Source organism: Plecotus auritus (assembly GCF_963455305.1).
Source record: "Plecotus auritus genome assembly, chromosome: 6".
In the NCBI taxonomy this organism is placed as follows: domain Eukaryota; kingdom Metazoa; phylum Chordata; class Mammalia; order Chiroptera; family Vespertilionidae; genus Plecotus; species Plecotus auritus.
This window is the reverse complement of record NC_137773.1, coordinates 27,716,290-27,842,470: the sequence shown is the minus strand read 5'-3', so window position 1 is coordinate 27,842,470 and position 126,181 is coordinate 27,716,290. Positions and strand designations below refer to the sequence as shown.

General features: G+C 39.0%; 1 protein-coding gene across 4 annotated transcripts; it reads right to left on the bottom strand.

The window, feature by feature from the left end:
* Window positions 1-6,125: 6,125 nt before the first annotated feature.
* On the bottom strand, window positions 6,126-113,219 carry NR3C1 (nuclear receptor subfamily 3 group C member 1). 4 transcript variants are annotated; one of them, XM_080672264.1, is made up of 9 exons: window positions 113,000-113,219; window positions 107,586-108,788; window positions 34,650-34,813; window positions 27,187-27,303; window positions 23,202-23,480; window positions 21,503-21,647; window positions 19,421-19,551; window positions 7,495-7,652; window positions 6,126-6,930 (listed from the first exon to the last, which is right to left on the bottom strand). In XM_080672264.1, exons 2-9 carry the CDS (start codon window positions 108,773-108,775, stop codon window positions 6,778-6,780), a joined length of 2,337 nt encoding a protein of 778 aa, XP_080528390.1. In that variant the 5' UTR covers window positions 108,776-108,788; window positions 113,000-113,219; the 3' UTR covers window positions 6,126-6,777. The 4 variants fall into 4 exon arrangements, with proteins under 4 accessions (XP_080528390.1, XP_080528392.1, XP_080528391.1 ...); XM_080672266.1 differs by lacking the exon at window positions 113,000-113,219 and adding an exon at window positions 112,652-112,828; XM_080672265.1 differs by lacking the exon at window positions 113,000-113,219 and adding an exon at window positions 112,243-112,356.
* Window positions 113,220-126,181: the final 12,962 nt, after the last annotated feature.

Sequence of the window (126,181 nt, the reverse complement as noted above, 5' to 3'; positions counted from 1 at the left end):
ATGTCACCCCCAACCATAGGCAACCACTGACCTGCTTTCTTTCTCTATAGATTTGCCTTTTTTGGACATCTAATGTAAGTGGAATCAAATAATATATAGTCTTTTGTGTCTGACTTCTTTTACGTAGCATAATGTTTTTGAGGTTCACCCTTATTATAGTATATATCATTGTCTCTTTTTTTTATTATTTTCTATTGTATGAACATGCCACAGTTTGTTTCTATATTTATCAGTGGATGGACATTGGGTTATTTCCACTCCCTGGCTGTTGTGAACATTTGGGTGTTTGCTGTGTGTGTACATAGTTCATAGATACACTAGAGTGGAATTGATGAGCATCTTTGATTCTTGTGGGCAGGAACCTTTGACGTTTTAGTATTGCCTTAGTGTTCTTCAGATTGGCTCCTCTGGCATGCCTGCCACAGTGTGGGCAGAGAAACTGGTCAGGAAATATTTATGACATAGTCTCATGTTCCATTAACCCTTGTTTGGTTTTTATGTAGCATCTTCCCCCCTCCCCCCACACACTTGGAAAGAGTTTTATTCTTATCTCAGATCCATGAAATCATAGCAGAAGTCCTAATGGTTTTGGATGGCCTCTATTCTTTCCAGCAGAGCCCCAGGTATACTCGGACAGCACTTCATAAAGTGCCACACTGACACTCCTAGAATGTAAATGACTTACATTGTGTACACATACTCTGTTGACTAGTTCTGGTGGGTATAGATGAGTAGATTGTATATTTTCTCTTATTAAAGACAATAATGGAGAAAGTGAGGGAATGTTTTTGGGTGAACTCTTTTGTTTGGAGATTATCATGTCTGTACCCAAATAAAGTAAAAATGTTTCCCTACAAAGTATTGTTTCATTTTAGAAAACAGAAGCCTGATACAACAAGAGGGGCTAGGTATTTTCACCAAAGAAATTGCTATAAAGTTATTAATGCTGTTAAAAGCTACTTATTACCAAGTAGGAAAGATTAGTTGAAGGTCTAAAAAATATTCAGCTAGTGTTAATGCCTCTGTATTTTCAACCTCTTTTCTACACCCAAAGTCTGGCTCTTAATTATTCTGTCAAACTAAGAATAAATTCTGACTTGCATCAGTTTTTATTTATAAACATCTTTCTTCCTTCCTTTGAATGTAGCCTATATGCTCTGCTTCACTTGAAGAAATAAGTGTGTTGACTTTCCTGGGGGTAGTGGTGAGACAGGTTCCTTATTGTGTATTTGATAAAAACAAAGAGTATTGTTATTTCTAGGTCGCTACTATATTTCACCACCCATATCTCTAGAGGATAGGACACAGGATTTTAAGAGGAGGAAATACCATTGTTTAAATGACTAGATCAAAACTAATACGTAGCAAAAGGGATTAGATTAAATCAGATCAAAAGGCCTGACACACAATGCTCAATATGAGTTCACTGAACCTGGTTTGGAGCGTCATATTAATAATTTCTCAGTGGTGCTTAAGAGCATGGACTTGAGAGCCAGATGCCATGTTAAAAGAAAAAGTCCTACTTTGCCACTTCCAAGCTAGGCAAGTTACTCAGTTCTTTAGGCCACAGTTTCTTCAGAGAAATGCAATGATGCTAATAGTAATACAGTTGTATTTTAGAGAATGCTAAGCTTAAATGAGATAATATATTGAAACTTGATATCTGGCACAAAGTGCTCAGTAAATGTAAAACAATGAAATTTAAAAACAGAAAACACCAGTTCCCTGGGAAGCTTGTAGACCAGAGACATATGGTAAATGGACTCATTAGACTTTCTATTCAGACTTCAATTAGGTGGGAGTTAGCAGCTAGAAACCAGTTGTTTAAACATTGAACCTGTTTCCTTTTGAAAAATATTTTTATAAAATGGAGTTAGTGTCTTCAGCACTTGTTTTCATTTCATTCATCCACTGGGTGGGGAGTAACTGGTATAATGTATGCAGGTGTCCTACAGATGTAAGAGTAACCCTTGAAGTGAATGGTAAAGTAACAATGTGTATACATACTGGGCCCTATCTGGTATTTCTGCAATGTACCCAAGACACTGGGAAGGAGGTTTGTACACACACGTGTCCAACCACATTATGTAAATGATGGAGGATAGTGATGGGGTTTTTCTTATATTCTATCTTTAATATTTATCAGAGAGTAGGTATGTCAAATTTGTTTTTTCAGCCATAATGCTTTTTTCCTTTGTGGAGAAGCGAGTATTTATAGGAAAAGTTTGTTAGATTACCCAATTCATGGATATGACCTGAAGATAGTATGTTTTTTGGGGAAAATGAATAGATTGTATAGAATAGTTGTGCAACATTGCTATGACATTCACTAAATATTTATGCCTTTTTTTGCGATAATTCATTTTAAAATAAGGTAAGAATTTTGGCTAGATAATATTTGTTTACACAAATACCATTTTTGTGACAGACTGCCGAATTTGGAGAAGCCTTCCCTCAGCCCCCTTCTGGTAATTGGCACATGACCATCTGAGGCATGGATGGGACAGTCGGGCCTGTGGCACCAGGGTTCAGCTCTTTTTGAATGTATGCCAAACTAACATGCAAACACTGTTACGCCGACACTCCAAGGTCCACTTTAGCATATGAAGGTATCTGAAGCGATAACTACTTTCAGCAGAAAAAGGAGGACAAAAGGAGGAAAACTGGAACTGCATGAGTTCTACAGAAGCATGTTGGACTCACATAATGAAAAAGCAGATTTTTTATTGTGATGTTTCTCCATATTTGGTATTGCTGTAAATGGCTAACTAACATTTACTGCCAATTCAGTACAAATGTGTGGTTTGGTAATACCAGAACAGCAAATTTAAATGAAAAATAAAAGTTAAACATTTCCACACAAGATTTTACAGTCTGACATTTCACTGCGTAGATAAAAAGACTTTTTTTTTTTTTACTAGAGATTATTCAGCATGAATAAAAAACTACAACTTTTATTTTTAAACAGGAGTCACTGGTTTTAATTTTTACACATTTTAAAATTACTGTGATAAAAAATAATGAAAAAGCGTCTTAATTATGCCATACACAGTATAATATAGATCTGTCCCCATTATATAGCATTTGTTTAATATACAAAATAGAATATTGACACACTTGAATCTATATGTAGTTAAGCAAGTTATTTGAGGAGAGTCTTCTCACATAGCCTTCCATCAGAAAACACACTCCTGTCAGTCATTTCCTAGCGAGGGGCTGGCCCTTCCCAAAGACCCGGTCACTGATCCTGCTGGACCAGGCTGATGGGTAATAGTCAGGAAAATGATGAAACTTCCACTCCAAGCGGTTCAAGAGTCCTCCTCACACTCTGATTTATTTTCCCTTTCAACTCTCAACCCAGGCACATAAACAAACATTCATCTATAGCTACTGTCTGAATGACCGCCCGAGTTCGAAGGCCACTGAGGGCTGCCATGGTTCTAGACTTCTGACAGATCAAAGTGCAATAATACTGTTCGTTCCATGGAGATGCAGTTTAGGGTATTTAACAGAGAACTAAAATGATAAGACTCAATGATAACAGGATGTATAGATAAGTAAAACTGGAACTGCTCCCCCCACCCCCCAATTCTGAAGTGAGGTTGGCTTTTGGCTTTCCTTTATCTCCATGTCCAGAATCCATCCTGTGCTAATTACCAAGCTCTCCATAGACCCTGACCCTGTTAGTTTTCCTCTGGGGATGACATTTTCTTTTTTAGGAGAAGGTAGGTACTCTTTTAGGTTCCCCTCCCATAGTCTTAGACAATTGGGTATATATACCCCAAAATCACTTGCATCCCACAGCAAGGTCTAAAAACACCAAGAGGGTAATTTTTCTCCCCCAGTAATTAAAAGTACTTTTCAGGGGTTGTTGGGAGTCACCTAGGCCTGTCACCAACACTCACTGACATTACAAACTTAAATAGCTTCGGATGGCAAGATACCACATACACCGAAAATGAAGCTACTTTCAAATAGCACCTCCTTTTTTTTCCCACTTAAATCCAAACTTACACTCAGAGGAACAGCATAATTAAGATAACTTCCTTTCCACGTATTCAAAAAGGGCATAGCTTATTTTTCCATGTAATGTACATCCTCCTATAGTTTTATGAATGTCATTTGATTTCTTTTTAACAACAAAGTGAGCGTATCATTTTTTTTCACTGACCTCTATTTTTTAAGAGCTGAGGATGCTGGGACTAAAATATAATTAATGTCTGATGTGCTTTCTGATTTCAACCATATAACATTCTATAAGTGAATAAGTTACCTTTCAGAAGTTCTTTTTGATTCTTAACACTGTCACTGATAATAATAAAGCGGTATTTCTTAGGCACCCGAAATTTCACATCCAGCTGGGTTACAAACAACCTTAAAATACTTTGAACCAAATTAAACCATTACAAAAGGAACATTCCCTTTTAGAGAGCATTCAAAACGCAAATTATTACATTTTTTTATTAAATAATTTCTCCAAAATACTGAAAAAATAACAAAAACATTCAAAAAGCATTCAAAGAAAACAAACATCCTCATTTTGTTTGGAAATGAACTCTTGTAGGATAGAAAGGAATTAGTGTATTACTGGCAACCTATGAGATTCTGCATTATTTACATATTGCTGGTACCTCTGTGCATATTATTGCCAAACTTCTCAAGCCTCTGTGTTTATTACACTGTTGGTGAGGCTGTCTGTGAAAGTAACCCTGCTCTCGGTGCCTGTCCATGTGTGAGCACCACCTTGCTGGCTCCTGCTCATACGCTTTAGCGCAGGGGTCGGTTTGGTCAGCCAGACTCACCACTGGAATGAGAGGGTGGTCATGCTGGGAGGCAGAGGGTTACTCCCTCTGTGATCTGTGATCTGTGATCTGTGATCTGTGATCTGAGATCTGAGCGGGAGGGAGCCTCAGTGCCAGTCTCCATCTCCCTCTTCCCTGGGAGCAAACCCATTTGGTGTTTGAGACCACTGCTGCCTGTCCTGTGTGAATGTTTGCACACACTATAAATCATATAGGTTATCCACCGACATTTCTCTGACCCCTACAAAAAATATATAACGTCGTGATAAAACAATCTCATCTAAAAATCATTCTTATTTTACACTATACAAGCTATTTTACAATCATTTTAATAAATTGCATGTAAAGCTGCAGTAGCCCTTCCCTTCCCAGGTTAGTGAATACCAATATGATATATATCTGAAACTATAACTAAATATAAAAATATATTAGAAGTTTCATATTGTTAATGTTAGATTTTCAGTTTTCTATTACACAAATAATTTGGCCACCTTGAATAGAAATGGGATTTCTTGTGGCTTAATAAGTAGGGAGTTTTGAGTTAACAGAAAGGTGGTAAGGTGCACACAGAAAGGGCTACTACAGCTTCTATTCTGTTTAAAATGATTAATTCTCAACAGTGAGGGGAAAATTCACAAGACTTGTTAAGCTCCATGGCACACAGGGATGGGCGGTGTGGTTTACACACGGGAGCCTGACTCGCAGCCTAAGTCACAGGGAGCAGCGGCCGAGCTTCCCGGCGCCACCAGGAGAGGAGACCAATGGTGACAGGTGGGAATGTGAAAATGGGTGTCTAGCCACTTCTGCCACATTAGAGATTTCATTTTTGGGGGTAAAGTGAGAGGAATTGCTTGGTCTGATTAAAATCCCTCAGCTTTGTTTCAGCTGGTTATCTGGAATCTTAACTTTTAAGAAGTTATACAAACTACAACAAAAGGTCCTGAACGACGGGAAACTCATTCTTGCCATTTAACCATTGCAGGGATAGGGCATTAGGTGCAGACAGAGCCTCTTGGTAGTTTTTAAAAAATTAGTCTTTTGCAACCATCATCTACAGTTTACCCTGCAGGTTTGGACCAGGTAGGTGCTCGATACCAGTTAGGGTGGTTAATTTGCACAACCTCAATAATCCTCCACTGAAGCGCATATATATATATATATATATATATATATATATATATATATATATATATACACACATATACACACACACACAAAATGTGAGCTTTTTTTGACAAGAATACTGGAGATTTGAGTCGATTTTTGTGATCTTCTGATAGCTAAGTGCCATCAGGTTAGAAGCACCAACCCATTTTCACACAGAAGATTAATGTTTAGAGTTTATTTAGGAAAGCTATGAACTAGTTGCCCATCATCCTAAACAGCTGTACAATAACTCGAATAAAAAATTATGTAAGAAAAAATGAGCAAGCGTAGTTCACTGAATATAAAGGAAATTGTTAAAACCAGACAGCAATAGCTATAAAAGGCACAGCTTCCCTTTTCTGATATACACTTGTAAACTTTTTTTTCAGGTTTCCATGCATAAATCAAAAAATTTTATCCTAACTATACAGGGCAAATACACCAACAAAAAGCCTAGAAGATTTTGTCCAGCCTACTGCGATAAGTATGAGCAGGAAGTTCATTGAGCAGACTTTGGGCACTGGTGGTTAGAGTGCCATCCTTCTCTGACAAGGAGATGACCCCACCTCATTGTTTCTCATTTCCGGGATCCACCAACTATCACTTCCTACTGTTCCCATCACTGAAAAGCGAGGGCTCAACTGCTTCTGTCGCCAAGTCTTGGCCCTCTATAAACCACATGTAGTGCGTGTTTAAAACAAGACAAAAACACCAGACATAAACAAAAAATAAAAATAAAACAACATAACCGCTATAGGATAAATGATAGTTTGTACAATAAAAGCTATAAAGTCAACTTCCTTTAAGGCAACCTTTCTGATTAAGGCAGTCACTTTTGATGAAACAGAAGTTTTTTGATATTTCCACTTGAATATTTTGGTAACTGATTGGTGATGATTTCAGCTAACATCTCTGGGAATTCAATACTCATGGTCTTATCCAAAAATGTTTGGAAGCAATAGTGAAGGAGATTTTCAACTACCTACAAGAGAAGATATGGTAATGATTAGCCTTAAAATCCTATCAGTGGGAACATCTCATGCTTGTTGGCCTCTCTCTCTCTCTCTCTTTTTTTTAATATCTGTCTTAGATAGAATATACCCAATCTCTGCTGGAATTCCCCAAGTAAAAAAAGTTTAGTTAAATGAGCACTCAGATACCAAAGACTTCTTAAATCCCTTAAACTGGATGTAGAATTATATGGAATTAAGCGATTCATGATGAACTGCAGTACTATAACACAGGAAAGACATATTCTAATTTAATGGATTAATCATGCAAAGCCAGGAATTCTATATTTAAAAAAAATAGTGCTGTTGAATACTGTACTGGCATCAGGACGCTACAGGCACATGACCAGGTGAAATGAAATTCCATAATTGGCCTCAGGAAAACTGTGGGCCGAACTGAAGTCACAGCCTGAACTCAAACCATCATCAGTATCCACAAATGGAAAATAAATCGGTGTATAATTACATAGACTAATTAGAACACAACTTCATATCCCAGAAAGTTTTTGACACTTGGCTTTGTGATTGACACTTACGTCATGCATGGAGTCCAAGAGTTTTGTCAGTTGGTAGAACCGCTGCCAGTTCTGACTGGAGTTCCCTTCCCTCTTGACAATGGCTTTCCCCAGCTCTTTGATGTAGGTCATTCTAATCTCATCAAACAGCTCTTGGCTCTTCAAACCTTCCTTAGGAACTAAAAGATTAAGATGTAGTCAATTCAGTAACCTTCTTGTGATAACTTTTCGTATAAGCAAGTAGGGCATTTATTATTAATAGCATACCTCATGACTTAACATTGTCTATATGCTTTTAATGCACTCAATTAAAACATAAGCATTTCAAAGGATCGTGAAACGACAGCCAAGAGAATAGGGGCCAATGGGAAACTGAAGGCCTTAACTTTAGGTAAATCGTGCTGATACCTTCCTCTCTAGTTCACAAAGCTGGCTTGAAGACCAAATAAATAATACAGTGCCTGCCACTCTGCCCTTCAGTTTAGTTAGACATAATGAAAACGTCAACAACAGTGTTTATCCCACCAGTTACATCCTGGAATATATGTGACATCACCAGTCACTTAGACCCTTAAAATCATGCAATGCATTTTGTCAATTAATGCATTAACACTGAGTTCATATGATTCCAATCTAAAGAGAAATCTGATTTTTTATGTAATATACACACACACACACACACACTCACACACACTGAGTGGCCAGATTATTATGACCTCTGAACATATTATAATCTGGCCACTCAGTGTATTTGTATCTCAAATGGGTACCAAAAGTATTCTAGACTTTTGTTGGTGATCAACCACCTATCTGCCCTGAGCGTTCTATCAGCCAATGCAAAGGAGAAAACTGATCAGGTGCACGATTTATAATATCTTTGATATCAAATAAATGAGGTACTCAAGGGAAGTACACTGAGTGGCCAGATTATTATGTGTTCAGAGATCATAATCTGGCCACTCGGCGGAGGAGGGGGTTGGGGGTGGTGGTGGTGGTGGTGGTGGTGTGTGTGCGCGCGCGCGCGCACACACAAACACACACACACACACACACACACACACCTACCTACCTACCTACCTACCTACCTCCTGGGAAGGAAATACTTGCTTTCCCTTATGTACTCAGAAATATAGAAAATACCTCATGAATTGTGGATCATAAAATGGGTGTGAAATAAATTTTTTAATATTATTCTTCAAAAACTGATACTAGTGGACAGTTAACCATGGTTTCACTTAATCTTATAGCAATTGTGACTTTTGTAGAGTGCGAAGTTTCTCAGTGTATTCCTAAGAACTTTGATTCTGTGTTAATGGCTAAGGAAAAGAGGATCTGATGGTCCAAATTTAAGCAAAGCTAAATGTTTAATCCAAATTGAGGCAGATTTCTGAGTTTCAAACTTCTCAGAGATAATTACACAGTCTCCAGAGAGGAGAAACAGCTGTTTCCCAAACTTCACTTCACCTGCTGACACCTTAGGAAATGCTGGCAGAGAGGAAGAGCCATGGGTTTAGGAGCAAGAAGTCTTAATTCTTACTTGCCCTGTGGACTTGTTTCCTACTCTTTCTCACTAAATTAAAAAAATTTTTAAATTTAGATATTAATGATGTAAGACATGTAAGTCAGGTATACAACATGATTCATATTGTACATACTGTACAATGACCCCCATAGTCTAGTTAGCATCCAGCACCATGCATTGTTACAAAACTTTTCTTCTTGTGTTGATTATTTTTAAGATTAACTGTCTTAGCAACTTTCAAATATACAGTACACTATTATTAACTTATAGTCACCATGCTGTATGTACATTGTATCCCCATGCCTTATATTTTATAGCTGGAAATTTGTACTTTTTAACCCACTTCACCCATTTTTCCCAACCTAAGTCTCTGGCATCCACCAGTTTGCTCTCTATACAAGAGCTTGTTCTTATTCATTTTTAGATTCTACATATAAGTGAGATAATCTGATATGTCTTTCTTTGACTTATTTCTCTTAGTCCAATGCCTCCATGGTCCATTCATGTTGTCACAAATGGCAAGATTTCATTCGTTTTATGGCTGAATAATATTCCACTGAATATAAATATCTCACATTTTATCCATATATCCATTGATGGACACTTATCTTGCTTCCATATCTTGGCTACTGTAAAATGATTTGGCAGTGAACATAGAGGTACATATATCTTTTCAAGTTAGTTTTTTGTTTGTTTGTTTTCTTTGGATAAATACCCATAAGTGGAATTATTGAATCATATGGTAGGTTTATTTTTAATTTGTTGAGGAACTCCCATATTATTTTCCATAGTGGTTGCAACAATTTATATTCCCAACAACAGTACAGGAGGGTTCCCTTTATTCCACATCCTCTTCAACACTTGCTACTGTCTTTTTTATGACAGTCACTCTAACAGGTGTAAGGTGATATCTCATTGGTGTTTTGATTTGCATTTCCCTGATGATTAATTATATTGAGCACCTTTTCATGTACTTGGTCATCTGTATGTCTTCTTTGGAAAAATGTCTATTCAGATCCAATGCCTATTTTTTTAATTTGTTTTTTGGCCATTGAGTTGTATGAGTTCTTGATATAGTTTAGATATTAACCCCTTATCAGATATATGACTTGCAAATATCTCCCATTTGGCACATTGCCTTTATCTGGGTGGATGGTTTCCTTTGCTGTGCAGAAGCTGTTCAGTTTGATGTAGTTCTACTTGTTTATTTTTGCTTTTGGTGTCAGACCCAAAAAATCATCACTAATATTGATGTCAAGGAGCTTACCACCTATGTTGTCTTTTAGGAGTTTTATCATTTCAGGTCTTACATTCAAGTCTTTGATTGATTTTAAGTTAATAATTGTGTGTAGTGTAATATAGTGGTCCAGTTTCATTCTTTTGTATGTGGCTGTTCAGTTTTCCTAACACCATTTATTGAAGAGATGGTCCTTTCCCCATTGTATAGTCTTGGCTCCTTTGTCATAAATTAACATTTTGAGAATATTAACTCTTCCAATGCAGGAACACAAAATATCCTTCCACTTGCCTCCTCTTCAATTTGTTTCATCAATGCCTTACAGTCTTCAGGGTGTAGGTATCTTTCCTTGTTGGTTAAGATTATTCCTAGGTATCTTATTCTTTTTGATGAAATTGTAAACGGAATTATTTTCTGATTTTCACTTTTTTAAAATAAATCTTTATTCAGATTATTACAATTATTTCTCCTTTTTCTCCCCATATCTCCCCTCCACCCATTTCCCACCCCACCTTCTGCCCTTACCTCCCCCCCACTGTCCTCATCCATAGGTGTATGATTTTTGTCCAGTCTCTTCATGAACCCCCCATTCCCCTTTCCCCCTGAGAATTATCAGTCCACTCCCTTTCTATGCCCCTGATTCTATTATATTCACCAGATTATTCTGTCCCTCAGGTTTTTAATTCACTTGATTTTTAGGTTCACTTGTTGATAGATATGCATTTGTTGTTCATAATTTTTATCTTTACTTTTTTCTTCTTCCTCTTCTTTAAGAATACCTTTCAGCATTTCATATAATACTGGTTTGGTGGTGATGAACTCCTTTAGCTTTTTCTTGTCTGTGAAACTCTTTATCTGCCCTTCAATTCTGAATGATAGCTTTGCTGGGTAAAGTAGTCTTGGTTGTAGGTTCTTGCTATTCATCACATTGAAAATTTCTTGCCACTCCCATCTGGCCTGCATAGTTTCTGTTGAAAAGTCAGCTGACAGTCGTATGGGTGCTCCCTTGTAGGTAACTGTTTTTCTCTTGCTGCTTTTAATATTCTCTCTTTGTCTTTTGCTCTTGGCATTTTAATTATGATGTGTCTTGGTGTGGTCCTCTTTGGATTCCTTTTATTTGGAGTTCTGTGGGCTTCCTGGACTTGTAAGTCTATTTCTTTCACCAGGTGTGGGAAGTTTTCTGTCATTATTTCTTCAAATAGGTTTTCAGTATCTTGCTCTCTCTCTTCTTCTGGCACCCCCATAATTCTGATCTTGGTACGCTTGAAGTTGTCCCAGAGTCTTCTTACATTATCTTCAACTTTTTGGATTTTTTTTTTTGCTTTTTGCTTTTTCGGTTGAGTGTTTTTTGCTTCTTTGTAATTCAATTCTTTGACTTGATTTTTGTGTTCCTCTTGTCTGTTTTTGGGTCTCTGTATAATATTTTTTTTTATTGATTTTTTTTTACAGAGAGGAAGGGAGAGGGATAGAGAGTTAGAAACATTGATCAGCTGCCTCCTGTACACCCCCAACTGGGGATATGCCCGCAACCAAGGTACATGCCCTTGACTGGAATCGAACCTGGGACCCTTCAGTCCACAGGCCGATGCTCAATCCACTGAGCCAAACCCATTAGGGCTGTATAATATTTTTTATTTCAGTCAGTGTATGTTTAATTTCTAGTTGGTCCTTTTTCATATCTTCGAGGGTCTCGTTATATTTATCGGCCTTTTCTAGGATATTCTTAAAAAGCCTTATAACCGTGGTTTTGAATTCTATATCCAGTCGTTTGTTTTCCTCCATTTCTTTCGTTTGTGATCTGATTCTTTGACGCCGCATTTTCACTGCTTCCCTGAGTTGGTAAGGTAGATTTGTGTGCTAGGTTTCCAATATGGCCCAGTGGGTCGGCCTCCCCAGTTAACCTGAGGTGGACACTCTTGGTGCACCCCTTTGTGGACTGTGTGTACAGCCTTGTTGTAATTAAGTCTTGATTGTTGTTGGTATCACTGGGAAGAATTGACCTCCAGGCCAGTTGGCTGTAAGGATCAGCTGTGTCTATGCTGGGAAAAGTTCGGTGCTGGAGACAGCCTTATTGGATTAGACTTGCCAAATTGCAATAGCCTCTGTGCTCAGCTTGGATGGCGTGGAGCCTCAGTCTTGGCTTCCCGTCAGCCTTGCCCTTGCGCGCACGTGCGTGCCTTCAGACCTCTGCCTTCCCGACTCCCGAGTCTCTGCCCGAGAGTCCAGACTCCCCCCACAAGAGCGTGGGTCCCCAGGGGCTCACCTGGAACTGGGGTTCACTGCAGTCAGAACTGGGGCTCAGTGCAGTCAGGAGCCTCTGACTCCCTTCCACTAGGGAAAGCCTGTGGCAACCTCCGCAGCCTTTGTGCGCACTGGCGTGTGTGCACTTTCAGTCCTCCTCCTTCCCCGGCTCCTGAGTCTCCGCCTGAGAGTCCAGACTCCCCCCACAAGAGCGTGGGTCCCCAGGGGCTCACCTGGAACTGGGGTTCACTGCAGTCAGAACTGGGGCTCAGTGCATTCAGGAGCCTCTGACTCCCTTCCACTAGGGAAAGCCTGTGGCTACCTCCGCAGCCTTTGTGCGCACTGGCGCGCGTGCACTTTCAGTCCTCCGCCTTCCCCGGCTCCCGAGTCTCCACCCGAGAGTCCAGACTCCCCCTGTAAGAGCGTGGGTCCCCAGGGGCTTGCCCGGAACTGGGGTTCAGTGCAGTCAGAACTGGGGTTCAGTGCGTTCGGGGGCTTCCTTCCCCCTTCCGCCAGAGAAAATCAGCCAGGCTCTCAGCCGCCCTTCCTCTCTGCGCGCACAAAGCCCCTTTGCCGTACCTCCAATTCTCTGTGAGTTTTTCTCTTTCCTTCTAGTTGTAGAATTTTCACTCAGCCAGCTTTCCTGTGGTTCTGGATGGTGTCCGTTCTGTCTTTTAGTTGTAGTTTTGAAATTGTTGTGCGAGGCAGCAGTTTAGGTGCTTACCTATGCCGCCATCTTGGTTTCCCCTGATTTTCACTTTCTACTAGTTTGTTATTACTCTATAGAAATGCACCAGATTTTTGCATTTTTTATTTTGTATCCTGCTACTTACTGAATTTTTTTCAGTTCCAACAGTTTTTTGGTGGAGCCTTTAAGGTTTTCTATATATAATATTATGTCATCTGCAAATAGAGTTTTACTTCCTCTTTATCTATTTGGATGCCATTTCCTTTTCTTGTCTTAATGTTCTGGTAGAACTTCCAATACTATGTTGAGTAAAAGTGGCAAGGGTGGTCATCCTTGCCCTGTTCCTGATCTTAGAGGAAAAGCTCAGTGTTTTACCACTGAGTATGATGCTAGCTGAGGAGTTGTCATATATGGCCTTTAATTGTTGAAGTATGTTCCCTCTGTTCCCACTTTCTTGAGAGTTTTTAGTCACAAACAGATGTTGAGTTTTGTCAAATGCTTTTTCTGCATCTTTTGAGAATACCATAAGATTTTTGTCCTTTATTTGTTAATGTGGAGTTTCATTCTCACAGGATTTTGATTAGGATTAGACCAAAGAACAAATGTTTTGATTCCATAAAGCAATACTTGGCACTTTTAAGATGTCCATATTAATGCAAAAATAAAGGCCACTTAATCAGGAGTGGCAAGAGCCTACCCTTAGTGATATGTTAATGTAATACATTACTTTTATTACAGGTAATCTAATTATTGTTAATTTTTAAAATAGTGATTGCTTATTTATGTTTCTTTCCTGCTGGTTACCTGAATTATAAAAGTAACTATGGGAAAATCCCTATTTGATATTTACATTTAAAAGAATTTCATCCATCCCAAATTAACCTTGTAGTTTCAAGAATTTTTGCCTTATGTTGTTAGAGGCCATATACTTACAGATATTTTCCTGGTGAATGGAATGCTTTATGTAATGAGTATCTTTAAATATAGAACTTTTTTTTTCTTGCTGTAAAGTCTATTTTGATAGTAATGCAGCTTGCTTCACCTTTCTTTTGGTTAAAGCAGTGGTCAGCAAACTATGGCTCACGGCCCAATCTCCACCTGCAGCCTGTGTTTGTAAATAATGTTTTGTTGGCAGTCAGCCAGGCCTGTGTTCCTGCGACAGGGGGCAGAGTGTGTATATACCAGAGACTATATGCAAAGCTGAAAACATTTACCATCTGGTCCTTTACAAAAAAGTTTGCCATTACTGGGTTATACCATGCATAGTATATCCTCTTAAGCTGTTAAATATCTTTATTTAGATATACCTCTTGTGAAATTACTGATACATTTGAATTTATTTGTGCCATCTGTTGCTTCCTCTTATGCTTTTCCTTGCTCCTCTCATTTCTTTCATTCTTTTGGATTGTTTTTTTCTTACCATGTTATCCTTTCTCCCCTAATGCTTTGGTATGTTATATACACTTTGTATTTCTAATTGTCATACTTAAAATTTAAACACCCAGTCTTAATTTACCAAATTCTCATTTTTGCTTATATGTAATTAATGTGTACTTTAGTTCTATTTTTAACCCCCCCCAAGACATTATTACTGTTATTTTATTCAGTAAAGTTTAGTTTAAATCTATTTACATATTTACCACTTTTTCTTCTTTTACCACTTTTTTTTAACGTTCTTAAAAATGTCATTACTTCCCTTTTGCCTAAGTACATTTTGTAATATTATATACAAAGTTTAGTGGCAAACTTTGTTTGAGCCTCCGTTAACAAAAAAATAAAAAAATAAAGAATAGACTATTGGTTGAAAAGCAATTGTCTGATATAGCTGGGTCACTGTCTGCCATGTTTGTAGCTATTATCTGCTCTTGGCACTTGTTCTTCGTTTCCTTTTTAGTCTTCCCCTCTTTTTTTGCTGTTTCTAGTTTTCATTGAGCATTTCATATGCCATGTTTTCTCTCCTTTCAGTATATCAATTATTACTTCTTCTCAAAGTTTTTTTTTCTTAGAGGGGATAAGCCGTGTTTTCTCTCCTTTCAGTATATCAATTACTACTTCTTCTCAAAGTTTTTTTTTCTTTAGAGGGGATAAATGGTGATTAAAAATAAATAAAATTGTTGTTAGTGGTTGCCCTAGAGCAGTGGTCGGCAAACTGTAGCTCGTGAGCCACATGCGGCTCGCGAGCCGCGGTTTGCCGCTCTGTTGACTAATGAGTTTGCTGACCACTGGCCTAGAGTTTGCATTGACAACTACAGTTGATCCTTAAACAATGTGGGAATTAGGGGTACAGATCCCCTTGCAGTTGAAAATCCAGGTATAATTTCTGACTCTACAGGTGGCTCTTCCTATCTGTGGATTCAACCAACTGCAGTTGGGAATGTGAAAATACTGTTTTCGATCTGCATTTGGTGGAATCCAAGGATGCAAAGCCCATGGATACAACGGGCAGACTCTACTTATTGAAAAAAAAAAAGCTGTGAATAAATGGAGCAGAGCAGTTCAAACCCATGTTGTTGTAGTACAATTGCAGTCTACATTAAAACAGAGTATTCCTAGCCCTGACCGGTTTGGCTCAGTGGATAGAGCATCGGCCTGCGGACTGAAGGGTCCCAGGTTCGATTCCGGTCGGGGGCATGTGCCTTGGTTGTGGACACATCCCCTGTAGGAGGTGTGCAGGAGGCAGCTGATCGATGTTTCTCTCTCATCGATGTTTCTAACTCTCTATCCTTCTCCCTTCCTCTCTGTAAAAAATCAATAAAATATATTTAAAAAAAAAAAAAAAAAAAAAAAAAAAAAAAAAAAAAAACAGAGTATTCCTAATTTCTCCCTCCCATCCCTATTAACATTGCTGTCACTCATTCAACTTATCCATATGTTGTGCTCAAACAATATACATTGTTATTAATACTTTAAACAGTTGTGAGATTAATTATGAAGAAAAATACAATTTTATCTTCATCTATTCCTAATACTCTTCCTTTCTATGTGTAGATCCATGTTTCTGACCTACATCATTTTCCTTTCCTCTAAAGAACTTCCCTTCACATTTTATGAAAGGCAGATCTAGTAACTGATTCTCTCAAGTTTTGTTTGAGAAGATCTTTATTTTGCTCTCACTTTTAAAGGGAATTTTCACTGAATACAGAATTATAAATTGGTGATTTTTTCCCTTTCAACACTAAATATGTGATTCCACTCTTGCTACCTGGTTTCTACTGATGAAAATTCAGCAGAATGTATTTCTTGTCCTTGTTCCACCAAAGGTAAGCTTTTCTTTTCCCCAATCTGGCTACTTTCAAGATTTCCTCCATATTTTTTTGTTTTCTGCAGTTTGAATAGAATAGGCCTAGATGTAGATTTTTTGGTATTTATCTTTCTTGGCACTTTCTGAGCTTCCTAGATTGATGTTTTGGTTCCTGTCATGAATTTTGGAAAACTATTAGCCATTATTACTTAAAATATTTCTTCTGTTCCTTTCCTTCTTTTACTTGATATTCCCATTACTTGTATAGTACACCTTTTGTTGTAACTTTCCCCACTGTCCTTAAATATTCTGTTCTATGTTTTTTCATTCTTTTTTTTCTCTTTGCACTTGAATTTTGTAAATTTCTATTGAGTGTCTTCAAGCTCAGTGATTCTTTCCTTGGTGTATCTAATCTTCTGATGAGCCCATCCACAGAATTCTTCATTTCCATATTATAGTATTTTTAATTTCTAGCATTTCCTTTTGATTCTTTCTTAAATTTCCACCTCACTGCTTACAATATCCATGTGTTTTTACATGTTGTTTACTTTTTCCATTAGTCTTTAACATATTAATCATAGGTATTTCAAATTCCCTATCTGATAATTACAACATGTGTGCTATGTTTTATTCTGATGTTTCTTCTTACCTTGAAATTTTTTGCAAAAAGCTAGAAATTATGTGAGGTTTTATGTTAATCTGGCTAGGGACTAGGCTGTGTTAAATGTTTGGTGTGGGTGTTAAGAGGTTCCAGTTTCCTTGTTTTTATTCCCCCGTCTTTCGCCCCCTATTGTCTTTCTTTCTTAAATATCTGTATCCTGCAGCTCTCTCCATTGTAATTCAGTTCTTCCCACTGGAACCCTGATCATATGGTGGTATGTTTACTACTTTTATGATTAAATCTTCTTAGTAGCCTTGGTCCCTGGGCTGTGTCCTTCAGAAATGTTTCTGGACCTTTTCCCCCTTCTCTTAGATGACATAGAAAGGTAGAGGGGGCTGGAATTATCTACTTCCCCAGGTCAGATAAAGCTTTGTTACAGCAGTTTCCCTTAGCACGCAGAAACATGAGGGGATCTTTCTCAGGTCTTCACTATGGGAACCTGGGGTGGCTTTAGGAGGTAAAACCCAAGAAAGTATGGGGAGACAAGCCCCCTGCCAATACTGGGTCCCAAGAGTTCGTAACTCTCAGGCTATTCCTCACTGGGTCTACAGATTTTATCAAAATTACCGAAGTGTTGCTACCAGTTACTGGCTCCAGTAGCTTCTCTCCCAGTAAGCTCATTCTGGCTGTGCTTCTCTACATTTGCCTTCTCTACAGATTTTGAGGTGGTGGCTTGCCTTGTAATCTCAATTCTCTGATGGATCTAAGAAAAGTCACTGATTTTCAGTTTGATCAGCTTTTCCTTATTGTGAGGATAACTTCGAAGCTGTTTACTTGTCAGAGCTAAAACTGAAGTCCACCTTCATTTAGCATTTTAGAAACATCATTCCATTTTCTTCAATTGCTATTCGGTTAAATTCCTTGTCCTTTGAGGATATTTTTTCTCTCCTGTTCAGTGATTTTCTTATTAACTTTGCTGTTCAGACAGCTGGATTTTATTAATATACTATGTGGAATTCATTGCACTGCCTGGATATAGGGTTTGGTGTCTTTTTAAAATTCTCGAAACTTTTTAGCCATTATCTCTCTTTGTATAATTCCTTTTCTCTTTCACCTTTCATTTTGGATTTCTGATGATTATGTTAAACCAGAACTTTCTTCAGCTGGTGTACTGTGAATGGGGTTATCAATGTGTTAAGATAATGATTTGCTATGCTGGTTGCAAGTGACCTCATTCATTTATCTCAGTGTGCTATGCTGTACAGATGCTGTTTTTATGTTATGACATGAAAATTTCAAGCTACAAGGCATTGTTTTAGAGCTCTTCCCTTAATCACTGTTTGCTCAAATAACACCAAGCTCACATCTTTAACAAGTGTACTGCCATTGGTAACCTGAAAGGAGTCTCTAGCGATGATCTTTACCTTTAGGTTTTTTAAGGGGTTGTGGAAATTTTTCTAGCCTTGATTATTAATAACACTCTTTAAATCTAAGAACATAAAACAGTCTTTTGTAGAACAAAGAATTACAGCAGCTTAGTCATGTGCAACATCCATAGCTTCAAGTTATTTGACAACTTTGAAACCAGTTACTAAAGAATACAGACTTTTAAAGGATTACAAGTTTACTTATTTGTATATGAAAAAGTTATTCATCCATTAACTCAGTATTTTATAAACATTAACTTGATATATAATTTTTACTGTAATGGTCTAAAGTTTATAATAACAACTGGTTTACACACTTATTGAAAATGCCAAAAATGACACAGTTTTACTAATATAGACAAGATACTTTGTATTTTTCAAAAGCTATCTAGTTTTAACTCGCTAGGTGAAATTAGCCTCACTAAAGTTTATATATAGTAACTTTATCTAAACTTTCAAGGTGGTTTTTATAAACTCTTGTTGTCATTTTCTAGATAGAATACCTCTGCCCAACAGTCCCGCTCGGATGCTGCATTAACCAGTCCTTTAATAGTAATGACGCACACCTTGTGTAGGATGAATCTTTTTCCCATAATGTCTTATACATGGTAGTACTCATTATATAAGTAAAATTTTTGACAAAGTTACAATGTAGTAGTAAAACCAAAATCATTCCAGTTGGTTTTCTTTTCCCATGCCTCCTACAGAGGTGTTATCCGAAGGTCACAGGAAGGAGGAAGTCTACACATTACAGACCAACAGATACCCCTGTGCAACTCATACACCTCTATTTCTCCATGATATCTGTGTCTTATTAATTTTGGTATATGTTATTGGCTGTGCCTTTCTAAAAGTTTACATTTATGAAAACCTATCTGACTAGCAGGGAATAGTAGACATATTTGATATAAGTATTAGTGCTGTGTATACAAATAAACCTTTATTTCTATATTTCATGCTTCATATAGACGTGAACAATGTTTTACAAACCTGATGAGAGAAGCAGTAAGGTTTTCATACAGAGATATTCTTCATAAGATACCTGAAGTCTTTGTAACTCAGAGGAAACAAATAGCATATGTTTACATTGGTCATACATGCAGGGTAGAGACATCCTGTGCCTGTGAAAGACAAACGTCAGTGTTTGAATTAGAACTAAATAGTGCTTGTTCCATGAAGGAAAACCTAACTATTACAATTAATGCTAATTCCCTATATATCAGAAGTTTCCTTAAACTTGTTCCTGGGTCTAAAACATATAAAGAGACTACCGAACAATGTAATTTTACATTGAAGAAGTTATTTTTCCATCATGCACTCCATGTATTATTTTATTTACTTAAGTGTTTAGAACTTATTACTCCTACAGGATTTATTACCACTTTCTCATTTAAATCAAGGTTTTATGGTAGCATCTGAATATCGCCAACTAGACAACACAGCTTTAGATTCTACCCATTTAAAAATCAAAAGGCATTTTTTTCTCATAGCATTCCATTCTAAAGACAACTATGAGTGATACTGTATATAGTTATGCAGAGGGTCGGAATTTGAATCTAGACTTTCTTAGACCCTATATATGCCTCTGACAGACATTATGTGACTGAATGTTCTCCTAACGAAAGGTACCAAGTCTCCTTTTCTCCAAATATCTCCTGTTTATCAACTAATGTTAATTTCCAAACTCCTTGCCACTCTGGACATGTTTAAAGTTTCACTGTTATTTTTAATATGGCATCCAGTTATGAACACAAACTCCTGACGATGCTCAACTCACAAGCAATGGCACTATTATTCTAATAATGTGGTTTAAAAATTCTATTTTTTTGAACCCTTGTCAATACTAAGTACTCAGAACTCACAAAGAAATATGCAGCTTTTTTTCATATAACCCCCCTTCATGTACTCCACTCAGACCATAGGTGTGTGTTTGAATAAAGGAGATAAGCTGGTGTGTTTGTAAAATGTATCATCTTGAGTGGGAATGATGAGTATGTGAGGAGAAGGAGAGACCAGGTCTGGAAAGACACAAACCATACTGAGTGTACTGGGTGGCAGGTGAGGAGACACCGACAGCATCTGTGCATTGCGGATATCGCGATGTGAGCACACTGTGCTTAAGGAAGAGCAAATTAGTCAAAGTGATGGTGGACAGATGGGAGGCAGAAAACTAGGTAGGAAACACCTGCAATGAGTTAAGGGGAAACGGATGTCTGAAACACTTCACAGAGAGCAGCACAGGCATAGGAGGCCAGAGAACAGCTGATTTATAAAATCTTAAAGCTTGGATGGTTCTCTCCCAATTAAAAAAAAAACACTTTTGTTCCCATATTCTTTTAAAGTAATAAACTTGGTGAGCTTTGCCTTGCGAGGAGCTAACTATTCTCTCTGGATCTGTGCTTCCCACCCCTCAGCTGGGATGCCTCACCTGTCCCTGCGGAAGGCGGGAGCAACATGAACTGTATTGTGCTTTTTCTTACTGGAATAGGGTTATGTCATTAACACACTGTACGCCATAAATGTCTGTAGACGCAAGCGGCAGACCTTCCCCACACACCATGCGCATCTATAAAAAAAAAATGTTTTCCCTAAGTGGCAGCCCTGACCAACTTTAAAATTATTTTTCGTGAGAATTTTCAGCTGAAAATATTCAAGAACACCCAAATTGTGAGTAACATATCTATTTTTATAATATTAATTGCAAATTGATTTTTTTAGTTAAATTCAAAATATCGTGGCATGTGGGGATGGTTTCCTTTTTGGACGCGTGGCAGTTAGCTGGTTAAACAATGCACCACAGGATTCCTTTTTATTTGCTATAGACTTTACAACCCAGTGATGCTCACTGTTTAAATAATATCCTGGGACAGTAACACTGCCACCTGTACATTCGCTCTGTTATACCTGCCTTGCCTTAGCATTGATAAACAACTCTTCAGGTTTTCCCAGTTCCATGATACCTAGTAGCATTGATTCGTTCCTGAAGGATCACCACATAACAGTACATCAGGAAAACATCAGCTGGTGATAATATCCTATGAACGCAGGGAAAATGACTCACAAGTGACTTACTCGTTAATAATCAAATCAGGAGCAAAACACAGCATGTTTGCATTTGATTGTCTGTATGATCTCCAGCCCAGGGCAAATGCCATGAGGAACATCCATGAATATTGCAGTAGGGTCATTTGGTCATCCAGGTGTAAGTTCCTGAATCCTAAATTAAGAGAAATAAAGGTGTGAGGAAAAGCTGTAGTTGCCAAAGAGAAGATCATCTCTATGGAAACTGCCAAAGGCCAGATATGAACTAGCCTTGTTGGGGGACCTCCAACAGACAGGGCCATGTAGCACCCAGCTGCTCAGTCTCCCTTGGTGACACGTGAAGATCAAAGCCCTCAGTGCTCTGTAATAGCATTCAATGTTCAAAACCTTGAGAGCAGCCAGTTTTTGTCACTTTTTGCCTACTTAAGTAAATATAAACTTAACTAGAGGCTCGGTGCATGAAATTTGTGCACTCGGGGGTGGGGAGGGGGGTGTCCCTCAGCCCAGCTTGTGCCCTCTCGCAGTCCGACTGATGGCTTAGGCCCAATCCCAGAAGCCAGGCTCATGGCTGGCAAGCACAGCGGCGGTGGTGGGAGCCTCTTCCACCTCCGCGGCAGCACTAAGAATGTCCAACTGATGGTTTAAGCCTGCTCCTGCACTGAGTGTCTGCTCCCTGGTGGTCAGTGCACATCATAGTGACCAGTTGTTCTGCTGTTTGGTCTATTTGCATATTACCCTTTTATTATATAGGATAGTGAAAGAGAAAGCCAAGAGTCCTGGCTGGGGACATTATTCACTCAATGAATTTAAATTAAAAACTCTCTGGATTTCTCTACTTCTTTCCTCTGACAGTCTGGGGATGAGAAAAGGTCAATCTCTTCAGTCTTCTCTATCTCTGGTTGTGTGAACAGAGCTTGTCAATTCCCCTCTAGCTGTAAAGTCAGGGAGCTTAAAATCTACTTTAGTCCATTTTGACAGTGTCACCATGTCTGGTTTTTATCAATTTTACAAATAATCATATTTTTAAAAGTGATACAATGAAGGAAAACAAACTGAAATCTAAGAAATAGTTTACATTTTTTTCTCCTACTTAAGTGTAAAAGGAATTTTGAGTAAGTCCTGTTAATTCTGTGATGTTGCATCATCCTATCTGAAAAGCAGGGAGCAGTGTAAAACTTAACTATAGACTCTCCTATAACTAGAATGAGGAACAAGACAACACCATGGGATCACGATGATTAAGGATCCAGAATGTTTTTGTTTAAGAAACAGACTCGCAGAGAACAAATCGGTAGTTGCCATAGGAAAGGAGGGGAATGGATGAAAAAGGTGAATAAGAGGTACTAACTTTCAGTTACAAAATAAGTCATGGGGATGTAATGTATAGCACAGGGAAGAGTCAATAATATCTTAACAACTTTGTACGGTTACTAGACATATCATAGTAATTATATCATCAAGTATAAAAATGTAGAATCACTATATGTTGTACACCTGAAACTCATACAATCTTTAATAATAAAAGCATAATATGCTAATTAGACCGGACGTCCTTCAGGGCGAAGCTGGGGCTGCGAGGGAAGCCTGTGCTGGTAGCCGGGGAAAGGAAGGCCTACTCATGCACAATTTTCGTGCATCGGCCTCTAGTATTGTATAACAGCAACTATAATCTTTTTAAAAAGGAAAATACAAAACATGTGTCTTAGCTGTGTCACCGTTTGCACCTTACCTGGTATTGCCTTTGCCCATTTCACTGCTGCGATCACCTGTCGCCCACCTAACATGTTGAGTGTGGTCATGATCCGCCAAGTGGAGTCTGGGGAAGAGCAATCATATCCTGCATACAGCACCTCTGGCTCGATGACCTCCAGCAGTGACACCAGGGTAGGGGTGAGTTGTGGTAATGTTGCAGGAACTATTGTCTTGCTGGCAGAATTTTCAGAAGTTTCCTGTGAGACCCCTGTAGTGGTCTGCTGAATTCCTTTTATCTTTTTCTTTGTTTTTCGAGCTATGGGTATTAAAAAAAACACACAGAGAAATAAGCTGTGATGGGAGGTGGCAAAGTTTATTGAAGAGGTATTTTAATTTCTCAAACTATTTAGATATGGAAGAGTAGAAATGGTGTGGGTTTTTTTTTTTTTTTTAGCAATTATGATAGTGACATAGAAAAAGAAAAGACCAAGAGAAATCCATTTGTATATTAATATCTGCTACAAATAAGTTACTTCTTTATTATAGTTATATTTTATACAAAATTAAATGTCTTATAATACTATATTAAAGCAGTCTAAATAAATCACCTTCATATAGATTCTTTCATAAATTAATTTCTGCCTCACTTCCACTTTAAAGTCAAAATTTTCATTGGTTAAAGGCAAATTTCTTTTATTATCAATTGAAAGAAAGAATCTAAGCTTGTAATACCAAACTAGAAACTCTGGCTTAAGGTTACTCTAAATTATGATAATATATATAGTGAAGAGAGCTATACTGTTTACAGCCATGCACAAATTCCCCTTATCATGAGAAGATGACATGGCAGATCACACACTGAAGACAGTAGTAGTTCTAAGAGCAGAAAAATCCACTTTTTTATTTTTAAAAAACCCCTGTAATAATGGATACTATTTAGGACTAAAAAGATGAGGAAGATGAAGAGAAAAACTTTACATTTCTTCACATAAATTACCAGTAGGTAATTTTCATTTTATAAGAGATTTCTATTGATGATTATAAACCCAAAGCATCTATTTTCATATTGTATGTAAAGTAACTAAAGCTCTCTTTTAATTTTGACTTAGTTTGGAACAGTGTAATCAAATTACAGCATGGATTCTGTAGACTTCTGATTAAATGAAGTCTTACTCTTTGTTTTTTAGTGACAAATAAGAATTACATTATTATTTTTTAGCATGTGTGCTGCTGAAGTGAGCACAGAATTATAATATTCTTGAAGAGAAAGTATACAGAGCTCCAGGGAGGGGTAAGGACTGACATTTATATGAATAGGGAAATGTACCTGTCTCAGTTATCAGAGATGCAAACGCATTTTGCTAAGGGAAAAGTGCTAATCACCTTTAAAAATAAAAGAGTTTGTTGAAGATAGATTTTGTGGCAGGAACTATTATTCCAATGTCTGGTGTTAGGGAAAATAATCCTGTCACTTCCATTGAGTAGAATAGTCCCACTTCTTACTTGCTCTGTGCTGAGTGTGGCACTGAGAACTTTAAGAATTTTTAGTCAACATTTCAAAACAGGATCATGCCAACTTTAATTTATTTTGCCACACTATACTGGAGAACACAGTATGGTGTAGCGGTAAAGAGCACAAATCTGAAACCACCGTGGTTGAATTTCAGGTATTGGTGCAAATTATTTTCTGGGCCTTAGTTTCCTCTTCTATAAAATGAGGAACATATTCGCACATACCTTGTAGGGTGGTTGAGAATTAAGTCTGGTAACATGTGTAAAATGCTTAGAACAGTTCTTGGCACACATTGCATGTAGTATAAGAACTGTCAGTACCTCATCTGGCCTTAAAATATTTGAATTCAGACAGAGCAACTCTACAGAGGAGTGATAAAGTTTTAAAAAGGATATAAGGACATAAGTACCTCTAAACAATCAACAGTATCTCAGTGAAGCCCAGATCTCAAAACCCTTGCATGTACTTGGTTGACAAAGTGAGAGAACATGCACGGCCCAAATCAACCTACTGAAATCGGACTGTACCACCCTCGGTTTTAACTAACTTTAAATTGCCGAGGCTGTGTGCTCCTACACTCCACATTAGAACAAAGAGAAAAGGATATGACAAGCTGGGAATTTAAAATTTAAAAACCTTCTGTGACTCAGCACCTAATTAGTTTAATTTCTTACTATTCACCTACAGTCCTAAATCCAAGAGCACATCCAATGGTGGGGTACTGACCAGAGCAAGAAAGGGCACTAGGATGTTTCCACAGAACTTAGCAAGGAGTTTTTAATGTAATACATTAAGAAATTACTATTTTAAAGCAATTTAGTTAATAAGATTTTTACTGTATATGAAGTTTCTGACTCCTTGTAGCATATGGTAGATTAATGTTCAATATGTGATCTCTACAGAAACTCTTGAGTCCCAGATAGCTCCACTTCTTTGTTAATAAAAGTAGAGACATCTTAGTTTAAAAGTTAGCTTTAAAATATTAGGTATGAAATCTAATAATTTCATAAGCCTCCTTGCCTTTAAATTCTACTTGACACTAAAAATAAAGCTGTATTTTGGAATGATTACAATACATCTTAAAATGAAGTATAAAACATTTGGGGTCACCATTAAAAACCTTTTTCTGTTTTCAAATGCTAGGCACTTCAGACAAGGAAGAAGGCTGCCTTAAAATAATACCTTGAGAATTCTTTGGTAGGGGCAAAAGTACTAAGTTACTTTTATGCAGAGAATTGGGCTCTGAGTGAGCCAGTGGCTTCTGCAAAGCTACTCTAGGGTTATCGTGAAATTGCCTGGCTTAGGGGAAACATTCCAGCGAACAAAAGAATATAAAGATTATATTGTTCTTAAGTATTATGGTCTGCTAGACACTTCTGGCACTTACTCCAAATAAAGGTTTTATATACACTGGAATAATTGAACACAAAAATGAAGCTTTTTTACTAAAACCACACATGCAAAAACTCTATGAACTTAGATATTTGAAAGCCTTTCGGTTTTTCTACAAATTATCAACTGCACGGTATGTGCTAATATTTATATTATTAAATGACAAACTGTAACTATGTAGTCACATCTCTAAATCTTTGTATTTAAAACACGTACATAGTATGTGCCAGAAAGCTCTAAGTCTCCTATCAAAAGAACCACATGGCTTCCATCCTCCCTCTAATATCACCATGTCTTATTTAATTGATCACTCTTTACAATATTTGTTTTTCTCAAATACAAATTTGATCATGTCCTCTGCCATTATTTTAACCTAATTCCTACTCAGCTTTTTTAGACCTAAAATTCAATGTTGCTTCTTCCAGGACAGAATTAGGTGACACTATTCTGTTTGCAGTGTGCCACCCTGTTTTGTGATTTGACTCTGGAACCTAACTAGACAGGTAATTCCTAGAATACAGGCACTGATTCATTGTCTTGTGCCTGCCTTCTTGGTGAGCACTGCTGAATGAAATGCTGCTATCACTACAATAGTAAGCACATGGGCTATTAGATCACCATCACAGAACTTGCAATTTCAGTCAAAGCAGAATTCCTAACTTTCCAGAGGAACATTTTTAAACGATGACATCAATGTTAATTATATAACTTGTTACATAAACAGGAATCTGAAATCAAACTTATACCTAGTTTCAGGTTTCTTCTTTACTTGCAAAACAACAAACAAAACCCATCCAAGGCCACTTTGAGGAGTTTTTCCCCCTGCAGATCTACAAAAGTAATGTTTCAAGTTTTGTAATTACCATTATTATATAATTTCCTTTTTTAGTACATAGTCTGGCTATACTGACTTCAGTTATAAGAGCTGGTGAATAAACTTAAGCAATAATTAAATATTCATTTAAAAATTTCTGCTTTTATTAATAATATAAAATTGTGCCAGTCAAGCACATATATACCACAATAACTAAATTATTACAACCCTTTACTTACATTTTAAAAAGTAAAATAAATTTTCATAAGATACAGAGACAGTTCCATTCAGGTCTGACCTTACCTTCCAGGTTCATTCCAGCTTGAAGACATTTCCGATAGCGGCATGCAGGGCAGTTTTTTCTTCGAATTTTATCTATGATACAATCATTTCTTCCAGCACAAAGATAATTGTGCTGTCCTATATAGAAAATAAAAGCACTGTTAAAATTTCACAGGTCTCAAAGGAGATGTTTTCTGGAGTGAGTGACTGTTTCCGTTTTGGGCAGAGCGGAGCCAAGGAGCAGAGGTACTGACTGAGGAAGGGACAGTGGACCTGCCTCCATTGCTGCTGCAAAGGTCAACTAAAATGTCTCTTTCTTATTCTATTCAACAAACTCAGAATAGTGTATTAAACACTTTATGGCAGCATACAGATAGAAAAGTGAACATTTCATAAACGGAACATCTCCATGTGATCAGATTAAGAAGCAGAGCAATGCCCCACAAAAGCCCACCAAGGGCAACCTCTTTCTTGATAAATTGTGCTTTAAACAGTTTCTTGTTTTAACAGTTACAGGAGATGTCTGTAGTCACTATTTTATTATGACTTCTGACCTAATGCTAAGGAGGATTAAAGAAAAAGGAAACTGGTTTTAAAATACTGAGAGTCCCAAAGGGACATGACTTTCATGTAACATTATTCTACCACATGCAAATAAAATGTGCTCCCCCTACCAATTTTAAAGGAAGCTATAGGTAAACAGTTAATCTTAAAGGTTAAGGTTGCCATCAACTACTTAGGTGAACAGACTTGACAAATGAAATTACTACAGAGACTTGTTAATTATTTCACATGCTTTTAGAATATAAGAATGTTTGAATTCTCCATTAACACCCCTCCCAAATATTAACGACCACTACTGTCTAAAATCTTGTGGTGCCCAGTTATTAAATAATGTGTTAGAGACAGAAGGAAATTTCAAAGGAAAAGACAGAAAGTCTCGCTCCCTCCTCCCCATATACATAATCTTGTAATTTTCTTTGAACCTGGTTGGTGAAGAAAACTATCTGAGGATCTGCTGGCCTGGCAAGAACCAAGGATCCTCCTCCACAAGACAAGCATCTACACTAATAAAAGAGAAATATGCAAATTGACTGTACTACCATGACACCCACCAGCCAATCAGGAGTGAGTATGCAAATTAACCCAACCAAGATGGCAAGTTAATTTGCATACTCTGGCGCGAAGCGAAGACTGAAGAGGCTTGGCTTCTCCGCTGCGGCCGGAGAGAAGGCCTGGGTCCTGGGTGCAGGAGGAAAACCAGTGCCGGCAGCCAGGGGAAGGAAGGCCTATTGCACGAATCTTCGTGCAACGGGCCTCTAGTCTATTCTATATATATATAAAAGCCTAATCAACTGTTACAACCGAACGACTGGTCAACCATTCGCTATGACGTGCACTGACCACCAGGAAGCAGACGTTCAATGCAGGAGTTGCCCCCTGGTGGTCAGTGAACCCTCACAGCCAACCTCCCATGGTCCCCAGCCCCGATAGGGACTGGGCAAGACAGCCCCAATCGCCGGCCAGGCCAATTTGTGCACTGGGCCTCTAGTATATAAATAAATACACCAGACAACTAAGAGTCCATGTACCTTACACTAGGGGGGGGTGGTCTTCACAAGACTGCAAGCCATTTCTCTTCTCAAAATAACTCATACTCAGAAGAGACAAATTCCGTTCACTAGATTGACTATACCTAGTTCTGATTTTTAAGGAAAGATCCTTTACGCATAGGACAACCTAAGACTTGCCTAAAAATAAACTGTGTTTACTTCTTCCTAACAGGGTAAGTCACAGTGCTATTTAAGCATTAGTTTTGGGTAGATGGTTAACTGTATTCAGTTCAGCTCTTTGTGAGGCATAGGCCACAGAGCTGACTAATGGCCCTGCTCTAGAACTGCTCTACAAGACCAAATGTCTGCCAGCTGCTTCAGTCCTGTCCATGCTGTGGACGTTTCCTAGCTGCCTTACTTGAACATACAGTGCGTCAAGCCAATAATTCTACCCAGTAATTCTATCCTCTATTAAAGCAAAAGTAGGAACAAGAGATGTATCCATTGTTGAAGCAGTTATAACATAAAGAATTTCAGCTCCATAAGAATATCTCCAAATCATTCTCCTGCAGTTACTGGAAAAGGCAGTTGAAAAAATTATTGCTAAAACCAGAAAAAATTCTAATGCTTTATTTGTATCCAACCAAAACATCAGAATGTGCATATGATGGTAATAATGATTTCTTTATCCCAGGTATGTCTTAAGCACATGTAAGAATCTGAGATAAAGGATCAGTGGGCATTGTATATTTAAGTTAAAATTAGTCTTATCTGGTTAGTAGTATGAAATTGGGCAAGTCTGTCGAATTTATAAAATGAGGAGTGGTCACTATTTTATAAGACCTGGACATGAACCACTAAAGTCAGTCCTTGCCAATCCCTTTGATAAGACAAAGGGATGTCTTAGTTTGGAGTCCCTGTCTTGTACCACTTGGTAAATTACCATTCTAACTAATAAATACAATATAAAGTAGACATCAGGAGAAAAGCCTTCAAGCCAGCTGGAATTTAACATTGTTTTGTTTGCATCGTATTTATTTTTGTGGTTAAAACCTATTTTTGGCAAGTGATTCTAGTTTCCATTTGCAGCAGGTGTGGTAGCCAGCCTCCAAGATGGCCCCCAATGGTCTCTGTGCAGTCCCTTCCCATACCCTGCCAGGATTGGTCTGTGTAACCAATAAAAACATGGCAAAAGTGACAGCATGTCACATCTGAGATTAAGCTGTAAAGACATCGGTTCCATGTTGGTCACTCTCTCTTGTGGATCATTTGATTTGGGGGATGCCAGCTGACAGCAGGCTGGAGGAGCCCACACAGTGGGGAACTGAAGCTTCTGCAAAAAGCAACGCTAATGGGTGGCAGGAGCCTTCAGAGGACAGCAGCCCCATCAACAGTGTGATGTAGCCTCACAACTGCCCCAGAACCACCTGGCTTAGAGCTGCTCCCAAATCCCTGACTCTCAGAAAGGGCAGGACACATTAAATGCCTTCTATTCATTGTGGAGGTAATTTGTTGTACAATAGATAATACAGGAGCGATGGTAAAGTTGTGTGTTCTTTTTTAAAGAATAATTTAAGTTTTAAAACAAAGTAATCTAAGAACAATGTTAATAAGTAGGACTGTGATGCACAGACATGAACAAGACCATGAAAGTGCTATGGGACACAGGTACCACAGCAAAGGGTATGACCTAGGTTTCCGCAGTTTGTATACTCTATTTGAAGTAGCAAAGTGTTCAATGTGAACTGTCGGCTTCAGCCTCTCTCTGTACCTGCTCTCAAAAACAGTGTGGAACAGTGGAAAGTGTACTGCCAAGGAAAGGAAACGCCGATCTGAATTGCAGCCCTACTTTCTAGTTGTGTGATCTCAGTAATGTTTATTAACTTTTCTGAGCAGCTGCTTCCTCAGCCGTAAATCTGGAAAATTAGCACCTATCTGGCTGGGCTTCTGCAAGGTTCTTCCAACAGTGCCTAGCACACTGTAAGGGCTCAATAATGATAGCTATGAAACAATGACCTTGCAATAACTTTCAGAATCTAGGTATATTATGAACAGATAGGTGACAGGTTTTTATCATATACCTCTCAGGGAGCCAGTGCGACACTGAGGTTAAGAGCCAGCTGTGTTACAATCCTAGCTCTGCAAGCTAAACTCTCTGAACCTCAGTTTCCTAGTCCATCAACTATGAGTCATAACAGCTGTCAATTAAATGGTATGACATATATAAAACGCAGGACTTCATGCATGGTAAATTAAGGGTAGCTGATGCCTATCTTCATAATGACATACCAACAAAGATGAGATGTACTATTGTGCAAGGGAACATAAAAAAATGAGACTTAGGGGGGAAAAAAGATCACTAGTATACATAAAAAGAAATGGAGCTACCCATGTATGCAGAATAGTGACTTCCAGAATATCAAGTAAAGAAGTTCAAAATATCTATCCTTGATCTGGTTTTTATGGAGAATAAGTAAAACTTTGGCAAATTCTGCAAATTTCCTAAAACAGTTAAATGTTTGTCAGTTACTATAATATGCCGATTTAGGGTAAAACTCATCATTTGTAGCAGGTGTTATAAATGAAGAACTAAGTATAATGCAAATCGTACAAGCTCTATCTCCATAGTTTTTAAAAAGTGCTCCAAAATATGTATCTGGGCCTTAAAACATTTTCATCTTGTCTAGAGAGGTTGTCTAAGGATTACAGAATTGTAGAGCTGAAAGGGGCCTTGGAGAACATTAAAATCCAAGGAAAGGATTTACTTAACAGTCCACATTTAAGCTTTTTCCTGTTAATCATGTAATCTAGACATCACACTTAACTGAAATACTTAAATGATAAATATTTGAAACAGTAGAGCTAATATTAAATTTTACCTAAAAACAAGTATAAGAATTTAATTCTAAAGCAGGGATTAAGACCAAAGAGCAAATAGAGCTTAGAGTAATGTTTTATTTGAGAAGTATATTTACATTTTTCTTTTTAAATTGCATTTGAATGCTTTTACCTTAGGGCAGTGGTCAGCAAACTCGTTAGTCAACAGAGCCAAATATTAACAGTACAACAATGGAAATTTCTTTTGAGAGCCAACTTTTTTAAACTTAAACTTCTTCAAAATAGACTCGCCCAGGCTGTGGTATTTTGTGGAAGAGCCACACTCAAGGGGCCAAAGAGCCACACGTGGCTCATGAGCCGCGGTTTGCCAACCACTGACCTAGGGCATGCCCCTACTTTCTAATGGCAATAAGTGCCCACCTTCCCCCAGTTGTATTATATTTTGCCAGAATGACATACTTGGTCCCTGCAGGCATTTGAATTTGCAGGCCTGTTTTAAAGAATAGTTAAAATGGAGAATGAAAACTATTTTTTAAATACCCTATTTTATTCAAGGCTCCAATGTCTCATTCTAAATTTCACCTTCAGAAGTCAACCGGTCAATATTATTTATGCACAGCAATACTGTATTACTGTTATCACTGCATTTATATCATGGATAACTCACCAGTTAAGAAAGTGATGAATAAAGTAAAGTAAGGACAAGAAGAAGCTTCCTTCTCTTGGGTTTGCTGTAAATAAGATCTACTTTGTTAGAGGCACTGCTCTAAGCAGGGGTGGGCTTTACTCACAACTGTATTCAACTGTTGGGAATTACTGAACAGGTGAAAACCTGCACCCATGTGCTCTAAGTGGGGTAGCAAGCAATTCTATAGTTGGCTAATGAATTAAAAAGTAGTCCAAAGAAAAGAAACTGACTCATCTGTTTCCTAAGGATGCAAACACAACTCTAGCCAAATAATCCTTCTCATACTGTGAATGAATAAAATACTATTTCTTTAAAAATTAATAGAACCACAACAAAGCAACAAGAAAGCCCACTGCATGGGAGAACATATTTACCAGTGTTATCTCCAATAAGGGTTTAATCTCCAAAATTTACAGGAAACTTATACAACTTAACAAAAGGAAGATAACAAATCCAATCAAAAAATGGGCAAAGAACCTAAATGGACACTTTGTGAAAGAGGACATACAGAAGGCCAAGAGACATATGAAAACATGCTCAAAGTCACTAATCATCTGAGATGCAAATCAACAATGAAGTACCATCTCACACTTGTCAGAATGGCTATCATCAACAAATGATAAGTGCTGGTGAGGATGTGGAGAAAAAGAAACCCTGGTGCACTGCTGATGGGAATGCAGACTGCTACAGCCACTATGGGGAACAGTATGGCATTTCATCAAAAAACTAAAAATGGAACTCCCATTTGATCCAGTGATCCCACTTCTAGGAATATACCCCAAGAAATCAGAAATACCAATCAGAAAGGATATATGCACCCTTATGTTCAAATCAGCACAATTTACAATAGCTGGGATTTGGAAACAGCCTAAGTGCCCATCAGCAGATGAGTGGATTAAAAAACGGTGATACATCTACACAATGGAATACTATGCTGCTGTAAAAAAGAAGGAACTCTTAACCATTTGCAACAACATGGATGGAGATGGAGAGCATTATGCTAAGTGAAATAAGTCAGGCAGAGAAAGATAAATATCACATGATCTCACTCATTTGTGGAATATAATGAACAACATAAACTGATGAACAAAAATAGAGCCAGAGACAGAGAAGCATCGAACAGACCTTCAAACCTCAAGGGGAGGCAGAGGAGGTTGTGTGTGTGTGGCGGGGGGGGGGGAGGGGGGGTAAGAGATCAACCAAAGGACTTGTATGCATGCATATGAGCATAACCAATGGACATAGACAGTAGGGGGGTGAGGGCATGTGCTGGGGTGTGAGCGGCTAGGGAGAGATGTGGGGGGGAGGAGATGTATGTAATACTTTAAACAATGAAGAATTACAACCAGAGTAATCTCTAGGTAATCTACTCAGGCCACACAGTCTTCAAACTGTGTTACAGATGACTCAATTGCATATTTCACAGGAGGATTCACTGTTAATATTAGAAAATGATTTCTAGTAATAATTTGCTATAGAAGGAATTTCTCCTCCTTTAAAGAATTGATGCTATTGTTCTTGTCAGCAAGTTGAGTCTATCACAAGGTAAAGTTTATGTTAATGTCCTGTTTATACAGTGAAAGCAAGGTCTTTTCTGACCTCCTCGGCACTTCATCATTTGCTCCTGTGTACTGTCATCTCTGTGCCTTGTTTGCTCACCTTTCACTGCCAGTAGACTGTGACATCCCAGACATCAGGGGTCAGGTCTTACGTTGTATTTTATACCACTCAGCACAGTGCCCAGGCCCAAAAGCAAAATACCTTTCCCTCCAACCTCCCCCTCCCCCTCTTCTCACTGTCACTTATTTTTGCCAGACTGAAATAGTTGGTGACTTTAAAAACAGCTAATTGATCGGAATTAAAGCCCACGATCTAATATGATGAGTATTTTTGCTGCCCAAATCCAACCCCATCGTTTCATATGATACCACTTCTTTTTTAAAATACATTTTTATGCTTTCAGAGAGAAGGGAGAGAGAGATAGAAACATTAATGATGAGAGAGAATCACTGATTGGCTGCCTCCTGCACGCCCCCAACTGGGGATCAAACCCGCAACCTGGGTATGTGCCCTTGACTGGAATCGAACCTGGTACCCTACAGTCTGCAGTCTGATGCTCTATCCACTGAGCCAAACCAGCTAGGGCTGACACCACTTTCTTAAAAGTTACTTTCTGTTCTCTGACCAAGCACCTTCCCTTCAGTTTATACTTTTCTATTTTATTCTAGTTCTATTTTATGTTGCTTTTTAAAATGTCTCTTTCCCCCTAGAAACCTAGGAGCCATTACTGCTCCCCTCTTTACAAAGCCTTAAAGAGTTTTGCCTACAACAGAAATTTCAAAATCCACTCTGAGAAATAAGAACCAGGTAGAGGAAAAATAAAAACTCTTCAAAACACACACTACCTTCCACTGCTCTTTTGAAGAAGACTTTGCAGCTCCCACAGGTCAAGACCCCATAGTGACATCCTGAAGCTTCGTCAGAGCACACAAGGCAGAGTTTGGGAGGTGGCCCTGATGCTGCTGAGCTGGATGCAGGAGGAGAGCTTACATCTGGTCTCATGCCAGGGCTAAAGAAAGAAGAAAGCAGCATTAGAATTTAGTTGTCACGACTGTAAAAAAGATCCACACATCAAAACACAGTCCTCTCAGCTTCTCCCTCCCCAGCAAGCATGTTCATACTGAACTTTGGCTTCACATACTAGCACACATCACAATATCTTACCAACTTAAACATATTCAAATAATTTTTATTTTGTTCTTTAATACAAAATTAAGAGTGAGGTCATTTCAAGTATTCCTTAAATAGTTGTGTTTCACTTAGAAATTATAATGTTTAGTTGCTTAGGATTTGTTTATATTTATAACCATCTTTATTAAGGTGTCATTTACATACAATAATTCTCACCATTTGTAAGTATACAGTTGATGAGTTTTGTTAGACAGTTGTATAGCTAACACTATGATCGAGAGATAGCATATGTCTATCACTCCCCCAAAGATTCCTTCTACCCCTTTAATTGCTTAGGACATCAATTTTTTTCTAATTTTATTATCTTGGACAGGCATCTCTGTTCATTCAACCATGTCTCATTATAATCCTACTCATATCCTCCACTTGAGTCAAAATTTTTTATAAAACTTCTTATAGTTTCTTAGGACTTAGAAGAGATTGATGCAGAAACATTCCTTTCTATAACGTTCTTGTCTGGATTGCAGTGCACGACTGGAAAAAGCACTAGGCTTTCAACACTAAGGACCATTCTGCCCTCGCCCCTCAATGAAGAGATGCCCTGGAGAAGAAGGTGGAAGATGGGAATCTGCTTCTCATACTGGGCCTCAGTTTTCATTGTGCAGACTTTTCACCACAGTGGGCACAGGGTTAGTTTTTAAAGGTAAACATTATTTTCCTATGAAAGAATTGTACAATGGAGATATACTTTTTACCTGTACTCACCATTCTTAACACTCTGCCACATCCTATCTAATAAGAGGGAATATGCTAATTGACCCTCATGCCATCACAAAGATGGCAGCAGCCAATAAGGAGGGAATATGCTAATTGACTGCCATGCCCTCAAAGATGGCGGCGCCTACAGCCACAACTTGGCGGCGCCCACTCCCCTCAGCCCCACCGGGGTGGCAGGCACACGGCAAGGCTGGGCACCTGCCTCTGGAGTCCCCCAGTCCCCTCAGCCTCCCAGTCACCCAGGGCCAGCTTGAGGTGCAGGCAAGCCTCAGATGGCAGCTGCCCATGCACCTAAGGCCGGCCCGAGGTGCAGGCAAGCCTCGGATAGCGACTGCCCAGCTACCCAGGGCCGCCTGAGGCTCAGGTAACCAGGACTGGCCAAGGCTTGCGCTGCCTGCAGTGGCAGCAGCAGAGGTGTGATGGGGCGTCACCTGCCCCTGAGGGCTCCCAGACTGTGAGAGGGGGCAGGCCGGGCTGAGGGACCCCCTCCAGTGCATGAATTTTCATGCACCAGGCCTCTAGTTTGCTTATAAAGATATATACATATATATATATATTTATAAACCAACAAAACAGTGATCCTTTTAATGCTGAAGAAAAAATTAACTATGAAATACTTCATAATAGATCACACAATGCTTTCCAATGTTTCATCTTCCTAAGTAATTTTCATCATACATGCTAACTTTATTGTATTGTATTGCATGGTATAACTCAAAAGAGTTTCTAAGCATGTAACTTTCTGTAACTAAAAAGTCTTTAAAAAGAGTTTCTGGAGACTTCCCATTCCTTCTCTAGTTATGTGTTTTTCAAAACTGAATGGCAGCAATCTGTTGATTTTGGAACCATAGATATTAAAGTGGGTTATTTATCAACTATATAAGAAAGTTCATCTATACCATAACTCCTTTTTAAGATGTTCTCTGTTAGCTGTCCCATTGTCATCTTTTATAACTATAGCCAATAATAGTACAGTATGTCCTCAAACAATATTGCTCCATTCAACATTGTTTTGTTACATTATTTTGCTTAATGCCACAGAAATTACGGATGACCTTGAGGACTCAGTGTATTAAATCTCAATTACAAATATGCTCAAACTCACAGAGCAAACAAAATTGTTTTGCTTATCAACAAAGTTAGAAATTATATTTATGAAATAACATCTTTGTTCTATTTTAGGAATAAAAATTAAAAGATAATTACAGAATGACAATTGTTTTATAAACGTCACCTTATGTAACTGGGCCTCTAAACCCAAAGCTCCGCCGAAAATCTGTCCTCACATGAAGCTCACTGCACCTTGCTAACCCTTGTTTGTCTAAGGGGCTTGGTCAACAGGACAGCATTCCCGTCACCTCAATTCTGGGAATATGCCCTGGTGTTTCACATGTTCTCTGACTACTGTGAATAATTTCTGGATGCTTCCCTATCACAAGGCATTGATTCTCTGCTAGCGCTGGGAGTGGACTGAGTGCATATTGAAAGCCTACTATGAAAGAAAATAACCTAAAAGGACTCTGCTGTAGGTCTGGCAGGAGCCACCCTTGATTAATAGAAACTCGTGACTAATGCAGAGAAGCTGCTCTGAGCCGAGTTTCACAGAGAAGTTGGAAGGCTTGAGAGTGAGTGACTGGAGCAGTGTGTCAGGGAAGCAAAAATGTCCTTGGCTTCTGCTCTGAAGATGCCCCTCTTCCTGCCCAGCTAGTCTCTGTCAATGACATCTATTTTTAGGGACCAACCAGTTTGTGTATTTAGTTTATGGAAAATAAGTGTGATATTTAAATATTTGAAATGTTAATTCTTATATGTAATACATATATGTATTTAAAATTTTTTTTAAGTATTTGTAGTACTTTATAGTTTTAAAACACTTTCTGAATAGAATCTCACCTCTCCTCTCAACAACCTGGTGATGTTATGCCGAAGCCAGGAGGTTGATGAGGGAGCCTTCTGGGATTACACTGCCATGTCTCAATCCCAGCTCTCCCACTTAAAAGGGTTGAGCCCTAGTTTCCTCATGAGTAAACTGGGAAGGACAGTGTGTGTGAGTGTGTGTGTGTGTGTGTGTGTGTGTGTGTGTGTGTGTGTTGTGAAAAGAGAATATGTAGAAAGTCAAGCACACAGTTCTAGCATCTAGCTAGCACTTGATAAATGTTCATTCTTTTCTCTTCAGCAAAACTGGAGTTTTTATAAAAAGCATTATATAAGTACTAGAGGCCCGGTGCACAAAATTCATGCACTGGGGCGGGGGGGAGGGTCCATCAGCCCAGCCTGCACCCTCTCCAATCTGGGACATCCCTCTCACAATCCAGGACTGCTGGCTCCCAACCGCTTGCCTGCTTGCCTGCCTGATTGCCCCTAACTGCTTCTGCCTGCCAGCCTGATCACCCCCTAACCACTCCCTGCCAGCCTGATTGACGCCTAACTGCTCCCCTGCTGGCCCAATTACCCCTAACTGCCCTCCCTTGCTGGCCTGATCGCTCACAATTGCCCTCTCCTGCTGGCCATCTTGTGACAGTCAATTTGCATATTACCTCTTTATTATATAGGATTACATAAGTGGAAAGTAGTTTTAAGTCTAAAACCTAGCACAGCATTCCCAAATTCTCACTTATACATTAGAGTATCTACAAAAGTGTTCAGGCCACTGCACTGTGAGCTACAGATGACATAAGGAAAAGTTAAAACTAAAAGAAAAATGGATTAGTATAACTGCGGCTAAAAATCTGGAACTTAAGTCAGGCTCTTGGCATCCCTTCAGGCGGTCATTCTGGGCAACATCAGATAAGAACTGACTATATGGGAAACTGCCAAGTATACCACAGACATCAGTGGAAAATCAGTTTTTGTCACACAAATATGAGGACTATGATGGCCTATAAAGAACACCATTGGGCCCTAACCGGTTTGGCTCAGTGGATAGAGCGTCGGCCTGTGGACTCAAGGGTCCCAGGTTCGATTCCGGTCAAGGGCATGTACCTGGGTTGCGGGCACATCCCCAGTAGGGGGCGTGCAGGAGGCAGCTGATCGATGTCTCTCTCTCATTGATGTTTCTAACTTTCTATCCCTCTCTCTTCCTCTCTGTGGAAAATCAATAAAATATATTTAAAAAAAAAAAGAAGAACACCATTGGGAGAATGGATGACTTTGCAATGGTATTCAATTGCAAATGTGACCCTGTGAAATTGCTAAAAGGGCCAGGGTACAACAAAATAGTTGGAACTCAAAGGAAAAACAATATGGAATCACCATTTTTAAATGATACATGGCAGAAAGAGATAAAAAGCACCCCAGGATATGAGTGCATATTTCACTCTCTTTACATGAAAAAGCTAGAATGTCCTGGTCTTTGCTCAATGTGTGTTTACAGTGATGCCAAACATTCTGGAGATGCTGAGATTCTGTTAGTAACTGACTACGTCCAGGGTCCTTTCTTTTAAGTGAAGAATCATGTGAGCAAAATGCTTTATTTCAGATGAACACTTGAAGGCAGTTTCCCATTCAGAATGGACACCAATGATATTCCTGAGGCTACTAAGGTTATGAGAGGAAAAAACATGTACAAAACTGGGTTTTTCTATTTAATTCTTTTGTAAGAAAAGCAACCGATGGAAGGAGGATCACTGATGGACAGTCATGGACAGATTATAAAAATTAATCATACACCTTGAGAAGCATGTAAAATGTTCAGGCAAATTACACCCTTTCATTAAGCACATACTTCCTGGCACCTGAGTGCCAGGCCCTGTGAGGATACAGTGGTCATATCTTACAAGGAAGCCATGTCATGCATGATATGCAATCCCAAAATGGTAACAAACCTTGAAACAGATCTAGGTAGGAGTAGCAGAATATGTTTTAACTGCCTCTTGTGTCATATACTACTAGGAAGATAATCAGCTACATGTACAGACAAATCTGGTTTCAAATCCTAGCTCCTGTGCAACAGTGGCTAGCTGACAAACTCCTGAGTCTGTTTCCTTATTACTACCATTTTAGGAATTTTTGTGTGGGTGATATATCCACATTCATATAAAATATTGGGCATACACTTGATGATCATCAAACAATCCTCTCTCTTCAACAGCCCCCTGCCCCATTAACTTCTTTTTTCTCTTTCACCCAATCCCTCCTTCCCTTCTTGAAGCACCCTAGGTTAATGGTCGCTTTAAAAGTTTAAGTTCAGGTAATTGTAGATATATAGTTTTTTATTACACCAAGATTCAACAATGTCGTTTGTAAAGGTGTTTCAATTTGGAATCTGAAACCATATCAGCAAATGTCTTGTAAGTCTGTTACATTAAAATCCATTGGTCTCTCTTGCACTTTGAAAGGATCTTTTACCCATGCGTGATTATGTCCTGTCACGCATTAGTCATTTGGAAAACATTGGTTCCCTGAGTTATGCAGACCTTCCAAGTGTTGACACAGTTCATTACACAGTATAAAGGAGTCACATTTGTTAAGCTCACAGTGGCAGTTGTGTCTTCCAAAGTTCTAAATTTTGTTTAGAAGTTCTAATTTTTATCAACTGGTAACAAATACTGTCAGTTGTCTTCCTTGAAGTGATAAGCTCACCTCAGTCATTTTTGAGAAAACGTGCCAAGTAAACAAGGCTGAAAATCGTAGCTGGCCCATGGTGTACCATGAACAAGGGGCTTGTTCAGCTCACAACTTGATCTTACACATGCTTTCCTCTGAGACAGCCATCAGATGCTATACGCAGCACAGTGCATTCTGCACCTGCCCATCTTGTCACACAGAAGGCTTTTTAAAAGACACCTTTTCAAGGGTAGATATTTAATGGAATTAGTATTTTGCTTCCTCAAGGATATTCTTAATAGGAACTGGCTTTGTTTTAAAAACAAACGAACATGAATGCATGGCAGTGAATACAGTGACTACTGTACCCTAAGATGCCAGTATTTTTACTCATCATTATTGTTGTACTATTCTTGCAAATATCAACAAAGTGAAAATGGCAAATGAAAACTATGGATTATCATGAAAATCGTTGTGAAAAGACCTTGGGGACTCCCTGGGATCCATGGACCACATACTGAGAATTGCTATCATAGGGAATAGTGAGGACGCCAGACAAGCTAGAATTCATTACCTAACTGCAATGTAGGAACTTGGTGACCTTTTAATCTCTTTAAATCTCAATCGCCCTATTTCTAAATAGGGACTGTAGTGTACCTGGCAGAATGATACATATTGCTCACTAAGTTAGAGGCTTTCCCAGAAAGAAAGGAACAGAGGTGCTAAACTATTACAAACCCTATTGGCAACGCTGGCTTACCCTTCAATTTAAGTAAATTTAATCAACAGCTTTTCAATGAAATGTAGTAAATCCATTTGGGAAAAAAAGCAAAACCATATTATCACCTCAGAGAACAAGTATTAATTAACATGGGGGAAATCTGGAAATAAAGCTGCTACAACTGGGTTAATTTTTTACCAACTACGAATGGAATTAGGTATGTTCTCATTGGTTTACCAGTTTTGTCCCAATACCATAAAGCAGTAGTTCTTGACTGGGAGCAGTTTTGGTCTCCAGGGGATGTTTAGCATTGGCTGGAAATGTTATTGGTTGTCAAAACTGGGGAAATGCTACTGCATCTGGTGAAGAGGCTAGGGTGCTGCTAAACATCCCACACTACACAGGACACCCACCCCACCACCACCACCACCAGCAAAGAATTACTCAGCTGCAAATGTCAGTAGTGCTGAGGGGTTAAGAAACACTTGCCATAAAGCTATAAGCAATAAGAAGCAGAGGAAAAGATTTAACAAGGATCAGAAACATTTTAAAACCTTCTGAACTATCTTTGAAAATTGAGCAACTTCCCTGAGGCAGCTCTAAATATTATTTGACTCAAGACAAATCCAAAAAAGAGATTCAAAACAGAACTGAGGCCAGGGACTATACAGCCATAGTGATTAATTTTATTTTTCCCTCTAGTGCTAGCACTAAATGGTGGTTTTTACACATTAAAGTCAGCTGTACTTTTCTTAACTTTTCTCATTAGGAGAAAGGTAAATGCTCAGCTATATACACCAGGCAATGATATTTCTGAATGCCCATTTATGCCTGAATTAGCTGAAGGATCACTCATTTGGTGGTACTAATTATGCATGTGGCATCTTCAACAAAGGCAAGAACAGGTTTGATACAATGGCACACTTACTGTCTTCTTACATACATCTCACTATGTATGCAGATACCTACGGAATAGCACCACAGTTGAACCAACATTAAAAAAAAAGGGAAGATAAGGATGCCCACTTTCACCATTCCTGTTTGACATAGTACTAGAAGTACTAGCCATAGTGATCAGACAAGAAGAAGAAATAAAAGGCATCCAAATGTGAAAAGAAGTAAAACTATCCTTATTTGCAGATGACATGATATTATACATATAAAACCCCAAAGACTCCATCAAAAACTACTAGACCTAATAAATGAATTTGACAATGTAGCAGGATACAAAATTAACACTCAGAAATCTATGGCCTTTTTATACACCAATAATGAACTCACAGAAAGAGAAATGAAAAAAACAATCCCATTTACCATTGCACCAAAAAAAATAAGATACCTAGGAATAAACTTAACCAAGGATGTAAAAGACCTGTACTTGGAAAACTACAGGACATTGAAAAAAGAGATAGAGGAAGGCATAAACAAATGGAAGAACATACCACCATGTTCATGGATTGGTAGAATCAACATCATTAAAATGTCCATACTACCTAAAGCAATCTATAGATTCAATGCAATACCTATTAAAATACCAATGGCATATTTCAAAAACCTAGAACAAACTCTCCAAAAATTCATCTGGAATAAAAAAAGACCCCAAATAGCCACAGCTATCCTGAGAAAGAAGAACAAAGTTGGAGGGATCACAATATCAGATACCAAACTATATTACCAAGCCACGGTTCTCAAAACTGCCTGGTACTGGCTGGCACAAGAATAGACATATAGACCAATGGAACAGAATAGAGGACCCAGAAATTGACTCAAGCCATTATACTCAATTAATATTTGACAAAGGAGGCAAGAACATACAATGGAGTCAAAACAGCCTCTTTAATAAATGGTGCTGGGAAATCTGGACAGATACATGCAAAAAAATGAAACTAGATCTCCAACTTACACCATACACAAAAACAAACTCAAAATGGCTAAAGGACTTGAATGTAAGATGGGAAACCATAAAAATCCTACAAGACTCCATAGGAAGCAAAATTGCAGACAGATGTCATAGCAATATCTTTACAGACACAGATCCTAGGGCAAGAGAGACTAAGGAGAAAATAAACAAATGGGACTACATCAAAATAAAAAGCTGCACAGCAAAAGAAACCATCGACAAAACAACAAGAAAGCCCACTGCATGGGAAAACATATTTGCCAATGTTATCACCGATAAGGGTTTAATCTCCAACATTTACAGGGAACTCATACAACTTAACAAAAGGAAGATAAACAACCCAATCAAAAAATGGGCAAAGGACCTAAATAGACACTTTTCTAAAGAGGACATTCAGAAAGCCAAGAGACATATGAAAACATGCTCAAAGTCACTAATCATCTGAGAGATGCAAATCAAAACAACAATGAGGTACCACCTCACACCTGTCAGAATGGCCATCATCAACAAATCAACAAATGACAAGTGCTGGTGAGGATGCGGAGAAAAAAGGAACCCTCCTTCACTGCTGGTGGGAATGCAGACTGGTGCAGCCATTGTGGAAAACAGTATGGCATTTCCTCAAAAATTTTAAAATGGAACTGCCATTTGACCCAGTAATGCCACTTCTAGGAATATATCCCAAGAAAACAGAAACACCAATCAGAAAGGATATATGCACCTCTATGTTCAAATCAGCACAATTTACAATAGCTAAGATTTGGAAACAGCCTAAATGCCCATCAGCAGGTGAGTGGATTAGAAAACTGTGGTACATCTGCACAATGGAATAGTATGCTGCTATAAAAAAGAAGGAATTCTTACCATTTGCAGCAGCATGGGTGGAACTGGAGAGCATTATGTTAAGTGAAATAAGCCAGGCAGTGAAAGAAAAATACCACATGATCTCACTCATTTATGGATAATAAAGAACATTATAACCTGATGAACAAAACAATAGATACAGAGGCAGAGAAGCATTGAACAGACTGTCAAATTAAAGAGAGAAGCCTGGGGAGTGTTGGGGGGGCGGGTAAGAGATCAACCGAAGGACTTGTATGCATGCATATAAGCATAACCAATGGACACAAGACACTGGAGGGGATGGGGTAAGGGCATATGCCATGGGGTAGGGGAGGCTGGGGGAAGGTCAATGGGGGGGGAAAAGGAGACATATGTACTACTATTTGTAATACTTTAAACAATAAAATAAAATAAAAAAGGGAAGATAAAATTATGCCTCTACTCCCTAAAAATGAAATCTGGTGAAACTACAAGTACATTGGTATGTGAGGGAAATCAAGTCATGAAAGGATGTAAAGTTAATCACAGGTGACATTCAAGCTTACAAACAGCTCCACGGCCACCGGTTTCAACCCTGGATATATACTTATTGAATTCTGGAATTCTGAACATTTACTGCAATCTGTAATATAACTGCCGTGAAATACTTGAATAAAGGTGACAAAAATCCAAAACAGCATTCATGTCCACCTTAACTACAACAGTATCATTTCTAAATATCTTATTCTGAGAGGGACTTGAGTTCCCCTCACTATACTTAGTAACCCAAGCTTAAATACAGAGATTTTCCCAATTTCAATCTCTTTCCCACATTCTATTACTCCCTATATCACTACACCATATACCCTTTTCTTCCTGCCCACTCCCACCGCCACCTTAATGCATGCCTTCTCTCACCCGCTGCCTTAACCACTGCAATGGTTTATTCTAAGCAGTCTCCTGGCTCTGGCTGCTTATCCTTCCATTCCATCCACCTCCCTGCTAAACTCTTTTTGCCCATCATGATTAAGTGCCTCTGGGCTCCTCCATTAGATATAGTACAAGTGCAACATGGTCCCAACCTGGTTCTTCTTTCTCCAATCATATGCCATCAAACACCTCTACAGCAACCATTTGGTTTCTTTTTAAAAATATATATATATTTTATTGATTTTTTTACAGAGAGGAAGGGAGAGGGAGAGTTAGAAACATCGATGAGAGAGAAACATCCATCAGCTGCCTCTTGAACACCCCCTACTGGGATGTGCCCGCAACCACGGTACATGCTCTTGACCAGAATCGAACCTGGGACCCTTCAGCTCATAGACTGACGCTCTATCCACTGAGCCTAACCAGTCAGGGCAACCATTTGATTTCTTTATCACCTTAGGTAGGGTTTGTGTATTCTAAAAATATTTATGAAGTGACTGGAGTGTCTACCATGCCTTTCTGATCCATGACAACCTCTAGGTTCCCTTAAACATTGCCATGTATCACTTTATACAGGTGATCCTATAAAACATTCCAATGTACTGGTATGTTTTTATCAATAACTAGTGGCCCGGTGCACGAAATTCGTGCACGGGGGTGGGGGGGTTGTCCCTCAGCCTGGCCTGCACCCTCTCCAATCTGGGACCCCTCAGGGGATATCTGACTGCCAGTTTAGGCCCGATCCCTGCGGTCCAAACCAGCAGACGGACATCCCTCTAGCAATCTGGAACTGCTGGCTTCTAACTGCTCACCTGCCTGCCTGCCTGATTGCCCCTAACCACTCTGCCTGCCAGCCTTCTTGCCCCCAACTGCCCCCCCCCACCAGCCTGATCACCCCAACTGCCCCCCCTCCAGCCTGCTCACTCCCAAATGCCCCCCCAGCCTGATCACCCCCAATTCCCCCCCCCCCCCGCCGGCCTGCTTGTACCCAACTGCCCTCCCCGCCAGCCTGATTGCCCCCAACTTCCCCCCCCTGCTGGCCTGATCGCCCCCAACTGGCCCCCACTGCCGGCCTGCTTGCCCCCAACTGCCCTCTCCTCCTGGCCTGATCGCCCCTAGCCACCTCTGCCTCGGCCCCACCACCATGGCTTTGTTCAGAAGGATGTCTGGAAGGACTCTTGGAAGGTCTCCTGGTCTAATTAGCATATTACCCTTTTATTAATATAGATTCATTTCAGGTAGAACCCAGCATCTTGTCCAGTGTATGTTATTTTATTTAATCTATTTATTGTTATATCTTCATATGTTCTGTAAAAGAATTTGAGGCAGCTAACATGGTAGATATTTATGAGATTATACCCACAATATAGGTGTCACCTCACTATGCAAGTTCTTTTGTTATATGCATTATCCCCTTTAATCTTCTCCACAAACCTATGAGGTGAATGGATGCCCACAGGAACAGTTATCATAGATCTAGAATTAATACTTTTTACCAATACCCATTTATTTATTCATGCTGCATACTCCAGATATAAAAAAAGGCTGGCAACATTTTTAAAAACTACATGTAAATTGTGCTAAAATTCAGTAATTGCCTTACTTTGGTAAGAGCCATTGGAATATTATATAATTAAATATCAGTCAAAACATATTGAAAACAATGTATTGTGGCACTGTATATAATATGTACTCTCACTTAAATGTATTTGTCCACATACCCCTTTTCTCAATAAAATTTCATAAATAACAGTGATAAGCAACATAAGCTATCATGTAGTTTCACTTTTGCTAAATTTAGCACACACACAAAAAGCTTTGGTTTGTTTTTCACAGCCCACATAAGTATTGATTACTGCAGTTCATTTTAAATATTCATTCTAAAATTTTCAACAGAAAAGTAACTTCTGTTTCTTCTAAAATGGTATCCACTAACATTTTAGAAACCATATGGGAATGGAAGAGAAACTCTGAAAGCTACTGATGTTGTGATTTTTGTTTTAAAGTTTTGGGAATATTCTTCAGTATATAAAAATTACAAGGGCACCGGCAGCACTTTTTTTGAAAATAAATAGTAACTATTGTTGCAGTGGAAAATTTCCCATCGGAAAGCTTTCAAATTGATAAGCATTTATGATCAATAGTAATTCTATTTCTAAAGTAATTTGCAGGTTTCAAAATAAAACCAATACTATAATACTCTCAAAGTTGTCTGAGAAGTTCAGTCAAAGTTTGTATCTTCACAAAAGTATTATAAAAATTACTTTAAACCAAATCCCTCCTTAAAAGAATAAGAATGTGAGTAGTCAGCTGAGTTCTTATGTAAGCAGTAAGTTTTGTGTGCAGGAAGCAGCATGCCGAATACCAGTGCAGAGCCGACATTCCCAGCAAACCCTCGCTCCAAAGTCCAAGAGAAATGAAACTTCTGCAAATAAAGTCCTCAATTTAAAATACCAAGTTTAAAAAAAAAAACACACAAAAAAACTTGTTACTTTCAACTAAATTATCACTTCCAAAAACTTAACAATTCAACACAATTAAGTAGAGCAACAACAGAACTATAGGGTTTTAAGAGGGCCAGGGGAGAAAAGGGACCAATAAAACAATGACATTGACAAAACTTTCATCCATTGTTTGAAATAGAACATAAGAATCTACCATCTGCCAAAATACAATCACAAACTTAATATTTTAAGGAAAAATTATTAATTTGTAGCATAAATGTCTGACAACTCTGGACAAAATGTTTCATTGTTGACAAATGATTCTCCCACATTAATACTGAAAGCTGGTAAGTTTTAGAACAGGAAAACAACCCATCACGATATGGACTGTTAGGTGCATGAGTTTCGCTATTCTGGGCTTATTTTAAGTCTGTTTGGACACCCCAAGGGTTTATTTGGTTTTTTACTTATCCATCACTTTCTATAAAAACCAGGCTAGATCTTAACACCCCAGCCGTAAGAATTGAGAATACCAAGCAAGAGGAAGAAGAGAATCTTCCACAATTACAATGGAGGCAGTTAGCAAAGCTTTGCCTACTTATATAGCTTGAGGAGGAAATTTGTCCCTTCCCCAAAAAGGGTAGCAAAAGGATGTAAATAGTATCTGAGAACATTCCTGTTGGAAATTTCAATTTTCTTTCACAGTGTCCAAAAGAGTAAACTAATATAAAGGAAATTTTTTTGTGTGTGTGTTATTTCTGAAATGTAGCATAAACCCTAAACCTGAGCAGAATGAGAAACAGTGACCAAGGGAAATCGAGAACAGGAAGGGCTCACATTTTTGCCCCTTCAGTGGATAGTGGAAACGACTGGTTGATTATGTTGGTGGGCCTGAGGTCACATTTGGAATAGGAAGCAATTTGCGCCCTCCCTGCTAGCATCAATACACAAACATCAAGGATGGCAAAGTGTTAACATGCTACACAGTTCTAGTTGTTGCCTTGCTCCATTTTTTACTCATGTGGGAAAGGTAAACTAAATAAACTCAATATAAGCAAGATCCCCACACTGAGGAAAACTCATTACTGTGTCCATAAAGCCCAAACTATTTTTTTCGTAGTTCATCTCTTTATATCTAATCCATAACCTATTCCAAGATTACTGCTTTTTATTCATTTGGAAATATACAACTAGAACAAATAAAAAGTTGGAAGATACTTTTTAAATTATAAAAGTAATACTTAGACAATTTGAAAAATGCCAAAAATATTTAAATTAGAAAATAAAGCTATCATACTTTTTAAAAAATATATTTTTTATTGATTTTCTACAGAGAGGAAGGGAGAGGGATAGAGAATTAGGAACATCGATGAGAGAGAAACATCAATCAGCTGCCTTCTGCACACCCCCTACTGGGGATGTGCCTGCAACAAAGGTACATGCCCTTGAACGGAATCGAACCTGGGACCCTTTAGTCCACAGGCCGATGCTCTATCCACTGAGCCAAACCGGTTAGGGCTAGAGAATAATAAACATTTTACACATACCTTAATCTTTAAAAATTTTTTTGTATGTATTTAATTTGGGAATAAAACCAGAGGTGACTGCCTTGTATGCGGCTTTTTACATGTGAAGCTCTGTTCATTTGTTGTTCATCACAACATTTTGAGAAAAATTCCTATGTCAATAGATAATCTTTTATTACAACAATCTTTGATGTTTGCAAAGTACTCAGTTCTAACTTAGCCATTCGCTCCCTATTGGTTATTCTCTGTTTTTGTTTTCTCACTATCATAAATACCACTGCAGAAACCTTCACAAACATCTTTGATTACATATTAAATTCCTAGAAGAACAGGAAAGCCGATGGACAGATTCAGTGTCTTTTGCACACGTTGTTAAACTGCCTACCCACCCTTTCTTGCTAGAAAGCAGGCTTGTGCATTCCCTCTAATTCACTCCTAACAGAAAACAAATCTGGTTAATAATTGACAAAAATTGCTTATTTTTCTATTGGGGTGTCTGTCTTCTCAATTAGTAAGAATGTTTTATATACTAAGTATTTCAACACAATCTATTGAGGACATATCTAGAAAGCCCTAATTTTAAGTCATATTTTAAAGTATTTCATTTCTGGTAGTATACAGGCCTGTGATGTTCACAGCCTTTACTATATGCTCACGTGAGAATACTTTCAGCCATATTATAGTTTGAAGTGTATGTGAGCTTGAAAATAAAATGACTGGCCAAATGTAGTTCTGGTTAAAGATGATATCGTTAGCACATTATTTTATTTCAGCTCCCTCTGGAACCCAGTAAGATGAAAAGGAATGGCATTTGTTTTTAAGAATAAAGACAAGAGAAGTGATATTTTGTCAATCATAGCACAATGCTTTGGGGTGTGAGGAAGGGAGAGAAGAGATAAATAATACCAGCAGCATTTTACACGGACTGGGCATTCTGGAGTCTGTTAAGTCGCCAGTGGGGAAAGTAAGAAGCAACCTCCTTACTATGACAGGACTTCCAAGAGGCTCAGAAATGGGGATAAAGAAAGGGGTAAAAATCAGTTCAATGTCTGTTTATGAATATCTATAGGGAGTGGGAACTGCTGGGGAGAGGTCAATGGGGGGAAAAGGGAGACTCATGTAATACTTTGAACAATAAAGAATTTAAATTAAAAACTTAATTAAAATGGCTTTTTTAATGTTTAAAGTATTATATATATATTAATATGTCTCTTTCCCCCCCCCCCCCCATTGACCTCTCCCCGGCCACCCCCACCTTCCGGCACATGCCCTCACCCTCCTAGTGTCTTTGTCCATTAGTTATGCTTATATGCATGCATACTAGTCCTTTCGTTGATCTCTTACCCCCTCCCCTGACAGTCCTCCCCTGCCTTCCCACTGAAATTTGACACTTCTCTGTCTCTATCTATTTTTGTTCATCAGTTTATGATGTTCATTATATTCCATAAATGAGTGAGATCATGTGATATTTATCTTTCTCTGACTGGCTTATTTCGCTTAGCATAATGCTCTCCAGGTCCATCCATGCTGTTGTGAATGGTAAGAGTTCTTTTTTACTGCAGCGTAGTATTCCACTGTATAGATGTACCACAGTTTCTTAATCCACTCATGTGCTGATGGGCACTTAGGTTGTTTCCAAATCTTAGCTATGGTGAATTGTATACAGGCAGTCCTCAGGTTAAGTTGGACTCGACCTATGTCCTTTCGTGGTTACGTCACCATCTCCCATTTATTTATAACAAAAAAAAAAAGTTCTGTCATTTTGACATATGTACATATGTGCTTTATGTTTTTTATTATTTATTTTTCACAAGTAAAGGTCAGGAATTGTTATCTTTCTTTTAATTTTTTTTTTTTTTTTTTTTTTTTTTTTTTTTTTTACTGTTTCACTTCATTACTGCTGTGTATGTGCTCCATGTGAGTGACGTAGGTGCTTATGTAGGTGGGTTCCGACTTACGGCGAAAATCGCATTACGTCACAGCGTAGGAATGGATCTCTGACGTAACTCAAGTACCTACTGTAATTTAATAAAGTGAATCAATAGAAAAAAAATATTTACAGGTTTCTCTTTATAGAAAAGACAATTAAGGTTATGGGGGCCAACTTGCCTGTGGAAAACCAAAATGTTGCATAAAAAATATTTTGAAAAATCTCCTTAAAAACACTAGTGAGCTGACAAAATGATTAAGGGCTTAGGTTAAAAATTTAAAGGAAAGCACCCCAGTCACTTGTGCTTTGAAAATATGTACAAATACAGACAAATTTGGGTTTCAAATAAAATGGCATAAAACCCACTAGAAAAACATACAAAAAAATGTACACATAGTTCACCAAGGAGGAACTCCAAATGACCAATAAATGAAAAGTTATTCAGCTTCATTAGTAACCAGGGAAATGCAAATTCAAACCACCATGAAATACCATTATACACCCACCATATTGGCAAAAATTAAACATTTCATAATAAGGATCTGAGTTTAAATGGCACATCGCTTTGGAAGACAGTTTGGTATTATCCAGCATAGTTGAAAACAAGAATATGTATGATTCAGTAACTCCACCACTAAATATATACTCAAAGAAATTAATCTGTCTATACAATAAAATGTGTAAGAATACTGACAGCAGCATTTTTGTTGTTAATCCTCACAGAGGATATTTTTTTTTCCATTTATTTTTAGAGAGAGTAGAAGAGAGAGAGAGAGAGAGAGAGAGAGAGAGAGAGAGAGAGAGAGAGAGAAACATCAGTGTGAGAGAGACACATGGATTGGTTGCTTCCCACGTGTTCCCAACGAGGGCCAGAATCAAGCGTGCAACCAAGGTATGTGCCCTTGACTGGAATCGAACCCCCAACTCTTCAGTCCAAGGGCTGATTCTTTAACCACTGAGCAAACTGGCTAGGGCTGACAGCAGCACTTTTTTGTAGTAAACCAAAAACTACTCAAATGTTCACAAGAATGGAATGGATGTATAAGTAGTGGTACAAGTCTATACAGCAATGAACTACAGTTTTATGTAATAACATGGATGAGCTATGCAATGTAGGGTAAAATGAAACCGAATATTCTACTCACTTAAGTTCACAAACATGCAAAGGAAGCTCTCTTGTTTATATAATAAGAACAGCAAAAAAATAAAAATAAAAAATTATCATAAGCATCAAGATAGTGGTCAGTTCTGGGGAGGGGAAGAAAAATGGGACTATAATCTTGGAAGGTCACACCAGAGGCCTCAAGTATTCATTAAAGTGTATAAGATGGAATTTTCATTCTTATGTATGCTTTGTTTCATAGTAAAAACTTTAAATTCTAAATAAAATAAGCAAGTAGGAAAAGAAACAGGTAACTTAATCTTTCTATTACCTCCCCTACATCTTTCCTTTTGTTGTCTGCATTCTGAAACTCCTAGACTGCTCCTGTAATTTTCTTATCTTCTCTATTTTCTATCTTTTTGCTCTTATTTCTGGGTTATTTTTTTATCTTTATCTCCCAGGCCATCTACTGAGCTTTTCATTTACACTTTCATCTTTTCAACTTCTAAGAGTTGGGTTTTATTCTGAGTGTTTCCCTTACTCTTATTTGATGAATGCAGTATTTTTCTTATTGCTGAGCATATAAATGATAGGTTTTTGTAAGTTCCTTCTCTCTGTATATTGTTTTCATCCTGTTGTTTGCTTTAATCTCTGTTTTTGAAAGTAGAAGCTATCCTTCCTTTCACCCTATCCAGAAGATTGGAGGCTTTCTCTATAAAGAGCAAAACAGAAAAGGGCTCTGGACTGAAGGGTTCCAGACCCAGATGAGGGTGGCTTAATGATTAAGTGAGCTGTTACACACCCAATATCAATGGAGTTCATATAGTCTAAAGAGCAAAGAGGCGGGGGGGAAACCTGAAGAAAAATCAACAGTGCCCAGGGGCCTGAGAGGCAATATCAAATGGCCTAAATGAAGTCCCAGGATAAGGCAGTGAGAAGAGAGCAAAATATATTCAAAGAACTAAAGGGTATAAAGATATTAGAACCAATGAATTTAGCATGGTCACAGAGCACAATTTACAAAAATCAACCCTCTTTCCATATATTGCAACAAACAATTTACAAATGAAAATTTAAAATTAATGTCATTTATAATTGCAGCAAAACATATACCCAGAAATTGGGGAACTGGTGTGCAAGAGCTCTAAGGGAAAACTAGAAAACATTATTTACATAAACTAAAGAAGATCTAACTAAATGAAGGGATATACAGTGTTAGCTATGTCTGTTCTCCCTAATTTGATCTATAAATTCAATGCAGCACCAATCATAATCCCAGTAGGGTGGGTGGGTGGGTGGGTGGGTGGGTGGGTGTGTGTGTGTGTGTGTGTGTGTGTGTGTGTGTGTGTGTGTGTGTAGAAATTGACAACTCGACTCCACAATTAACATGGAAATGCAAAGACTTAGAAGATCCTATATCTTGGCTTGGCCTTCTGGGAGAGGGCTAAATATCTCCATTCACTTGCCAAATATTTTTGAGTACCTGGAATTAAATATATACAATGAAGGCAACTCATCCATTCCAATCAAAACAATTCTTAAGTCTGTGGCATACACAGAACTCTTCTCTTAGATGTTTTATAAGCTTTTGTGGTTTCAAAATAGTAGTAACATACATTATTTGGTTTAGGCAAAAGCCTGAAATATATTAAATAAGTCACTGCTCCAAAGAATCAGCCATAAAGATAATGGAATGTTAGAGAAAAAAAAAAAACAACTTAAAGGAAACTTTATTTTGCCAAAGGCTTGGTCGGATGTGTTAACTCAGAATTATAGGTGTACTTTACTTTATGAGGTTCTCATTTCAGTACTTTTAAAAATTAAAGGTAAAGGCTCTGATGACTTATAGCAAAAGGAGATGCTCTACTTAAGCAAAGTCACTAGAAAACAGTATATTTGAGAAGAAGAGCTGAAAGCAGAAGTCTTTCCCACAGCAACCAGAACGCTAATAAAAATGACAGAAGTAGAAAAAACTACTACATCCACCGTTGGGTCTTTTTAGGGGCACCTGCACATACTGCTCACAACTGCCCTAAAGAGCATGCCTTCCCAACGCAAGAAGACAAGTCTTCTAATTGCTAACACTCTCTTAACAGAACAAGGAATTACATCCTTTAGTATTACCATATTTTGTTTTACAACCAGAAAAAGTTGAAAGTGAAATGATATTAAATACTTAATATAAACCTGTTATTAAATGTTGTTAGAGAATTATTACTTTCATTAATAAAGTAGACTCATTGGTAAGAAAAAAACCTTCTCAAATTGTGACTGAATATATAATTATTCAATTTACAACAGATAATATAGGTGAATGCCCTCCATTCCTCTTATGAATTCAACCTAAATGTTACTACTACGAGCTTGATGTGGATAGTTTTGTGGCAGAAAAAAACACTGAAGAAGAAATGAGTGTCTTTCATCACAATCAGGTCCTGGCTCACACCCATCTGACGCTTGTCCAGGATGATGCGATTGTTGAGTCATAAGCTGTTCCACTGAGGCCATGTTCCCAATGACAAATCGGTCTCTCAGACCTTCAGCAGGAATCAGCACAGCCACAGTCAAAACAGAGTGAACAACAAAGTGCCATGCAGGTGTTTCAGGAAAAAAAAAAGTTCTGAGACATATTATGTTTCAAGAAAACAGAATTTCTTTCCTTTTGGTTACCTCATTTAATCTGTCAATTTCCCTAATTTGATGTACAATTAACTTTTACTTAGAATGTGTCAGGCACTGTGTCGAAGGCTGTTCAGAAATTATCTTGGTTATTTTCATTTTGGAGATGCCTTTGAGAATGGATTTTATTAACACCCCCACTTTCAGGACAAGAAAACAGGTTCAGGGGTCAACTGTCCAGGGCCACTGAGGTGGTAGTGCTGAGACCTGGAATCTGGGTTCTCAGACCTCCTGCTGAAGAGTTTCTTCACTGCGTTCTATTGCTGCTGCCCATTTTGATGACATATCCGTAAATTTACCATGGATATACATTTGAATAATCAACTTTAGGGTAGACACAGTCTCTGTTTTCATGAAGCTTCCACAGCCCACTGTAAGGCATCGACAAGGAAATGAGCAATTACAATGCACTGTGATTCCTGCTGCAATGGAGGATATGGAAGGGCCTTCGCTTAGAGAGGGTATTGGAGCTTCCTCCTGGAGGCCATGGCATCATTGCTAAGAGCTAGAAAGGTTAAGTTGGAGAGGGAAGGTGAGGAGAGAAGATAATGAGCAGAAGCCTCTTAACACACAGATGACACTCATTTGGGAAACACAAAGTAAAGGCAACAGAACAGAACCAACGGAATACCAAGAACATTTGAAAATACTGTCCGCCTGCCCGCCAGTGTGGCTCAGAGACTGAGTGTCGACCTATGAACCCAGAGGTCATGGTTTGATTCCCAGTCAGAGGGCATGCAGGAGGCAGCTGATCAACGATCCTCTCTCATCACTGGTGTTTCTCTCTCTCTCCCTCTCCCTCTCTGAAATCAATCTATATATATATATATATATATATATATATAAAAGAAAATACTGTCGAACTAAGGTTACACAGTGATCTGGAAACCATAGGCTAAATTTCATCAAGTGCAAGGATAAGACAGCATCTAAGAAAGGTGGTAAGAGAGAAATCTTAACACCAAGTGTCTGACTTCTAGCTCCATTTTCATATTTAGACTGACACAGCATTCTAGCGCAAAGCATTCCGCCCACCAGAAATGGGCAACCACAGAGATCCCAGATATCCTACCACCAACTCACTGGGTGACCATCAACAATGCAGTCAGCTTCCCTGGACTTCAAGCTCCTTCATCTGAGACTCACAGACAAAGCCACGTAGCTTGTAGGATGCTAAAACTGATCATTTTCTCAGGATTCTTTCAGTTCTAAACCCATGATTCTCTAACTCAGATATACAAAGGCCAAAAACCAGAGATGCACAACAATATCACTATCTTAATTAGAACCAGTACTAGTAGCTAATTCTGTGTTTAAGGACCAAGCAATGTGCTAGCACTTGACATTCCTTACTTTACTCAATCTTCCCCACCATCACATGAGGCAATTTTTATTATTATCCTAAAACAGACAGGGAAAATGCAAACTTAGAGAATTTACCTGCCCAAGGTCACATAACTAGCATTAGTGGAGCCAGGTTTCTCTTCTAGGCATTCCAGCCACTGAGTTCCTGCCTCTCTTTTATACGCTGTTAGCAGCAATAGTCCCAGTACTGTTACCCTGCACACATTGATAATACTTAGCTTTTTTTCAAAGTATTTTCACATTAGCAATTTATCTTATTTTCCTAATATTCTTGGAAGGTAGACAAAACAAGTATTGTTATCCCCATTTAGAGATGAGGTAACTGAAGCTCTTGCGAGGTCCTGCAGGGATTTGGTGATGCACTGGGGCTAGAATCCAAGTTCTGGGACCTCCCTTTCTGTGCTCCTCCAAATACAGCAAATTACACAGATTCAGAAAACCAACATGAGAAAGAGCTGAAGTGCAAATGTTTTCACTTAACTTTGTGTGGTTAATTAATTTAGAAAAGGATGATTAATAAAATATTTTATTTATCTTTATAAATCAACTCTTTCAGGCTAGCAATTTCTCTAAATTATATTTTATTATGTTCCTATAAAGTATAACAGGGAACAACCTTTAAGTTACTGTGCTGTGATACAGTGCTTAGCATTTAAATATTATATTTTGCTATGTTTAGTTTAGGGAATCCAGACTTTAAAAGGACTAAGATAAATTAGACATGAAAGAGAAAAATACTGTAGATTCCCAACAGTCTTCTATACCCATTATTGTATAAAAGTTTGACTTCTCTAACATGAAGTCAGTTAATCTTTATTTATTAATCTTTATTTCAAGTGAACCAAACAAGAACCACATCAAAATAATAGCAAAAAACCCCAATTAATACTGAGTACTTACTATGTGCTAGACATCAGTCTAAGTACTAAGTACTTCATAAATATTAGCTCAGTATAATCCTTACAAAAACTTACCTTATTCAATCCCTACCATAACCATATGCAGATCTATTATTATGACCAAGCAGACAAGGAAAATGCCAATTCAGAGAAATTACCTGCCCAAGGCCACATAACTAGCATTTAGTAAAGTCAGCTTTCTCATTTCTCATATGTGTTAATAGCCTCTTTTTATGGATGAAGAAAGGTTAGGTTATTTTCCCAAAGCAAGTCACCCAACTGGAAAACAGCTGCATCTGGATCCCAAATGAAGTAGACCACTCGGTGCCAAACTCTTAACCACTATGCTACGTGTACGATAAAGGGTAGATTATTAAGGAGGCATACATTGCATGCTCTCAGAATCCTAAATCTAGGTTAAAAAGTAAGTTACTGAAAAGCTAGAGATAATCAGCAAGCAAATGAGCTGATAACTACATGGTTAAATGAGACAGCAGCTGTGGTCCATTAAGGGGTATGTTAGGGTCACTATTCCACTGATTCCTTTCCCCCTTTACAACAAGCTTAGAATTCCATGGCATCTGCCACTTCCCACCTTGGTCCTACAGACCTCAAACCTTCAATCCAGAGCGATCTCCAGAAGAAAAGATGAGACATAACAGAAGAGGCAAATAGGTCTTTATTCAGCCTCATTTTAGCTTTAATTCAGTTTATGATTTCCTACCTATGGCATCAGAATTTTAAAATAAAATAATTTAACAAAAGGTCTAGGGCCTTGAACAATATATAGGAAACTGGATTTTTGTAAGAAAGATATAAACCTAAGAAATTAAAATTTCCCAAATTTGAAAATATTTGGATTAAAGGAAAAGACAGCCACTGAAATAGTTTTCAGATCCCAGGAGTGGCTCAAATAGAACATTCTTAAAAGATGTTAATAAGGGATAGCAGAAAAACTGAAATAACTAGAAACTTCAAAACTTAACAATACTTCAAAAAAACTAATTATGTAGCAAAAACAATTTAGGCAGAAAACAATTAGTAGAATCAGAAAATCAAGTAAGATTCTTCTACAATCAGAGATTGCTTGGCAGAAACAATAAATGCTACAAGGTTATTATTGAAGACTGATTTCTGATGGTTCCAGAGCTACAATGAGAGGGTGACCTTATGTGTGCTCAGTGTTTTATGACTTACCAGACAGGCTTTAATAAGTAGAACTGTAAAGGCAGTCTTTTTATTTTTTTTTTTTTTTTTTTTTTAAGAGAAGAAGCTTTTCTTAATGAGGAGTCTCCTCCCTCTCTTTTTCTGGTGCTTAAATGTAATAGTATATAAAATGTATATTTGATACAGAAAATGCCAAATATCCACATATTCATAAATAAACAAAAGCATTTTGCAGTTATCTTTATTGCAATTTATTCTAATCATCTTTTACTACAGTATTAAGAAAAAGACTAAAGTTCAAAAATTTTATTTAATAAATTGCAATAATTACCCTTTATATGAATTAAAACTGGAACTAGTACAGGCATTTCCCCCTTTACTTTTGTTAAAAAAAAAAAAAAAAAGTGCACCTGAAAATATATACCTTAAGCCAGTGCCACTACCTCTAGGGCCCAAGTCTGATGTTATTTTTACAGGGTTATTACATTGTTAAAGAATTAAAGGCCTTCTTTTTCACTTAGAAATCCCACTTAAATTACATGAATTTCTACTATCTGCTATAGACATTAGACATGCTTTTTTGCGAAATCTACTTTACTATACATAAAACTGGAGATTGCCAAGAGCTTAATTAGGTATGAACTTTTACTACCTTAGAATTTCAGCCTAAAATGTCCACCTCTTCCCACTAATCAAGAACATGCAGTCACATTCCCATTGTAGAAACTTAGGCCAAACTAAACACACAGGAATATCGTAATAGCGCTATCAAATCTATGCTACTAAGTTTTCATGCAACCCCTCAAAAACCAATAGCTCTGTTTGGAGGATAAAGTCCACGTTTCCTCGGTTAGGAAATACAGTTCTCCAGGCTAGGCCCCATCTGCCTCTCCAGATTGAGCACTTCCTCCTGTAAGCACCAACTCAGTGTCAGCGTTCAACCTCTGTCCTCCCACCAGCTTCGCTGAATTCCTGTCTACTTGTTTTGGTCGGCCTTGACCCTCAAAACACAGGTAGCCTGACCAAGTTACACTGCACACAGTTCTTCAGTATTTAACCCAAATCTCAGGGCCCCCGTGACGGTGTAAAACTTTTTCCAGCCTGTACCTCTGATGATGAATTCTGTGTTGATTTTGCCTCACAGCATCAACTCACCTTTCTGGTAGCATACTTTGGAGCTTCAATTATAAAGGGGAAATGTGACTTCTAATAAAACTGCTGAAAAATGCCCACTGAGACTAAACTACAACATTCAATGAGTGACTCAAAATCAGGGCAATAACGTTAGAAGGTACTGTAACACTATTTTTAAAAGCTGACTTAATGATCACATAAACTGATACAGCTTAATTGATCCTTATTGTTTGCAGATTACATATCTGCAAGTTCACCTGCTTGCTAAAAGTTATTCGTAACTCCACCATCAATCCTTGCGCTGCTTTCCTGGCCATTTGTGGATAGGCACACAGTGGCCACAAACCTGAGCTGCTCGATGTGCGCCTTCCCAGCTAAAGTCAATCGCAGTGACCCTGCCTTCCTGTTTCAGCTCAGACTGGAAATGTGTCCTTTTCATGGGATATTTGGTACCATATTTTTGTGCTTTTTGTTGGTGATTTCCCTGTTTAAAATAGCCCCCAAGCGCAGTGCTGAAGTGCTTCGTATTCCTAAGCACAAGAAGGCTGTGATGTTCATTAAGGAGGAAGGATGTGTATCAGATAAGCCTTGACGAGGCACCATGTACTGTCCGTGAGTTCAATGTTAATGAACCAACTACATTTATTAAATAAGGTGTCTTTAAACAGAAACACACATAAAACAAGGCTCCACACTGATAGGTTGGCAAAAATAGTATGACCAGAGGCTTGTAGGAACCTAACCCCATTTCCCCAAGGAGCAATGGCTCAATATTTGCTAAATCAGTGTTCACTGAGACTATTTTAGAACATAACTAGAGTGAATAATGAGAATCGACTACATATCCATATGATGAATATTATGCCTCCATTAAACAGGATGATATAAATCAAGGATCAGCAAATTTTTGCTGCAAAGGGTTAGATGTGTCACGTATTCTCTTTTGCTTACTTGTTTGTTTTTACTCTTTAAAAAGGTAAAAACCATTCTTAATTCATGGCTTTCAAGGGCCAGGTTTGGCTTGTGGACTGTAGCTTGACCCCTCATGTAGATCTAGAAGCATTATCCACATCCACCCATTACCCATATTCCTCACGCATACCCATCCATCTACCCATCGATATATTCATGCATCCCTCCACTGGTCATTCCTTCATTCAATAGATTATTATACACACACACACACACACACACACACACACACACACACACACACTAGAGGCCTGGTGCATGAAAATTCATGCACTGGAGTGGGGGTCCCTCAGTCTGGCCTGCCCCCTCTCATAGTCCAGGAGCCCTCAGGGTTGGGAGGCAACCCAGCGATCAGGGGAAGGTGACGCCCCCATCACACCTCTGCTGCTGCCACTGCCAGCAGCGCAAGCCTCGGCCGACCCTGGTTACTTGAGCCTCGGGCGGCCCTGGGTGGCTGGGCAGCCGCCATCCAAGGCTTGCCTGTGCCTCGGGCCGGCCCTGGGCGGCTGGGCAGCCGCCATCCGAGGCTTGCCTGCACCTCGGGCCAGCCCTGGGCGGCTGGGGGGCTGAGGGGACTGGGGGACTCCAGAGGCAGGCGCAAGGAGCAGCCAGACCCGCCTGGGGGCAGGCCCAGCTGTGCCGTGTGCCTGACACCCCGGCGGGGCTGAGGGGACTGGGCGCCGCCTTCTTGCGGCTGTGGGCGCTGCCATCTTTGTGAGGGCGTGATAGTCAATTAGCATATTCCCTCTTAATTAGATATATATATTAATATTCTTACAGAAAGTCAAATTATATATATAATACTTATGTAATATTATATATATAAAATATTCTGACTTTCTGTCAGAATATTAATTGCCATTTTTTCAAAAAAGAATCTAAGGGCTCAATTTTAAAATTTTATATACATATAGAAAAATAATGAGTCTTAATATATTTGTAAATATTTGCCCGCCAATGCTCCTCTGGATTATTGACAAGTAATTACTTTTCTCTCCATGCATGCCCTCTTAGTGAAATTTTATACAAATGATCTCTGAGTAACGTGGTGAAACTGAAGGGTGGGCGGAGGAAGGAGCCTCCTCTTACACACATTTTCCTCTTCTTACCCTTCCAATGCCCGGAGAAAGGATGGGGCGAGTCCAAGACAATCAGGCCATCTTCAGTGGTGGTGGTTAAAAATGGCAGCACACTCTTCCTTAGCTGCTTTGTGATACCAGAACCACCAGACACCATTTTCCTTTCAACACCGTCAGAGGACGGCTGCTCCTTCTCTAACTGCTGCATTTCATCTTTGACTCGGGGCAGCCGCCTCCCCTTCACTCTGCCACTGCTGTCACTCTCCTCCCATGGTGCCATCGTCCCTTACCTGTTTGAGATCTTAGGTGGGGTAAGCTCCTCTTTCCACCCCCTAATCTTCATGACCACTTATCACTTCAGAGGACTGCACTCCTTCTTCAAGGTCTACTTTGGAACCTGGCTATCTTCCTCTCCATCCATCACCCGCCACTATCCAGTGCTTGAGGATTCCACACACATCTGAGCCTCAATTTTTTGCATCAGTTATTGGGATCTAAAACACAGAATTTCCTAAGACAAACTCAACATTTCTTCCATCTCCAAACCTGCCCCTTTTCTACATCTTTCATAGTTTTGCTTCCTTGCCTTCAAACCTCCTCCGTTTTCCCACTTACATTTTCATTTATTTATACATCTAACACATATTTATTGAGCGCCTCTCTTGTACCAGGCACTAGGGGATATCCTGGTGAAAAATGCAGACATGGTCTTCTTCTCTCACAGAACTTTTAGACCGGGGGAGATGGAGTCAAGTAAACAAATAGCCACAACACAACGCGTTAGATGCTGATAGGGAAATGCCGGGTGCTGTGACGGTTCTGAGGAGGGACATCTACTTTAGATGTGGGGACCAGAGATGGGGCTTGCTTGAGGATGTGATGTTTTAGCTGGGGTTTGGCTACCCAGAAGGAGGTGGCTACACAAGTAGAAAGGGTATGGGGGTTAGAGGAGGGGTGAAGAATAGGGAAGAGCATTGTATAAGAAATAGGGCAGGAAATAGGGAACTAAAAGCAGTTTGTAAAGGTTACACCATACTAAAAGCTTACCAGATGACAAAAGCCCTTATAAGCCATAGTAAACTGTCACACTGTCCTGGGACAGTGAGGACCCTAAGGTGCTATAAGCAGGGGACTGTACATTATCTGTATGTTTGAAAGCTCTAGCTGCATATAGAGTATACACTGAAGAGGGAAAGAGAGCCAGTCAAGATGATGATGCTACAGGGTTATGGCAGCCTACACTTAAAGCTAGAGAAAAGATAGTAAGTAGGTGGGTTTGTGAAGTATTCCGTTAGTCAAATCTATGAGACTTGATGCCTGAAATGTAGGGGGGGGGGCAGGTAATTGAAGATTATGTCCAGACTTCTACATTGGGGAATGGGATTAACAAAGTACTGTGCATCTGCTGAGACAGGGAACACTGGAGCAAGAGGAAGCATGGCTTGCCATAAATTGATGAATTATTTTGGACATGCTGAATTTGAGAGGCCTCTGACCCACCAAAGAGAAGATACTCAATAGGTAGTTGGAAATACAGTAGTCCCCCCTTGGATATGTTCCAAGACTCCCAGCAGATGCCTGAAACCATGGATAGTAAGTACTAAACCCTATATATACTATGTTTTTTCCTATTCAGACTTTTTCTCCTAAAGGGAGCATTTTATGGCTTCTGTTGGGCACATCCAAACTGCCAACACCACTACTCATGAGCTTTGGGGCTAGTATAAAGTAAAATAAGGGTTACTTGAACACACACACCGTGATACCATGACAGTCCAAGTCGATTTGATAACTGAGACGGCTATGGGCGGGGAGCGTATAAAGCGTGGCTATGATGGACAAAGGGATGATTCATATCCAAGTGGGATGGTACAAGATTTCATCATGTTACTCACAATGGCCTGCAAGTTACAGCTTATGCATTTATTTCTGGAATTTTCCGTTTCATATTTTCAGACAGGGGTTGAGTATGGAAAGTGAAACTGCAGATAAGAGGGGACTACTGTAAGGGCCAAATCTCAAGAGAATGTGTCTGAGCTGGAGATACAGAAAAGATGGGTGTCCAAGGCATATGGAGAGATGGCAACTGAAGCAACGGAAGAGATAAGATTATGCAAAGAGAGGGAGAAAGTGAGAAGAGGGCCTGGAGCAGATTCTGAGAAACTGTAAAAGGAATGGGAACTTGCAGAGAAGAGGCCAATGAGGTAGAAGGAGGATAACTAGGAACTATTATTAAAAAAACAATAGGAACAAACCCTTAAGAACAGGATCCTGGTGTAGCACAGGGTGGTGCACAGCAGGTCACTGAAAAGTATCCACTGAATTTAACAACAAGAAGTAATTGGTAGCTTTGGAAAGATGTCAGTGATTCCCAAGGCCAGTGGCCTCATCCTGACTTTCAGAAGCCTCTCAATGCCTATCTCTGCATGTCCTCCCCACTCCACCACTCACTGCTGTTCATGCTTTTACTTGCCTGATCTCTGGGACTGGCTCATATCATGACTGCGAGAGTAATTTTTCTAAAATCCAGTTTCCAAATCAATCCTGGCTCAATCGCATAATGGTTCTCGACTGCTCTAAGAATAAAAATCTGAACTCCTTAGCATGACATTCAATGAGTTCCAATATGGTTCCAATATATGTATCCAGCCATTTTACACATATTCCGAACACCTTCACACACCTGAATGTAAAAAATGCTGACCTTAAAATATTTTTTAAACATTTAAAAAGTCAAGATTTTCATTATGGTCATGTAAGTGAGAATAATTTCTTCTTCTTTTGTTATTATTACTAGAGGCCTGGTGCACCAAATTCGTGCATGGGGGGCGGAGGGTGTCCCTCAGCCCAGCCTGCACCCTCTCCAATATGGGACCCCTCGAGGGATGTCTGACTGCCCGTTTAGGCCCAATCCCAGTAGGATCGGGCCTAAACGGGCAGTCAGATATCCCTCTCACAATCCAGGACTGCTGGCTCCCAACTGCTCGCCTGCCTGCCTTCCTGATTGCCCCTAACCGCTTCTGCCTGCCAGCCTGATCACCCCCTAACCACTCCCCTGCCAGCCTGATTGGTGCCTAACTGCTCCCCTGCCAGCCTGATTGCCCCTAACTGCCCTCTGCTGCAGGCCTGGTCACCCCTAACTGCCCTCTGCTGCAGGCCTGGTCACCCCTAACTGCCCTCCCCTGCAGGCCTGGTCCCCCCCAACTGCCCTCCCTTGCAGGCCTGGGTCCCCCACAACTGCCCTTCCCTGCAGGCCCGGTCGCCCCCAACTTCCCTCCTTTACCGGCCTGGTCACCCCTAACTGCCCTCCCCTGCAGGCTTGATCCCCCCCAACTGCCCTCCCTTGCAGGCCTGGTCCCTCCCAACTGCCCTCCCCTGCTGGCCTGGTCCCTGACAACTTCCCTCCCCTGCTGGCCATCTTGTGTCCACACAGGGGCAGGATCTTTGACCACATGGGGGCAGCCATCTTGTGTGTTGGAGTGATGGTCAATTTGCATATTACTCTTTTATTAGATAGGATAGAGGCCTGGTGCACAGGTGGGGCCCGGCTGGTTTGCCCTGAAGGGTGTCCCGGATCAGGGTGGGGGTTCCCTTGGGGTGTGGGGTGGCCTGGGAGAGGGGCCTGTGGTGGTTTGCAGGCTGGCCATGCCCCCCAGCGACCCAAGCAGAGGCCCTGGGATTTATTTATTTTCTATAATTGAAACTTTGTAGCCTTGAGCGGAGCCAAGCCTCCTGCTTGCTCTGTGGCCGCAGCCATTTTTGTTGTGATTTATGTATCTTCTATAATGGAAACTTTGTAGCCTTAAGCAGAGGCCAAGGCACACCAGGGCTGGGGAAGCTTGGTTTCCTCCATCGCTGGGGGAAACTCAAGCCTCCTGCTCTCTCCAGCTCCATGGCTGCCGCCATTTCTGTTGGGATTTATTTATCTTCTATAACTGAAACTTTGTAGCCTTGAATAGAGGCCTGGGCCCGCCAGGGTGTGTAGAAAGTTTGGCTTCCTCTATTGCCTGGGAAACCCAAGCCTCCTGCTCGCTCCGTGGCTGCAGGCATCTTGGTTGGGTTAATTTGCATACTCGCTCCTGATTGGCTGGTGGGTGTAGCGGAGTGATGGTTAATTTGCATATTACTCTTTTATTAGATAGGATTTTTTTAAAGGCATGGGTCCAGGGCTCTCTTTATTTATCCCAGCACAATGAACAAATAATATCTGACAGAGCAGAACTGTCGTATAACACAGACACTCCCTGTGGCACTCTGGCATGAGACACATGACTTAAAGAAGGGGGAAATGTGTTTGTAACATTGTAATGTATTTTATTTTATTTTTATTTTTTATATTTTATTGATATTTCACAGAAAGGAAGGGAGAGGGATAGAAAGCTAGAAACATCGATGAGAGAGAAACATCGATCAGCTGCCTCCTGCACACCTCCCACTGAGGATGTGCCCGCAACCAAGGTACATGCCCTTGACCGGAATCGAACCTGGGACCTTTCAGTCTGCAGGCCAACGCTCTATCCACTGAGCCAAACCGGTTTCGGCTGTAATGTATTTTATAAATACTAATCTGTTAAATTAGAAAACATTTCCACCCTATTATCAGCTCACTCATTCTAAACATCCTCAGCTAACTAAAATGACAAAAGAAAGAAGAGATAATGGCTTTCTTTTTAAAGGTTCCCTCCAACCAATCTTGTAGAAGGTGCCTGATGGTTTCCAATTGGAAGATGGTAGTTTGTACATACTGCACTAAACCAGCAAGAGTTATAGCTCTCCGTTTATACCACATGCTTATTAGGAAACAATTATGTGGGTCAAAAGCCATGTAAGACTTACAGACCATTTTAACCCAAACAATCAGAGGCCTGTGACACATCTAAGAAAGTGTTAAAGATGACCTAACAAATTAAGCAGGTTTTGTTATGTACTTTCAGGCATAGCTGAATCCCTCACAACATTCTCATCCTCTCAAAACTCAGTTTTTCTTTATAGCTTTTAATATTCTGTACAATCACACACATAGACAAACATGTGGACAACACACGTACTTAATACTGTGCAGTGATAATAAAATATACTTAGCAAAGATGTTCCCCATTTTCAACTTACTCTTCTTGCCATGGTACTACCGTATAATACATGGTGAGTGAAATAAATGATATAGAAATATATGTGTTCATATATAAAGATACATAACTGATAATATAAGTGAAATGATCCCAGGATCAATCATCAGAAGATTACTGTGCTCTTCATAAATCCTATATCCTAAACATATAATATTTATTAAAAATTTCCTTAGAATGGTACAGTGAAAATTTATCATTGCGACCTTAAAATTTTGATTAATAGCATGAATTGATTATCCTAGACATCATGGTTTACAGAGGAATGCCATGAAGTCTGTTACCCTTCTTTAATAATTTAGCATGTTCTCAGTGAGAGAAAAACCATTTTCACTAATATTGCTAAAAATTCAACATCTTCTATAATACACATTTCTTATCTTTTTTACATGCTGCGTTTTACAGCTACAAAATATTGCTACAAAATATTATTAATATTTAAATACAATAGAGTACTCTAATGGACACAGCTATTATGTTACCAATGGTTCCCGGAAGAAATATCAGAAGCATTTGAAGGGCCTTCTCAAATTATAAATTACCCATCTCAAACCCCCAAATTCTGATTTGGGAAACCTGATGTGCAGCCCAAGAATTTTCCAGGTGATTCTGATTTGGTGATTAACTACAGAATTCAGTTTTTACTCATCCTAGTCTTTTGTAGCAATTAGAGGTGACAACATATAATTTGTTAGGTACACATGAGGCACAAAATCAAAACAATTTCTATTTGGTGCCACTGTCATTTTTAATTGTTTAGTTTAATTCAAATCAAGAGGAGTGTCCTGACTGATTTTTTTTTTTGTAAACTGCCATGGAGACTCTTTAGAGCGAACAGCTCATTTCTTAGTATTATTTGCATCATCAACTATAGTATTCTAATTTTTAGCTTATTGCTATAATTTAAAATAAAGCACTATTGTATGAAATAGCAAATGCTAATCCCAGTTTTGACTTGCTTTTCTAGTTTTTAAGAAGGAGTTTCACTTTGAGTTCTTAAACAGTGGTGACAATAGAGATGTTCAAAGCTAAACTTACGAGGTTTTATTCTGTTTGAAATGTAGACAGAACTACAGGATTTGAACTTGAGTTTCATGAATAAGCTTTGACTAGGTCCAAGACGTTCCTCAATCATAATATTAAAGTTGTAACTATATGTGTTTGATGGATTTTTTTTCTTGGGGAGAAGTCAACTACTTTCATCAGAGAGCTTAAAAATACTGATTCAGGGAGAACTGAAAGGTTCACTAAAATGCACTGTAAATTCTTAAAAAATATTTTCATATTTTAACACTGAAGGATGGGTGGACTATCTAAAATCAAATGTCCTGTTTCCAACTTGCAATTTTATCAGTTTTAAAATTCACTGAAAGGACAGGCAATTAAGAGATCTTGTAAAGAGAAACATATGCTAACTCAATAAATACCTTTTTCTGCCAAAGAAAACGTACTAATTTGTTTTAATAATCAAATTTTACATCATGCAGTTAAAACTCTACCCTGAAAGCTTTTCAGATATGGAAAAGATTTTAAATTATTTAAATGTGAATGATATAAACTACTATATTACTGTATTCTTAAGAGATTGTTTTTAACAAGAAAGCCTTATTATATACTTAAAACTTTCTTCTTAGATTTTAATGTTTCAAAGTAAATTTTAACTTGAACATTTCCTTCATACTATTTACAAGTAAATAAAAATCTGCAAAAATATTTTAGAAACCTTCCAATTAGTAATTTGATTCCATAAAACTGTTCTAATCTTCATTTAAAAACAAAAACAAAAAACTAAGCACAAGCATTTTTTGAGTTCAATAATTCAATATACAGTATAATAGAATCTATATATATATAAAAAGCCCGTGGCCATAACGCTGTAACGACCAAACAACTGGTCACCAAGAGGTGCATTTATGAGTCTCACTGGCGTGGCGGGTCTGGGTTCCCACCTTGCAAGGCAGGTCTGGGGTTTCACACGATTTTGTCTCACACAGCACAGCCCACAGGCTCCAATCGCAGCAAGACTGGTAGCTGGCAGGCGGGTGAGAGTGGAGAGGTGGGCAGGGCCGTGCGATTGCGCACGCTGGACTTCTAGTATTCAATAATACCATTAGGTTTTGACTAGTTTTTCAATAAGAAACTGCTCAGAATTCAGCAGCCTCCACTTTCCATGCATGGATGACACTTAGCTGCCTGAGGTGCTTAAATGATTCACCAGTTCCCAACAAATGCTTTGGGCATAATATATTTTTAGAGAAAAAGGGAAGGTCTTTTCCTATTTTCTAAGGTTGTTTTTTTTTATCTTAAAATAGTGTTGGACAGTAAATCAAATACATTGAAAGTAGGTCAGAGAAACTCCAAAATATAATCCCAAATAAATCAGACAGGGTGAGGGCAAACCAATTTGAAAAAATTCATTTTAATGATGAAAATTTCCCTTTTAAAAATTTGTCATTTTGTCAGAGGTATTCAGATCCAGTGAAACAGGACTAATAATTTCCGGGGGATTCCTAGAAGATCTTGCAAGCCCTAAACGATCTTATAAAGTACTTCAATTAGTATGATTGTGCCTTTTTCCCAAAGAAGCGGAAATGAACAAGTTAAAAGGCATTTTCCTAACCCTGACTGTAAATCACAAGCTTGCTGCTGCCTGAAGCCAGCTGGCATGATGCCCATTTACAGTAAGTTGTTTACTCCCTGTCTACCAATCACGCCACAGAGAAGGAATGCCTACAGTCATACTCAGACTGTCTTTTCAAGATAGATCAACAGGGAAAGAGGGGTTTATGAGCTTGATTAAATTCTCAGAGGTATTATTTTTAATACTGCTGCAAAATATTCCAATCCAGTTCCCATAATCTCAGCATTTTTAACTCAAATAATTACCCCTCAGTAGACAATCAAAATAACAGCTTATTAGTGGAACGGGTGGGTCCTCTAATCATTTTAAGTGCCTTTTTAATACAACTTTTAAAGGCCACAATATCTATCTAAAATGGATTTTAACTTAATTAGACTAAAACTTTAAAATAAGCAATATTTAGCATAAAGACTAAGAGTAACAGGCGAACTAGAATATCCAGAGAAGGAATAAAAAAACAAAAAACAGGAAAAACAAACTCCGATTATCATGAGAAGTGGGTAAGAAAAACACAATGATTCAAATAAGTGATTCCTGGTCTGCCCTCAGAAATTAGGTTTGCTGTGTGGCCACTGGAGAGCCTCCTCCCACCCACACTGGCCAGTTCAGGGATAACTGGGTAATAAGAAACCTTTTTCTCTTGGACCAAACTTGTCTACGATAGCTTGGTATCGTAACTAGCTATCGTAATTAGCTGTTCCCTAAGTGTCTTCCCAAGGTTACATGCCATCACTGGCATCAGGTGCCACTGAAAAGTTCAGAATATATCTCCCACTCAGTGTGTTCAATGAATGTGAACATGAGTGACAGAAATAAAAAGGGAATGTCTCCGGCTACCTCTCAGCTTAATCAGAGAACCAGCTCAACAAGCATTTGGGAAAAACCCCCAGCTCAAAAGGCCATAGGAACCGAAAGAACTTTGTAAGCCACACATCTGTGGCCAAGAGATGACAACCACAGAAATGACAGAGACCTTCAACACTCTCTGTGGAAAGATGAATCTTGTAACACCACAGAAAACATCCAAAGCTGGTTGTTTTCAAACATCTCAAACAGGCAGAAAGCGCTACTGTGTGGCACTTAGCTTCTCAGGCTTCTTCCTTATATGTGCTTCTTGAGCCAATTTTTCAGTGGGTCTAGAGACCTACATTTTCTCACTATTACAGTCCCCGAAATAATTCATTTCATGACAACCATTTTTCTAGTATTTTAGCAATTTGACATAATTGCCAAGGACAAATGGCAGAGCAAATTATTTTTATTAAAAATATAGGATTTTTTAGACTATCAGAGCTAGTCTGGGTTTGTCTTTCTGGTTTCTCCCCCACACCCTGGTGTTTTAAGTCCATTATGCCCAAAATTTTCTTGCAGTTTTAGTTCCTGCAACCTTTGGTCCTATAATAATATTTCTTCTACTATATCTTTTACTTTTTTTGTGTTTCTCATAATTTCCATTTCTTCAAAAAAGATGTGCAAGTTCTATTAAGTAGCTCACTAAGTTATCCTATACTACTTTCTAAATTTTCTTTTATTTTGGGGGGAGGGGAGAGTGCTTAGTGTTAACGATCAGCATACCTAGGTCAAGTTTCTTTTTTAGGAGCCCAAACAAGAATATACCCAGAAAGTACTGGGACTAGCTATAGATCAGTGTGCATATGTTATTTCTAAGATCTCACTAGGGTGTGAGGTTTAAATTTGATTTCAATCAATAGGTAAATAAATAAATAAATAAAATTATATCTTTGTGTTTAGTCAATATCCAGAAAGGTGGCAGACTCACCGCCTGAGAAATTACGTAGCTTATAAACAGGATTTCAAAATAATGCAAAGGCAGTGGTACTTGCTCACTTCCGTCATTTCTAAATCCAAGGGGCTAAAAATCATCACCTATTCATTAAATAGGTTTAAAGTTTTATTTTATATATGTACTGTATTCCAGTAGATTCGCTACAGGAAAGCAAGTTGGTTTGTCAACACAATGAATAATAGCTTGATGCTAAGATTATACAGAGTCTTGACAAAGAAAATTCAAATTTAACAGGTTGATAAATATATTATAGGAATAGTTCCATTTCCAGATAAATTTCTAACATTCACTTTCTCTTTAAATTTAACCAATAATAATAATAAAAAACAAAAAAAAACACAAAAAAACACAATTTCTATACAAAATTGAGCATTATAGCATGAGAAAGCCAAGAAATGAAAGAAAATCAAAAGATGCACATTGTACCTATTAAGTGAGAAATTATTTTCTGATGAAGACATTTAAAAATAATTCTGTAATCTTCAGCTTGTAGCTGAATTAAGGAAGGGCAGTTTAGGCTGAGACCATTCACTACAAATTGGGGAATGCCATGATCCCTTTTTAATCTTCTTCACCTCCCCCATTACTTTTTAGGAAGGTTTTCAGGGTAGTACCTAAATAACATCTCTAACACTCACTAAAAAAGAAATTACTGTAGTAATATATTATTTGTCCTCAGTTAAACAAACATGCCTTCATTATTTTATTCTAATTTACTTATCTCCTATTTTAAGGTCTGTTCCTCATATATCTTCCTATCTTTCCCCACTTCTTACCTTCCCTTATTCAGGGGTAGGGAAGGTCTGGCCTGTGGGCCACATAAGGCCCTCGAAATCATTTGGTCTGCCCTGTCAGTGCATTAGGGGTGATTTAATTAAATGCTTCACCAAATATAGCAAGCTAATTTTTTAAGCTGGAAATTTTGTATGGCCCTCAAATGATGTTATTAATATCCAAATGGCCCTTGGCAGAAAAAAGGTTCCCCACCCCTGCCTTATATAGTTGTTAAAACTGCCAGATCTAAATTACATCTGAAATTCTGATTTAATAGCTGACCGAAAAGCCTGAAGTAAACGAGAAAAAAGCAGTATTTTCTTGAACAAATATATACTCAAGCAAAACGAACAGTTTTTTCACTTGAAAATAGCCATTTAAGATATCTTAATCTTTTAGGTCATTGCGAGCTACTGAACAGGAAACTTATTTTCAGTAAAGTATGTTAGATTAGGCTAAATGGGGCTACAAGGAAATGAAGGTAGATATCGCTTCTCTTCACACCCTTTTTTATCAGGAGCTCTTCTTATTCCCCATCCCAATAAAACATTTGATTAACTGCAAGTTTTGTATTTTTATTCATCCTTTCTAATGTTTTGCTGCCCAAAGACATTATTATTTAACATTTATGATGTAGAGGACTCCCCACCAAAGATGTTAGCTCAGCAGTGGAAAGGCCACGAGAAGACATGAGAAAGGAAGAAAGGCCCTGGACATCTGCATTAACAGCAAGTATTCCACACAAGTAAATGATTTCATGCTGAAGAGAGGCAGCCGTAATGCCATTCTGATCATGAGTCATGAATATGATAGCATCCTTGGAACACTTCAGCCATTATGACCATTTAATATCTGGTGCCATTAAATATTCATGGCAGGAATTCTATTGTAAGTGTTTGCAAAGAATCTGTGAACACAAGAACCTCCTAACTGTTCTCTTTGCCTGTAGTTTCAACCTGCTCTCATCCATTTTTCCTAACACAGCTTTCAAGACCCCAGCAGCAAAATTCTTTCTCTTAAAAAATTAAACTTTACGCAGAACCCCCAATACATAAAACAGGTAAAAGTGTTATTATACTGAGGAAGCACATTTTATCCATTTAAATTTTTAAGATTAATCTGCACAGGAAGCAGTCATGGAGATGAGTGAGGCTGTTTTGACAAAACCAGTAAAACTGAAATTGGAATGTCAGGCTTACCTTCCAACTTTGTATTTAAACAGAGCTTGGAACCGCTGTCCTAAAACCTCACTTTGTCTCCTCTATCAGCCCAACCCTCATTTCCAAACCTCAATCAAATCTTCTCTTGTAAAAATACTAGTAAAGCCCAAACTTTAACGAGGCCCACCAAAATCTGAACCACCTCTCCCTCACCGGTCTCCTGCAGGAACTCTCTACCATTCCAGTCAGCATGTTTTCTCATTGTCCCTCAATAAGCCAAGTTCACTCATTTATTCATTTAAAAAAATGTTTTGAGTGCCTATAATGAGTCTCTAGATTTTTGCTTATTCTGCCCATTATCGCCTTAGAATCTTCCTCAGCAAAAGCTTTCTCCTCTTACTTCCCAAATTACCCAATGACTTCTGCCATAAGGAATGGGCTGGCCACATGGCATATAGTTAAGACTGCTAACAGAAATGCACACAATTGTTTCCTCAGCTTGGATTTTTAAAAACAAGGCTTTTATTTCTAGTGAAGAAAATAAAACCCACATCTGAATCTTAAAAATTAAGATTTGAGTATTTTATAGAAAAAGCTTATATGAATGCATGCAGTTTGCCCTAAGTGGTATTTGTGTCTTCAGCTTACCCTGTTGAGTAATTAAAAATTTAAAATCCACAATTTGGCACACAGAAAAGTTTTATTATACTGAGGTTGCAAAAGAAAAGCCACATTTTTCACACATATGATTAAAGAATAATTATCCAGTGTTTTTCATAACAAAATATTTGATCAAAAATTTGAAATATACTCAATGTATGAGTTCTAATCTCTACCACTATTTGTAAACTTAGTAAAACTACTCCCAGTGCCTTGTATATGATTCAGTTTTGAAAAACGTGTAAGTTCTTTCTCTGCAATTTTTTGTACTATTAACCATTTTTTTTTAAATTTGTAAAAGATGCCTGCCCTGTTTCAGAAAGAACTTGAGTCAGCTTAAAAAGATGTAAAATTCAAGATGGTTCCTTAGAAGAGAATGAAGTTTTCAAGCTTATCAACTGTGGGAGCAGCTTACTAGATCACTGTTAGATTATTTAGAAACACAAAATATTCAGGATCCTCTCAGACTTTTATCTTTGCTGACTAATTTAAGCCTGGCCTAAAATTTTCTTCTGCCACATTAAAGCAGCAATGTCAACATGAAAATAAAGAAGTACAGTGCTTAATCACATAGGTGCCAAAACTGGCACCAGGCATTGTCTTACCTATGAAATTTAATAAACATTAATGACAGTGTTCCACCTACGGATGTTTCTATGGTTTCTGTTATCTCATGAAGGGACTCCTGTAAAGCAACTGATGAGTAAGGAGCAGAGTGAATTCCAAGTTAGATACGTGGAAGCTCCACAGATTGTCGCCACTATAAACTGACAACTACTGCTGTAGGGGACCTAGAGAGTTTAATAGTCTATCTAGTGAAAAACAGAAACAAATAAAACACACAAAAGCTACACCATCATACTGAATGTAACTGTAAATAAAATATCCCACAGAAGAAGGAATGGGGATGAGGCACATCATGCTGTAGACAACTGGATGTAGCATTATCCTTCAGCAACTGCAGAGTCTACTGGATGTTCAGTAATCAAACCTCTCCAATGAAGTCCAGATGGCTTAGCTGGTGAATTCTACCAAATGTTTAAAAGACAAATTAACAATACTCCTTTCCAAACTCTTCCAAAATAGGAGAGAAGGGAAACTCAGCCTGAGGCCAGTATTACTCTGATATCTAAGCCAGACAAAGATATCACAATAAAACAACAGACCACTATCCCTTATGAAGAAAAATGTAAAAATACTCAACAAAAATCCTGGCCAACTAAATCTAGAAGCATTCGAAAACAATTATAAACCGTGACCAAGGGAGAGCAATCCCAGGAACACAAGGCTGTTCAACGTATGAAATCAATTAATGTAATAAACTATAGCAAAAAAATGAAAGGTAAAATGCACATGATCATCTGAACAGATGAAGGTAAAGCATTTGACAAAAACCCAACATCCTTTAATGATAATGAAACTCAACAAACAAGGAAAAAAGGGAACTTTGTGCAATCTGATAGAGGGCATCTATGAAAACCCCACAGCTGAAATACACTTAACACCAAAACATCTCCCCCTAAGATCAGGACCAGTTCAAGCGGCCTCTCACACCACAGCTATTCAGCCTTATACTGAATGTGCTAGCTAGGGAAATTAGGCAGGAAATAGAATAAAAAAGCATCCAAATTAGAAAGGAAGAAAAATATATTTACAGATGACAACATCTTATAAATAAAAAATCACAAAGAATTCACCAAAAAATCTACTAGAACTAATGAATAAGTTCAGCAGCTGCTGAATACAAAAATCAACACATGAAAATCAGTTAAATTACTACCCAGTAGCAATAAACAATATGAAAATAAAATTAAGAAAACAAATTTGCAATAGCTTCAAAAAGATTTAAATACTTATGACTAAATTTAACCAAAGAAGTACAAGAGTTGTATACAGAAAACTGCAAAACATTGTTGAAAGAAATGAAAGATATACACAAATGGAAAGATATCCACTGTTCATGAATTGGAAGACTTAATAGTGTTAAGGTAGCAATATTCCCTTATCTACAGGTTCAACGCAATCCCTATCAAAATTCTAACTGTTGTCTTTCAGATATGGACATGTTGATCCTAAAATTATTATGGATTTGCAAGAAAAATGGAATAGCCAAGATAATCTTGAAAAAAGAACAAAGTTGGAGGATTTACATTTTCCATTTTCAGAATTTAATACAAATATATAGTCATCAAAGCAGGGTGGTACTAGCATCAGATAAGACACTCAGACCAACGGAATAGAATTGAGAGTCCAAAAATAAACCCATAGGTTTATGGTCAGTTTATTTCAACAAGGGTATCAAAATCGTTCAATGGAGTGAATACAGTTAAACCTTGAACAACATAGGTTTGAACTGCAAGGGTCCAATTAAGTGCCAATTTTTTTTCAATAAATACATACAATCCGGTAAATGTATTTTACCTTCCTTATGGATTTTTCTTTTCTCTACCTTACTTTATTGTAAGAATACAATATAATCTATATAACCTACAGATATTTGTTAATTGACTATGTTCTTGGTAAGGCTTCTGGTTAACAGTAGGCTATTATAAATTAAGTTCTGGAGGAATCATAAGCTATACACAAACTTTTGACTGTGCAGGAATCAGCACTCCTAACCCCTATGTTGTTCAAAGGTCCGCTGTGGTTTTTTAACAAATGGTGCTGGGACAACTACATATCCACATACAAAAGAATAAAGTTTGACCCTTACCTCACAACACACACAAAAATTAACTAAAAAGGAATCAAAGACTTGAATATAAGAGCTAAAACTATAAAATTCTCAGTCAAAAACATAGGTGAAAATCTGTGACCCTGGATTAGGCAACTTTTTAAAAAAAGATAGGACACCAAAGGCACCATCAGTGGAAGAAAACAAATAAATTGGGAGTTCATTAAAATAAAAATCTTTTATAAGTCAATGACACTATCAAGAAAATGAAAAGAACCCTCCGAGTGGGAGAAAATATCTTCAAATCATATACCGGTATCTGATTGAGGGTCTAGTATCCAGAATATATGAAGAACTTTTACAAACAATAATGAAAAGACAAGTCAAATAAAAAATGGGTAGAGGATTTGAATACATTTCTACAAAGTTATAGAAACACCCAAAAAGCACATACAATGTAGAGCAAAATAGGTTTACAGTTGTGAGTACATGAAAGTTGATTCTTGTATTACTTATTAATTATTGTATCATTTTCCATACGAACAACTGTAAACCTACTTTTGCCCCATCCTGTATAAAGATGCTAAATATCACTAATCGTTTGGGAAATGCAAACCAAAATCAAAATGAGATACACCCACTCAGATGGCTATTATAAAAAAGGCAGATAATAACAGTATAGGCAATGGTGTTGAGAAACTAGAATTCTCATATATCACTGGTGGGCTGGAAAATGCTACAGCCTCTGAACAAAATAGTTTGGCAGTTCCTCAGAAGGATTACCGCATGAACCAGTAATTCATTCCTAGGTGTCTATGAAATAGAAATTAAAAACCAGTCACCACAAGATCTTGTACTATCGTCCTTCTTATCTGGTTCTGCTTTCCATGGCTTTGGTTATCTGTGCTCAACCACAGAACAAAAATATTAGATGAAAAATCCCCAAAATAAACATTTCGTAAGTTTTAAATTGCACACCTTTCTGAGTAGTGTGATGAAATCTCGCACCGTCAAGTTCTGCTCCACCCAGGACATGAATCATCCCTTTGTCCAGTGTATCCATGCTCTATATGGTACTCGCCCATTAGTCACTTCACAGCATTCTCAACTATCATCAGATCGACTATCGTGTTATCACAATGCATACATTCAAATAATCCTTATTTTGTCTTAAAATGGCCTGAAAGGACCAAAGTAGTGACACTGGCAATTCAGATATGCCAAAGAAGCCATAAAGTGCTTCCTTTAAGTGAAAAGGTGAGTACAGTACAATAAGATATTCTGGGAGACACCACATTCACGTAACTTTTATTATAGCGTATTTTATTATTAGCTATTGTTGTTAATCTCTTACTCTAATTTATAAGTTACACTTTATTATAGGTTATGTATGTACAAGAAAAAACACATGTACAGGGTTCGTTTCTATCCAGGGTTTCAGGCAATACTGGGGGTAGTGGAATTTATTCCCCATGAATAAGGGTGAACTACTGTACATGAGTGTTCATAACAGCATTATTCATAATTGCCAGAAAGTGGAAACAACCTAAATGTGCATCAGCTAATGAGCAGATAAACAAAATGTGATACGTATTCATATAATGGAATATTACTTGGTCTTAAAAAGTAAAAAGGAATGAAGTACCGTTAAATGAGACAACATTGAGGAACCTTGGAAACATGCTAATTCAAATAAGCCAGACACAAAAGGACACACTATATACCATTTACATGAAACTAGAGGCCCAGTGCACGAAATTTGTGCACTCGGGGAGGGGGGGTCCCCTCAGCCTGGCCTGCGCCCTCTCACAGTCCAGGAGCCCTTGGGTGATGTCTGACTGATGCCACCAGGGGGCAGCTCCTGTGTTGAATGTCTGCCCCCTGGTGGTCAGTGTGCATCATAGCGACCGGTCGTTCTGCTATCCAGTTGATTTGCATATTAGCCTTTTATATATACAGCATGGCCAGCATGGGCAAATCCACAGAGACAAAAAGAAAAGTAATGATTGGCAAGATGTTGCTAAACATCCTACAGTGAACAGAACATGTCCTAACAACAAAGAATAACCCAGTTCAAAATGTCAGTAGTGCTGAAGGAGAAAAAGCCTGTTCTAAATTTAATCTATTAAATAGGAAAAAAAAAATAACCAAAGTAGCATTTTGGGATGTTGTACTCCAAACTTACTGGAGCTCTAATTCTTCATTCATTTTGACAATATCAAATCAGATAGCAAAGGGATATTTAAGTATCAGTCTCAATTTACAGTGCACTTTAAAAGTCACCAATTTTAAGACATCTTTAAGATCTTGCAATTCATATAAATATCTTTTTTCTGAAAGGAGTTCAACCATATTAGATATAATGATTTCAGGAAATCTGAATGCCATCACAGTGTTTTTACAACTTTTCTAAAGGACGTTTCTTTTGTGGACATTGCCTTCCTAGATTTTGGCTTTGAGCTTGAGATCCAGGACTTCAAAACTGGTGTGGTGATATAAGGTCATGCCAGCCTGTGTAGAGGCTCTACACAGTCGTGTGTGTAACCATATGAGAGCAGCGAGCACATTGGTACCTGTGCAATTTTCTAACCTTTTCCTTGGAACTGGAACCTGACCACTCTCCAGCCTTTTGATTCTTCTTTGTAAGGTGAGATAAAAGGTGTTCACAAAAGCTCACAAAGGGAGCATGAATGAAGGTGTTTGAAAACCATGAACTGGAAAACCTCCATTGAAATGCCTTAATTTAAAAAATACACGCTCTTCAAAAAATCTGAGAAAGTAAACATTCATGTGTATAATTCTATGAAGCAGAAAGCACTTTAGTGGAAAAGGCATGGAATCAGAAGTCATGACCTAGTTTCAAATCTGACTCTGCTAAAGTAACATCCAAGTCACTTAATCTCTCTGTTTCCTCATTCAAAAAAAAAGGGGGGGGGAGGAGATAATTTAAACTTGTTCTAAGTATTTTACCATGTTATGAGGATCAAACAATAATACAATTTATAAAAGATGTTATGATAAATAATCACTTGCCTAATTAAGACGCATTCAATGGAGGTTTTTTTTTGTTTGTTTTTAATGAACAAAGTTAAAAGTTCATACAAGAGGAGATTAAAATGGAAACTAGCTCTCTGGTTTAAGATATTACAACACTAATGCAGCTCAATGGATCTAGTAATAGTCTCTCCACTCCCTCTCCCCCTCCAACCTCCCCACCCAAAGATGGTTTCTGGTATCTATTTGAAAGTAAGATGCCCAAAGAGGTCTGGAACACACTGAGGATGTTATGAACTTATGAAGCTTACTCTCTCTATGTCCTCTGCGCTGATAGCCAGGAACCAATGATAAGACAGTACCGCTTGCACAGTCTCCAGCAGATTCTTACTATAGTCTAGCATTTCATTAGAAACCACTTTGATCTCTTCTTGTTTCATATCAGTCTTTTCCCTTGACTTTTTGTTTTTTAAAGGCCTGTAAAATGTTAATTCTGTGGAGTAATATACATTATCATCCTTCTCAAAATTCACTAATTATAAACGTGTCATTATTACTTAGCCACCTTTACTTAAAATGAAAGGATAAATTCGTTTTGAGGATAATATCTCTTCTGGAGCAGAATGACAATTTGAATTTCTTAAGCTGCATTTTTAGGAAAAGGAGTCTTAAGATACGTAGCCAATATATCAAGGACACTGGTTACCGATCTATTAGAGCATGCTACTCCTTCCAGGCTTTGGCAATGACTGGCATTTAGCTGAGGTTTATTGGTCTGGTGTCAGGCTATTACAGGCTCTACCCCTACTCAGCTTCATGACAGATGCAGAAGCCCAAAGATTCCCACTTGGAAGTTTTCTCTCAACTCAAAGAATTTAAAAGCCCTGGCTGGGTAGGTCAGTTGGTTAAAAGTGATCAAACCAGGGTTGCAGGTTTGATCCTGGTCAGGGCACATACAAGAATCAACCAATGAATGCATAAATAAATGGAACAGCAAATCAGTGTTTCTCTCTCTCTCTCTCTCTCTCTCTCTCTCTCTCTCTCTCTCTCTCTCTCTCTCTCCCCCCCCCTCCCTCCCTCCCCCCTCTCCCTCTCCCTCTCTCACTGTCTCTAAAAATCAATAAATAAAAAGAATTCAATAAAATAGCAATTAAAGAAAAAAAAACTAATGTTTAAATAAAGTGAAATTAGGTCTCAATAAAAGCAAATGATTGGGAACCTATAAGACATATATAAGTGGATGAAACTTAGTATCACTTTCTGAACAAGGCACTCTTGCTGAGTGAAGTGAAGGTAATCTGACTATAGAGGTGTATCAATTAAGAATAAAGCTGTTAAAATTTGTCCTTTAAATTTCCATGGATCCTTTAGACCACAAATGAAAAGTAAGATGCAAGGCATGGAGGGCTATTAATAAAAGTATAGGAATATAGAAAAGTAAATATTTTCTATGAGTCTTACTCTGATAACTAAATGAGTTCTTATTTGACCAAAGATCATTAAAGAGAAAAAAACTTTATTTTGGACTCAGAAGTTCTCTTTAAAAATAAAATGTGTGTTTTTTTCATTGTATGTACATCATCCATTACATTAGGTGGCTACCTGAAGTTATCAGACAAACTAATAATACCTTAAACACCAGAATTAAAAGTTAAGCTTTCATAACAGCAAACTTGATGCAAATTTTGAAAATTACTTTTTAAAAAAATTCTCACATTTGTATTACATTCTGAAATGTTCCCTTGCTTTTGATTTATATCTAAAGCAGATTCTTACTATAGTCCAGCATTTCGTTAGAAATCATTTTGATCTCTTCTTGTTTCGTATCAGTCTTTTCCCCTCTTCTGTGGGACTGTGAGCTCCTGGCAGGAATGTGGCCTAGAGAGACACAGGGGTGCTCAGAAGGCAGAGGACCAGTGCTTGCTGACATACACTACCCACAGCAGAAGCAGCAGCTGTGGTGCTGAGGAAGCAGAAAAGTATGAAGCAAAAGAACCATGGGCTTGGCAAGAACCCCGAGGACACACACCTCTGTCACTTCCCAGATGGGTGTCTCTGGCCCACTTGTCTCACCTCTTACTTTAGCCTCCTTATCAAAGAAGCAGTGGTAAATTATACTCTTCCTTCAGCATTGTCATTAGATGAGGTAACAAATGTGAATGTTCAGTAAATGGCAAGAGCTCTGTGTGACCATAAGTTACCATTATCTATGCCACTGTTGCTAAGGTAAAATACTAACCACACTGTCCTTTTCCTTTCCTAGATCAGTGGTTGCCAACCTTTCGGACCTCGCGAACCACCAGTGGTCCGCGGACCACCGGTTGGCGACCGCTATCCTAGATAATTGTTCTGCCTACCCTCACACTGCTAAACTGATCCTCTTCAACCCTTTTCCCACCTCTGTCCTCATTTAACACCAAAGAGTAAATTTCAAAATTTCTTGCAGGAATTCCTTCCATGTGTTTTATCATAAGCTGGTGACCACCTTGCTCAGAAAATATGTGTCTTTAAATCTAGTTGCAAGTTTCAGCATATAAAAGTTGGGGAGACTGAAACTGACCCACAGCAAGAGTGCCTTGTTCAGAAACAGCTTACTATCATTCTGTTCAAAAAGCACAATTACAGCTCTGCCTTCAAAACCACACATGCATCATTTAACACACTAGTTTTATTCAATGAGGCAGAATACCAAAAAAGTGTTCCTTTTAGCTACTTTTGTAATCGATGTGTATTCCAAGGCCTAATCTCAATTTCTTCATTAAAACAATACACAAAAACGGCCTTGATTTCTAATTATTTTTTAAATCTACTTAAATGGTACCATGAAAAACCATCATGGAAACATGTCACACCCACCATACTGGCGCGGAAGTAAAAGACTAGCACTCCTACATGTTGGTGAGGATGTGGGACATAAAGAATACTTATCACACTACTTGGAAACTATTTGGCATTACCTAGAAGTTGTAGGTGTATACCTTATGACCTAGTTATTCCACTTCTAGGTATAAATCCCTAAGAGAATGCTCTTAGAGTATGAATCAAGAGACATTTTTACAGCAGCACTGTTCAAAATGCAAATGTCCATCAACATTTGTTATTTGTTAATGTTTTAATTAAGATGTGTATATTGTTTTCTTAGACATAATGCTATTGCACACTTAATAGACTACTGGGGTACAGTATACCATCACCATAATGTTTACATGCACTAGAAAACAAAAAACTTCATGTGACTTGCTTGCTATCCTATATAATAAAAGGCTAATATGCAAATCAACTGAACGGTGGAATGACCGGTTGCTATGACATGCACTGACCACCAGGGAGCAGACGCTCAATGCAGGAGCTGCCCCGTGGTGGTCAGTGTGCTCCCACAGGGGGAGTGCCACTCAGCCAGAAGCTGGGCTCACAGGTGGCGAGTGCAGCGGCGGTGGCGGGAGAGGCTCCACGGCAGCATTGAAGATGTCTGACTGACAGCTTGGGCCTAAGCCATCAGTTGGACATCCCCCGAGGGCTCCCGGACTGCAAGAGGGCGCAGGCCAGGCTGAGGGGACCCCCCCCTCCACAGTGCACGAATTTTGTGCACTGGGCCTCTAGTATTGCAATATTTGCTCTACTCTGGTGGTCTGGAATTGGACCCATAGTATCTCCAAGGTATGCCTGTAATGTAATATTTAGACATGTATAAATTGGTAGTAGAATCTTAAAGCAAAAGAATGCAAAACCACAAAATTCAGTATTATAGTTACCACGGGTCAGAAGGGAGGAATATATGCCTGGGAAGGTGTGCATTCAGTGAGCTCCAATAGTCATGATCTTTTCTATATGTTAGATGGTGAGTACAAAGAAGTGCTTGCTTTATTATTCTGTAGATCATACAAAGTTGTATATATTTTTTCTATATGTATGAAATATTTCACAAAAGTGATTCCTATGGTAATACAGAAAATGTTTTTAAGATAGTTCATAAATTCAGTTTCTCTTTCCTGTCTTTCAGCTTCTAGTCTTATTTTGCCACTCTATTAATATATAAAATTTGCTAATGCCTTTATTGCCCTTCCAGGATGTTGACTATTCAATATTTATACTAACTTTCCCATATTCTAAATCAGTGGTTCTCAACCTTTTTAATGTCGCGACCCTTTAATACAGTTCCTCATGTTGTGGTGACTCACAACCATAAAATTATTTTCGTTGCTACTTCATAACTGTAATTTTGCTACTGTTAATGAATCGTAATGTAAATATCTGTGTTTTCCGATGGTCTTAGGCAACCCTGCTAGCGGTTCTCAACCTGTGGGTCACGACCCACAGGTTGAGAACTGCTGCTGTAAAAGTTATTGAGGAGTGAAAATGGAACTCCCCTAAATATAGTAGTATAAAAAAGTTAAGCTAAATTCCCATCAATGGAGGTCTGGTTAAATACACTACAGTATATCAATTTAGCTATTAGAATGAAGTCCATGATACATTTCTAAGAGACATAATTTACACACACACTGATATTTACAAAATATTCAAAATTTAAAATTTTTAAAGAATTAATTATTATGCACTTTTATATGAAAGTACAGTTGACTCTTGAGCATGGATTTCAACTCGTGGATCCACTTAAATGCATACTTTTTTCAATAAATATGTATAGTACTATAAATGTATTCTCTTCCTTATGATTTTCTTAATAACCTTTTCTTCTCTCTGCTCACTTTATTGTAAGAATACAATATATAATAATACATAAAACATACAAGACATGTGTTAGTGGACTGTTTATGTTATCAGTAAGGCTTCTGGAAAATGGTAGGTTACTCATAGTTAAGTTTCGGGGAGTCAAAAGTTACATGCAGATTTTCAACAGCACTGGAGTTTGGTGCCCCAACCCCCACATTGTTCAAGGGTCAACAGTAAATTGTCAACTTCCAGAAAAGTATTAAAAACATCAAAAGTAATCAAAAGAGTAGTACATGTCATAATAACACACTGCCATTTATGACTGTCAAGACTACTTCTCTGAGAACTGACCACATAAACTTCATTATTTGTTAAATTGATTTGTGAAAGGAACAAAAAAGTTAAAGTGTAAAGTGCTTTTTTTGAAAACGAAGAGAAAAAATCCTTATTTCAAAATAGTGTGTTAATTTCTTAATAGTCTTTGGATAAATACTTGAGAGAAAGCAAAACACAGGGCCGGGTTTGGTATTTTGCAACTTTTTGCTATTTCTCCCCTTTTAAAGTAGGCACAGTGCTCTACCATATTTTCATAAAACCTCAATGTTAGTTAGCTTTTAAGGGAGGCTCCATAAAATTAGGTCTGTGCTAATTAAAATTTTTCTAAGGCAAACTAGAAGAAATTATTATCTGTCAGAAAGTTGAGAGGTGTGGAGAGAAAAAAAAGTCAGAGTAAACTTGGGAGGAGTACAAAAAGCTGAAAAAAATATATTTGACACACAAAGGCAGTGGGAGAAATAAATTGAAAAATTAAAAAAATGAATCAGGGGCTCTGGCTGGGTAGCTCAGTTGGTTAGAGTATCGTCCCAATATACCAAGGTTGCAGGTTTGATCCCCAGTCAAGGCTCAAAAAAAAGGAGTTAACCAATGAATGCATAAATAAGTGGAATAGTAGGCTGATGTCTGTCCCTGTCTGACTGATTTTAGAGAGAGAGGAAGGGGGAGAGACAAGGCCCCTAGCCGGTTTGGCTCAGTGGATAGAGAGTTGGCCTGTGGCCTGAAGGGTCCTGGGTTTGATTCCCATCAAGGGCACATGCCCAGGTTGCGGGCTCGATCTCCCCAGTAGGGAACATGCAGGAGGCAGCTGGTCAATGATTCTCTCTCATCATTGATATTTCTATGTCTCCCTCTCCCTTCCTCTCTGAAATCAATAAAAAATGTGTGTGTGTGTGTATGTGTGTGTGTGTGTGTGTGTGTGTATATATATATATATATATATATATATATATATATGTATATGTATATATATATATATACATACATGTGTATATATATATGTATATACATGTATATATATGTATACACATGTATATATATAATAAATAAATAATTGAAGGAGGTTAGAGCACAGCCTTTCTCCATCTCACAAATGCAGTAGGAACTAGATTGTTAAGAATGGGAAAGAACCTTAGATAAGTTCTCATATGGGCATATAGGCCCCCAAAGAGCTAGGATTTAAGGCAGCCTCTTTACTTCTTGCACAGGATTCTTTCTGTCACACCTCCTGCCCTTGTCCATCCAGAGCTACCACTTTACTGCCCATGTTCCTCCTGGGCTCATGACCTCTCCCTCAGGAGAAAGTCAGGCCAGATATAGTGGGCACGAAGCCAGAGCCCACCTGCCCAGCTGCTTTTGCCTTATAGTACCTGGGCACGTGGACTATTTGGCTATGGTGGGTTTCTCCTCATGTTAGCAGGGTCCAAGTCCCATGACCACTTCCTTGGCAACAGAGTTTATTGGCATCCTTGCTGGCCTTCATAAAGCAGTGGTTCCAAACATGGGTTATTTTCTAGAGAGTTTTAAAAAATATTCAGATTCTTGGGCTCTGTCCCTAGAACTCTTAAAGAGGGGTGAGCATAGGAAAGAAGCAATATGCGGAAATCCATATTTTTCTTAAAAATATCCCAGCAAGAGCTTGGTACCACTAGTTCTTGAAGGATATCAGGGTTTAGAAAAGTTGCAGTGGGGGACTAGAGATGAAGAATGATAGGGTAGGGAGAAAAAGAAGGCAGACCCTGCTCCATGAGAAAGGCGGGTAGCACTGGCTTCCTGTGTAGGTGAGGTAGGTGATGTGACTAAGGTACACCTGAAAGGCTCTCCTGCCTCAAATTAGCTTACTAACTTTACCAAAAAAAAAAAGTAAAGTGCCTAAATTCCACCATTATAATTTCATTCCTTCCTTAAAGTTGTGTCACTTGTTAAAATACAAATGCCCCTCAATACTCAACAGTTTCTCTCTCTGATGCAGCTTCTTTTTCATAGGCCACTAAAATAAAGCACGCTCAAGAAGGGCACCCTATTCCTGTTCCTGGAGGGAAGGACAGGGGTGCCTCCCATAAAGGTCATGTCTCAATATGGTGGGATTTGAAACTTGCCTCAAGCCAGCCTTAGGACGGTACCTATGGAGTTGTTGTGAGCCCAGCACAGACCTGACCAACAGGAAATGTCAATCTGCGGACGGAAGAACCGCTTGATGAAGCACTGGACTGTCCTTCCTCCCACACTGATCTCCTGGAATACTCTTCAGCACCTGCTCTAGTTCATTGTTTCTTAATTATTTCATGTATATGCATCGTCTCCCCAGCCTGATACAAGAACCTTTGCGATCAGAAGGAACACGATTTCTCTTTCCTCCTGAATACAAACTGCAGCACTGAACAGGTGATAGGTCCTCAATAATACATTTACTGTCCACCTGATTAGCAGGTAATAGTGGGGAGCAACACTCTTCACCTGCCATCTCTTTATGACCCTCCACTTCTGAACACTAAACTTTACTTGCCTGTCAAAAGTTTCTTCTTTCCAACTAACTGTCCTTCCAAACTAAAATTCTTTCCTCAGCACAGTCTATTTTGGTTGGTTTTTCAAACATCAATTGACATAAAATTAGCACTGAATATTTTGGGAAAATATCCCTGAGTCCCAAATATGTTTGGGCAAGCTCAAGTTTCCCTTGGTTTCTGGTTAAAAATGGTCTTTTTAAAGAATGAAACTGAGAAATGTTGATTTTAAAAAAGCAAAGATTGAAATATATAGACCAATTTAGTTTAAAAAAAAAAAACACAAAACGAAGGGCTTCAAAGCCAAGCACTTTCATTGTCCACCCTAAAATATTCTATTATAAATAAAAAAACTATAGCCAAACTTTCTTTTCTTAGAATAACATGTAATTATTAACTATGAAAGGTGCAGACAGATCAACTGACTTGCTTGTATTTCCATGACTAACTAATGCCAGAGATGGTTCAATCTCAGCTGTCACTTCTTTGAGAACACTTACTGGTACGTCTCCTAAGAGAGGCAATAAAAACTCATTAACATTTCTATTTTTTCTTTTTCTATTGATTTTTTTTTTTTTTTTAAGAAAAGAAGGGAGAAAAGGAGAGAACTTCTATGAGAGAGAAGCACTGATCACTGCCTCCTGCACGCCCCCTACTGGGGATGGAGCCTGAAACTCAGGCATATGCCCTGACCAGGAATCACACAAGCTACCCCCTCTGTGAATGGGACTTTGCTCAACCAACGGAGCCACATGGGTCAGGGCTCCTTAACATTTTTGATTGAGTGGATTCTGAACTATCTGGCTCTTTGTGTGACTTAAGCTAATCCAATGTTACTGTGTGCGGTGTGTGCGCACGCTCTTTTCTATTTCCTACTAGTAGAATGCAGAGATTTAAGCACTGAGTTTCTACCCAACATGACAACTATTTTCAGGAAAAGACATATTTCTAGGTGGCTCCTCTTAATTTTTTAAAAGCAGTAAACATACAACTGTTCATGTGAGATGATACTGTTCTCCACCCCCAACTCCCGCCCCCGATCTCATGCAATAACCAATTTCTAAGTGTGGCAACTCCCAAATCTAGTGTTAAGGTACCTAATTTTGTTTAAGAGGGGCCAGAATTTGTTTATTTTAAATCTAGATTTGGATTGTGTTGAATGTTACAACTCTCACCCCATGAATAACAGTGAATCCTACCCTAGGAGACCTATGGATTTTTATCTCTTAACTATTTTGATCTCAGCCATTCTTTTCTTAGAGGAAAATACTCCAGTGTGCAGTCACTTCATTTTGAGGCCAAAATTAGTCAAAGATTTCCCTTTCCTAACACATTTTCTCTTCCTTCCTTTTTATTCCAAGGAAGTGACTGGGTCTTGCACCTTTACTGAAGTGTGGGAGACAAGAATAAAAATAATTTTAATGTTATTAAAAGAAATTATTTAAGTACTTAGCAGGTACCTCACAATTTCTTTATAATAAATTACACATAAAAAGATCTGAAGTTCAGGTTAATCAACCATTCTGAGTGCCTTCCAGGAAAGTTATGTAACTTGTGCAGGAGTGCAGAAACAAGTGACAGAGCTAGAATTTGAACCTCAGTCTCTAAACTACAAGCTTTTATCCTTTTGATTTTGACGACTCTCTTTCCACTTTGGAGAAGTTTCATAAGCAGTTAGAATTATCACCTACTGAAGACTAGAATTTCAAATGCACCCAATTCCTATAACTACTGACAGGCTGGAGGCGGGGTGGGGGGGTGGGGGGGGTGGGGGGGTGGGGGAGAGAGAGAGAGAGAGAGGAGAAACACTCCTCACTATGATCATGCCCTTTGCAGTATAGCTTTGCAGCTCCTCCTCCTCCCAAATCTAGACTGGCCTTGTAACTTGCTTTTACCAAGAGAATGTGGTGGGAAAAAGAGTTGTCCCAAGCCCAGGCCTTAAGAAGCTTTGCCCAGTTCTTTCCAAGCCCTGCTACTCTGTTAACTAGCTCCGGAGAGCCTGCTGAATAACGAGACGGGGCTGTCCACCGTCATTAACAGTCAACCGGCCAGCTGCCACAGGCACACTGAGTGAGCCCAGCGAAATCACGAAATCAGTGGAGCGATCAGAACTGCCCAGCTGACCTGTTCACGCATGAGGAATAAGAAATAATTGTTATTTTAAAGCTACTACATTTTGGGGTGGTTGGTTATAGAGCAAATACTATCTGACACAAGTACCCAACAAATCCCAATTCAAGCAAAGAAAGTGAAACAAAAGGTTCCTTCTAAAAAAATGGGCCTTGACATGGAAAACCTTGTTGGTATTAAAATAAGAGACATGTTCAACAAATCCTTAATTACTCTACTTAAATTTGCAAAATAGTACTGAAACATGTGACTTGATCCATTCGAGAATGTGCAAGGTGCTTTAGAGTATATAGTAAGTTTAGATTTCAACATGAACAGTTATGCATTTGAAAATATAAACCCAGAAAGTAAAGTCCTTTTAATTGTTGGATTTAATCCATACTGAAACATAAAAAGCTATTTTTAAAAGTCCTCCTTTGAAGAGACAGAACCTTTGTATTATAATAGGTCTTTCAGAGAATATTCTCTTTAAGAAGCCAAAGATATATAAAGAGATCAGATAATAGAAGCAATGAAATTATTTATAAAGCCCCACCAATTTGTGAAGACATGAGAGGATTGCTTCCTTCAGACTTATTCTAATTTACCTTAATCAAGTTCCTATGAGATTCAAATAGTGGAAGAGTGTCTCTGAGTAGAGGAACTTGGTGGAGGAAGAGGAGGAGAGAGCCAGATGGGAAGCACTCAGCACCCATTCTAACAAAACATCCATCACATATGCAATTTTCAGTTCCTCTTCAGACATATGGCAAAAAAAAAAAAGGTGATAATGGTACTAAAGGTTAAAGTATCCATTACATAACTATAATTGTAGGCCTACCTCGAAGAGATTGCTGGTCTGGTTCCCAACCACCACAATAAAGCAAGTTGTAATTTTTTTTTTTTTTTTTTTTGCTGGTGGAGGGTCTTTCCTTCAATTTGTAAAGAATGCAACATCTGAGAAGCACAATAAAGGAAGCACAATAAAATGAGGTGTGCCTGCACTTAGTTTGAAAGAGCATAATGGAGCCAGTTTAAGAACTATCAATTAATGAAAAGGGTTTATGAATAGGTTGAAATAGCTCAATGAACAGAGTTCTTAAGAAGGAACCTTTGGCATTAATAAGCTGTCTAATCTTAGCCATCTCACTAAAAGTTATAGCTCATACTTCATGAGTGCTTTATAACTGCCAGGCACTGTTATGTGGTTTACAGGCACTATTTCATTGTGCCCATTTTAAAGAACTGAGGATTGGTAGGGTTATGAACTTGCTCAAGGTCATAAAACTGGTTAACTGATTCAAACCCACAGAATCTGACTGCAGAGTCCTAATTCTTACCCTCAATACCATACTAATTGTACTAGCCTTAGTTTCCTCACATGAAAAGTGAGGAGTGGATATCAAGACTGGGTCCAGTTGGAATTCTGTGGTTCTATGACAATGACAGAAGCATATTCCTGAGTGGTTTGTGTTTTTGGTAGTGATAGGGATTGGCACCCTCCCCTAAAAAGGAACATCCTTGGAGTATATGCTAACATTAACCACTCCATCCAGTCCTTTGCTTCTATGTACACATATGCACAGTAGTGAAGCTAGCTGGGGAAACAAGTCTACTATCCATAAGCATGCAGCACCCGATCAGTTCGCCACCTCCCAGCAAAGGTCTGGCTGCCCTGGGCTTTCTCTTCAGTGCTTGCCAGAGTAAATGTTGACGGAATGGATAAATATCCCACAGCCTCTGCTGGAAAGAGCTTGAAATTGGACACCACTGTTTTAATGTTCTCCACAAATCTTCTGAATGTAACCTCCATAGACCATAAGCTCCACAAGTACCGAGACAACGTCAGACTTGCTCACTACTGTATCCTTTGCAACTTGAACTGTTTGCATATAGTAACTGCTCAACACAAGTGCTGTTCTTATTGCGGTTACTGGATTTACCCCTAAAAGGGGTAAAATATATGATTAAAGGCAAGGTCATGCTATTTGTTTCCTCTTCTCCATGGTCTTTTGTTCAAATAGCCAACCTAAACTGAATATTGTAAGTGCTAGATACTGTGATACAAACATTCCTTGTCCTTAAGAAGAATGAATCTAGTTGAAGAAATATATACACCAGAAATATATAAACAGTATTAATACAAGTATCCACTAGGCACCTACTATGTGCTATCACTGAGTTAGGTGTGAAGAACTATGGCTGGCATTGCCATAGGACACCTCCCAATACGGGAAAGGGTGCTATGAGTGAGCTACATAAAGGAAAGTGTACGAAGTGGCAGGCATTAAACTGATCTAGAAGGTTACACAGCGTCAAAAGCAGAGAGGAGCCCGAGTTTCAGAAGTCCTCAGCTATATCACACACTGGTATGTTGTGATCAGTTTTAGCATTTGTGGCAAGGAAGTTTTTAGTAACAGCATGCATTTTCAATGGAAAGAAAAATATAAACACTGCCAGGTTACACTGTGATTTGCTGTGATCCTTATAAAAGTAATCCGGAAATATCTGTTAAAAATTTAAACATACACACCGGCAGTGTGCTCAGTGGCTGAGTGTCAACCTATGAATCAGGAGGTCACGGTTTGATTCCTGTTCAGGGTACATGCCCAAGTTGTGGGTTCAATCCCCAGTAGGGGGCATGCAGGAAGCAGCTGATCAACGATTCTCATAATTGATGTTTCTATCTCTCCCTCTCCCTTCCTCTCTGAAATCAATAAAAAAAAACATTTAAAATTTTAAATATACATACCCTTGACTCAGCAACTTTAGGGAATCTATGCTTAGAAACACAAGCTGTTATATATGAAAGGATACACAGAAAAGGTTGTTTATTGGGGTCTTGTCTGTAGTGGCAAAAATCATTCAACAACCTGAATGGAATATTGTACAACTATTAGAAAGAATGGGATCCACATCTGTTGATCTGAAAGGATGTCGGGTGTACTGTTAGGTGAGAAAAAGCATGCTGAGAGAAACTGGCATGTGGCATATAATGCTCCTATTCTTATTTAAAATAAGAAAACCCAGGATGCCTTATATTGGGGTGAGGATGGGGAAGGCACAGGCAGGAAGGAAAGGGAGAAAAAGGAAAGGAGAGGTGATATAAATAAGTTTATGAACTTTTCTTGGTATAATTTTCCTAAAGGGAATGAATACACATTATTTTTGTAAATTTTGAAAAGGCATTTGCAAAACTAGTAATGGATAAAAACAAGTACAAAAAGAGCCAATTCACAGACTATTCCTATAATCTCGCTTATACTCAGATATGCTTCCTTGCATAAAAGATAGATGAGATGGAGTTGCATGAAATTGTGCATAACCCAAATCCTTCCAGGGTTCTGGGGTATTCATGTGGCTCTTTGCTATGTGCCACTTGGCATATGGGTGGTGATGGAAAGACAGAGAACCACTATGTTGTGAGCAACATAACTGCAGACATTTTTTGATTAGGGGAATGAGATGGAAAGCAGTGTTGTAAGATGACTAATCTGGCAGCGAGTGCAGAATGGATTGAGAAGGGAGAAGGGAAAAGTAAGAATACACTTGAAAGACTACTGAAGTATTAAGAGTTTGAACTAGGGTATGGCCCGTTTGTTTCTGTCATGCTATCTTCTCGGAGAACAGAAACTTAACGCCCTCCTGTTCACCAGCCCTTGTCTCTGACCCTCCCACCAAGTCTTAGGGTCTTTGTGGTCTCAGCTGTGTGTTCCTTATTATCCATTTTAATATTTTAATCTAGATTTCAAAGACTGGTTAGGCTCTCAAACTTAGGGTTTCTTCTTTTAAAAAATTACAAGCTAGTCACTAGTTATGTTGTTTTATTTAGGGGTTTTACTGATTTCTCTGGCTTTGACTTCTTGAGAATGTTTACATATTTTTGAGGAATGGCTTCAATGTTTACATATTTTTGAGGAATGGATCTCTCATAATTAAGATATTCTGTTCTCTGCCTCTACCCTAGTTGACTTGACAGCACAAACTCCTCTCCCCCCGCCCCAATTTAATATTGTTGTCTCCTAATTCTCCAGCTATTCATTCAGTATCTTGTGGCTGTGCCCCTTGGATGCCTTCCAGAGCCCTGTCCTTGGTCCTCCCCTCCTTTTTCCTGAACACTAAAGCAGTTCATTTTTACATGACCTCATCTGATTTTCTTACTTCGCTAAAACTAACTTACCTTGCATTTTCTCTCTGCTGTACTGTCTTTACCATGTTAGGTTGAACTTCCCCACCACTCTTCGAAGAGAACGTACTTTACTACCTTCTTAATTGTTGTTATATATACTATAGATAGAATAAGTAAAAAAATAGAGATAGAATAAGTCAAATCCAAAATGTAAGTAAGCTGAAGAAAGATAATTTAGAAATTCAGGCAAAAATCAGATACCTCTCCTTCCTTGGAGTATTCAGAGATTACACACACACTTAACCGAAAAATGATTTCTTGCCTGAATTTCTAGATAAATCTACATAAATGCATAGACAGCTACTAGAATAATCTCAATTTGTAAACAAGTGAAAAATGTAAAGATGAAAATTTCTGCTACAAAAGGTTACTGTCCTGAGCAAGACAAATAAAACCAAACCAAGCCAAACCTCAAACTCTACACTTCCAAGCTTTGGTTACCCTAATTTGTTCAATGGTGAAAGTTCCAGAGTTGCTCTAAGAATCTGCCAAAAACAATCCATTTCAAAGTCCTAGAGCAAACTTAAAGAGTGACAACAATTAAAAATACATTTCTTTATGTATATTTTCTCTCTGTATACATATGTACTTGTCCATCGTAAAATTGACGTCCTATCTGGAAAAGATACCCTGGGCTATCATCCCTCTTATCAAACCTGCTGACATTTCCCTTCTCTTGGAAGACAGAGTGCAATCCATCCCTACATATCTTCTTGGTTTACATGCCAAGTTTGTTTATTAGTATATTTTCAACATGTATATAGTCAGGTCTTACTATGTGCTAGACACTCTTCTACTTGCTGGCAATAGGAGTAAGCAAGACAGACTAGATCACCAATCTCACGAAGCTTACATTCTAGCAGCGGAACAGACAAGACAGAAACAATTAGATACATGATGCAGAATGGAGGGAACAATGTGTGAAAGAGGCCATTATTTCAGAGGGAGCAGTCAGAAGGCCTCAGCTATGGAGCTGGCATTTTTAAGTGGAGACCTAAAGTAAAGTGAGAGAATGAGCCATGTGGATACCTGGGGGAGGAACATTACAGGCAAAAATTCCTCAGGTTTGGGCTCATGCATCAGGGACCCAGAAATACCTCTTAGAGAATAAGAAGGTATTCTTAAGTGACTAGAAGGAAAAAAAGGTCTTACACCAATGGTGCATAACCTGAGGTTATGCATTAAGGGTGAAAATATTGCTTTCTCCTTGTCTTGCATCACAAATGTATAGGATGACAGTTTGTACATACTAGTTTCCTTCACAGGAGACTGAGGTTTCCTGCTGGCTCAATCACAACTACGCAATCCTCATCTGATCAGCTCATACTTTCCATCTTTTTCTTCTTCTGTCTCAGACTCCTTGTTACCTCCTTTTTCATTCCAAATCACTGAGTCAATTCCTCTGTTTTCCATTCATCCCCACACTTACCTCTATGAAGTTTCAATTATGCCTTCCTTGGGACAAGTTTAACATCCTTCAAGTGCACATTTTAAAAAGAAAATTGGGCGGGAGGTGGAACAGGTATGAAGATCACCAGAACAGCGATTTTCAATCTTTTTCATCTCATGGAACACATAAACTAAGTACTAAAATTTGGTGACACACTAAAAATATTTTTTGACAACCAGACAAGAAATATAGGTGTAATTTTGGTCTATTCACACCTATGTTTATTGTTGACAACAATACTGGCTAAAAATAACAACAGCCAACACGATCTAAGGGAAAAGAGGTCAGTGCCCCTGTCGCAATAGTCAGGTATTGCATGTTTTTAACGTTCTCTCAGCACACTAGAGTGCCTCTTACGGCACAGCACACTGGCTGAAAATCGCTGCACTGGAAGGTCACCGAAGAGCTCTCTGTGATGTTGGGGACTTGTTTTTGTTTTTTTTTAATCTTCTTTATCTCTGTACTAGAAGCCCGATGCAAAAAATTCGTGCAAGAGTAGGCCTTCCTTCCCCCAGCTGCCGGCACCGGCTTCCCTCTGGCACCCAGGACCCGGGCTTCCCTTGCAGCCCCAGCTTTGTCAGGAAGGTCGTCCAGTCTAATTAGCATATTATGCTTTTAATATTATAGATTCCAATGTCTAGCTCCATGTTTGCTGCTGATAATGCAGCTGGAAGGAACTTTGCAATCATGAGAGGTTAACCTCCCATTCCACCCATCTCAACAATTCCTTTCTAAGAACAAGCATTTGTGTATCTCTCACCTGTTACCAACACAAGGTGACAGGCTGCTTATATACTTCCCAGTATTCACACAGAACCACAAGCATAGAAAAATCTAATTTAACCAGACACTGAAATTAGAATTTAGAGCTTTCATTTTCTTTTTCCAGGCGTCTCTTAATTCTAACTTTTCCCTTTGCCTTCACTTTTCTCTTTTAAATATGTCTGTGGTACCCCCTCAAAGCACTGTGCAGTCCTATTAAATGACATTATTGGTTAAAAGGGTCACGTATCTCTAATATACTGAATTAGAGATTTCACCTATTTTCCTTTAAAATCATTTCTTTTCCTTTGATTGTATGTAAAATTTGGTACCCACAAACTATACCAACACAAGCCCATTGTATGTGTTTAGTTATAAGAAACATTTTCTACCTAAATGAAAACTCCATCCACCTTCATGTTAACAGAATTGGGAGATTTAAAGAGTAAAAATATAAAACCAAAATTAGCAATAAAGCAATTCTGCCATGCTATAATGGCTCTGTAGCCCCTCTCCTTAGCCACTGAAAACTTGTAAGTCATTTTTGGGGGAGAAAGAATATTTGAGAAAAAAGGTTGTTTTCAGTACAAACACAGGAAACAAAGTTCTTAAGCCACAAAGAAATTCAGCACTAACAGCATGGGTTACAAAAGGTATATCCTATTTTTAGTGCCACTGCGTGTATCTTTATGATTTCAAAGGTTGTGTGGGATCCATTACAAGTCTAGCATTTTACAAATAAACATGACTAAATTAAAAAAACAACAACACAGTAATAACAACCAAAATTCAGTTTTTAATTTTTATGCCTTTAAAAAAGTTTATATTAATTTGAGAGAGCGGGAGAGAGGGAGAAACATTGATTGTCTGCCTCTTGCATGCCCCCTATTGGGGATTTAACCCGCAATCCGAGAATGTGCCCCGACTGGCATGGAACCTGCTACTTCTCATGCGTGGGGCAATGCTCAACCAACTGAGACACACAGGCTAGGGCCACTTCGTTTTTAAAAGTACTTTCACTAAGATAGCAGAAAATTTCTTTTCAGGTTATGAGGAATAAAATAGGAAATGTGTGAAGTTTACATAATTCTTAAACTATTTTATGGGTGTAAATAATTTTAGTAGACTTGAGTTGTTCTTGTCATAATGATTGTCAGACAGTTAATTCCTTGATACATGGAGAACAGGAATGGGGAATTAAAGTATTCTGGAGATTGTTGCAGAAATTTACATTTATTTATATCATCACAGGCTAAGGCAAAGACAGGCCATCTTACTTACTAGACAAAAACTAGTCATGAAAAAAAAAATCAAGTGTAGAGGTGAGTAATCTCTATTTTTTGTGAACTATGTCAGGAAAAGGGAATATATAAGGTAACATACAGGTCCTTGATAGCTTAAAGGGAACAAACCAGAACTTAACCACTTAAGCACTGTACACTTCAGATTAGTCACCTTGGAAAGCTAAGAGCTTATTTCAGAGTTATTCAACACAGTTTTAAACATCTTCTATAGAAATACCTACATGGGTGTGTGTGTGTGTATATGTATATATATATAACCTCAATGAAATCAAATGTTGTAATTTTGGAGAGAATTAAAATTCTATATTTCTGGCCAAAACTGGTTTGGCTCAGTGGATAGAGCGTCAACCTGCGGACTGAAAGGTCCCAGGTTTGATTCCGGTCAAGGGCATGTATCTTGGTTGCGGGCACATCCCCAGTAGGAGGTGTGCAGGAGGCAGCTGATCGATGTTTCTCTCTCATCGATGTTTCTAACTCTCTATCCCTCTCCCTTCCTCTCTGTAAAATATTAATAAAATATATATTTAAAAAAAGTTCTATATTTCTGGAAGAACTCAAATAATTTGGAATCACATAAATAAGGTAAATGATCAAGCTACTAGTAAGTAATATATTCGGTACATTTTCTTTTTTAAAAAATATATTTTATTGATTTCAGAGAGGAAGGGAGAGATAGAAACATCAATGATGAGAGAGAATCATCGATTGGCTGCCTCTGGCATGCCCCACACCAGGGATCAAGCCCGCAACCCAGGCATGTGCCATGACCTCCTGTCCCATAGGTCAGCGCTCAACCACTGAGCCATGCCGGCCAGGCTCAATACATTTTCTGATCAAGCAAGAATATTTAGGTATTACTATAGTGTAATGAATTAGTCCAGTTTTCTTTTATGGCTTACAAGGTGGTTCTGAAGGCAATTTCAGAAAAGGAATAATACATATAGCCTCCTATGGTGGAGGCTTAGAAATACAACTTTTATTTTGGGTTTTCTGTTTTAAACAAAATTAATCTATTTTATAGTCACACTCTGTCCTTAATAAACTCAGCTAGATTCCTGTTGACAAATTTCATGTAGCATTCTAATTAAATTTTTTAATGTTTCTCTTTAAGAAAACTGCCTACAAACTTAAAAGTTACAGTTTATATTGATATGTTTACCAATTTAAAATACCATTTCTGTACTTGGCTCTTTATCATATAAAAAAAGAGCTTTATAACTTTGGTTAATGCATCAAATTGTCTTAAGTTTTTTTCAACCACTTGACTAGTAAAGAAAATGTTAGTAAGTGTAGTTTATAAGTAAGTTTCATAATTCTCAAAATTTATGCACTTAGGATAAATTTTGGTATTCATCACAGTCAGAAGCTCCATTTCACACATCTTTGCTAAATATAATAAACATAAAAAGAATTTAAAGCTGATAACTTCATTCCTATTTTCAGGAAATGAATAAGAATCTTTACATATTTGTTTTTAAAAGATTACCAAACAATAAAACAGAAAAAGGATATTCTAGCTAGAGCATTTATTAATAAAAAGATCACACTGTGGGTGAAGTTATCAATATGGCTATTAAATTTAGAGGCTTAACCAATATTTGACAAAATCAACTGAAAAGCAAGCAATAGAAAAAAATCATTGTAAATATGATGATCTTGGCAGCAGAGAGCTTTAAAGATAGTAGTCCGTATGAAATTAGGATCCATGTGCCTTGAAATATCACACATAATAGGCACTGAAAAAGTCTAAATGCTTGATGAATAGAAAACACCTACACAGGCAGATGCCCCATGTATTCAGCCAATGGGGGTCATGCTGGTTTGTACTCAATAGATTTGGCGGAGCTTTAAAAATTCCACCTTGAATTTTTATAGTACATTTTAATTTTCAAAGTAAATGATTATACAAATGATTATACAAATATATGCAGGAGAGCAGAGGTTTGATCCCATTTCTCCTTTAAATATTTAAAGATTCAATGATGACAAAAATTTTAAAGATCTAGGAGGAATTTCTATCACAAAATTATATTTCCCTACAAAACAGTATTAACTTTCCCTGATTTTTCATTTTTTCTCTTTAAATGTTTCACCTGTAAAAATAAGATAAATAACAGCTGACTCTGTAATACACAGATATTGACAGAATCAATAACTTAATATAGGAAGTAGAATTAGAAACCTTTATAGGGCTAAGAGGTTTAAATGAAATGAATGCATACAAAGTCCTCTGCTGCCACATAATTATTATGTTCAATATTATTAGAAAAAGAGGATGAAAATATACTAAAAAGAATGTGAACACTGTCTATTTTTAAAAATCTAAACTAGTTGTTTCATAAACCCCTACCTAATCTGTATCATGTTTCAGGTCTCTAGAACTAGAGACCAGATGTTAAAAAGAAGCCCCTTGGGGAGCTTAGATACTGAGAAAGGATATTCAGCCCAGCAACACCACTAGCTAATTCTGTGATATTTCTCTAGACACTCTCTATGGATGAAAACATAAGAATATGAGTCGATGAACTTGTAAGTTCCTTTAACCTCTCATCTAAAATCATTGTTATCTAACACTTAAATCCAGTTCTGAGAATACACGGGACCCTCACCTCTCTGGCACTGCTAACAACAGTGTTTACATATGTCTATGTACCACCAACTACATTATTTTAAATTTTTATCTCATAAAAATACCAAATCTGGGTTCATTTTTTCCTCTTACCTTTATAATACAACAAAAAAATGCCCAAGAACAAACTTTGTGTACCATTCCCTACCACAATTGCCTCCGTCACTAAAGTGATGTTAAGAGAATTGTAGAAATTTAAACAGAAACACATACACACACATTTTGAAAATAATCCTATCTAATAAAAGAGTAATATGCAAATTGACCATACCTCTGCTACAACCACAAGCCACGCCCACCAGCCAATCAGGAGGGAATATGCAAATAAACCCAACCAAGATGGCCACAGCCACAGAGAGCAGGAGGGAGGCTTGGGTTTCCTTGGCAATGGAGGAAGCCAAGCTTTCCGCCTGCCCTTGCCATCCCAGGCCTCCACTCCAGGCTACAAAGTTTCAATTATAGAAGATAAATAAATCCAAACAGAAATGGCAGCAGCCACGGAGCTGGAGAGAGCAGGAGGCTAGGGTTGCCCATGGCAATGGAGGAAGCCAAGCTTCTGCAGCCCTGGCCTGCTTTGGCCTCCGCTTAAGGCTACAAAGTTTCAATTATAGAAGATACATAAATCCCAACAGAAATGGCTGCCGCCACGGAACAAGCAGAAGGCTTGGCTCCGCTCCAGGCTACAAAGTTTCAATTGTAGAAGATAAATAAATCCCAGATCCCAGGGCCTCTGCTTGGGTCGCCAGGGGGTGTGGCCAGCCTGCAAACCACCACAGGCCCCTCGCCAGTTCGCCCCACACCCCAAGGGAACCCCCACCCTGATCCGGGACACCCTTCAGGGCAAACTAGCTGGCCCCCACCCATGCACCAGGCCTCTATCCTATCTAATAAAAGAGTAATATGCAGATTGACCATCACTCCAACACACAAGATGGCTGCCCCCATGTGGACACAAGATGGCCACCACAAGATGGCCAGCAGGGAGGGCAGTTGGGAGGAACCAGGCCTGCAAGGGAGGGCAGTTGTGGGTGATCAGGCCAGCAGGGGAGGGCAGTTGGGAGGGACCAGGCCTGCAAGGGAGGGCAGTTGGGGGCAATCAAGCCTGCTGGGGAGGGCAGTCAGGGTTGACCCGGCCAGCAGAGGAGGGAAGTTGGGGGTGACTGGGCCTGCAGGGAAGGGCAGTTGGGGGGGACCCAGGCCTCCAGGGGAGATCATTTGGGGGGTACCAGGCCTGCAGGGGAGGGCAGTTATGGGTGACCAGTCCTGCAGGGAAAGGCAGTTAGGGGCAAACAGACTGGCAGGGGAGCAGTTAGGCATCAATCAGGCTGGCAGGGGAGTGGTTAGGGGGTGATCAGGCTGGCAGGCAGAAGTGGTTAGAGGCAATCAGGAAGGCCAGTAGGCGAGCAGTTGGGAGCCAGCAGTCCTGGATTATGAGAGGGATGTCCGACTGCCCGTTTAGGCCTGATCCCAGTGGGACAGTTGGACATCCCTTGAGGGGTCCCAAATTGGAGAGGGTGCAGGCTGGGCTGAGGGACACACCCACCCCGTGCACGAATGGGCCTCTAGTTACTATGTAATTGAAAAAGTATTTTGATTCCAAAACACCTAATTATTCAAGGTCATAGACTGGCTCAGCTCAGCCTTTGAACTCAAGTCTGATTTTTAGTCTAGTTATTTTCTACTATTTCTATTATTTAATAACTAAATCATATGTTTGAAAGGGATTAGAGGGTTTTTTGTGTTTTTTTTTAAAAAAGCACCAAATTTGCAATTTAAATCATCTTGAAATTAAGAAAGCCCTTATTCTCAGTTATTACAAAACAAAACAACAAAACATTACAACAACAACAAAGTAAAACAGTGTTCATAACAAACTGGTAGAACTTTAATGTTCAATATGTGACCATAATAAGGTCATAAGTCATTGCATTGCCCCAAACATGAATAATAAACCATAAACTAAGTTATTTGTTCATTTCACAATATCTTTTAAAAATTGGCTATCAAATAAACTTTCATAATAGACACAGTTAAATATTATGGAAAAATTATGAAATAAACTAGAATAAAGGCTAATTTTATTTTAAAAAGAAAGAAAAGTAATCATATATTGTAAATGGATGTCCTAAACATTGCATACTTAGGTTGAACTCTCAAATTGTTAGTTACAAAAATAAAAATTCTATGTAAGATACTGTGATACACATTTACAACTATTCATATCATTAAACCTTTCTTTCCCCATATATATATTTGGTTCACTTCAGGGTAAATGAAATCAATCCTATATAATAAAGAGCTAATATGCTAATTAGACCTGAAGGCGGAACAGCCTTCCAGAATGACCATCTGGAACGAGCAGTGGGCGGGGCTGCAGGGCCACAAGGCAACCAGGGCCTCAAGGGCTGAGCCCCTTGCGTGAATTTCCTGCATCGGGCCTCTCATTCGAAAATAACAGGTATGTTTATTAAATTTGCTGCACTGTAGACACTGTTAATCTTGTTGAAACTTGTTGAAAAGAAAAAATATTTTAAAGCACTCAAAATTAATATTTGAATTACTCTGTAAAAGTATGTTTAAGCATGCAGCTCTACCAAGATAATCAGCCATTAATATTTAAACTGGCCAAGAGATAAATTAGGGGATGACACACTTCCATTCAAAATAATTGGTTTTAAGGACCATAGTGCAATATAAGTAGTTTAAAAGATTGTCTAGCAATTGCAGAACCCTATAATTTATTCTACATATAACCCAGCATTAAATGAAAATTTAATAACCTAGCAAAAAGTACACAACCCATGGAAATATATTACTAAAGGAAAGGGTTGATTCCATAGTCAGATGACAATGAATATAAAAGCATGCTATAAAATATGGTTATAACAAGATAGCATCATTGTTTCAACTACATTCCAGTAATTAGATTTTCAATGATTAAATAGCAGCTTAAATAAAAACTAGACAAATATGAACTTGATCTTAGCTGAAGTAATCTAAAAAGAATTAAAATGTTCATTCCATCCTTTTTTTGGGTAATAAAGTCTAGCAAAAGCCAACAACATGACCAGATAAACAGGGCTATATTGCCACAATTAGCTTTTGATTTCTTTCTCAAATTAAAGACACTAAAGTGTAATCCTGGCTGATACACTCCTTTATACATAAACAGAGCTCCAAATTTTTCTCTTTTTAGTTCTCTGAATTAATGACAGTTGGCCAAATTGTTGGTTTTTGGAATAGTTCTTGATATTTCTAAACTTTTCTCCTACCATTCCACACTTCTGCTCCTTCTTCTCCCAAACCCCGCCACCCTGCCTTCCCCATAACACTCATTAATTCAAAAAATCCATTGGAAATCCTGTATTTAAAGGGCATTTGTGATGGTAGTGAGGAAAAAAAGAGGCAACCTGACAAAAATAACTTGTTTCGGGATTGAAATAACTGTCTACAATGAATTTTGAATTTGAACTGCAATAAAATAGAACATTTTCTAAATTATATCTTAATGTGTAAAATGAATTTTAAAAATCACCATTAAAAGTAAAGCTCTAATCTAGTTTAGCATAGAAACAATCGCACACAATTCAAAGGGAAAGGAGCCCTAGCTGGTTTGGCTCAGTGGATAGAACATTGGCCTGCAGACTGAAGGGTCCCAGGTTCGAGTCTGGTCAAGGGGCACATGCCCAGTTGTGGGCTCAATCTCCAGTAGGAGGCAGCTGATCAATGTTTCTCTATCATCATAGATGTTTCTATCTCTCTCTCTCCCCCCCTCCCTTCCTCTCTGAAATTAATAAAAATATATTTTAAAAGGGGGGGGGACACTACACTAATGAATCTTTTCTTTAATGAAAGTCCTCCACAGGAATATTTTTATTTACTTGAAAAAATACAAAGTCTACGTAGAATAAACTAGAAAAAAGAGAGAGAGAGAGAGAGCAGTTGGCCCTGTGAAACTACAAAAATAAGGAAAGCATGGGCTTTTAAACCCTCTGTAAAGGTTAATAAGGAATTGATATTTTTCAGTTATAGCTTAATTCAACAAATTTTTCTTAAAAATTCTTTTACAACACAATTCACAAATATATATATATGTAATTATATATATATTTTTTCCATGACTCAGAAATATGGAAGCAAGTGCCCTTTAATTTGGCAAATACTTATAAATACTGCATTACACAATTATCAGAATATCCTTAGAAGAATAAAAGCACAAACTTGTTTTTCCTATTTAATTTGTTCACTTAAAATTTCAGGGGTCCTCAAACTTTTTAAACAGAGGCAAGTTCACTGTCCCTCAGACCATTGGAGAGCCGGACTATAGTTTAAAAAAAACAACTATGAACAAATTCCTATGTGCACTGCGGGCCCGGGACGAGTCGGCTGCTAAGCAGGACAGGCAGCGGCACCCAGTGGGCCAGATAAATGTCCTTGGCGGGCCGCATGTGGCCCGCGGGCTGTAGTTTGAGGACGCCTGAATAGTAGTATACAATGAGAACTCACTGCTAATTAAAATTTAGTGTGATCTTTAAAGAAGGAAAAAATTTGTTTTAAGAAATATGCCCCAGACTTATGTTAAACCCAATGTAAATTAAGATTTTCTAACAACAAGGCTATTTTAATCACTTACAGTCCAGAGTGGATAAGCCTTATGTAACCAACCAATTAATACAGATGCTCTTTCACATCAGGCACTCATACTAAAATAAATCCTTTTGATCCAATCTCTAAAATCTCAAAAGGCCCCTACAGTGATCTCTACCCACATATGAATTCCACTATTAATACAATATGCATTTAACCTACTTTTATGCAAAGTGTGTTTCAGAATAAGTCATAAAATTTATAGACATTCAACAATATACTGAAAGTGGTCAGACTAACTAAAATATCTGCAACACCAACAGACAAAACCAAAAGAGCGTTATAATAAAAATCACGTTATCAATTACAAAAATATCATGGGTTAGCCAAAGAAACATCACCCGAAATAATTTCAATAAAATCTGACCACACATTAGTCACACATTTCTGTAATCATTCCACACTAAATGGATACACGAAACACAGAGTGTGAGTTACCTTTTTTAATCTTTTACTAAAACAGCCATAGCTAAGTACAGGGTTTAAAAAAAGATTCTTACCATAAAGCTGAAAATAAATAAGCAAAAGCAAATCTCCTTTAACATTTAGCAATCATTTTATATGAGTGAATATCAGAAATATTAAGATTAAAAAAAGACATTGAAAGACTCATTGCTAGAACCTATGAGAGGGGATGGGAGGGGGAGAGGAAGAATGTAAAGAAGTATCCAATTAAAAGGGGATAAATAAATTCAAAACAAAATATTTTCCTTATGCCTCCTCTACTTCCGAAGAAACATTCTATTCAATGTTAATAATAAAAACGAGCAAGGGACAGAATTTGCTCCACTCATCCCATGTAGGTCTTCACTTTCATTATCTTAATAAAATTAGACATACATGCAATTAATGAGAAAGGTTAAAATAGACAGATTTTTGTAGCTTCATTAGGTGCTAATCATCAGAGCCCTAAACCCCAAGACCGAGTTTATAAATTCATCTTGCATCCTTCTCTCTCTCCAATAATCTTATGCTTCAGAAACTTTTAACACCGAAGTTTCAACATAATCCCAATAAAAGCTCTAACTCCGCCTGAAACCATTTACTTCCCTGCCCCTTTTCAGCAGTTTCGCCCTCAATGCTAAAGTGAAACAATGTTGAAAATCAAATTATGCAGAAATCAAATCAAATTATGCAGAAATATGCCTTCATGGATGTTACAACTTTATGCTAAATTCATTGAATTTCAGTATTTAAAAAGCATATTAAGTTATAATGGCTAGTTCATTTTACTTAACGAACGTATATGAATATCAATAAGATTTCTCTTGTTTTACTATCAATGAATGAACTCCTAACTTGACTATGTTCAATCACAACATTCATAATTTTACTATTTAATGTGGTAATTGGAAACTGTGCTATGGTTACACATCAGAAGGAACTACCTTCCGCTCTAGACGGTGTAGCTTAGTGGTTGAGTGCCATCCCATGTATCAAGAGGCCATCCTCAGATTCCCATTCCTGCAGGGCTTGGGGCTCCACCCCCAGTAGGGGGCATGCAGGAGGCAGCCGGTTGATTTCTCTCTCTCTCTCTCTCTCTCTCTCTAAAATCAGTAAAAACATATTCTTTAAAAAAAAAAATGAGTTAAAAAAAAAAGGAACTACCTTCCCCTCAAAACAGTGTGAATTTTTTTTAAGCTTTCTGAGAAAAAATTTTAAGTATCATCTTAAAAAGTCAAATTATTATTTCTTTTTATGTAAAAGGAATGCAAGTGAAGTTATTAGCATTTAATATTTTTATATAAAAAGTCAGAAAGTCTGTACTCAATACAGTTGTGGTCTCACTATATTGATTTATCGGTTAATCATTCAGGGTCACGGTCATACCTAATGTTTGGCTAGAACCAAGTAGCATATAGAGAGAAGAAAGCAACCAATTTTAGTTTATGTCAGGGTTATTGTTTAGAAACAATAGAGTAATTCAATGATGGTTAGAAAAGAAACATTGTTTCAATTTATTTGGAAGAAGCTTTGTTCTGGGTAATCATAATTCTCAATGTTAATGCCAAAAGGTATAAAATTTTCAAATATTACCAAGTAATTCTCTACAAATTATTATACCTTATCACTAGGACACACAGGTTTGTAATTCAAATCACACATAGGCATAAAAATAATTATTGCATTAGATATTAAAGAATCTCAAAAGAGCCACATCATCATAAGATTGCTATGAGGCTCAAATTAAAAATACGAAGGTACTTTCTTTACATGTCATAAATTACTATCAAAGGTATTATAATGATCTATGAGCAACTATGTTCACCTGACTTATGCTCCAGATCTCATGGGGCTTAATGAAAGTTCATTGTAAATGGAAAATAACCTTGTTCCATGCATTTTTTATAGTAAGGAAAATGGTAACAATACCTTGGTAATTATCAGAACAAAATGCATTAATAATCACTAAGAATTTCCTAAAATATATTATTTTACTTTGTACAATTACATGCTTTTATATAAATCAATATAATAACTTCTTTCAGATAACTTCCTACAGATAGCTTAGTCCAGTGGTCGGCAAACTGCGGCTCGGGAGCCAAATGCAGCTCTTTGGCCCCTTGAGTGTGGCTCTTCCACAAAATACCACGGCCTGGGCGAGTCTATTTTGAAGAAGTGGCGTTAGAAGAAGTTTAAGTTTAAAAAATTTGGCTCTCAAAAGAAATTTCAATCGTTGTATTGTTGATATTTGGCTCTGTTGACTAATGAGTTTGCCGACCACTGGAGCACATTCAACCATGAATTCCACTGCCAAAAATTTGAGATTAAAAAACTTAAAACACGGCATGTCTTCTAACATTTAAACAGAATAGTTTATGTGGTAAGAAATAACTCAAATCTCTTTACTGAAAACATATTCAACCTCAATTCAGAATGACAGCAATTCAAAGCTTGGAGTAGTGTTCTTTTACCGGAAGATAATTATTATTTAAATAATAGACTAGTAGTAGGTTGCTTACATTTAGACACACAAGAACCAAGGTGTTATTTTTCTGATGAGAAACAACTAAGCCTTTGAAAGGAATAAAACACAGCCTAAATCTAAGTGTAAAATTCTTCCCAAACAAGAAAAGCTTCCTATGTAAGGCGGGGAAGAAGAGACACCTCTCTTAGGACATCCCTTTAACAGAAAAAGTATTTTAAAGGAAGTTTTAAATAAAATCTCCAGTGATTAGTTAATGGGAACAATGACTATCACTAACATTTAAGAAAAAACTTGAAATGCTTATGTACAAATAAATCACTGTGCCTACTATGCCTTTAAAAAAACAACCACCACTGATTGTCTCTACAATCACATTTTAAAATATTTTCCTTCACACACAGAATGTGGTATACAACCCAGTATTTATCTGAATTGGGGATGGGGTGCAGGTACAGAACTACCAACAGGTACATCTAAATTTAGAACTTTTTCCAAGTAATTCTATTTTAATAGATCCTTTGGATGTCAAACAGAAATGTCAGTACACTTATAAATGACTGAGAAAAAAGAAACAAAGAAAAGCATCAAATGACGATGGGAATTGAAGCTTAACAATATTGGCCATCAGTTTCTACTTAAGAAGTTGTGGGAACATTTGAAAGTAAAATTTTGTTTTGCACCCTGTTGCCACCAATTCCTTTTTTAAAGAGACTGATCAGCAAACAAGACTTGGCTACTTTAGGTCAGGAACCTCATAAGCAAGTCCTTTGCCTAATACTATGGTCACATACATTGTTCACTGCATTACTTTGACTTATTGTTAGTACTTCTAATTTTTAACCCTTTAATCTCGCTACATTTCACAAGTGTGCAAATACAGCAGCACAACTCTTGGTTATGTAAAGTATAAAGGGTTCTTTTCATTGTAATGTAAGCGTATTCTAAAACAGCTTAAATGAACATGCACAATGAACATGCTGTATCTGCAAACATTAAAACCTCTTGAACTTATACAATTTTTAATTAAGATACCTGTTAATGAGCAGTATTTTTTTTTAAATAGAATTTTCAACCATTGGCCAAAGGGATACTGAATGCCAATATTCAGACAAAAACCTGAAATAGTTATGTACAGAAATATCACTTAGGCTGTCTACCATGTCTACTTTAAAAAACTCCTTAAACTTATTCACATGAAGAAGCACATTAATTGCTGGAGAAAACATACAAATAAATGAATATTTAAATCTACCAATCTGTCTCAGACTTAAGAAATAGAAAACCAATCTTACCTTGAATAGCCATTAGAAAAAACGGATCGCCCCGGGAAGTTCAAAGTTCCCAAGGAAGTCAAGTTGTCATCTCCAGATCCTTGGCACCTATTCCAATTTTCTGAACCAACAGGGATTGGTGGAATGACATTAAAAACAGGTTTCTGATCCTGCTGTTGAGAAAGGGATGCTGTATTCATGTCATAGTGGTACATCTGTCCCCCAGAGGTACTCACACCGTGAACAGAAATGGCAGACATTTTATTACCAATTATATTTGCCCCAGAAAAACTTTCCTGACAGTAAACTGGGCCCAGTCTCTCCTGCTTAATTACTCCAGGGGTGCAGAGTTCGATGAAATCTTCTTCTTTCTCTGTTTTCACTTGGGGCAGTGTCACACTGCTGGGGCTTGGTAAGATCAGATCTCCATTATCCTTAATTTTAGGTTTAGTATCTGGTAAAACGAGAGGCTTACAGTCCTCATTTGAGTTTCCTTCCAAAAGGAATGGATCATCCTCTCCTCCCAAAGGAGAAAGCAAACAGTTTTCATCTATCAAGAGGTCTGCTCTCCAAGGGCTCTCATTCATCTCTTTACCTGGGGACCCAGAAGGAAACTCCAAATCCTGCAAAATGTCGAAGGTTCTTTGGTCTGTGGTATACAACTTCACATTGCCACTGTTGGTGCCAGTCTGGCTCTTCAAATTTTGCTGTTCTGAAGACGCATCAGATTGTGTTTTTGGAAACTCCTTCTCTGTGGGGGCAACAGAAACAGTAGCAGACGCTGAACTCTTGGGATTCTCTGGAACAATGGTCGACTTATTGAGGTTTGCAATGCTTTCTTCCAGAAGCCGAAAGTCTGTTTCCCCAGAGGAAAGGCTGATTTGGCTCGGTTGTGGGAATCCCAGGTCATTTCCCATCACCTTTGTTTCTGTCTCTCCCATATACAGTCCCATTGAGAGTGAAACTGCCTGGGACAGATCTGGCTGCTGCGCATTGCTTCCTGAGCCTTTTGGAAAATCAACCAAAAGTCCTTGCTGCTTGGGGTCTGACAGAGAAGCAGCAGCCAGTGAGGATGAAGATGCAGAAACCTTCACAGTAGCTCCTCCCCTTAGGGTTTTATAGAAGTCCATCACTTTTCCTCTCTCTCCAACAAGCACACTGCTGGGGATTTCTTCTCTACTGGGGGAGCCTAATGATTCCTTCGAGTCCATCAATGAATATCAGCTACAAAAAAAAAAAAAAAAAAGAGGGGGGGGGGGACATAATAAGCTATAAAGTCACATTATCTCTGTGATCCAATTAGTAAGAGCTTGTTAAATGAACCTTTTAAGTTAACTCTGAATCTAATTCCTCGTTATCAGAAGAGTAGTTTCTGTCATCCAGAATAAAAAAGCCATGCATGTCCCCTGCTCCCATTCAGTGTGCCACACTTCAAAGTACAATACAGTCCATTTGCATGGCTGAGAACAAAATTGTATCAAACTAAGCTTGGCTATTCATCCTGACACTCACAGAACTGCAACTTTGTTAATTATAGACATTATCATTCATTACATCTGATTATTCTAAAGGTTAGAGTTGATGCCAAAGTATTTAATTAAAAAAAGAATTATGATCGTTAAAATTCCTGCCTCTTTCCAATCAAGGTTTTTCTGAGAATCAATACACATAAAATTTGATAAGTACTATGATAGAATTCTTTATCTGATTACTCCCCAATTCAGCTACTAGCTAGCTAGTCATACATTCAAGCCTTTTAGTACAACCTCCATGCACATTTTATCTGAAAAATAAACAATGATGATTCTGCTTATCTTCCAATAGGCTAGGAAAAGGCTCTTATTTTTAACTCATATTTCTTATTGAATGTACCTGTTGAATAGTGCCTGCCTTCAAATATGACATACCAAATGAAATACATTGTATAAAGGCCAACTGAAATTTAGATTTTAAAAAGCAGAAGAGAATATAGGTTTTTTCACTACAACTTTAGCTTATTTAAATATAACAAATGCAGTGCCTCTCAATCCGTACAACACAATAAAATATAGATGACGCTACATTTCTTTAAAGCTGCTTAAGATACTCAGTATAAAACAACATCTTTCTATATAAAGACGTTTCCTTTCCAATTTTTTAACTACTGAACAAGAGAAAAACCAAGAACTCTAAAATCATACTCGTATAAATCCACGCGGGAAAAAATCCTGTAAAAAATGCTGATAATTTTCTCTGCGTTCTAAACCACCTACGACAACTCTGAGCCTGTTCTCAAGACAGGATGTTGTTTTTTTTTAAAAAAAACACAAAAACGGGCAAAGACTTTGATAAGCATATTTGCGACATGATAGTCAAATCTCACGCAAATGAAAGGAAACTTGTCCTGTATAGAGACTTTAAAAAACATAAATTTCACTGGCACTCACTGAAAATGGAGTGCGATGAAGGTAGAAGGGTGAAATGTGTCGCTACAAATCTTGGTGGTAAATTGCTTATCGCCCCCCCCCCCCCCGCCCTTTTATCTGATAACGATCTTTAAACACTAGGCATCAAGTGGAACCTAATGAATTTCCACACCGTTTTGACAGCTGCCTTCCAACTCTAAACCAAAACAATGCCTCAAAAAACGAAAACGATCCCTTCTTCCAAGGGCTTTAGCCCCCAGTTTACGTTGCAAATAACTGACAACTCAAGGAACCACGCTATGGGGGTCTTCAGGGGCAGTACAAGGCTGCCATGATCAAGCCTGCAACCCAAATGTCAAACGCGCGACTTGTCAAAAATCGCACCAGAAAACGGCAACGACTAGGGAGGGTCTTTTTGGAAAAGGGTCACTTATAAAAGTCAGGTGAGAAATACTGCCAAACCTCAGCTTGGGGGTGGGGGGTGGAGGTGGGGGTGCGAGGTTAAAGAGAAATGTGCCTAGACCTGTTGCGTTCTTTCCCGACACGCCCACTCCTACCCGAGATCGCCAGCCCCGGCCAAAGTCTCCAAGTTGCAGGCGGTCAGCCCCCTGCGTGTGTGCGCTCACCCACACTCACACCCGCGAGCCCGCCAGAAGTGGGACGCGCTGGAGCCTCGACAGAAACCCTGACGCGCTCGGCGCACCAGGGTGGAGTGGAAATACTCGGGCGAACATAATTCAGAAGCGGCTTGGTATTCACCATAAAAATGGGTATCTGGGCACCCCCCCCCCCCGGAAGGCAAAGGAAGGGGACTTGGAAAACAACAAAAAAAGAGAGGCTGGAAACCCGAGGCAGCCAGACCAGGCTCCACTCGCAGAGTCAGAGCCCAGTTTCCTCCCCCTCGGCCCGACCGGGGGACGGCGGCCCAGGGAGAGGAAGAACCCAGCGCTGGCACCCGCGCACTGCCCTTTCGTCACCGCCACTCGGCCCTCGCCAGCCCCCACCCCCACTCCCCGAGGCTAATAAAAGTTTGCAGGCTCCCGCGGCGGCCCCCGAACAGCACCTCCGGGGAGCGAGCGCCCGCGCGGGCCCTGGCTGCCAGCTCTTACCTCTGCTGGAGGCACCGCTCACCCACCACTGTCCACAGCTTCCACGGCAGTCCAGATAAACAACTTAGCATGTGAAAGAGGGAGATTTTTTTCCTGAAAGAGGGAAGTAAATAACCGCCCCCTTCTCCAAGGGTTGGGGGGAGCCCCTATCTAAGAAAAGTCTAGCATTTCTCAGCTGACAAGCCAGCCCCCGCCCCGAGCCCGTCTCTTCGGGCTGGGTCTCGGGCGCGCGTCCTCCGTCCGGGCGCCTGGCTGCTGGCTCCGGCCGCTCGGGCGGCGGCGTCTCCTTCTACCCACTAGAATCCGTCCCCGACGGACGGGCGGCGACTCGGGCTCCCGTCACCGACTCGAGATCGCAAAATGGAGGAGGAGGAGAGGAGAGGAGAGGGGAGGGAGTGCGGACACGCGAAAGGGCCGCCCCGCCGCGGCGAGCGAGCGGGATGGAGGGGGTGGAAGCGGGCGGAGGCGGTGCCACGGCGCGCACACTCTCGCACACACGCGCTCCCACTCCACCCCCGGGCGCTCCCCGCCCAAGGGGCCGCGCGGCGGCGGCGGGGAACGGTGCAACCTGTTGGCGACGCTCGGCAACTGCACGGGTGTCCGCAGCCCCTGCCCCCACGCCCTCCGCGCGGGCCCCTCCACCCCGGCCCCGACAGCGCCTGCACGCCCGCGGCCCCGGCGTGGCCCCCGCCCAGGCACCCCGCCGCCGCCCCCGGGCCGCGCGGGGATTGTCCTCGCCCACCCAACCCCCAGGAAAAAGGAGAGGAGGCGGGGGCAGACCTAGTCTCTCAGGGAGCGCTCATGAGGGAAACCGAGTTTCTCTAGTTTCTCTTCTGCCTCCTTCCCGCCTCCGCCCAGCTCCGCGACTCCCGACCCACTCGGGAGCTCGCCCTGTCCCTCGGCGGCAATCGCCACCGGCACCCCTGCGGCTGACAGCGGGCTGGCTAGGGGGGCCTGGGCGCGGCCCGCAGGAGCCGCGGGGGTGGTCCGCGCCGCCGCCCCCGGGCCGAGTTGCGCGAAGTGTGTCACTGAGCACGGGGCTGCGGGGTTGCACGGAAACGGTGCCGCAGCGTCTCTGCCGCGCTCGGGGCCGTTCAGCCCGACACGCCCTCTGGGGAGGCCTCCGGGAGAGCAGGGCAGAGGAAGGGGTCGGCGCATACGTACTCTGGGCGCGGGGGCAGTTGCGTGCCGGTAGGTCCCCCACCCCCGCACCGTCTGGGCGGCCGGGTTGCACCCGCCGCCGCCGCACTCTCGCTCCGGAGAGAAGTTGCAAGCAGAACCCACCCTCCCCCGCGTCCGGCCGGCCCCCACCCTCTTTCCCGAGTCTCCCAGGCGGCGGCGGCGGCGGCAGAAGGAGGCTCTGCCTGCCAAGTTCAACCCCCACCCTCACCCCCAGCGCGCTCACACTGGAAGGAAGTTGCACGCCAGAAGCAAAACCTCCGGCGAGCTGCATTTCTTTGCACTTTTCCCCCCATTATTTTTAAGGAAAGCAGGGGGTGGCAGGCCTAAAAGCAAGTTGCAGGCGAAATAGTAAGTTGCTGGTAAAGTACGCCCTCACCCCCAAACTCCTGACCTCTCCTGCCATCCCCCCCGGGACCCGCTTCCAAGCGTCCTGGGGAGGCCCCTCCGCGAATCTTGACGTTGGCTGCACGCGACTCCATGCACCGCCCACCCTTTCGTGTCAACGGGACCCCAGCCCGTCCTAATAAAACGAAACGCACGCAGCTTTAAAATATCAGCGTTCAACTCCCTCCAGCTGTTCCCGTTACGCGCCTCCCCTTCAGTCCCAGGGAAACACATGGCCAACCCCCTAGGAGAGGGGCTGGGGCCGGGGGTGTCCCCGCGGGAGGTGCCCGCCCAGCCCCCTGCCCCACTCGCTGCGACCGGGGGGCTGGGGCGACGCGGGGACCGAGCCTCCTACCTGGTGCAGCACATACTATGATTTTTGCGACTCGGGAAAAGGTGGTGCTGTGTGTCTTTAGCGTTTCGGGAGGTAACTTGTGCGCCCCCACAGGTGACAGCGCTTGCCAGCTCCTGCCGGGGGCGGAGGCTGCCGCTGCTCCACCTCGTCCCTGCCCGGAGCGCGGCGCAGCCACTCTCTGCACAGGCCGCGCTGACTCGGACGCGGCCGCCTCTGCTCTGACATCTTCCAGAGGAGTGGGAGGCGCGTGCCGGAAGCCGCCGCCGCCATCTTGGTAAAGGGCGCTGACGCCGCCCGGCCGCGCGGCCACCATCTTGGCAAAGAGTCTAGCTCGGGGCCTCCGGAGTCGCCCTTCCTCGCTTCTGAGGGGTGTCGCGCCTCGGGGGTGGTCGGGTGTGACAGGCGAGGAAGAAGCTTTCAGCCAGCTGCTCCTCTTGAGGCGCCCTAGGCGCGCTTCCTTCAGGGTAGCCATCTTGGCAAAGGGAAAGACGCTGGCAGCCCCAGAAAGGAAAGGGCACCCAAATCTTGGCCAAGGTGGAATTCTATGAAGGGTACTGAGCAACCCAGGTGTTAACCTTCTTCTGAATGCAGAAGGGATGACTTCTCCTTTCCTTTCACTTGGTGCCAGCCTGCTCGAGGAAAGCCCTTGCCTTGGGGCGCACAGTGGACGAAAAATGAAAATCTCTGAATGCTACATGGCATGTATCCCACCTTCCACCGCTCCAGGGCTAGAACCAGAGGTCTGCAATGGATGGGGTTCCCAAACCACCAGCAGTACCATGAGGGAGAAAATCAAGACCCAAGCTTACAATAATGTTATGCATGTTTTAAAAGGCAGTTAAATAACTCATGCCAATGTGATTATCCTTCTAAATATGCTTAAATGTTATATTAGGAATTACTTATATACTAGAGGCCCAGTGCACGAAATACATGCACAGGTAGGGGTCCTGAGGCCTGGCCGGTGATCAGAGCCTATAGGGGCCTTCCTTCCCTGGGGTGCCTTTCAATGTCCTGTAGCCCAATTTTCCTTTTGTTTTCATTTTATTACACTAGAGGCCCAGTGCACGAAATTTGTGCATGGGTAGGGTCCATAGTGGCTGCTGGCCGGGGCCTTCCTTCTGCGCCGCCCCCTGGTGGTCTGCGCACATCATAGCGAGTGGTGGCACTCCCAGTTGGTTGACCTCCCAAGGGGACAATTTACATAATAGCCTTTTATTATATAGGATAAATACTATATATACATACATACATATATATATATATATACCGTAGGTTACCTAACTTCTCCCCAAAACATAAACCAATTTCTAATTGAATCTCTGCTCTAAGAATATGCCTCATTTTTTTTTTTACTTGTTTAAATTCTAGGTGGGAGATACTCTGCTTTTTAAAATAATATCCAAGCATTCCCAATCAACTTTTCCCCCCACTCATTTTAAATTCAAACAACAGCTGAATAGATAGGTCTTATTATCAGTTTTCATGAAAATTAGAGGAAACTGAAGCTTACAGAGGATGATGCCTATCCAAGGTCTCATGCTTATCTTGGCTGCGGAAGGAAGGTAGAATTAGACAATATTAAAAGAGGTTTTTCTTTGTTGATCTCATAATTCCCATGAAAGAGTATGTAAATCCCATGACAGGCTTGCAAAAAAATGTGTATGGAATTTAGTTCAAGAAGTGAAATCCAATGTACCAGAAAGAATGTGAGATTAAACATTGTAATAATAACAGGGTTTCTAACAATAGTTAGCAAACTTACCAATAATTTACTGAGCTTCTGTCTGCTGGGCACTATTGACAGTGTTTTATACATACCATCTTAAGTCTTTACCTATGACAATTACTAACCAGTAACCCTCAGAAGTTATAATAAATAGGATGAATCCCCATGTGAGGGGGAATATAATTGATTGTCTCAGTAGTAGAGGTGGGAATGAAGGTGAGCTATCCAAACCCCATCAAGGCAAGGACCTGATCTGTTTTGTTCATTGCTGTATGCCCCACTCCCAAACAGAGCCCAGTGCATAGTAGGTGCTCAGCAAATATTTTACAGAGTTATAATAAAACAGAGTCAAGGAGACATAATATCACTTTTGCTAGGTTGTTGTGGAGGCCAAGTGAGCTAATGAAAAGTGCACAAGTATTACTCAGATACTCATTTTTATTATCTCATGGTTAAATACCAGAGTGCTCTCATTATACAGAAACAAACAAACAAACAAAAAAAACCAAAAAACAACTAGGACCCATTATTATGTGTTTTCATAGTTTCTTGTACTTTGGTAGCACATTACAAGGGTAGTTCATTATTTGTGGCCTCATTTATTAAATTTCTGTCCCCCCCTTAGAACATAAGCTCTGTGAAGGCAGAGCCTGTGTTTCTTTTTTATCACTGTATCACTACTGCATAGTAGATGCTCAGTGGATGTTTGTTGAATAAATGAATTACTTAATGAATTAATGAATGGATGGATGGAAAAGGTCTAAGACTATAACCTAAGGTCAGTAAACCTTACATCTAAATAGTAACCAAACCACCTTTTAAATTTATACAGCAATTGATATATTATCCAAGTGAGTTCTCCCATTCTGTTCACATGTATTATTATTTCCGTTTCCATTAAAATAATCCACGCCTCACTGCCAGTTTACTCCTCTAACACATCATGAAATCATGTCATGTTCCTACTCAAGTAACTAATCACGGTGTATATATGCAATAGGTGGTCAGGATTTCCAGTACATTATTACTGTTAATGGTGTGGAAAATGCTGAAGCTATGCTAAATGGGGGAGAGGGGAAGTCGTTTTGTAGTTAAGACTGGGCTTTGACATCATCTCTGGGTTGTAAATAGCAGATTTTAAATTCTGGTTATATGACCCTGAACGAATCATTTAACTTCTTCTATGTGCCTGGATGGTTAGAAGCACATGAGGTGATGTTTGGGTTTGATATTTAGTAATCCTTCAATAAATTATATTTCCATATCCTATCTAATAAAAGAGTAATATGCAAATTGACTGTCACCCCAACACACAAGATGGCTGCCCCCATGTGGTCAAAGATGGCTGCCCCCATGTGGTCAAAGATGGCTGCCCCCATGTGGACACAAGATGGCCACCACAAGATGGCCAGCAGGGGAGGGCAGTTAGGGGTGACCAGGCCTGCAGGGGAGGGCAGTTAGGGGTGACCAGGCCTGCAGGGGAGGGAAGTTAGGGGCAATCGGGCCAGCAGGGGAGCAGTTAGGCATCAATCAGGCTGGCAGGGGAGTGGTTAGGGGGTGATCAGGCTGGCAGGGGAGTGGTTAGGGGGTGATCAGGCTGGCAGGCAGAAGCGGTTAGGGGCAATCAGGAAGGCAGGCAGGCAAGCAGTTGGGAGCCAGCAGTCCTGGATTGTGAGAGGGGTCCCAGATTGGAGAGGGTGCAGGCTGGGCTGAGGGACACCCCCCCCCCCTGCACGAATTTCGTGCACTGGGCCTCTAGTATCTAATAAAAATGAGGCATTGAAAAGATGAGGAAAAGGCATCAAATGTTAGGCCTGCAGGTTATAGAATTATAATTTAATATAATTAAAAATTTTTCTTTTAGAAAAAGTAACTACAATGATTCCCTATTCTAGTGTATACAGACCCCCAACTTCCATTCGGGTATTTTAGACTGTCTTTTTTCTGCTCCTTTCTAGGTCAGGCAAAATCTTCTAGCTGATGCAATTGGACTGGTATTCGATTAAATTAAAAAGTCAGTTAAAGCAAGGGAATTATAAAAAAATTATACAGGCTTTGAAACCTAAAACCTAGAATTAAACATTTGTTTCCTAACCCTTTGCTGAAGGTCTAAAGCTTTTGTGAGCCCACCGACTGGAGTTCGATTCCTTCGTTCATGTATGAACTACAGTACAGCATTGTAATTAAGAGCCAGACTGGCTGGGTCCCTCCACCTCTATGAGGAAGTAATGTTGGGTAACCTAACCATCTATGCCTTAGTTTCCATCATCTGTGAAAGGAGGATGAGAATAGTACTAACTCAAGTTAATCTAAAGAGTAAACTTCAATATACTAGTATGTGAAGTATTTAGACAAATTCCTGGAACATATTAAGTATCTATTCATAATTAGCAATTGTTATTAATATTTAGTATTCCTATTTTCCCATTTAAAAAAAGTGGAGCAAGAAATTAAAAGTGCCTACAAAATGAGAGTGTAGATTTCATCCCCTTGTGTCATCCCTAATCTTTTAAAGTTGTTTTACACCCACTTCATCTAATAGCAATTGTTTACATAGCAGTTTTATATTTAGATCGTATGGAACAACTATTTCTTTTTTTACTCATTTCATTATTTTACTTAATGTTTACTTAAGTAATTACAATAACAAGCACAAATGAAATAAACATGTTTTGAGGAAAATAATCATATTTTGAGGGGAAAAAACACATGGGACTATTGGTAAGCATACAGCTTAACAGATGGGAGAAGAAATGTATAGAGCATAAGAACTAGCCTTGGCTCCAGTGTTCAGCACATCCTGGGCATCAATCAGTATGTTTTCCAGGAAGAAGGGAGAACCTGGATGAGCTGAGATGAATGGGTTAAGCAGTGTTGGTGAAGAGAGATCCTGTTGAAGAAAGATCACAGCTTATACCACATTCATTCCCACCTCCACTGTTTATCACATATTTCCTTTTACATAAGGACACCTCCTTGTGACTTATTTTCTTATAGCTCATAATTCCTTGTCATGGTTCTAGTTTTATTTATTGTATCTTTCTGTCTCGCCACACACATACTTTAAATCTATGATGTTAAATGTAAATTGGAATAAATTATCATGTTTGTATAAATCATTTTGAGTTACGGTAATTCATTGAATATATTAGTTGTATATTAAACCAACATGAGCAGATCCTGTGGGTTGTCAAAACTCACTTTAAAAAGTTGTTCCTGCAGCTATCATAGCTATTAGATGCTTTTTAAAAATAATACCTTGACTTTAGGAAACACTTCTATTCTTGTTTAACTTTGTAAGGTCAGAGGTTTAAGGGAACCCAGCTGAGCTTTGAATATCCCATCTTTTTCTGCTTCAATATTTCCATTTTATACCAGATATGCCTATTATAAACAATTCCCATGTAGTATAGCAAGTTCTTAATCATAATGAATTCCACTTTAGAACTTCTCTTTGTAATTGGAATTAGCACTACCACATGCACTGAGAAATGCTAAATTATTACCAACATCCCTGCTGTCGTGCTGCTTCTCATGATACTTTCAATGACTCCATAATAAAACCTAAAATATCACAATTGTGCTCATATGCATGAAGTCTTTATCCTTTATGCTGGCAGAACGTGGTTTAAGCAGTACCTGCTTCAAGGATGTGGTAAATATCAGCAGATAAAAAAAGATAAGTTTTGAAATAAGCAGAAACCAAGTGTTTTTAGTGTTTGGAGACATTAGAGCAAGCACACTGGATAACTGTAGCTAGTATTATGCACTTCGTTTTTCATTTGTGGCCACTAGCTTTCTTCCTCTACAGATTTAATCCCCTTTTCTGTCCCATGTTCTCTGGTGGAGATTGTTTCAATCTGCTCAATTTCTAGGTGGGACCTCTCAGCTCATTTTTGAAAACCTGCATTTTCATTTTTGTGCTTACAACCTATTTAATAGTGGAGTTTGAAAGATCGAAACATCCTTGGTATAGGGATCCTAGAACAAGATATGAATGTGATTTATATCAGACTGAAGAGTTATAAAGGACATTTACAATTTTAAAAATTTGATACCAATATTAATTAAATTTTCTCTAGCCTCTTCTTAAGTTTTCAATATAAGACCTGAGTTTGAAATCCTGTTCTGCCATTAACTTAACTGAAGGAGCTGGGGCAGTCATTTGCTTCTTCTCAGCCGTGTTTTTTCTATCTGTAAAAGCAGGGTAATGGTATCTACTCCACCTATCTCATAGGACCTAAGTGAGGCTCCAAAGGAGTTTTTAAATACCAAGCCTGGCTGGGAAAACAAGGAGGGACTTGTAGAATTTTTGCATCATCATTTCACCACAACAAAAGAGACCCCTAATTTTATTAAAAACTAGGAGCCCAGCACACGATTCAAAATTGCACGGCGCCACCCACCCTCGAGTCGCCGGTCCGGCCCTGCCTCGCTCTCCGGGCCCCGCAGCAGCCGTGACCGCTGCTGATCATGCCCTCCCCCAGCACAGGCGCACGGAGGCCCCTGCCGCCTGGCCCCCGATGCTGCACGTGCAACCTCCTCCTGTCTGGTTGACCCGTTACGGTGTCCCGGTTAATTAGCATATTTCTCTATTACATATAGATCATCATTGCCTCTCTTCACTCATTCCCCAGATAACCCATACAAATGGGAGACCTAAAGGTCCAGGCAGAGGAGTGATGACTCAGTAGTGTGCTGGAGCTAGCTGACTGTCAAATTCTCAGGAATTGTGTAAGTTAGTTGTTAATCCTGGCCAATATTAAAAATTAAATTATTTATTAACTTAAAAATTAAGTAAAATATTTTTTAAAACAAAGGTAATAAATGCTGAATATGTCACTTCTTAATTATTTTAAATTTTCCTAATATTTATGCTTTATAAAATTATTTTCTTCTATTCTGCATATTGGATCTATTATATAATGTGTGATAGAGCATGTCTCTTCTCAATTCTGCATTCAGAAATGTTATTTTGGTAGTTTGAAATCAACCATGGCAGAGTATTTACACTGTAAAAATTGGAAAACACTACAAATTAGGTTTGATTTAGTTTGTTGATTGTCTCAATTTAAGATAGTGAGGGGAGAAATTTTAATAATGATAATTAAACTTAAAATTGTGTTAATTTATGAATAACACACAAAAAGTGAGGAAATGTCTTTTCAGTACTTGAAAACTTTTATCTGATCAGCAAAGAAGTCTCTCACATCATTGAAAAATGCATGTAATCCATCATATATCTTTGTTGTTTCACTTTCATCTCCCTTGAAAATACATACATACTGCCCCCCTCCCAACAGTTGTTAAACATTTATCAGCACAGGGGTGGACACAATCTAGTTAACCATTCAAAAAGATCAGTCCGCCTATAATGTGCAGCCTGTGTTGTAGGAGCTAAGAAAAAAAGCAGAGAGAGCAGTGAGGAGCAGGGGCGTTGGTTCTGGGAAAGATGGGAATTGTACCGAGGTGGTGGCAGTGGAAGTGGGAAGCTATGGTGCGACAGGGGAAGCATTTCGGAGACTAAAGGAAGGCAAATCAGTCATTTGCAGCTCTATGGAAGAGATGGACTTTGAGGAATGCCTCTACTAATGGAAGAGCGCCTGGCGAATACTAAAAAGGCTCAATGGTTGAAGGAATTGAGTGCACAGAAAGCTGTACCTGAGGAATAGAGTAAGGAGCAGCGTGTGGAAGGAGGTAAGGAAACATGGGTAGTGTTAGAGTTTAAGTAAATATCTTTGAAACACCTGGAGAAAGCTGGGTGTCATTGCCTTGCAGTGGGAATGGGGCGGGGTGGGGTGGGGTGGGGGGAACTCCAAGTACCAGTAACATGTCATAACTGGAACTCACATTGTCAGTTTTCTGACTCCTCTAGAAATGTGATTGAGATTTTTGCCTATATCAAGGGATTGTTTCCTCATCCCAATGCCTCGATCCTAACCCAATCTACGTAGATTATTTTTTTCTAGCATTTGCCCATTTTAATTTTGAAACTCTCCCTCACTCAATCACCTTGTGCTGCACAGATAGTGCTTTCTCTTTTTACACTTCTCATGGCCTTGTTCGCAGTTTTTCCTTGCTTCGTCATAAAGAAGGACCCTATCACAAGCCACCCTACTGTATTGCCTACTAGTTTTCAGAAAGCTTCTGGCTACCCCGCCTCCTCCCTTACAACCTACAATCTATACTCCACACTGCAGGTTGTACTAGTATGCTTTGGTTTTAACATTTTGCAAGAGAATTTATTAAATTTTAAAAACAGTAAATATTTTTAAAAAGAATAACCACTTGCCATTTACCCACCCTTTCAACTCCAATGGCCAGAGAAAGGACAGATTATCAACTACAGTGCTACCAATGACCGACACTTTCGGAATTCTGTTTGGCTATATCAATTTGGTTCACTTTGGCCTTCTGATGATTAGCTATTTTATTGATGATTTCAATTAATTGTGGAATCTTTATTAATAGTAGGGACTTTCCCAACTGTCTCACCCATTCATTTATTCCTTCAGCAACATATAATTCCTTCAACAAAATAGCAATTATTACCTGTTAGGCCCCACTGGAAGGCTGTGGGAATATAAAATGGTTAAGATACAATCTCTACACTGGAGGAAATGCAGACAGATTTAGTAATAAGTCATTACCAATCAGAAATATGCATTAAGAAGTCATTGGTTGTTTAGGAAGGAAGTAGGTGTGGGTATGGAGATGGTAGTCAGGGAGGGTTTCTGATTTGAATTATAAAGGGTTTCCTACAGGCTATTTGGTTATTGCTCATGGAAATAACACTTACAAAGAAAGCTTATCATTAGTCTTCTATCAGAACATTTCTTTTGAGCATTTAAAAGAAACCAAACTGGTAAAGCAAGGAGAAAATTATTGATTTACTTAAAATTCCAGAGGAATTTTAGTGTTAGGCAGGATGGATCCAAGGGCTCAGACAATGTCAAAAGGCTGGCAGGGGTGGGCAAACTTTTTGACTGGAGGGCCACAATGGGTTCTTAAACTGGACCGGAGGGCTGGAACAAAAGCATGGATGGAGTGTTTGTGTGAACTAATATAAATTCAAAGTAAAGGAGTGGAGAGGAGAGCAAGAGAACCCTCCGCTCTTTTGGCTCCGCGGGCCGGATAGAACAGCCGAACGGGCCGGATCCAGCCCGCGGGCCGTAGTTTGCCCACGGCTGGCTTAGATTATCGCTTAGCTTTCCTTTCCTCTATTTTGGCTTTATTCCTGGGAAGGCTACCTCCACCAGGTGGTCTGCAGCACCTGGATTTAAACCATCCTACCAGCTTAGTAACTTCAGTGGAAGAGAGTCCTTTTTGTCCAACAATAGTAGTGGATGTCCCTGGGAGGGGTTTCATTGGCCTAGTTGGGTCACATGCTCACCCCTGAACCAAGGGATGTAAGCAATGTGTACCCTGATAGGCAAAACCTAGGTCAAGTGTCTACCACTGACATCTAAGAGTGGGATAATAATCAGAGAGAGAGAGAGAGGGGGAGGGAACGGATGGGAGAGAGATAACTGGACTTTTAAAGTAAAGTAGGAGAAAGGGGATGCTGGGCATGCACAAAATAACAGATGTCCATTACAATAGCTACTTATCAAAATATTAATAGTGACATAAACATCATATTTTACATTTTAAGGAAATTAGTCATTACCTAAAATTTTTGTCCACAAGGGAATGAACCCTGAAAATTAAGTATCGTTGTTAAAATTCCTACTAATTTCTGTTCCTGATTTTAGTAGAAAAAGAATGTGGATTTGTACTTTAAAATTTTCAAATAGTACACAAATGAATTGGCTGTTGCTTTGCAGAAATAGTACTTCTACTTAATTGGGCTCTTTTCAGGTGATGTAGTGATGTTTACAATGTTTAAGCTGGTTTTATAGTCTTTCACAGAAGGAATTTGTCTCCCTTGATTGTGATTCCAACAAGCATGATGGGGTAGAGAAGGCTGCTGTGAGCCTCTGCCTGCTTATTTTGCTCCTTCTGTCTTGACAAGCTGAATGTCATGCAAATGTCTTCAGCCTGGGCACTGGGCAGGCAGGAAGCCAGAACCAGTAATAGAAGCAGGAGGCACTCCATGAGTACTTGCTGATTAATTTTAGCTCCATAGGTCTAATGGGTTTTCCATCCCTATAATTACCATCAGCAAATAGTTATTGAATGATGTCCAGCATATTTTTCTCTTTCCTTGCTCCTGATTTTCATTTTCTATTTTATTTCTCAGTGATTTCATCACGTGTTTCTGTTCATCAGACTAACAATCTCCTTGATCAGTTTCTAATTGCTCAATTTTATTCCACCTATGGGATACCTATCTTTATTTATTTGTTTGTTTGTTTATTTATCCATCCGCACCTGAGGATATTTTTCCATTGATTTTTAGAGAGAGTGGAAGAGAGAGGGACAGACAGAGAGAAATATCGATGTGAGAGAAACACATGGATTTGTTGCCTCCTGCACGAGCCCTGACCAGGGCCCAGGCCGGGGAGGAGCCTGCAACTGAGGTATGTGTCCTTGACTGGAATCAAACCTGGGACCCTTCAGTCTGCAGGCCCACGCTCTATCCATTGAGCCAGACTGGCTAGAGCTATTTAATTATATTTATTATGAATAGTTCAAGTCCTGTCTGGATTTAGTGAGGGGATAGATTGTGAAAAAATAAATTGGTTATTGAGTGGCTATTCTGTTAGCTCCTTCCACACATGCTTTACAAGTTAGTCTTGTTTTTTGTTTTTTTAATTAGAAATAATGCTTAATAAGGCTGTGAGTCCTGACTGTGTCACTCTATAGAGCAAATGGAGAGCATTAAGGAGTGAAGGTATGAGTTCTGAATATGACAAGTGGGGAAATATTCTACAGAAGGAAGATTGGAGTCTCCCAAGAAAAATTGTTGTCTTTGTGTGGGTGGCCTTGGAAGAACAAAACATAAATTTAGTTAGTACTTCTGTCCTTAAAAAAAAGTTTTTTAAAAAATAATACCTGCCTTAAAAATACATACTTACTTTTTAAAATCCAAATATAAAAAGGCAGAAATACATAAAGTAAAAAGTAAAAACTCTCTCCCCCACAGAATCCCATTTTGCAGATGTAACTATTTTTAAGAGCTGGTATGCATACTTTCAGACCATTTCTGTAATGCATGTATGAGTGCATGCATGTATACACATACATACAGTTTTTAAAAAATGAGATGTCAGTATGAATATTTTTCAGCTTTATTCATTACATGATCTGGGGCATCTTTTTATGTCAACATTTTTAGGTAATAGCACAAGTTTTCTATTGTTTGGCTCTATTATAATTTACTTAACCTTCTTTTTGTAGATAAATATTTGTTTCCCATTTTTCACTATTGTAAGCCATGCTGCAATGAATATCCTTGCGTATATATCTTTGCGCCATTGTGAAAGTATCTCTTTAGTATAGAAATCTTCAGGCAAATATAATTCATAACAATCATGAAACACCCAAATGTGCCACATTAATGAGCTTATTTTAAAAAAACGTTTGTCCGTTGCCAGCTCATTTTCTACTTTCATCTTCCTTTAGGCATTTTAGAAAAATTCAATTAGAGCAGGGGTCATGGATGGCCATGCAGAACAGGCTACTACCTGAAGATCCCTGTGTCTGACTAATTGTCTTTGCTGAATTTATCCTTATGTTAACTGTATTATAAATTGAAGAGGATTGGTTTCCATATGAACTGGGAAACGTCACCTGCAAGGGATTATTTAGGGACACCACAATGTTTTTGATGAACAACCTTCCTCCTATGATGTCCTTGATCATGACCATATGGTGAGTAGATACTGTTTTTTACCTGCCATACATCCATCCACTCTCCCCATATGATACTAGAACCTGAATTTTCCTTTTGGAAAACTGTCCTTTCCTGAACTTCAGTCCATGTGTTTGTGGTGGGATTAACCCCATCCCAAAATCTATGGATGGCCCAGGCCTGGACTATTAGAGTCTTTGTTCAGAGATAGGTGCATGATACTTCATTGTAGACCCTTCTGGGACTATTCAGAAACTTGCCCTTTTTCAACAGTAATAGGTAAGCTGATAAGATACAAGTTTGGAGCAACTGTATTCTACCACTTAGGGCCTCCATCAGATGAGGCTGACAAAAAAACATAATAATAATAATAAGAAGAAGAAGAAGAAGAAGAAGAAGAAGAAGAAAAAGCAAAGAGATCTGGAAATAGAAAGATTCCCAATTATATAATTTGAATGTCTAAATCCTGAGGCTAGGGCTATCCCTATACCTGACTATTACATATTCTGAGAAATAAATTTGTTCTGTTTGTTTCAGCCAGTTAGAGTTAGCTCTTTGACACTCGAATGTGAAAGGCTCCTGACTTAAGAAGTGAAGGCCTACCACATGGTGGGCTGCTCCTTCCTTCTGGAAGGGAGAGGCAGGCTGAGGTTAACAGCCATCTAGGTGACCGCCAAAGAGAAGGAGAAGCCAGAGAGAGACGCCAGCTGAATGCCTAAAAATACACTTTACCTGCTTTACGAGTTTGGCTAGAGTTTCCTATTAATGATTAACTAGGTGAGATGGTCAAACTCCTTTATTTAAAATACACTAACATAAATGAGAATATCAACTTTTAGTTGGTTCAGTCATTCTAGGTACATCTGGCTCAGATTTTCATTTCAATTAATATAGAAATTACACCTCTATTTTAGGCTGTGATTTAAAAGAAAAACAAAACAAAAACCCGGTAATCCTCCCAAAGAAATGTCTTATCTGGTTTCTTCTCTTTAGGGCAGCCTAAATTATTACTCTGCTTTCCATATCAAGCCAGCCTTATATGTTATTGCTTTGTTTATAGTAGGTTTGATAATATATTAACTTAAATATAGGACCTGTAAATATGGTCTAGTGAAGTATATATTAAAATAGTTTAATATCTTATTATTATTGGTGTTTTTGAAACCCAAACCTGATAGCTGAAAGAAAAACACTACTATAAAAAGTCAATCCCTTAGTTGAATTAAATTCACAATTTTTTAATAAATATTGCTACTGTTTTACATATGGATACTTTATACTTCCCTTCCTCTGTAGCAGAGGATAGGCATGGTGGTGGATAGGGATATCATTAGTTGGATTCAGTAAACATTTATTTAGTTATTAATAGCTGCAGCTCAGTCTGAAATAGACTTGAGACTCTACTCTTGGTAGATATATGTCTTTAGTTTCCTTATTAGAAAAATGAAGGTAATGACAGTATTTGCCTCATAAGGTTCTCACACAGATTAAATAAGGTTCTCACACAGATTAAATAAGCTATTTAGCACAGTGTCTGACAATTTGTGAGTGCTGTTAGGTTACATGCTTATTGTCGCTAAGCTCTGTGTAAGGGACTGGCAATGTAAGGAAACCAACAAATCATTATCATCCCTGCAGAAAGTGAGATGGACATGTA

Bases quoted from the DNA above. Each gene is read 5' to 3' on its own strand.
- NR3C1 (XM_080672264.1), bottom strand. From the start codon at position 108,775: ATGGACTCGAAGGAATCATTAGGCTCCCCCAGTAGAGAAGAAATCCCC. The intron at 21,648-23,201 runs GTAAGGTGCAAA...CTCTTAATTTAG, and splicing joins ATGGGCAAAGGCAATACCAG to GATTCAGGAACTTACACCTG. The intron at 6,931-7,494 runs GTAAGTGTCAAT...CTTCTCTTGTAG, and splicing joins TCTTGGACTCCATGCATGAC to GTAGTTGAAAATCTCCTTCA.